This window comes from Anarhichas minor, unplaced genomic scaffold (assembly GCF_050575085.1).
Source record: "Anarhichas minor isolate MPS153535 unplaced genomic scaffold, ASM5057508v1 ptg000073l, whole genome shotgun sequence".
In the NCBI taxonomy this organism is placed as follows: Eukaryota; Metazoa; Chordata; class Actinopteri; order Perciformes; family Anarhichadidae; genus Anarhichas; species Anarhichas minor.
In genome coordinates, this window is record NW_027466519.1 from 315,855 (window position 1) to 437,750 (window position 121,896).

Below are 121,896 nucleotides of genomic sequence, written 5' to 3' on the forward strand. Positions count from 1 at the left end.
CAGAGGTAAAGCAGGCCTGGCATGTACTTAGTGATCACAGCTGTTCGGGGAAGTGCACATCTGTCCGCCCGAGGCCTTTCTCAGATCCTGCATGTGATCGACTCCTTTTCGTGATGATATTAAACGACAAGATATTTATCTTTTGATTTCTGCCTATTCTTTTGTAATTTTACCTGGCATTCAGTCATTGGCGCAATTTTGCGTCTAAAGCCGCCATTAAAGCTCTTTGACTGCAACTTTGACAACAGTGAAGGTATTTTACACACCTGTAATGTGTTTATTTTTAACAACAGAATTCTGTTATTTGCCGAATCAATGCTGGTTTTTAAGTGGAACAAATGCTCCACTGTGTTCACGAGCTCGGTTGCTAAGTGTATCTATGTACCGTTTGGTGCTATAGACAAGTAGCGTATGTTGTTTGAAGCAGCCAAGTTTGATGACAAGCGCTGAAAACCAAAACAATTAGAGTTAAAACATGGTAAACCGCTCCGTAGAGCTGAGAGTAGAGTCGGGTGGCCTGTGGGAGCGAACCTATCACATTCCAGAGTCATTTGATAGATTATTATTATAGAAATATTGACAATAGCTGCTTAAAAGATGATACCAATCCACAAACTTTTTTAAAAAAAACGGGCGGGGATTTGTATTCTGCGGGTATGTGTAACAAATTGTCATTCTTGGTTGTTTAGCAAACACTAACATTAGCCACTCGGTAGTCTATACCGTAACAATTAAGACAGAAAACAATATATTCAATGTTCCATTTCGTCATTCAAAAGTTTAGCTTTATTTTAATCACAGGGAGTGACAAACAGTGAGATTGAGCTTTCCTCTGACCATTCATCAGAACAACTATGTCTAACAAGCACTATTGATGGAACAGGAGATTGTTTATTTTGATCCTGCGAAAACTACTCTACCCAGTGTCTATAATCAAACCCAACTGTCTCGTTTTATAACTCATCAGCACATTCCCTGTGGGTTCCTCCTCTTTGACAGCCTTGCACTGTGTGCATCTCACAGATTGGAGCACAACAATCATTAAAAGCCACAGCACCAGCCCATGTGCAGGGGAATCTGCACAGAGTCAGTGTCATGCTGGTGGATGGCAGTGAGCTTGAAATCCTGCTGATGCAACACTTTCTGCCCAAAAACATGTCTGTTGCTAAACACGACCAGTGAACACCCCCTCCCCGAAGTCTGCCTGTGAGTAAGAAGGGGAGTAAAAGAAATAAAGTGAGCGAGAGAGACAGGTGGTCGGGCCGGTCTTTTCCTTGCCCTCCGCTCCTTTTTGAACTTTTCTTTCATTCTTCCAGTTCATTCTGTGCTTCTATCCATAGCGCCAGTGACAAGGCGCTCCATTCACTGCCTCATTCTTCCACCCCTCCCTCCTCCCTCCATCTCCCTCACACACCCCGACCCCATCCCCTCCCTCCTGGCTCCTTTGTCTAGCTTGCGGGGGCCTGCTTTAGCTGCTATTCACCAGCCAGACGGACCGCCATTGACTGGACCTCCCCCTCTCACCCCCCAACATCCCTCCCTCCGACAAACACCCTCACACACACATATGCACACAGCAACCTGGCCATTCCCCACCCTACGCCCTGTATCAGGCAGCTGCTATGCTAATAGGGAGGAAGGGATGGATGGAGGGAGGGAGGGATGAGGAGGAGAGACAGAGCAGCCAGCCTATAGCACAGGGACAGAGGGAGGGAGAGCAGGGAGAGTGACCCTGCTCCTCCATCTCCATGGCCATGCCAGAGCAGCAGCTCGCCTCCTGTTACACAAAGGGAATCCCCGGCCCTCCTCCCCCTTCTCACCCCTCTCCCCCCTCCTTCCACCCCTCTGTTCCCCTCTTTCTCATTCAAATCCATTTTATACCCCAGTGGTAAAGGGAGCTGTAAGTGCAGTATGTAAAGTAACCTTACTCCTGCCCCGCGGGCGTAACCATTCAGGGCTCAAGACACAGAGAACAGCCTGTGTGTGTGTGTGTGTGTGTGTGTGTGTGTGTGTGTGTGTGTGTGTGTGCGTGTGTGCGTGCGTGTCCATTCCCCTGCTTTGTTTAGGTCTGCAGCCCATACCTCCACACACATACAGACACACACACAACTGACACCTGTCCTTGAGTCAAGTTGCATCTCCCTTCGTACTCAAATAGTGGTCACATTAGAGACACACATTTTACACACACATTCAAACATCCACCAATCACTGTTTGGTATTAAGCAATTTATACTTAAGTACACTCAGTTATCAATATATTAGGTACATCAAGCTAGAAGTCTAATGCAACAGCCCTGCATCAAATGCTAACTTAATGAAAGTTACAGTCTTAAAGTGTTTTAGACAGGAGTTAATTCAACTTCACTGTCATTTTTGGAAAATGTTAGTTTGAACAAGGCATTATAGAGAGAGGTGTTTCTAATATTTTGTCCACCCCACTTATATAATTTGCAGTGGGCCTAAATATTATAAGTGAATGGACTAACGCTACATTTCATTGCATTCATCGCTTGAACTAGATTGTCCCTCCATAGACTTTTCCTGTAAAAAGGTGCAATAAAAATACATAAAATATTACAATACAATCAAATAGAAAGGCAATAAAAATGAACAATTGAACTTAATACAATTTTCAAAACCATAATCTGAAGACCATGGATGTTGCATAAAGAGTTGCTTCTTTTTTCTATTACAGTGGAAATGAGGCTCAGGTTCAATTATTTTGATTTATTATTTTTTTTTTTCTCCATGAAAACCAATTTGAAATTTGACTCAGTTTGATCAAAAGTCCGGTTTAATAAGTTAATTTATATGTTATGTTTGTTTGACTGATTGGAATTCAATGGCCATGTCTATGTGTTGGCATGTTTGTGTCAGCAGCTTTCCTCTGGTAGCATGTGTACACATCTCTTTTGGTGTGTTTTGAGGAGGGTGGATGGGGGGGGTGTTGGCAGGAAGGCATGTCTCTCTCTCTCTCTCTCTCTCTCTCTCTCCTCTCTCTCCCTCCTGTTCTGTTATTTACCCCTGTGCAGTGTGACCCTGTGCCCCATCAGGGAGGCACGTCCCATTTGACATCTGCCTGTTTGCAGGGGGAGGGAGGGAGGGCATACAAGGGGTGGAGTGCCCATATGGAGCTTCCACCTCCCCGCATCCCCCCCACCCCACCCCACCCCACCCGACCCAGCCTGCCCCCATCGCTAACGCACACAGAACTCCAACACCACATCTCCTGCTGCCTGCACCCTTTGTTTCTCCGTGTGTGTGTGTGTGTGTGTGTGTGTGTGTGTGTGTGTGTGTGTGCGCGTGAGAGAGAGCGAGGGAGAGAGATGTCATGCCATTCCAACACACAGACCTGCTGCAAGCCAGGTGGGAGACGGAGGACTGAGGCTTGTGTTTGGAGAGATGGATGGATGGATGGATTGATTAATTGATTGATTCATTCATTGTTTGTGTCGAACATAATGTTCTACACGTTTAAAGTACTCCCTAACTATGTACATAGATGGATCGACCCACCCTCATCTAAATCCCGCTGTCCTTATGTGTTGCATGATAGGGTGTACCAATTACCCTGTATGGATTATCCTCCTACACAATGATCCAGTGTGCTGGATGTACAATGAGCAGGCTGGCCGCAGGGCTGGATCTAGGCTAACGAGCACGGTGGAGTTTAAATGGCCCAGTGTAACACTGACAAAAAACTGTCGGTGATACCGTACTCTGTGACAGCATGTTCTCTGTCAGGGCCTGCTGCCTTTGTCTGACAGGCTGTTTACGATAATACCTCTTGTTAAAGGGCTTATAGTGAATTAGGTTGTTAATACATATTGTGACACATCTGTTGCAGCTATTTTTTTTCTATAACAGTGAAGAAAACGAGGCTTAGATGGCTTTGGTATTTAATTTATATGCGCTGGCTGAATTGTTTCTCTCCAGCTGGGTGAGCATGCACACCCCGTAATATATCTTTAGGTCAGGTGCAGGTGAACATGCAAATTAAGGGGAAGAGAAATGTGGAGAGTCGCTGGCTGCAATAGCGTCCGAACTTTATTGGACTGAAACAGGCAACATTTTCACCCTACCAGGCCGTCACCAGCCAGATGGCTTACGTGACAAAAGGGTATCTAAAGGCATACGACTTACAATAAGACACTCAATCGATTAGCTGCAAAAACAGAGAGAAAAGAACTCACAAAAATAGTGATGACACAGAAAATATTTCAATACACATCACAAAATGTCAACATTGCACAATAATCCATAGACCCCCACTGATTGGTAAACAATGGAAAGGGAAGAAAAAAATCCTCTCCAAATATAGAAAAATGTAATTATACATATTGCAGTTATAGGACGACCAGCATGGAAACATAATGTGATGACGCTCTTGAATGAAAACATTTTATTCATAAAAATAAAAGTTAGTAGTATCCCTTTTTATCGGCTACGATAAATCTGTATTTCTCAGCATTCCTGCATGTACTGTATGAACGAAGGTCAAACTCCATTTGTGCTTGTCTACAAAGATGATTTATGCAGTATGTTCTCTTCACCTATACCTTAACACTTGCCATTCTATATTGAGAGTCATCCCATCCATGCAAAACAGCTGTGTGGACATACAGCTATGTAATTTATTAAAACATCAAAACATTCTGAATATTATAAATGTAAGGTTCAGGTGTATACACTGAATGACTAAACTGACACTTGACACATTTCTTAGACTGTCAAGAGTCAGCCTGGCTGTGTTATATGTGTGAATAGCGCCTATAATCATTCATATTTATAAATATGTATGTATGTATATGCATATGTATATGTGTGTGCGGGCATGTGCGTATACATGTGTGTCAGGGAGTAATTATGGAGGATAAAGGCCTGGTTGTACAGAGTGAAACTGTGGGTTTTGAAGTGAGATGGAAGATGCTTTTCTGTTTGGCTGAGCAGACTCAATAGTCCCATTCAGCCAGCCCCCTTTCTGCCCATTGTCCTCCCACCACCAGCCCTCCACACACACACACACACACACACACACACACACACACACACACACGGCTGTATGGACACAGTGGAATTGGAGTGGAGGCCTGGAGGAGAAAGAGGGATGGAGTGAGCTTCTGCTGAATCTGAGAGCTGTTTGGGGGTGAAGTGAGAAAGAGAGGGAAGGGAATTCAGGGATGGAAATACAATTTTGATGCCTGGGTATCTCTTCAAGTTATTGCCAGTCTTAGTTAGCATAATTATGGTGCAGAAGTGGTGTCATTGCAAATACCCAAAATGTTTGGGTTTTAAATTACTTGGGAAAAAAGAAGCAACTCAAACTAAATATAAGTAACAGCCCTGTATTTAAAATGTTATGTTACAAAGTAAAAGCATGAAAAAAAGAGTGTTATATTTATTATATACTGTATATCATTGCACTATCATATTGGATATATAAACTGCAAAACCTGACTAGCTGTTAAATAAATGTAGTGAGGTAAATACAACAATCATTTCCTCTGAAATGTAGCTGGGTATAAAGTAACATGAAATGGAAATACTGAAGTAAAGTACAATCACCACTAAATCGTACTTGAGTATTTTGGTAAATCTACTGTGTTATACTATACTGTCTATCATTTCTTTGTGGGACACCTCTTTCGGCATGTTAATGTCCAGCATTTCTCCGTTTTTTCAGGTCAAGACAACACATGTTGTCACCATCTAATGCCCTAAGTTAGACCCCTCGTCCAGCAGTTAACCAGCTCCACACGGCAGAAAAAAAAACCCCTCACACAATAGTTTGTATACGCACACACAGTGGTCACACAATAGTCTGGCTAGGGATATGAGGAACTCACACTCGTCGGGGGTTAATGATCGTCGGCCATTGGTTTGCAGCCCATTAGGCCATTGATCTGGTCGTGTCTTTTATGCCACCTGGGGGAAAGGAATGCGCCGGGTCTCCTATTGTGTCTGTCTGCGAGTGTGTGTGTGTGTGTGTGTGTGTGTGTGTGTGTGTGTGTGTGTCAAAGAGAGGTCAATCAAAGCAGAATGGACCAGAGTGCCACACACTGTGCAGAGACAGTGGACGATTGAATATTCTTGAGGTCAGTTGGTCAAGGGTCATTTGCTCCTGATTGATTTGAAAGCAGAAATGAAGACGCACACAAAAAAATGACTTGTAAACATTTGGGAACTCACACTGACTGCACATGAACACAAACGCACTTTAATATTCGTACTCAACATGAGCAGCAGTGCACAGCGCCTGAGACACCAGGGAGGTAGATGGATGATAATGCAGAGCTCAGCACCTTTGGCGGCTACGTGAGCCGCATACATACACGCCTCACACACAAAGGGAAGAAAGGAGCTTCATTCATAGCCGCTTCTATTAGTTGGCTGGATTTATTGCCTCTTCTTATAAAACATCCCTCTTTATAACAATAAAACTTCTCCGTGGGTGGAAAACAACTAATTACAAGCGCTCTTGTTTGTTTAATTGAGCAGCTTTTTCATGCACTTCTACTTTTGAAAAAACAAAAAACGGTCTTAAATCAGAAACTCTGCATTCGCTAAAGTAGAGTCTGGATGACTACTACTTATGAGTAAGACATACAATATACATTGCAAATTACAGCTTTATTCCTAGACAATTAATCACTGGATAATGTTGCTTTAATGACATAATATGCCTAAATATGCCTTCTTTTTTTTTGCCCAAAATGACTTTTTGTAAATGACTTTCTATCAAGACATCATGTATGCAGTTATGTAAGTGAGTTATTAAAGGTTCATGCCAAATTTCTTTGTACCTCTTTTACTATTTATGAGACTTGCGGTTTTGTGTCATTTCCCCAACTTTCCATCTGTATTTTCATGTGTGTTCTATGGATGTTTATGGGAATCTGTCCCCCCTATTAGTTACATCATCAGACCCCTCACCTACATTATCTTACATGGCAAGAGAATTTTACTTTTGATACATGTAAGTGTGAACAATATTTGTTGTTTATGACTGATTTGCAGTCTTTATTTGCAGTTCTACATAACACTTGCACTTAGATTTCGCTCGTTGATTCACCTAACTTACAATTATGTGAAAAGACTATCTGGTGCTAGTAAACATCATCTTGCCAACATTGTAGATGGATAAAGCGTATGCATGAGCTACGTAGCGGAGCTAGCTTAGTGCTGGTATGCCATTCGAATTGTGATTATTAGCTGAATGATGAAGCTAGCATTTATATTTAACACAGTTAGGCCTATAGGCTAGGGGTAATTTATGAACCACCCATGACAGACCGGTGCATCTAAGGGTTAATACGGCAATAAGTTGCAACTTAAAACCCCTTTATTAAGTATCCCTTATTATTTGTGCTACCACTATGCTGCTGTTACAAAATAAGGAGCATATGCCATTTAAATTGCATATGAATCTTTCGTCCATCATAAAGTTATTTACGAGAGAGGTGTTGGTCAACAGAGCAGCATTGGCAGGCAAATAGATGGTAGAATATATCCACTTTGAAAAGGCTACAGTCTTTAAAACAAATATTTTGACTTGATTCGTTTTCAACCCGAGCAATCTTACTTCTGCTTGAGGGATAAAAGCATGTATTCTTTTCTTGCTTTCTTTTTCCACGCCTGAACTTCTTTGCAAATGTTTCTGGATTCTGTATTTTGGGAGCAAACATCTGTTGAATCTCAGACTTACTGAAAAACACTCAGATGACACAGCTGGGGTTCAGGGGAGGGGGTCAGCGGGATCTTTAAATGTCGGGGGGGGGGGGGGGCTGCCAGTTGGTCGGCCGTGTAATCAGAGTTGAACTTGAAGAAGGAAAGAAAGTGATGTCCAACACAAGATGAGAGACAGAGAGAGAGAGAGTAAAATGTGTGTGTGTGTGTGTGTGTTGAGGGGGGTCCTCCGTCCGCAGGACAATAGACAGTGGCAGCAGCAGCAGCAGCTGACCAGAGAATCCCTTCTTCTTTTGTCTCCCTGTATAATGACGTCTCCACCACACACACTCTGTCTCTCCCTTTCCCTCCCTTGCTCCCTCCCTCTTCACCCCATCACTACTCATCCCTCCTCCCGCTCTGCCTGATTTGGCTTCTGCATGTTCTTTCTTTCTCTCTTTCTTTCCTGGCATCTATTTAGTCCCCCCCCCCCCCCCCCCCTCTTTCCCCTCTCTTCTTTTGACCACACCTCCCCTGAAGGCTTCCATGTCTTCTTCTGTCCATCCTGCTCTTTTTCTATAAAGTATTTGCTGTGTGCATGTGACTATCTCTGTATGTCTGTTTGTGTGCAAGTACGTGGGTTTGTATTTATGTGTTTTCCAGCCTTTGCTCCCGAAGAATGTAACCTCTGAGACACTCTCTAAACTCAGTAAATATCTCCACTGCAGTCCATGTTACGTTAACTAACGCCAAGCTCCCATCTGTGTGCAACCTGTGTGTTTCACTTTGTTCAGCATGTCTGGTTCCTCCATCTGCTTGTAGGGTTGGACAGCCTGCACCGTGAATGTTCCTGTAAACAAGATTGTGGGAGGATTAAAGGGTCAGACAAGAAGAAAAAACTTCTGCCACAAAAACGTGTATTCATTTTTATATGGTCTTTGCTTTTATTGTGAAATGAGGGATGACTTTACCTCAAACGTTTATTTAAATGAAGAAGTTTAGGGGGGAAAGTCACTTTTGGTGGAACTGCTTGCAACCCTGAAATGTGACAAACTGTGCCTTGACAAGTAAATGTACTTTACCAAAACATTAGTCCAGAAAGAAAAATGCCCACTCGTTCATTTATTTCATAAGCTATCTGTTTGGACCGTGATCAGATGTAACAGTTAAAGGGCTGTTGAAGTAATAAACTAATTCAAGTTCATCAGAAGTTGTCTTTCTGTATCTTATTTAAACACTTTGAGTGAGCAGGTGTGCACAGCACCACACACCGTGGGGCTGGCTGAATATAACTTAAGTAGCACTGACCAATAGATGGTCATCCAGTAGAAGCTGGCAAATAAGTAGAAAGACAGACAGAGCTGATGTGAGGAACCATCTGGAGCGTGGTGGGAATTTTAAAACATGTGGTTAGCTCAGTTCTATGCAAAGTCTGCACTTGTCGCTTCCCCTCTCTCTTCATGGGAATTTTTCCTCTCTCGCTCTTTCTCTTCTCCTGAAGAACAAACTGAAGTGTGTCAATACGGTTTCTCAGTGAATGTGTGTGCTGAGAAAGAGAGAAGTATGTATTTCTGGCTATTGCTGTGTGTGTGTGTGTGTGTGTGTGTGTGTGTGTGTGTGTGTGTGTGTGTGTGTGTGTGTGTGTGTGTGTGTGTGTTGGTAGCTCTCCTCCAGCCAGTGCCAGGTGATATGGCCTGGTACGGAAGGTCACCGCTGTGATGTCACTTCCCTTTCCTCTCCGGATATTCCCAGCATTCTGCTGCCAGCAGCCGGGAACTCTGGGAACTCAGAGCAGGAAGACCGGCTCCTTCCAGAGAGAGAGAGAGAGAGAGAGCATATCTGTTATTTGGTTGTTGTTTTTTGTTGCACTGAATGACTCATTTTCTGTAAAAAAATAAAAATAAAATAAAAAAACATAAGCAGCGAGGAGAGAGTTAAATTGGAAGTAGAAGAGCTAATGGCACAGGAATGAGGATGGTGCTGTTGTACTGTTTGTTTCCCTTACTTTATAACTGTGTGTGTTGCAGGCCTATTTGATTGAGATTGTGTGAACTACAAGTATCATCTGTAACTGGAGCAATATCGCCCCCTCCTGGCTAATTTTCCAGTCGGAGCCAAATATTGACCATTGATCAATATCAATTATTGACCATGTATGCGTACGCATACATGGTCAATAAAGCTGATTACAGTATTATAAGTACAGTACTTGAGTAAATGTGCTCAGTTACATTCCCCTATTGTTATCTTTAATGCATTGAATAACTTGTTTTCTAAATAAGGAAATAAGGAAATTGTGAATTATATTATATTATAAATACATTTCTGATGAAGACAATAAGATGCCAGATTGCATTCAAAATGGGTGGACCCCCCCCCCCCCTTACCGAGGCCACAGAGGGTGAGGTGCTATGGAGGTGCAGCTGCACCACATTGTGTGGCTGCGGTGGTGACGCGCGTGCACTCCGGTCCGACAGATGGAGGTGTGCCCACAATGTCCAACCCACAGCGGAAGCAAAGGTATTTTTGGATTGGCGTGTTTAAGTCCTGCGACACTTGTGGACGCAGCCGGTAGCGTCAAACCCTTGTGCAAGCCGCACAAGGTCAGCGGCCCGTGCGTGAACTGCTGCTGTCAGCTGGCGGCGACTTGCAGTCCGTTAGGAGAGCACGTTGTAGAAGCAACGACAGAGCCGATCCCGTTCTTTAGTCCCGATCATCAATAACTCAGACCTTAAGTTGCCTCAGAGATGGCCAGAGGAAGCCGCAGCCACCACTCAGCTCCAGCCAGGTACATTTACAGTCATTTTAAAACGGATTTATTCTGTGGTGTTGGGATATTGCAGATGACCTCGTTCAGTTTAAAGCGCAGGAAATAGCGCTAATTCAGACTTAAAACAGACACACTATTAACAGTGTCGCCTAAAGTTTGAAGTCAGGCTAACTCATATTATATTATTATACACCGGACGACAAAAGTGTGATAGTTGTTGCGTCACAACTTACTGAGACAATGTCAACTCAGTTGTAGATGACATAATGACGAAAATTCAGACAGTTTATTGCTGATGTATTTCGTTTTGGCCTTTTGACAGCAGTTAACTGAACATACTCAGAGTTGCGGGACTTCGATGCAGAGACAAGTCTTTCTTGGTTTGGGTGTTGAGTGTAACAGAAATGTAACTTGCAACTCCCCCAACACAGAAGAATAGTGAAGTCAGTTTGGTTTGGTAACTAATGTTCGAGAGCAACACTGATATCAGTAAATGAAATAATTATAACAAATACGTGTAAATGAGTTGACAATCGGAAGGTTTTGTTTGAAGGCCATCATACCTGCTTGATTTACACTGGATAGCTGATGACAAAATTAAGCATAAGTCAATTCAATGTGGCTTTAATGGCATGAAAGTTTCAGAAACAATGTTGCCAAAGCATCAAAATCCAAAAAAATGTAGATTATCATCATCTCTTGCCATGCACATTTACCAACTAACAATCATCAGCATTGATCCTGATACTGCTGAATGGACAGAAACGGTGGTGGTATGCCACAGAATAAGGAATGTTCCCTGATGCAAAATAAATTGACTGTTTGTTTGCTACGTTTGTAGCCCAGCTGTATCCCATGCTCCGGCCCCCGCTCATCCACCTCCCGCTGCGCTGGCCCCGGCTCCAGCTCAGTCCCAGGGTCCGGGCCTCATGGCCCAGATGGCTACCACAGCTGCTGGGGTGGCAGTAGGCTCGGCTGTGGGCCACGTCCTTGTCAGCGCCCTGACAGGACCAAGTGGTGGAAGCAGCAGCGCAGAGCCAGCCAAGCCCACTTACCAGGTAAGAGGTGGAGTATAATCATACAGGATTGGGATGGATGGATAACTGAACCTATAGCTGGACTTTAGCACGTCGAGTGGGTCCTTCCTTATTGGGAGGTCTTGAACTTTTGTCTGGGTGTGTTTTGAGTCTGACTTGTCTTGGTGTTTTTTCCCTCAACTGTCTGGAGCTGTTCAAAGGCAGACTTTTCTCCACCTGGACCAAGGATTTAAAGTATAGAGCCCCTGATCAGATAACTCATTTGTCAATGGATCAAGCATTATCATTATTATTATTATTTGTGGTTACTCTCTTTCATATGTTGTTGGATTCTCTAAAACATTTGAACTCAAATAAACAAAAAAAAACTGCACTGCGGGATCCATGTTGCATTGCCAGTAGCGTTTCTCTAAAAAGGCAGGTCGTTGTTGAAAGCAGTGCAGAAGCCAAAGGACATGACTCTCAAAATGCTTCCCTGCTTCTCCAGGTGTGTCAGGGCCTTGTAGGTTAAACTGTTTATTTTTGAGATACTTGGGACAAACACGCGATTTACCAAGTTACTGATATTTGAATATCGGAGCACAGAGCGAAGCACATGACCACTCAACCACTGAGCCCATTTCTGACTTTCTAGCAGCTCTGCCGTTCTGACACAATGTGTGATGTGTTTCTTTCCTTGCTTGTGCAAATCCAGGAGCCCCCCCGGCCTGCTCCAGCCCAGCCAGGCCCATGTCACTTTGAGGTCAAACAGTTCCTCGACTGTGCCACCAACCAGTCAGACCTGAGTCTATGTGAGGGCTTCAATGAGGCGCTCAAACAGTGCAAGTTCTCCCGCGGTGAGTCCGTCGTGAATGATGGCGAGAGCCACATAATAAAGCAAGCCACGTGCACCTTTCAAGAATTATCTTAACTTAAGGCAGCTTTTTTAAATGTGTATGTAATTCTTCATCTACGCTTCATGTAACTACATTTGGTTATCCTGGCATATCACATGATCAGGAACGTTTACAGTTTTTACACTTTTACAGTTGAGATTTTTTATTTCGCGACTTCTCATAGGGAGCTACAGCAACTCCTTACACGTACGTTTAAACAACAATGATTTTGACATGATTGTAGTGTGTATCATGTTGACCTCTTTCTGTTTTACTGTAGGTGTGACATCACTGGTGTGAATGATGGTCATCAGCGGTCGTGACGGACATACTTCAATAATGAAACATACTGTAGACATGACCACATAACACAAAAATGTGAACGTGTACCTCAGGCGGTGAGCATGTTGGTTTTTGTTGATGGATGACAGTGTAATGTATGAAATGTTTTTAGCATGTACAGTGATTCAACTTTTAATAAATAGCTGCTATCTACTTGCACATTGTGACAGTGTGGGTTGTCTTGTTTTTTCATTTGTTTATTTTTTATAGTTTTTTGTTACAAGTCTCTGTCAGCTCAGCTGTAATGATACATATATAATAAATATTCTGCGTACCCTCAACCTTCACAGCCTGCCATTATGTATCAAATATAATGTAACCAGGGTCATATATCCAAAGACGTTTTAATTCAATCAATCTAACCATTTGGCAGTACCTCCGCGCCCCTCTAGATGGCGGTCTGAGGCGCACCGGTGGGCCATGGCCCAGTGAGGACCTTTATATATGGCGAGGACATGATTCATGATGTTTTTAGGACTTTGCATGGACAAATAATGACCAAAAATATACAATTGTTAACCTACAAAGTGATGTTAGACCTCCTATGAAACGCTATTAAAACTCAAATAAGATAAATCCAAATAGACTTATTGGGGATTTGGGAAAGGGTAGTGCTGTGTAAAAACACAAATCACAGATATAGATATATCACAGAAGTAAAAGTAATTTAAGAGTCGAGGTAAAAAACAACAACAACAACAACAACAACAGCAAAACAGAGCAATGAACAGCTTTAATGCTGAAATAAATGAGTTCATGTCACGTGGTCAAAGTTGTTTACCACGTGCTCTGCGTGTCACACACGGACGCCTCTTAAAAGACGCAGCTGGTTACCTTGGAGCAGCCAGGGACTGCTGTTTGTGTAGCTAGCAATGCTACTAACAGAACCTAAACTCGGTGCACCACATTCCCCAGCAGGCTCGGCTCTGCTCTGCTGACTTTTCAGACTGGTATTTTAAATCGTACATAACTTTGGCAGACAGCTGACCTCAGGCAGCAGCATTGAGCTTCCTCCAGCACAGCTAGCATTAGCTAGCTGAAGCCCACAGTGGAGCTAGCCAGTTAGCTAGTTTGCGTAGCAGCGATGGAGTGGCTGGGTAACGGAGCTCCAGTCTACCGCGATGAAGACTCGAGCCGCGACCCAGCTTCAGCAGACAAGGGACTCAGTGGTGTTCATCCTCACCAGCAGGTAATCGGCTCATGCTAGCGGTCCGGTTGTTATGCTACTTGGCATAGCAGAGGTAACTTAACGGTATTAAAAGCATGCTAACTAGCTAAACCTGTTTGGGGATCAGTGAAGTGAGTTCATGCCAACCTCGATTGCTTGGCAGTAAGCAACGTATGGGTCACTCTCTTATCAGCTAGCTAGCTAAATTGTCACACGTAGCCAATAGCTCCCATGGTGCACAACACCAGTGTCCAGGCTTTATGTTGGAGTGAATGCTGACCTCGTGGGAACCCAGACTTGCGCAATCACGCTATAAATGCGTGATTATAAAGAGAACGGATCACTTGCTGTGTCATCTCTGGTGAGCTGGTTCGAGGCCACAACAAGACATGAAGCAGCAGCTCACTTTCACTATCTCTCCCCCCCCTCAGGTCCTTGATATACTGAGGCACTAACTGGCAGCTGTGTGTGGTGTCTGTCGTTGACTAGATAAGGCATTTGGCTGTTTTGGTAGCCATGAATAAAATGGATACAAGCCTTTTTATTTTTAGCCCTCTCGCCCCACCCTGTACTAAATACTGCATGGTTGTGGTTAAAAGTCAAATGGCTTACATTGTTGTGTGTGTGTGATTCAGAATGAGCACCCAGTTTGTAGCTGAGCAACTCTTTCTATGGAACAATATGTATTCAGGAAAAAGGAGGATGGAGATTAAAACACCAAGTTAAGGCCTTTGCAGGATGTTGTTAAAGTAGCTTCCCCTTGGGTGCTATTGCTTGTTGAATATAAAGTTCACCATCACAGGATTCTTGCACATGCTGAACCTGTAAAAGTGGGTTTTTTTCAATTACTTTTCTTGTAGATGTGCACACTTTATTCTATTTTTAAAGCTTAGACCCTCTGTCTCCTTTGCAGAGGAGAGCGTCCTCATGTCCTCAGACGGGTCAATGCTTACTTTCCAACACTTTTTTGAAACACCGAATTGCTTTTACCATCTGGGACATGAGAAAATCTTAGTTTAGCTAATTTGTGAGGTGTAGTAAGCAGACCAATAGATACCTGCTCTAATGTGTACAAGACACATTGTGTATGATACGAACCGTTGAGTTGACTAGAGTCCCTGACGGTATATTACCTTTCTCTTATAATCCTAATCTTTTCCATTCTTCTTCCTTTTACCTCACACCAGTCGCCGTCGTCGCACCTTTGCGATTGCGCCATGGCGTCTCTTTGCCAGAGCCAGCACCGCTGTGTGAAGGCTTCCATCGTCTCCAGCTGGAGACTGGCAGAGGCCCAGGATCAGCTGGGCTCTCTGGGCGTCCACAGCTCCGAGTCCCTGGAGCAGGAACGTGCTCGGACTCTGGCGTGCCCCACCGAGCTCACGCACACCGAGGAGGAGTGGCGCCGCAAGGAGAGCATGCTGGGATGTCAGGAACCCAGCCGCTGCAGTCCTGTGCTCGGAGCTGTCAGAAGTTGGGACGTTTTTGATAAGGTAAGCAAGCGGTGAGCTGTTTATGCATCATAAAGCTGACAGGAAAAATGAAAACTAAATCTTTACTGGAATCTGTACATAAGTCACAATTGAAAGATTTCAAAAGAGCAAATATATTACGGTGTAGTCTTAATATTTTCTTGTTATTACCTGACTTTGTGTACCTACTGTTTACTAACAATTCAATAACTTTATCAACAGTTAATCAATGTCTTCTCTCTCTTGCAGAGTATCATCAATGTCCCAAATCAACCTGTAGAAATGGATCAGGACAAGTGCAAGACGTTTCTCCAAAAGTATGACCAAGAGCTCAGGCATTTTGGTACGTTTCTTATCAGAATGGTCCAGCCCTCAGACTAATGGTAAAGAAAGGTTAGGTCTAGTATGTTTGTCGGCACATCAAATATAATCATTTAGCAGGATTTTGTTTGTGCTGCATGTGAGTCGTGCGGAAGAGTCCGTGTCACAGGTCCGTATGTCTTCAGAAAACATGAACCGATGTGCTTTTGATCCATTTGTCAGGTATGCTGCGGAGATGGGACGACAGTCAGCGGTTCCTCGCAGACATGCCTCAGCTCATATGTGATGAAACCGCCAACTACTTAATTCTGTGGTGCATGAGACTACAGCAAGAAGGGGTACGTTACCGAAATAATCAGGCTGTGTTCACACAATATGAAGTTACCATTGTGCTGTGAGTGCTAACCTCTCTGTAGAAATCTTGACAGTTTGAGTAGGTTGCTTCTGAAACTTTGCCACAAATAACACACTGATAAAGTAGCTGAAAAGTCACCATATACAACAGCACATACTGCATAGATGCTGGGTGTTAGAATTCATTAATTACACAGAACAAGTGGTTTGAAAGATGACTTTAAAATTGTGTATTGTCCTGTAGAAACAAGCGCTGATGGAGCAGGTGGCGCACCAAGCTGTAGTCATGCAGTTCATCCTGGAGATGGCCTCGAACTCTCAGCAGGATCCTCGAGGCTGCTTCAGACAGTTCTTCCACAAAGCCAAAGTAGGACAAAAGCATCTAATTAGTACTGTGACTGCACTGCACCTCCCCGTGTATCTATCTGTGGCGCTCATTCTGATGTATGCAGAGGCAGTTTTCCTTCAAATCGTTCCCTTGGTTGCTTTGTAGGAAGGACAAGACGTCTACTTAGAAGTCTTCCACACCGAGCTTGAGGCCTTCAAACACCGAGTGAAAGAATACACAGACAAGTCTGGAGACGATGCAACCAACAATGTCGAACAACAGAAAACTGGCACAAATTGCAAGCTGGACCCCAAAGAAGCCTTGGACTCTTTACCTCCAGTAAGTGCTCCTTCTCTCCTTTTTCACAGGCGGTTGCAGTTACTCCACACAGCTGTCGGGTGGCACCATTGAGCTGTGGTATGTTAGTACACGTACGGGTCATCTTTAGTTGGGTGCTGCATTTTAAAGTGTCAGCACTCGTGTTTTATTTGTCACAAAGCATGCAAATCATTTGTTTCACATAAAGTAAATACACAGCAGCTGCCAAAAGTTGATTATACCTGCATACCAGGACCTTGAGTCCATGCTGCTGGTGTTATCAGTGACACCAAACAGCCTTTTTGTTGTCTTCCCTCATTTATTACATGGTCAAAAAGATGAATTTACTGTTCCTTATGTATGCATATTTGCCTGTACTCTTCCAAATCCAAACAATAGATAATGTCCTCACCTCTACCATCAGTCGTTGTCTCTAATCGTAGTGTCAGACGCTCGGGTATCACAGAAAATCCCCACTCATCATTATTCTGCATCATTCAGTGGAGCTTTTACCTGCTTCACCATTTTAAAGGGAAAGAGGAGTTATATGTGACACAATGTGGGCAAATGTTCACTCTCTGGACCTTTTTTTTAAACTGTCTATTAACAGACGTGAAAGACTCCACATGCTCTTCTGCTAAACTTGATCTTTGCAGTTTGAAAGCCTTTTGTCGTGGAGAGAGAATGAGGCCTCCTCCCCTCCGTTGGCCCTAAATCTTGGCTAGCTGCCAAACATCTACTCAGAGAAAAAGGGGGAAAAAAAACATCCTCCCCTTCTCCCACAAAGGAAAGATGGCTGCCCGGGAATGTGATCCGGCCTGTTGAAAGCGAAGCTTGGCTCTCTCGGTCCTGCTTTCATATGCTTTTGTTGTTTTTGTTCTCATAGCTTTCGTCTCAGTTTAAACTCAGTCTCTCAGGGGTGATGTAGAGGAGAATACACGCATGAAAATCTTTTCTTTACAAAGAAAAGTAGATGTTTGAGTCCTCCCAGGTTTGTTTTAGTCATAGTAAAGAATCCCTGCAATGGAAAACACGTGGATTCCTGAGCAGATTCTAGTTCCAGCTCAGATTAGGGCATTACATGTTGAAGAGGCAGAGTGCAGTTACATAACCATCATAATCCTCTAACTAGGCAACAGTAGGTTAATCCCCCAGAGTCTCTCTGCAGCTTCATTTCAAACCTATATTTGTGCACGCCATTCCTCTCCTATGACTGTTTGTTTTTGATCGTCTTTGGACCCTCCTGTCTTCCTCTCCCCCCCCCACTAGGTGGCAGAGTATCCTATGAAGCTTTGTTTAGAGGCTGGACTGTGGACAAGCACAGGGAGGTGGACAAAGGATGACGCCACAGAAACGGACGATATACTCATGATGGAGACCACCTAGTGACCGTAGGATCGGCCCGTCCGGCTTTTCCCTCCATCTCCATCGCCTTCCCATTTAGGAACAACCTGAGTTTTAAGCCCTCTTTACGCAGCAGACCAGGCTGAACAACGGCCTAAAATGAGACACGACCAGGCTTTTTAAACTGCAGGAAATAATGTTTGCTGATGACGAAACATTTCTCCGTGTTGTCGGTCACTGCAGTGTCTCTTGACAGCTGAACGGACGTGCTGTGCCACAACCCTGCTTTTACAGATGGAGTTCTTATATCCTTCAAGCTGGTTCATTTTCTATTTCTCCTGAAACAGAGACTTGGATGCAACACAAAGAATACTACACCAATAAAGTCTTTGGGCAGTTGGGTACCAAATCTAATAGCTGCTTAAAATGAATGGTGAGAAGCACAACTGACCGATCAGTGGCTTTGTAGCCTGTGTGGTGAGTTTGGGTTCAGAGCGTTTCATAGACTAGAGGGTCTGCTAAACTGTTCCTGACATTTATCAAGGCAACGTGTCTTTAAAGTAACCGATCATGTGCCGGTATACAGTAACTACTGCATAATAGGACGACGGTGTTCATTCAGCAGGAGTGATCTGTTGATTAATATGATTTCAATCGTGAGGGGGGGGGAAAAAGAAAGTGATGATGTGGTGTCATGTCTGGAATGAAAGAGAAATCTCTTCACCGGAGAGTTTCAGACTCGTCCGTTGTCATACCTTTTTATATTTGGTAAAGACATACACGGCCTCACATGTTTTGTATTATTTTTTGCATTGGTTTAGTAAAAGCTAGCTGTATGCTAATAAGCAAAGAGCAGTTTGTCTGCGTTAAATGGTGTAATGTCTGAATTTGGACAAATACAGTTCCAGTTGCGGTGACTTAGATTTGTGTTTTCTTCAGCATTTCACATGTCGGGCTCAAAATGAATTGCAATCTTGGAGGGAAAAAAGGTTAATTTAGGAGTTTTGGGTCAGATTCACCCCTTGCAGCTCTCTGAGAGGTTACATCATGCAACATGTGTGGGTGGCTAGTCGGTGAATTCAGCAGACAGCAGGGGCACTTGTAACATGTAGCTTTTGGTGCAGATGCGGCTTGAAGAGTTGATTGTTTCTCTTTGAACACTTTGCAGAGTTCAGGTCGGAGCATGTTATAAACTTCAGGAGCTCCTGAAAGACTGCACAAGAGTGGTTTTAGTGGTTGAGGTATTCTGAAAGAAAGTATTCCGAGTGTTGTCTGGAGAGCAATTAAAGTGCTGAGTCATCAAACTACCTCCTTTTACATCTGCCATTAACATCTTTGTCGTTCAGAATTTATCCAGACGAAACACAAATTCACCCAATACACACAAAGCTCATGAAATGACTGTAAAATCTATTTATTTCCAACAGACGGTGACACTAATCGCTCACATTGTCCTCTGTGACAGAAATAATTCAGCCTTTCGGAACAAGTCGGTTGCTTATTGGCATACAGCACAGACAAATAATGAGCTGAAGGCATGCGAGACAATATAACAGCTCAGCTTTTATTACGTGATAAAGCAAAGAGGCGTTTCAGAGGGACAGAGTCAACCTCGAGACAATGTTGGTGTTGAGCGTGGTTGTGAATTATCCATATCGATAATGTTATCTGGGTGCGAGAGGCATGGCAATGAAAGGTGTAAAGAGGGCACTACGTTTGCTGTGTTTTTATTTATTATTCATCAGCTGATTTATCCTCCTGTGAGTTATTTTTCAGGCATTCACATGATCAAAGCCTCACGGTTCAGCTTGGCACACAGGTGATGGAAATGAAAGCGTTTACTCGGCCTGCATGGGCTCTGTGTGTGTTTATTTTCCCTCTGGTTCAGTAAAACTAGCGTTCATTTGCTTTACCAGCTTTCCATCTACAGTACCCCAGCACCTGAAACCGAATCACAGCCGCCAGTTCGTGCTCTGTGCAGACAGAAGTCAGTGTTGTGTTGGGGAAAGTTCAGGATCATGGGATCTACACCTGAGAAGGAGCTGAAAGGCGCCGCTATGGAGGGAAGGGGAAAACGAGGGCTGAGCCCTCCACAAAGAAATCCTTGATGTATGTTTGTATGCAGAAAGGAACTCTCTGCATCTGAATGTGTCCTGCACTTTATATGTCTCTGCCGAGGTCGAGATGGGAGTATTTGAAGCACCTGACTTTGTAATTCTTCCTCCTATACCGTGTTTAGATTGAACCACGTTTATTTTTGTTGTGTTCCCTGTCGTCCAGAAGTTAAAGCGGGCTTTAGATGAGCTAGTGTTTTCAATTGTACACTTTTCGTTTTACTTTTTGTATGCTATTGTTTGCTGACTTTTTTTTTTTTTATCAAAGTGTTCAAGGGAGCTTTTGCCAGAATTATCAGGCTTCCAATTAACTGTCCCCTTGTTAAGTCTTCTTTATTTTAACAAAGACAGCCAAAATGAGTGTGAAAATCAGCTTGAGCAGTAAGATCATTTTTTTTTACTGCGGACCGGGGAGTTGAATATACCATATGATGCATTAAAGTACAATGCATGTGTGGATGACTTAAAGCTGCTGTGTGATGCTTTGTTCTGCAGTGAGCCTGTCGTTTCACTACTCATTATGTCACAGCTTTACGTCTGCACAGTGCTGGCGTCGGGCAGTACCATAAATACTGTACACACGTTGGTATTGTAAGCAGCGACGCTAAAGCAATGTGCAGTTTTGGTTTGAAATGTACTTTTTTTTTTTTTTTTTTTTTGTCCAAAGTGACTAATCCACTATGCAAACTAATTGTATGGCTTAAGGCTGTTGTACCATGGTGTCTGAACGTCCTAAATTATTTAAAGATTATTACAAACGTGAGTGAAGATCGAGAGACTTAAAGTAGGAATTTCAGTCGCTAAGCTTTGAGTTTTAGGAAAATGACACACTTCTCATTCACAGTAGACGTACTGTAAGATTTGTCTTCTCTTGATAATGACTCAAATATAAAACAAGTGCTAAATGTTTGTGTCTTGATGTCCGCTGCTACAGTTCTTTGTAGACCTGCAGTAATTACTGTAGACAACACGCCTGAAATGTCATCTGTAAGTCCTTAAAGGTGAACTCCTCCCATTTAACACATCATCTGTTTACAGGCCCCGGGGCAGTACTGCTGCACATGTGACAAAGGTTCGTTTGTCTGATCAACGTATCAAACGTTCGTTGGAGCGAGATACAGAACAGGATCAGGGCTACATGTGGAAAAATATAAGTTTGAGTTTAAAGTTTTAATTCTTAATCATTCTGACTTTAAACTAATATTTCACGTGTGGCCCTAATCCTCTTCCGTAGCTCGAGACTACAAGTTTGAAAATGGAAAACAATGTGTGGGTTTAGAAAGAAGCGAGTGTACCAGACCGCTGCAGCTCGCTCCTCATCTCTGCTTGGGACTAATGGCTCAAGCCTTCATAAACTAGCAATAACACACCCAGATCTCCAACCGACTGTCTGCTGTCAAGTTGCATTGTTGGTAATGTAGGCACCAACAAAAGAACAGTCTGATGGATAATGCAGAATCGGTGGAGTAGGCGTCTTTTAACTGTCTGCTTTAGGGCCAGATGTGTCAAAATTAGTCAAATTAAATCAATGACTGTGAAGTTACTCAGTTGTGTTATTCTGGTGTACAATAATATATTAGTTACTAGTATCAGAAGTTTGTGACTTATAATAAATACTCATGACACAGTTGTGCTTTTAAATGTTGTATTCAAGTGTTTAAGATATACAATTCAGTGTAATGTACAATTCAGGAAACGTTCTACAGTACATTTAAAAAGGCAAGTAAGCATTTCTGTGGCTTTTAACACGGTGACACATTCTTAAGACTCGAGTGCAAACACACAGAACTGCAGATCAACTTTGTTTGCTGCGATATCGTCGAACAATATGAAAGCCCTGTACAAACTGCTTTAAATGTTTTAAGTTAATACATTTTTTTTTACATCACGTTTTCAGTTGTCAAGTCACATTAAATGGCAAATATCAGTATACATTTATAGACTTCGTCAGAGCAAGGAGCGCCTGGTTGAAATGGAAACATTGTGTATTTCAGAGGCAACGCAATTAAGACTCATGGTGGTTGAAAGAAGCTGTTACACAATGAAGGTTTGATTAAAGAATATTCAATATAATGAGTGTGGTTTATACATTATTCAATCTGTGGTCCATATTCATGAAAAGTATCTACAAACCACATTGACTGAGCTACCTGTTGCCTTTCAAAGGCAGCAGAAAGCGCTCGAGTGCAAAAAGGGAACCTACAGTAATTTGTATAACATGACTCAATTCCCTTTAGTAATTACACACTGCACAAGAAACGGTCCCACATTATGCACACATTTGTGATGCTGGGGCAAAGAGCCCATTTAATATTGCTTTCAAAGGATTCCTCAGGGCAAAAGCAGGAACGTCTCTTATTTAGCTCAAAATGTCTTATTGCTTGGGCCCGTTCTATCATTTCTAGGAAAATAAATCATTGTTGCGATTACAAAACCTAAAAATATCTTGTGAAATACACCTTGATATTCTACTGTTAAACACCTTGGTAGTTGATTCAGTGAAGTCTCCTGGCTTTAAGGCACATTGATTAATAAAGAGACCATATTTAAACTAACAATTCATATTTAAATGATCGCTTGCACACCTTCTGAGAGTTTCCCAAACTAATTTCAGCAACGTTGTGGAACCAGAGCAACGGTGGCTTTTTCCTCCAACAACATGTGCAATCTTACTTTCACTTCCTGACATGAACTTGGTCCTCCTTATGGACATTCAGAATATATCATTACACCGATGGCTCTCCTCTTGTTTCACAGAAAGTGGCAGCTGATTGGACCGAGTGGTTTCTGCCAGTGAACCCTTCTCGCCCCCCAGTCCGTTCAGGCTTTCTATGCAACCTTCTGTTTGACGGGGGAGAGCTTTCTGTGGAGGAAAGCCTCGACGTGCGGCCAGATCTTGTTGGTTTCTGTCCCGGAGAAGATCTCTAGTACGCCTTTACTCCTGGAAGGGCAAAGAAAATCAGATTTTACTATGTGAACTCCTATTCCAATATCACACAGCAACTAGAAAAGTGATCTATTAACGGTTCCTAATGTGCAGAGAACTGTGAACACGACCTTCAGATATTTTGTTCAGCAAATAAACATGTAACGGCAATCAAAGTAGTTTTTCCATCCCTTCAAGTGAACACTCGTTCATTTCTATTCCCAGTCCTGTGGGCTACTTGCCAGTACTTCTTCGAATGATGAACAGCCTCACAGACGTTGTGGTAAAAATAAGTGGGACACTAGCTAAGCACATCCCTGTGGTTTGAGGGAACACAGAGTAATATGCTTTCCTGCCTAATTAGTCCAGAAATAGAAATGATGATGCATGTACAAACTGGGTCTGAGGCCTTGCAAGTCTCGTACATGTGCTTTTTGTTTTATTTTTCTCAATGTCTGAATGTAATCAACACAGACAAAAGTAGGTGGAGGTATGTTTTGATTTGTCTGTACTACCTGTAGTACTCTAGGACAGGCTCTGTCTGGGTTTGATAGGCCTTCAGTCTCCGCGTGACCGTCTCTGGTGTGTCATCGTCCCTCTGGGCCAGAGGCTCCCCCGTCACATCATCGAAACCCTGAAGAAAACACATAAATAAGAGGAAATATATAATACACATGTTTAACAGAAAAAAATGTGAGAAACCTGCTGAGCCAGAGTTGCTTCAGAAATGCTTGAGGCACTGTAACTCTTTGTACTAGTCCACAAGCGTTTGATTTCTCCAGCCCAAACACAGACACAGCCCAGGGACGAGAATGTGAACACCGCTCAAGGCACATACATGTTGTCTTTGCTTTCAAACCAGTCGACCAAAAGGAGACACAAGGCTGATAATAGCAAAGCTGAATAATGTAAAAAGACATTTATCGGGTTGCTTTGTGTTAACGACATTTCTATGTCATCTCTATGTTTCCATGGAATACATGGTGACAAACATAGACCAGAATAGCAGATGGTCATTAGATAATGATCTCAAACAGAAACGGTAGCAGGACATGTGACCACACCATATCATTCATGGCCACATGCTGACCAAAGCCACAGGCCTGTTTCACAGCAGACATCTTCCCTTGTCGTAGTAGGGAACGCACAGGTGTTACCAACTACATTAACGGCGGCTCTGCTCTATTCAAGTGTCCCAGTAAGTCATGACAGTGAGCCAGCGTGCACAGAACCAGGACCCTGAACCCGAAGCAGCTAAATGGAATCAACCCATCATCATCTAAATAACTCTTAGCTCACAGCAAAGTGGATTTCTGTCTTCTATATCATTTATATAAGGGTACAAGACTTATATAAGACTAGAAGGAAAGTGTGCAAATATCCCAACACTATCTGCATCCCGTCATAGTATCAGTCTACCCTCGTGTATATTTCAGCAGATGTTACATATGATATGATATTATGTTATGAAACATGCAGAGACAGTGTCCTCTGTTCTTCTGTTTACTCAGAGAGCACGCACAGGCCCCGAGGAGCACTTCAAGGTGTATTCATGCCTCAAAATATTTAAGTTTTTCTGAGAGCTCAAGTCACATCTCTGGAACAAGACGTACCTGATGAAATTACCTCTAAGTGTGTTCACTGTTTTAAGGACAGGTGAAAGCTGCTGAAAGAACTAGAAGAAATACTGGTATTCTTTAAACCCGTGACCTTCATTCCACTTCTTTTTACGTCTGCTTCTGTCACCTTGTTCTCTCTCAAACAGGACTGCGAGGAGTAGACTGAAGCCAATGATTAACTATGAATGCGTAACTCCTCCAGACTGTGCAGGAAATCTAGCAGGAACGTGCTGCAGATCACTGCCACAGCGAGAACACGTGACCACAAGCACGTCGGCTGTGAATCGTCCAGCCGTTACACAGAAACAGGTACTTTATCAACCTCATTATGTAAAAATAAATGCTGGGAAGCTGTAAAAACAATATGAAAAAGGACATAAAGTCTGTAAAAAAAAAAAAAAGAACTTGGTAATGTCAGATACCGTAGTTTGCATAAAGTAATTGGCTACATCCGAGAGCTCTGTTTGTAGTCATGGAAACTGGATGCAACATGCTCAAAAATGATGGTGATCAGAATAACTTCAATAACATTGTTTTGCCTGAGAGACATCGTCACAGAACAGTCAGAAAGCTGAGATCCAACAGCATTGCTACCGACTGTGCGGCTTCTGTACTGACATTAGGATAGTTAAAGAAGTAAAGGGTGAGAAGATGTATTTACAGGGACTTTAGGGGGGTTGAAATCTACGTTGTAGACTCTGCCGCTGAGCAGGTGAGTCCAGCGGGAGGAGAGCCTCTGTTTGGTGGTCTGGAAAGGTACGTTGAGGTTGATGACTGTATCCACACTGTAGGCGTCATCCAGAGCTTCCGACTGGGCTACTGTGCGAGGGAAACCTGGCAGAGATGGACACGGCGAAGCAAGGCAAAGGTTAGAAGGATGTGATGGATAACTATACCGAAAATTAGACTTTAAAAGATCAGTGAAAGATCTATAATGAACAATACAATAACACAGTTTTATTATCAATCGTTTCCCAGCAGATATGAGCGAGCCTACCGTCAATCAGCCAGCTGCTCTGGTCCATCGCTCTCAGGTCACTCAGGATGAGCCGAGACATGACGTCATCGGGTACCAGCTGACCCTGATCAATACAGGACTTCATCAACAGACCGAGCTCTGACACACACACACACACACACAGGAAAACAGAGATAGAGAGAGGAGATGCTGTCCGTTACAAAACTCTTTTTCTTTTTTCTCACAGCAATGCTACTTACACCACAGTATTGAATAATAACTCTACCTCTTGCCGAAAGCATTTATTGAAATTCATTTCCTCCAGAAAATAAAAGGTTTGTATGAACTTAGCTGCTTCAACCCTGGCAGTGTTTGCAGTGGGTCCCTCATTTTAAACACATTCTGTGTTGTAAAGCGTTTAACGCCACAGAACTGTAGTTTACATCGGGAAAAAAAAAATACAAAATATATAATATGTCATGCTGGATGACAGAAATATGTATAAAATGGTGCACAAAACAGTTTGGGCATCTTGGGTTTGAATATCTAATATTCATAAGCAAGCTGCACAAGCAGCTGTAAAGCTACTTAATGGAAATGTTAACAGGATAATAGAGATTAAGGCATAAGTCCAGCTGAAGAAATGAATTCCCTGCAGCCTTGCAGAAATGACCAGAATGTGCTGTGATGTAACCATAATAAAGAGCAAAGGGGAAAACACAAAACAAATGCAGCAAATAACTAGAATTTAACAAGGAAACAACCGATTACAGTAATGACTGTTATTCTGAGTTGTGTATGTGACAAACACAGACTACTGAATGTGTTGCTGTTTCCTTTGTGTGTTCACAGCAAATGTGATAAATGAAGATGGCCCACCAGTATGCTCTGGGCCTGTATACTAGGTGTTTAGAAAGCAAAGGCATTGTTGCATGGCTGCCAGGTCATCAAGGCAAATGCTGGCAAAGTAAGGAGGAATGTGCTACTGATAACATTGTGACAGTGTTCATTTGCAGTGCACACATCCGAACAGACATTTCTAATGTTGTGAGGAAGGTTAGTCAGGCGCCCTCGGGAAGTGGAAGATCACTGGTTCAGTTCCAAGGACTGTTTCGAAAGATTTGAGCGAGGGAAGTCAAGGAGAACTGCTTTGACTGCCAACTGCAGCAGTGGAGCTGCTCAGCTGATACGATACCAACGGAGGAGCTTGAAAATGTCTGCATGTGCAGGACAGAATAACAGGACGTGATGAGGGGGGAAAAAAAGCAGGGACTCCAAACCCCACTTTAACGTTGGCTTGCTGCTTCGATCCTCAGCTGTAAAAACAAACCTCTTCATCTGTAAATCCCTCCTCTCAAGGAGCAAAGGTGCAACCTCCCTTATCTTTACGCCTCTCGTTATCTTCATCCAAGGTGATATTGAGGAGCAGTGGGCCTCCTTCCTGAGCTCAGGTAATGTGTCGGCCAGGTGAAGTGTTTCCAGTATACACATGAAGCAACACCCTGCAAGTCAGTTTGACCTCGGATAACGGGAGTACAGATGCTCAGATTCAAAATCACAGCAAGACAAGAGATCAAACTGGAAAATGATCAGTGCTCTTCTCACAGCAGACTGGGGGATAAACGTTAGTTAGTTTATCTTGCACACTACATGCATGTCTTGTTTGTGTGTTACAATCTGCAGATGTTTTGTTTTGAGCATGATCATACATTGTGTAAATTGTTTCTAACAGTGTATCCAGAAGACAATGACGTCGATTAACATTTCTGAAATGCATTTTTGTTAAAAGGGGGTAACATCTGAAGTTGCAGCATTGTGTTTAAAATCACATCGGCACTGGTGTATGTTTGAGATAGGACACTATCTTACCGGTTTGAGCTTCAATGTTGGTTCTCAAAATGTCCCCACTAGAAATGTGTTTCAGTCCAAAAGTTTTGGCTATGCGCGCAGACACGGTTCCCTTCCCCGACCCCGGAGGTCCCATGATGACAACGCGAAAAATCCGTTGAAGAACCATCTCTGGACGAGTATTTGTTCAAGCTGAGAATGGAGAATAGCCTTATCCTTCCCATGAAACCTCTCTGGATGCTCTGCAGAGACTGGAACGGAGACGACTTTTCCCGAGTGCGCAACAGAAAGTGGGCGCGACATTCGTCTTATTTCCTTGCAGAAACACGAGGAAAAGGAGGAGGAGGAGGAGGAGGAGGAGGAAGAAAACGAGAAATGTGTCCAGCTCAGGGGCAGCGGCGACGCACACCAATAAGAGCTTCTTTATCAGGCGTGTTGACAAACTTCCTCAACAATGCCACTGTCCATAGTGCACTGAAGGTGTAACCTATTCATTGTAGGTCAGAGCAATATCACGGTTATGTAATCGATCTACAGAGGAGGGGGAGCTTGCTGGCAAGGTTGCGGTGATTAATCCCTTCAGAGCCTTGATCCCCTCGGTGGACAGACCTGCAGAGTGGCAGGCAGGCTAGCATGAATAACAACCAGTCTGCTCGCTCTATTCAGCCTCTAAAACAAAAGAGAGGACGTTTTAAAGAAATTAAATGCCTGTTTGGAGACGTTACTGATCGGAATAACACTTCAATAGTTCAGAAAACAATCAGTTTTGCTTACAGTCTGTATTTAAAAAAAAGATGTTCGAGATAGTCCTTGCAAATTATGGTGGTAACCCATTTGTTTACATTTTTAGCACGTCTTGTGCCTTTAAGACGTAAAGATATCGTCACGCCGCTCCCACCGTGTTTTGTATGAATGGTTAACTGGCGCCATCTAGTGGCCAAAGCAGCGATGTGCCCTTAAAAAAGGCGTTTTTGTCCCTCCTGCGCCTCCGTATTTTCGCCTCCCACCAACTTCTTCCTGCACAAACACACGTGGATTTCCACTTACGCCAGGCAGAAACAATAACATGGCAAGCCAGGGGCTCGCATACGACGGCTGCAATTTCTTCAGACAACGGCTAGTTTTAGCCACACTCAGCGGGAAGCATGTTAAAATCAAAAACATACGGTCCAAAGATGACAACCCGGGGCTCCGAGGTGAGTTGCATCTTCATGTGGCGTCGCAGTTAGCTCGGCCGCTAACGGGCTAGCTGTTACGCAGTTGGGAGTGTGTTTTATCACTGGGCGTCATAAGTGGGGAAACGAATGGACAGTAGTGTAAATGTGAGATAAATCATATCTTACCTCACTGTACAAAGTTATGTCGTTTTGCTCGTTAAAAGCATTGAGCACGTGCGTGCAGAGCATTGTTTCTCATTATTAAGAGACATTTTAGCATATGTGAGTGAGGATCCTCAGAAGTACCCACATGTTTACATCCATATGTTTTTAATACTGTAGGCAAAGTATAAAAATAACTCGTTTGTTCGAACTAACTTGTTGATATTTTAAAGTTTTGTTAGACTTGGCTTTAATTGAAGAAAACATGCCTTTAATCCTCAGATCCAGCTGTTGGAAGATGTTTGGTTTGACTAACTCGATACCTTTCTGCTTGTCTTTTCCAGATTTTGAGGCCAGCTTCATAAGACTGCTAGACAAAGTGACCAATGGCTCCAAAATAGAGATTAATCAAACAGGTGAGCCTTATCATGAGGACAATACTGTTTACTGCCAGACGATTGTTGAGATTTCAGGATTGATCAACACCAGCAGACAAATGAATAACAGGATTTCAGCAGAAGTTCTATATTGTTTCCAGTATTTTTGTTCTCTCATAATGATTTTACATCTCATCTTTACTCTTTGCATGTGGCGTTAGGTGTCGTAATGTTCAGCTTCGTTACCACAAGACTGTAAGGTACCACCCGCTGCGTTATGGACTCACTCGCTGTCCCCGTGTGTCCGTCCCCACTAGGTACTGTGTTATTCTACCAGCCCGGCTTGTTGTTTGGCGGCTCCGTAGAACACGACTGCAACACGCAGCGCTCCGTTGGCTACTACCTTGAGGCCCTGCTCATGCTGGCTCCATTCATGAAGACCCCCCTGAAGGCCACGCTGAGGGGCGTCACCAACGACCCCGCGGACCCGACGGTGAGGACACGCATGCATGCAACTGATTACCTTCTGACTATTCATTTTTACTGAGTCATTTTGCACCTTCTGATTTGATTTTGACTCAAATAGCGCATGAGCACTGGGCGGGGCTGGAGCATGCTTCTGCAAAGAAACCTGTCGACTTCTTTGAACAATTTATGGGTCTCTCCCAAATGAACACTGCCCTCTAGAGCACACATCCTTTCATGCAATGCATTATTTCAAAGTGTATAAAGTCAACAAAACACAGACGGGAAAGCAGAAAGAAGAAGCTTTGGGGATTCTGGAGAGAGGCGATGTCACGGAAAAAACTATTGCTGCTGAGATGGGAAATGGTGCATCTCTACGATGTACCGATGAAGACGTAGACGCGTGTTTTAAGGATGTTAACGCTCTGTCTCCTGCAGGTCGACGTGCTTAAGTCCACAGCCCTCCCTCTGATGAAGAAGTTTGGCATCGATGGAGAGGGCTTTGATCTCAAGGTGAGGACACAATGGTGGTCTGTTGATAAGCACGGTGTCATGTTATACATTCAAATGTGGTGCTGCAACTTCAGTCGATCCGTCTCGTGTCTCACTCTCCTTCTGTTGCTGCTCCCTCAGGTGGTGAAGAGGGGTATGGCGCCTGGTGGGGGAGGAGAGGTAATGTTCTCGTGTCCCGTCCGCAGGACCATCAGGCCGGTGCAGCTGACTGACCCAGGAAAGATTAAGAGGATCAGAGGAGTGGCGTATCCTTCTCAAGCTCTCAGTCATGGCCTTTTTTTTCCACCTGTAAACGTAATTGATGTGATGTAAACAAGCCTTTTTAGTCCCGTTGTATTTTGTTGTCTAATCTTCTGATTATTCATGTTGTTTAGAAACAAGGAAATTGTGAAAAATGACAATTTTCACACTCGCAATATCCTTAAGCCAAATGTGATAGCTTCAGATGTTTTGATAAAGATATTCTCAAAGCAAATCCTCACTTTTGAGTTGCTGAATAAGTGACTTTTGACTAGTTGACATATCTCTCTCTAGTATCTCTCACTTCATGAATGTCAGAAACTAAACTTTGTTGTTTCTCAGGTTCGTGCTCCTTTCAGCTTGAGGTTGAACTCACTATGTCATAAGAGTTTTCAAAGGTCCTTGACATTCTGGACCCAGATATTCAGTTCGAGTTTCTCCTCAGATGGCCAACAGGATAGTGGACTCAGCCAGGAGCGTCCTCAACCAGTTCATCCCAGACATCTACATCTACACCGACCACATGAAAGGAGCCAACTCTGGCAAGTGAGTATCTCCACGTTGATGGAAAACAAAAAGGGCCAAAAAATAAATTCTGCTCGCTGTTTAGAAGCTGTACTCGCTTTATTCAGACCATCATTGTGTAAAATTCATACTGACAAACCACACTGGTACCACACTCTTTGTGCATTTATTAGCAATGTGTCAACTATCCCAGCATATTCAGAGACGGACACAACGTAACTCTTGTTGGGTGACTGCAGGTCTCCAGGTTTCGGTCTGACCCTGGTAGCGGAGACGCTGAATGGCTCCTTCCTCAGCGCTGAGATGTCGTCGACGCCGCAGGGGCAGGGAGACCCCACGCTACCAGAGGACCTCGGCAAGGACTGTGCCAAACTGCTTCTGGAGGAGGTGCATCGGGTAAGTACCGAAAAAACCCACACAGGACTTTCCACACACACTCATCATGTTCGTGCTTTTGGGGGGTTATCCATTCAAGCAAAGATCCAGATTTCTGTCGTTTTAGCCTGGGATCAGATGTGGAATTCAAAAAATGCAAGTGTCTCGGTTTAGTGGCTCACTGTACCTTTAAGCCCGCAGCATGGTAGGATGGTCGTCTCTCACTTTGTGTAGGTTACAACATTGGTTCATTTTAGTCTGTAAGATCATCTCAGACAAAGTTCCTACTTACTTACTTGTTTGTTTTTTGAAGTAGCACTACTGTGGACAGTGAAATCAATACAGCGTGCACTTAAACGGCTAAATATTTTTTTCCGGTGGTTAAAATACGTTTTGCAGCTGCCCTCTCCAAACTGGGGCCATGCAGACCGTCCTCTACTGTCGGTAACGAACTATGGATAAGTAACTCATACAACCCCACTTCAAAACAGGCCAACTGTCCCTTTAAGACTGAAGCAATCGCAGTCTTAGGCCGCACAAACGGCTTCAGTTGCAGACATAAGGCATTGCTACATTATTGTACATGGTGTTTCAGAAAGAACTGCCAGCTCTTTCTTCACCTAACTGATCTACGAAGCAACTGCCATTTGAAATACCACGCCTGTCCTGTTTTATTTGCATAGTTGAAGCCGGCATAATGGTTACCTGTCCGTACTCCTCTCCAACAAGTCCGATATACAGATTACATCCGATGCTCATTTATTATGCTTTTAAAGGGATGTAAATAGATTTCACAGTGAAACTTTATCTGTTGCCTCTTGTACTTCAGGATTGTCCACCATAAAGATTTCACTATTATGATTCTCTGCTTAAGTTTAACTCACTCAAGTATAGTCTTGTCTCACTCTCCATTATCACTGGAGGATGCTATCAGGTCTTCACTGCCCTGCACACAGCAGCTGGACAAATCAAAATTCTTGGGGAATACCTGACGCAGACAGTCGGGACTCATTAGAGTCCGAGCATGCAATACGGACACTCGCTGCCCTTGTTTGCCCGCATTCTCCGGTAATGACCCCGGTCTGGAATTCAACTGAGAGACGGTTTATGGGCAGAAGAAAAACAAAATAGCATTTCAATTCAAATCAAATGTTTTGGTCACGCTTATGCCTGTTTAATAAAGCCATCATAGACATATGTCTCTATGTGGGAAAAGTTGGCCGTGACTTAGAAGAGGTTCCTCATCCTGTCAGGACTTGCAACTTCTGATTTATTGTTCCCAATGACACTTATGTTTCATGCCACATTTTCACAATGTTTTGCTCAGCCAGAAGAGGCCAGCTGCCAGTTGACGATAACCCACACGTGAACAATTTTATTATAAAATAAAAAGTAGCATGAAAGTGAAAGTTGAGTAAAATGCCTTTATGGATTTAAGTCACAGATATGTCTGTGCATTTACGGTTATGTTTGAGGCCTCAGAATAAGTAACATTTTATGTTTCCATATCTTTCTACCCGTGTCGTGTGACTTACAGTAGTAGCTGCAAAACTAACTAACTTGGCTGCGAGTAAAAACATGTACAGGCAAAAATAATCTCCCATAGTCAGGAAAAAGAAGCCACCTCATCAGAATTTGTACAATTAGATCCAGCGATTGTGTGACTGCAGTTTGCCTCCTCATGTTTCCTCTCATAGGAGCCACGTGAGTCCAGTTAGCTGGTCAGGGCAGATTAACCCTGAAACAGGCTCCTCTTAACTCAACAGAGCGGGGAGCTAACGTTTCTCTTTAGCAGCCGCAGAGGTTGGTGGGCTGCTGATGGAACAGGTTTGTTCACCACTTCGGAGACTGAACAGCATTTGAATAACTGCTGATTTTAACAGCGACCTGCAGCAGGAGGACGGGGTGATTGCTCGAGCTGAGACAGGATAACACCAGAGTACAAATGGGACTCTTGTGCTGGAATAGTTCATTTTTGAAAAAAACCGAGAAGGGAAATTAGCTGGCTTCGCATTAAAGGGCATGTGCGCTCTGCATCGTGCGTCTTGTTTGTTTAATGGTTAATCAGTACCGCCTTCTTGTAGTAAACCAAAGCTACATGATGGACATTTTGTTTTTGGAAGCAACATCAACACAGGACAGGAGCTCATGTAAGTGGTTCCAATTTTGTTGAGTTTTTTGGTGTCGAATGATCTTTAAGAGTTGACTAACGTGTGTGTGTGTGTGTGTGTATGCGTGCTTGTTGAGAGTTTTCTCATGTAATCAAAGTATTTCTGTTTATTGTTCTCATTATATCTCAGGATGTTGTTTTTCTACGAATGTTAGAACGGTTTCAAATAAGATTCAAATCATTGGTATCTCCCTCATTTTTTTTTATTTCACCCTGTTGACTCAGTTTGATATTATTGTGTTTTACAGGTTAAGTTTATTACATCATTTTAATAATGCTTGAGTTTGTCGGCACCCTCGTTTTTCCCGTTTGATTGTTTGAAAGGGGGTTGGACTTTTCGTGAGGGCCTCGTGGCCTCTTGGGAGATTTCAACTGTGCATATAGTGCCTGAATCTAGCTGTCAGAGATTATGTTCATATATTTTATTTCTTTTTTTTTTTTTTTTTTTTTTTTTTTTTTTTACTGAAAACAAATCTGCTTATTGAAAGAGATATGCTGAACAAAGAGTGGGAAACCAGAAACTTTTCAGGGAAAATCTAAGTTGTTTGAACTTCTGTAGCCCAGAACAACAGCACATAAATGCTGATCAGGCACTTTTACAATAGTCAACTAGATAGTCAACGTGTATCCAGACAGTTGGAAGTATACACAGAAAACATACTTGTGATAACTATCAAGATGGATGCGCTTTGTGCATTATAAGGTAAACTCATGTCAGATTATGGGAAAACCTGTAAAACCAACAATCATCGTACTTTTAAGGCTCGTTTGTGGAGTAAAATGGTGGAAATACTTCGTGAGGGAGGTGTAGGTCTTCGTACGGTTGCATCTCCGCCTCATTGGCAGTAAAGACAATAACAACAATGTCGCCATAGTTTCGCCATGGCTTCGGTGATATGATTATCTAATTGAATCATGCTGTCACGATGCCATAATACTGGGCCACATGCGTACTTAGTTAGAATGAATGCACAGTACAAGAAACTGATTTTGTTTAGCTGACTATAAGCTGACAGCATCACAGAATGGGCAATTTAATGTTCATTTGGCTCATAGATTGCTCCCGGGTGTGTCTGGTCTCTCATAGTCCTCTTCACACAGCTGCTATCAAGTAATCACGACGACATGTGATCACTTGGATACAGAGAGTGGATCCTCTGTCCTCTAAATATCTCCGATGTCAAAGAAGTCAACAGACTAGAAGGTCAGAGGGGGCAGGACAATGCAGCATTATTAAAGAAGAGAAACATGTTGTAGAGAGATAACAATTGATATGTCCAGTTCACTGGCATTATGGACTTTTTTGTTGTTTTTTAAGATAGAAAAACCTGAAAAACATCTGGCCTACAAACGCCTCTAACTATGTTATGCAAGTGTAGATGGCTATCAGTGTTGGACCTGTCCAGGGGTTGCCGTGTCCTTTTTTTAATTTTTTTTTTTAACATCTCCGCCTCCATGAGGTCATTCAGTGTTGTTTTTGTTGCTGAAACGCATCCCCCCCCCCCCCCCTCTCTCTCTGTATTTAGGGTGGCTGCGTGGATTCATCCAATCAAAGCCTGGCGCTGCTCTTGATGACCCTTGGCCAACAGGACGTCTCTAAGGTTCTGCTCGGACCCCTCTCCCCGTACACGTAAGTCCCCATCACTCAATAATAGACGCACAGCCTCGGCTTCTTTATAAGTTACTACACAGATGCACTTTGTTATTCTTCTTCTTGTCCAATCTTGGCAAGTGACAGTATTCCAAAGTTCTCGTCCCGCTGTAGAGCATGAAATGCTGGACAAACAGAGGCAATAAATACACCCTTTCATTGCCTCATTGTTTGCTTTTACGGATTTTCCCTGAAAAATATCAGGGTGTGCTGAAAATTTGAACTAACTTGCACCTGAACTGAATGCCCCATGCTCCCAAAAGTTGTTGTTTCTTGCTGCAAACACACACTGGGCTCTGCAGTTTATATACAACGTTTGTACAAAGGTAAGAGAACAGAGGGAGCAAATGCAAGTTCATGCACCAGAATTTGTTAGTGATAAAGAAAGAAATGGAGGATTTTTTTTATTAAAATAACAGCCTCGGTGAAATTAATGGACTTCGGATCATTCTTTTTTTTCCGCACATTGCTTTTGTATGCTTGCATTATCATGGGACTTGGCCAGCTGTTCATCAGTTCATAGTGTGTGTGCCTGTTGAATGTGTGATGAATTTATATATTTATTATTTATATAGCAACTGAATAAAAAGTTGATTTCAGACACCTTAATCCTCAGGAATGTGGAGAGAACTATGAACTGTCCATTTTCAGTTATCATGGTACCGGTGCTGTGTCTGTCTCAAGTACAGTACTATGATAACTGAAGATTGGCAGTGCCATCACAATGCGCTCCTCATTACTCGGCTAACGCTGATTTTTCTGAAGACCAATGAAATCAGGTTTGCATTGTTTTTGTTCCTATAAATCTGTTACACTTTAGACGTCCATGTTCGTGAGAGATAACGACTGATGCCCTTTGACGTTCACCTACGTTATTTGAAGCCCACAGCACGGAGTAGACCTAGGACACTGTTGTGAAACGCCCTGTGTGTAATATTAACAGTTGGACTATATCTCAACCCCTCTCCTCCATGAAAATGAAACTGAAATTTGATCTCCCATTTTTGACTTTCTTCCCCCTCTCTCTCTCCAGGATCGAGTTCCTCAGACACGTTAGAGATTTCTTCCAGATCATGTTCAAGATCGAGCTTCAGAAGCCTTCAGAAGACGAAAGGAAAGGCGGGGACAAGGTCCTGATGACCTGTGTAGGAGTCGGTTATAGCAACATAAACAAAACCCTGAAATAAAACAAGTATTTTTATATAAACATGTCTTGTAGCTCTTGTTTCACTAACATCAAATAGTAGAACACAGTATTTTTATTTTTTTTTTAATGTGAAAGTTATGACGTTATTTGTGTTACAATATGCTAAAAAGAAATGTGGAGTTGACGGATATCAGTCACATAGAATACAAACAAATTTATAAGTTCAAAAAGACATTCAACAGCATCTTCATGTCTGCACTTATTAAATCTGTGTGTGTTAATCATCAGTCTGCACTGCACTGTCTGGCTGAACATTACTGGAATTCCACATTCAAAAGCATTTCTCGATGGTTAGTTCCAGCTGAATTCAGGTCAACGGTATCAGTACGATGCTGTCCTCCTCTTTTGCTGCGGTTCTTCCCGTCTGCACTTCACACCACATGTTTCTCATCACTAGAGTTGGAAGCAGTTAGTCTTGGCCGCATAGACTCTTGAGGGTGTCGCCATAACTGCTCGACACTTCAGACTACACAAACATAAAGAGAGGGGGGAAATACAGGAAGATTAAGAACATGTATCTTCTGATAACAGTCCAACAAAAGGATTGTCCAGCGTCTCAAAACAAGATACCGTGACATTTAAACTTAGTTGCACATTTCGGTCGCGGTGCATATGTAATTTCATCTCTGTGGGCGTGTGCACTGACCTCTAACTGGGAGTAGAGGGAGCCTCCAAACAGCTTCTTATACTCTGCTCTGATGTCCAGCAGGTCTATCTCTGAGCGACCGACTATTATCCTGGTCAGAATGGACTCTGTGGTCCCCGCACCCTGGACAAAAGGAAAATTTGGGGAAAAAAGCAAAGTCACAAATTGGACCTGGGTAAATTAACTAGTGACATGTGTTTATATACATTCTCCTGCAGTAACTGCTGCTTCTATGTCTGTGGTGTCACGTGTTTTTGGCCGTCTGCTTTAGAGCCTGTCGACTCCGTTCAACCAGCGGTGCACGTTTAGTCAAAGAGGCCGCAATGAAACACTGGCTTAACATTCCTTTCCACACCACTGGAGACGAATACAAATGTCTGCTGTGGCTAAAAAGATCGGGATGCAACCAAACAATGTGTGGATTTTGTTTTGGGAGCCACTGCTTTGGGGTTTAAAGGGCCCTTATGATACAGATGGACATATTATTGGACGGTTTACCTTCATGCTCTTGAAAAGCCTCTCAGCCAGGTATAAGGGAACGCTCTTCACGCACTTAACTAGAAAAGAATAAGTTTTATGTTAAATGGACCACTATTCAATGTGAGGGTCAGAAACAAGCAGACAATATGATGCATTACTCTCACCAACAGCCACCAGTAGGTCCTCCAGGTTCCCAGACATCTCGCCCTCAATGCTCTCCTGTAGAGTCTTCTTACTAATATTCTTGTACTCCACCAGAGCTGCCGAAACACAGATTTGAATGCAACTGTTGAAGATCAGATGTAGGCTAACACAGATTTATTTTAGATTTTAATCAAACCACCATTGTGCAACCTCACAGAGCCGCTAGCATGGCTGCAGACTTGTCTGTTTTATTTCATTAGCATCCACAGAACAATGTAAGAGGTGAACCCACTCTGTCGAAGCTGGGGAATACTCCTGTGGCACAAGATGTCAATAAACTTCCCCTCGTCGGTTCCCCACTTCTTCTCCCCGGCATTGTACATGGCCTGGGTGGAATAAGAGGGAGTATGAAAATACATACAGCTTTAGACTATAACTGTCGATGGTTAAGACAAAGTGCATCATGCCTAATTTCTTTACATCCAGATAACGTGTGTAGCGAGTAGTGAATATACCTTAGCATCGGCTTTAGCTTTGGCAGTGTCCACATTGGTGCTCTCATCTCTCTTCCCCTGTGAGGACGACCGGAAGAACATAGTTTGTAACACGTAGAAGTAATCTGTTACATTTGGCATTGTTCATTTGAATAATGAGCCTTTTTTGAGTAGCATTTTTATTTGTCACAATTTGAGATGACAAACTGTTGAAAGATTTACAGTTCTTGTAGAAAATACATTTGATTTTTCTCTACAATTCAGACTTTTTTTCTATTATATATTTTTTGACATAGGATAGAAATGTTCACACCTGTCTAGCTAGAATAAATCGAAAGCTTTAGGTCTGATTCTGATATATTGAGAATGCGTTCACTGTTTTAATGTAACGTACGGTACCTCAGCCAAGATGAGCAGAGCTTTGCCATAATCTCCAGCTACCTCCGACTGCAGATCCTGAATCATCGCTTTTCCAGTTTCTTGAATGAAACGGCACAATACAGACGATTTCACAACAACCTAGACACATCACGAACATTTGCCAACTGTTTCGCAATAATCCGAGTTGCTGTCTAATCTGTGAAGTGAAATTACAGTTGAAGACACTAAACCTGCAAGGTATGCTTCAGACAAGGCCTTGATCTGCCTGTTGGATCTCGAGGCAAAGATTTCTGTCAGCGTACTCTCGGTGGTCCCTGCTCCCTGTATGCGAATCACACAAAATGTTATATGCACAAGTGAATGATAATAGTTTTGAAGCAGGTTCATGTCATCTTGAAGTCAATCAGACAAAGTCTCACCTTGATGGCTTTGATGACTTCCTGACAGTCGTAGACGGCAGGAGGGGTTACCAAAGCTACCAACACATCCTCAAAGTCTCCGTGGGTGTCGCCCTCCAGGTCAGCTACTAATTTCTGATGGAGGAAGAATTGTACCACACATTTTTCTATGTCTCTTGTCACAACACTCAAGAATTATTATTATTATTATTATACATTATATTCATATACCCGTCCTGTGGCTTTCTCGTAGGCCTTAGCAATAAGCTGACGCTGAGCATTACTTCTCTGGGTCAACACCTCAATCAGCGTCTTTTCTGTCGTACCTGAAGAGAAGAGACACACAAAAGAGTTCATGGGTTTACAACCTTATACAAACATTTACATAAATGTGTTCCACTAGCAGATAGACGTGCACATTTAGTCAAATATGATTCAGGTGCTTTACATGTTGGTCTGATATAGTAGAGTACTGATAACGGTGACTCATTAACTTACCAACACCCTCGATGGCTTTCCTTATTGCAGACACATCTGCTTCCACTTTGAAGTTTGCCTTGTCCTTCACAGTTCCTCTTGTGTTGGACTGAAGAAACAATCACAGGCTCACACATAACCAAGTAAGCATGTTTGAAAATGTAAAACAATAAAACATCGCTATAGTACAGGTGTATTTATTGATTGCTGTTTACTATTGTATATTCTAAGCTTTCCTAAAGGATTTGTCACTATCCATTCAAGCAATTGCATCTCATGTAATAATAATAATCATCATCATCATCATCTTGGGAACTAAAGGGTAAGAGTGTGTTTAACTTACTGTCACTGTCAGTGAGGAGGGGGAGTCCAAGAGCAGGTCCAAGTCATCCTACAATACAAGTCAACAAACATGCTTTCATTATCCACTGCATTTTCCTGTTTAAGGCCTACAATCTAGTTCACATACAACTACTCACCCAACCAGACATTGTTGTGGTTGAAGTCTTCAACTAGGGAGATGAAAAAGCACACAGTATCAGCATCTTATCGCTGTATTGGGATATGTTTTCAGCACTAGAGTTCTGCTTCTGATTCACTCTCATCCACTTCATCCCCTGACTTTCACTTCGGATAAAATAAACAAAATCCGCTAAACTATTATTCTCAATATCTTAGTATGAATCCTTTTTAAATTCGTGAACTTGACAGTTTAAGGTTGATCAAGCCTTCACAGTCGCGTGGACAGGTGTACGTGACTATAAGAACTGCAGAAAATGAAAACCTTAACATTGTGATGTCGACCGCTGCGGTCTAAAATACCATTTTCTCCATGAGCAACGCATTAAAAAAACAAACACGGAACACAGACAGAGAATAAATACGTCTGCATCCACACAGAAAAGGTTTATTTTTCCATCTTACCTTTAGTAAAGGAACGGGATTGATGTCAGAGGAGGAATTTCACGGTGTCCAGAAATCGCCACACCTTTTACATAAGTTCAAAAGGCAACGCCCATTATGAGCTGGAGGCAGTTGAATCATGGAGACGTATAATTCATAAACTCCTCCTCATTGATACACAGTAACTATTCTGCCCTGTTATTTGTCGTTCGCAGACTCAGGAAGTAGTTGAGAAACGGTGCCTGCGCTCTGTAACCCGACTCCTTTTGCGTAACAATCACGAAAAAAAACAGTGGCATCATCTGCTGAAGACTATATCTCCAGAAGCCATTCGATTCCAGAAGTGATCCAACAAGCTCCATAATAAACTACTGTGGGTCCAAAGTCATGTTTGCTTTCAGGGCTGGGGCAAGGACATGAGTCACAGAGAAGGAGGAAGGAAGACAAACAGGGGACTTTTTGTTTTTAATCGACCTTATCTCATTTAATGTCATCACCGCAGTAACTACATGTTGATCTACAGGCATGCCATTACAGTTTCTTCAGCGTAATCAAACCAGCCCTTACATCTTAAACGTATTTAAATGTAAATAATAGCAAATTATAGACTATTTTGTAATCATGCACATTCCTTTACTAATTGAGGGATTCTTTTGCCCTACTTAACATCCTGTGGAAAACAAATAGAGGTGTAGCCTAGATAGCACTTAAAGAGTGGTGTCAGCTCACCACAGCATCCTACACTGGAGACATGATGTTATCAAAAGATTGTTAACCAGAGTAAACATTGTGCAAACACATAAATGCATATAACCCGAGGGAGGAGCGAGAGTGCCACACTGTGAGGAGAGGGGTACCGTTGCGACATCTTTTGGCCCATTGTAGCGACTACAGATGCAGGGGCGCGAAAAAGGTTGTTAGATAACTTATGAAGATTTGTCATAAGGATTTGTGCCGAGAGACATTTCAACTGGTATGGACATGTTTTCGAGTTCATTGTGTTCGTGTTGAAAATACAGAATGGTATTCATGAATGTAAACATTTGGTCAAATATAACATGGTCATTCACATGTCTACATGTCTATTATATAAGATAGAATAAATACGTTATCCCTCTCTCCATCACTGAGGCACACCAGTAAGAATATACTACCAGTAAGTTAATTTACGCAAAATACACCCCCCCTTGACTCCACCTACTTTGTGACACGTGTCTCAGTCACGTAAGGAACTGTAGATAGTGTGCCCTAAATATAGCCTGCCAGGGGATCTTCCTTTCTGTCTTGACAATAAACCGACGTACAATACTCGTCCAACTACAACCATAAGCATAAACCAAATACAAACATTATTATAGTTAACCCTCTGAAGAGTGTCACTTGCTGAAGGGGAGAGTTCACGTTAGCCTACGTGTGAACAAAGCTGTCCTTAAATGTTGAACTGAGGGCAGAAAGTTCCCATGTAATAGCTCAGCCGGGTAGCTAAACAGCCTGTCTGTTCTTTGACAGCTCGCTCCGTACTCGACGTCAGGTTACTGTATGGCAGTAGTGATACTTGACGACGTGTCATTGACCATTTAACTGTATGACAGTCAACTTAAAGGTCAAGTCAACCATTTCTTTTTAGTCAAAATATGTTTTGCTTTATTTTTCGTATTTAGCCGTTTAGCTGTTTTGCTAACTAACTAGCATCGCTGACGGCGAACTAGCAACTTGTCAACGTTAGCTAGCACTGTTATGGCTAGCAATAATTAGCTACACTGTCTTTCAATTTTGCAGCTACCTGAATATTTTTCTAAATATTTTTTTGACTTTTCTTGATTGAACAAGATGCGTGCTTTTAGCCCTGTTTGGGATTTTCTCTAGTTAGCCAGTGTTTGGTGGTCAGTCTTGTTTTTGTTATCAGGAAAGCGTCAACAGTTATTGTTTACCGAGGTTCAGCTGTAGCTAGCTACATCTATTGTTTACACGGTCAGCTGATGTGCACTGTGGGTATGGACATGGGGCTGGGAGGAAACTATAACGCCACAACTCAGCAGCCGACTCATACCTGGATGAGGATGATCGGGGCTTTGAAGGACAGCTGTGTCTGCTGGACTGGTTGACTCTGTGTGGGACAAAGGACAGGAGTTTGTTTGTCCATATTAAAGCTTAAACTAAAACAAGACTACATGAGGAGTATGTATCTGGTCCGCACCTCTGGCACTGGGATGTTGCTGAAGACCTTAGTGATCACCAGTCTTCTTGGCTGGGCGGAATGTCAGGAGAGCCAGAGCATGACACCAGAGGAGAGGACTGTTATCAGGTAAAAGATATCTAGAGACAGACATATGTAACTCTTTTAGATGTGATTGTGATTGAGTGGCTATTTACAATATCGTAAAACTTTTACAGTGTTTTTGCCATATTCACTTTTGATTCATTTATATATATATATATATTTTTTTTTTTTGCAGTGACCAGATCATTGAAATGTTTGACCATGCCTACGGCAGTTACATGGTAAGGTGTTCACTTTGATGTCAATTAAAAAAAATTGTGATTGTAAGAAGGAAGTTATGAAAAGCTGAAGAAGTCAACACTCTAGTAACACTAAAACAAAAAAAAATTTATTGTGAGACTAACACGTTGGGTTTGATTTAGTGGGGTTGTGCAGAAAGCGAACATGCAGGACTAAGTTGCAGCTGCAGTGTCAGACTGGTGCAACAGATGCCAGCAGAACGTTATGTGATATTCATGGTGGTCTTAATAATATTGATTCAGCTCTTGTAAGTGATGGGATCCCTTCCAGGAGTCTGGATGTTCCTCCAGGCAAAGCAATGACAGTGAACAGCAAGATGTGATTGGGGTCATGGGTAGCTCGACTCACTCAGTGGCTCAAGAGTTTTAAATGTAAGCTGCATCTGAAATGGCCAATATTGCTTTTGACATGAACACATAACAGAAACAAATGTTTTTGATAAGGATCTGTGAAAATTGTTTTCAGACCTCGGCTCCATAATTTATTCAGGCCATCTAATTAGAATCCGATTTTAAGTCTGGGGTACCAAATTCAAATTGACCCTCAATGTTAATCGTGGAATAGCTGGAATCGGTAGAAACCAGTTCCACTAGTGATCCAGCAGTTGTGTTGTGTTTCTTTTCCCTCCTAGAGAATGTTCAAGCCTCCGTTTTTCCTTAATGAAACCTTTTGTGTCGACTGCTAAATGAAGCTTGGAGACAGTAACTGTTGTTTGCGTTGCAGAAATATGCCTACCCAGCAGACGAGCTCATGCCTCTCAGCTGCAGGGGGAGAGTCCGCGGCCAGGAGCCCAACAGAGGGGACATAGATGACTCCTTGGGGCAGTAAGTTCTGTTAAATTTCCTCAAACAAATATGCAAGTGAATGTAGATTTAATACACAATGTGATATTTATGTAATGTCATCTCTTTTTAAAATGTATTTTCAAAGAAGACAAGGATTCAGTTTTCTCGTGTAATACTGTTCTGCTCCAAACATATTTAATTCAACATGGAGTAGATGCCCCAGTTTTATAGGAATACATGAATTTGATGCAAAATTAACTCAATTTAACTTACAAGAAGGCAATAAGTCACAGACTTGCAGTACAATACATTCATTTATGCACCATGCATGTTGCATAATGTCATTTTACTGCAAATGCAACAGATTTGACATTTAACAGTCTGTGGTTCATGAATATGAAACTGGATCAGTGGTGAAGTGGGACATCATCGTAACGTGTCGTCCATCTTTTCACCAGGTTTTCCCTCACACTGATTGACACCCTTGATACGCTGGTGGTGAGTTCTTCCTCTATTTACCAAAATAAAAGTAGTTTGATCAGCTTTTCTTTTATCACTTTTCTTTTGTTTTTTTTTGAGGTTTTTCAAAAAGAGGTTTTGAGATTAATTTGTGTGTGTGAGCAGGTGTTAAACAAGCTCGATGAGTTTGAGGACGCAGTGATGAAGACCATCACAGATGTACGCCTTGACAACGATGTGGTGGTGTCCGTGTTTGAGACCAACATCAGAGTTTTAGGGTATGAAACATGTCTGTGATTTATTTACTTTAGCACTGTGTATTCAAACTTTTATGCTGGTTTTAATAGATTCATCTTTAATCATTTAAATAAATAATTCTTCTGAATGTAGAATTATTTCATATCCTCACAATACTAGTGCTAAGTATTTCAACCTTTCCACCTCAACCTTTCTGTTTAATTTTGTCTTTCTTTTCCTTCCTTCATTGAATTCTCCCCAGAGGGCTTTTGGGAGCCCACGTGATGGCCGACCTGCTCCGGCAGCGTGGGGAGAGGATGCAGTGGTATCGTGACGAGCTCCTGCACATGGCCAAAGAGCTGGGCCATCGATTACTGCCTGCCTTTAACACCACAAGTGGCCTTCCCTACCCTAAGGTATTTCTTATTTCATTGTGAAATACCACAGGGCTTATTTTAGATCTACAATACGCAGAAGGAACAGACAGCCTCATGACGAATCCTATCAAGGATGGCCCAGTTTAAATATAGTAAATAACTAGAAATAATTTGAGCTGAGTTTATTTGAAGAACCTAAAGTGTTTCTTTTTTTGTTTGTTTTCCAGGTGAATCTGCGGTACGGAGTCCTAAACCCACTTTCACGCACAGGCACAGAATCGGACACCTGCACAGCATGTGCTGGAACAATGATCCTGGAGTTTGCTGCCCTCAGCAGACTGTCAGGGGATTCTGTTTTTGAGGTATTATCTCTCTACTCCCCTCTAGAGATGAGACTCATTTCTTTTGTCATCTCTTTGCAATACAGCCTTATTGTGAAATTACTGAGCTGTAAGAGCAGAGTACAGTCATTTTCTCAGAAATCATAGCTGGCTATAACTGATGAAATCCTGTAAGAATGATGCAACTGGTTTCCCAGAAACATCTTACGGCTATAATACTTGTTATTGTTTTATAGGAACATGCCAGGAAGGCTCTGGATGTCCTCTGGCAGAGGAGACAGAGGGGAAGTGACTTGGTGGGGACCGTCATCAATATCCATAGTGAAGAATGGGTCCGGAGAGGTGAGGAGATTAAAAACACACATAGAACACTGATAATCCATAATTGCATGTACAGTACATACATATTCCACATCTTTTTAGACGAGCCATACTCTACTAATCTTCTCACTTCTGCGTCTGCAGAAAGTGGAGTTGGTGCTGGTATCGACTCGTACTATGAGTATCTGATGAAGGCCTACATTCTTCTAGGAGACAATGTTTTTCTGGAAAGGTTCAACATTGTAAGTCCTCCAATCAGTGCACGCCCGCATAGAAATCTATATCCAAGCAGCTTTTGCTAATATATGTTTCGTGTTTGTCTTGAACAGCACTACAGTGCCATTATGAAGTACATCAGTCAGCCTCCCCTGCTGCTTAATGTACACATGCACAACCCCACTGTGAACGTGCGCAGCTGGATGGACTCTCTCCTGGCATTCTTCCCCGGCTTACAGGTCAGGGATCCTCGATTAATCACATTTACTACCATCAAACATCGTAGAAGGCGTAGACATTGTTGCACACGTTGTCTCTGGAGTCGAGTGACATTTATTGTTCATGCAGGTGTTGAGAGGAGACCTGAAACCAGCTATTGAGACTCATGAAATGCTTTATCAAGTCACCAAACAGCACAAGTTCCTTCCAGAGGTAAATAACGGTTGCTGTTTTTGTTTATTTAATGACATATAGTAGGAATATGTAGGCAAGGTATAGCAAATATAACGCTCATTTGGGGAAATTTCTGCTACTGCATATCTATTAGATCCATTGTATTGAATAGGACAAATAAAGATACTTCATCATGATGATGCAAACATCTTGAAAATTCAGTTTTGCCGTTAAGCAAGTCTTTGTCATTACAATACTGCCTGCAATAACCTCATAGAAGCAGTAGTATTGAAGGGATAACAACCTCAGTATGAATATCACTGAAGTTATTTATATCGTCATATCACCCAGAATGACATATTAGAGTATGACATGTTCATACTAAAGGTGATGGGAAATGTATCAATGAATAGGTGTGCAGCAGCTGTAGCAAATCATCACGGTTTAAGATGTATGAAACTATGCTATGATGTATATATTATTAGTCATCACATTACACCAAGTAAAGAAATAATAAATGGACATTTCTCGTGGCTAATTCTCTTTGTCCCATTGTTCATGAAATCTGTTCATTAATGTAAAAAAACAAAACTTCTAAGAAGCCAGTGTCACTCATGTCTTTTGCTTTCTTTGCTTAACCTCCTGCAGGCGTTCACTACGGAGTTTAGAGTTCATTGGGGCCAACACCTACTGAGACCAGAATTTGCGGAAAGCACCTACTACCTCTACAAGGTGACATAGATACACAAATACCTACTCTATTTAAACTATAATACTATTCAAACATACCTTTACTAATAATTAGAAAAGCCAGGTCTGTTATAAGTAGGCTAATTAACGAAACTACTCCACACAAAGCATTTGTATTAGGTTGTAATATTGTAAAATTGTATTTAATTTCCGCAGGCCACTGGCGACCCGTACTACCTCAGAGTGGGACAGTCCATCGTGGAAAAGCTCAACGCCTACGCCAGGGTGCCTTGCGGGTTTGCTGCTGTGCAAGATGTCCGCACCGGGAGGCATGAAGACAGGTGCACGAATGCCACCACGCACATGTTTACAGTGTCAAAACATCTCTTCTGAATGTGTGATAACGTCTTTTGTTTTCTGTGTAGGATGGACTCATTCTTTCTGGCTGAGATGTTTAAATACCTGTACCTGCTGTTTACGGATAAGAGTCAGCTGCCCATCGATATTGACGACTACATCTTCACCACGGAGGCTCACCTCCTCCCCGTGTCTCTCTCCACCACCCAGACGCCCTGTCAAGGCAACAATACGGTGAGAGCTCTCCCTTTATCACAAACACAGGTAGTATGAACAGGTTGACATTTTACCGTATGAGCTAAACGTGTTGTTGTTTCTGTGCTTCAGGAGAGTGTTCCCCTTTCTAAAGAGGAAGATCTGTTCACATACTCCTGCCCCAGCATGGAGACGTTGTTTCCCAACAACCCCTCGTTTGCCAAAACCATACGGGACAGCTACAAGTACCTCACTGGAGTGGGACGACCCTTCCACCCCTTACCTGTCAGGTGTGTTGATTACAGCCATAGAGTGCTGCATGTTTTAAAGCCCTGAAATGAGTTAGCACTGTTGCACTTCCGGTTCCCTCGTCTCAAAGTCGATGGGTTTTTTTGAATGGGTTTTCTACAATATAAAAAAGATATCAGTAAATAACCCTCTTGTGAATTTTGAAGCTTTTACATGTCGTGAAAAAGGCTGTTGCAAACAAGTGGCTAAATGAGACTACACCACTCTATTTTTTTTCACTTTGTGAGTCATCGCGGTGAAACGTGGTCCTGGACACCTGCTATGGCAGCAACTACCACAGAGGTGGTTTAAAATACTTTACGAGGTGATTATATTTCTGTCTGTGGACAGATTTAGCCACCGCAAATTACGTCACAGCCGAGCAAAGATGCAGTCACAAAGCTTTACAGGTGTGTAGTAGAGACCAAAGTGAAGGTCAGGTTTGAAGATGGTCTCTAGGGGATCTCCAGTTTGAGTTTGCCTTGATCACTTTGAGTTTTAACTTGGGTGTGTTTGTGCTTCACAGGGAAATTGAACTACCGCTCCATGATAACGGGATGGAGCCAGTAGAGTTCTTGAGAAGCATGGGTATTTCTCTCACCCCGCTCAATGAGGTGTTTGCAGGACAAACGGGAAGTCTGAAGGTATTCTAGTTACTTTGTACTCACCTCATGACATTAAGTTCTGCCTGTCTAGGGTCATGGTAATGAATACACGCATGGCTGTAAAAAATGCCTGAAATGTTACTAAACTATACCAGATTCCCAATGTCCACAGATTCCCTGATAAACCATGATAGAAATGTAACTGGTTATGGCATAACATTGTCACAGAACGTCCCTTAACTCAAACATGCCACTTGGCATCATGGGAAAACATTGAATATAAACGACAGAGCTTCTAAATATGAATCCCTTTTAGGAGCATAAAGGAGTGTACCGGGTGAAACTTGTGGCAGAGGTGAGCCACACCACGGAGGAGGAGGAGGAAGTGTTGCCCCACATTGTTCAGCTCATATCCCCCCCGTTTCTGGGTAGGACAGTCTTCACAGCGGGACCTGCCAAGTTTGGGATGGACCTCACCAAGCAGGAGCACGGGGTGAGCTTCCAATGTGACCATAATACAGTACACGGTGTCAACAAGTCCTGTAGCTCTTATAAGAAACAGGTGTTTGATGATGATAATGCGAAATGATGGACAATGGACTCCTACAATTACATTACAGATCTCTTCTGATCCATGCAACTGCTACCTGTTTTGTTTTACCTGCACTTGTAATAACACTCAAACTCTTGTGCCGCAGGTGAAGGGCAGCATAGTGAAGGCCTCTCCCTACACTGCATGTGAGCCAATAGATAGCGCAGTGGAGCTTAAAGGGCACATCGCTCTGGCACTGCGCGGTGACTGCATGTTTGCTGTAAAGGCCCGTTGGCTGCAGGAAGCTGGGGCCATAGGAGTCATCTTTATAGGTGAGGATGAGTACCAGAGGAGCTGAAACTCCACCTCAAAGCTCAATACGCATAGGTTAGAGAGACTCATGACCTCATGGAACTTTAATCGTTCAAATCACTCCCTTATTCCCTTCCTCAGACCACCGCGAGGGAAGTAATAGCGAGGACACTCCCCTCTTCCAGATGGTTGGAGATGGCGACTCCACTGAAGACATCACCCTGCCTTTGGTCTTCCTGTTCAGCCGCGAGGGCGCCGTGCTCACAGCAGCTCTGGAGGAACATCACAATGTGGATGTGCTGCTGCTGCCCAAGGAGAGGCAGCTGGGCCATGGTGAGGAGGATCACAGGATAAGGCTGGCGATATTCTGTATTTTTGTTATTGTCAACAAATCCCATGACAAAGCCTCTTTGATCAAATTGTAATTCCTCTCTCTGTTCTTGTTCCTCCTCCTCGTTGTCCAGATAAGACAGAAAAACTTGTCGGCATGAATATCAAATTCCGTCTGGCAGAGGAGGGGGAGCTGGAGGACGGATCGACCAGAGGGCCCACCCTGGAGTTCGTCTTGGAGAAACAGGAGGTGTTTCTAAAGGAAGAGGAAGAAGAAGAAGAAGAAGAGCCGAGAGGACGACAACAACCACCACAGCAGTTCTGCTCAAAGGCAGCGGAGAACGACAGAACTGAACCGTGTTCAGCCGATTCCTCTCAAACCGCAAACTTTAACAGTAGACCAGACGCAAAACCTTGACCACTGCTGATCCCGTAAGCAGTCGAGTTTCCTGACACTGATTTCTCGTCAGTTTCTGAATGGCGTGCGCCTCAGAGCCCCTCACTGCCTACACGGAGCCCTAACTGACCCATGTTTACAACCGATGGAGGAGAGGAAAGCAGTGTGAAGGCCACATTCACATCCTGTCTTGACTTCTAACCCTAAAGATGGTACTGCATTTGTTAGACAAAGAATCAAAGTGGAGCTTTTACTGAAACTGCTGAAATGAGGGACGTCATGAGACTAAACTAGGTAGTTAGAGGTCAGAAGCTGTAGGTTAAGATGGCCGGGCTGGTGCTGCCCACACCCCAGCCTGTAGTGTTGCTCGGCACATACAAAGTGTCCTTGACGATAAGGACATGGATCACTGACTAGAATTTAAAATGAGCTCACCTTAGAGCAAAACATAGATAAAGCAAACATGTACTCAGCTAGGTTTTTATGCAATGCAGTTTGTTTTTAAAGTGGAGAGCACCGTTTCACTTCCAACGGCGACTGTTAAGTATTCAGTGGTGGGGAGTGGAATATCACCTGGCCAGTAGGTGGGGTTAGCCACCGTAGCCTCTCAATAATATAACAATAGAAGATGAAGGAGATGAGCTTGGGCCAATTTGGGAAGTTTGTTTTCTTTTGTACTAGTAAATATCTTCAGGGAATTTCAAGAGTGAATGCAGTTTGACTGGTTGACTCATTTGATGAAATGTGCATTTCTTTTTTTCTAGTGCGAGTATGCGAGTCTGCAACATTGCTCTCTGATGAAACCCTACTTTTCTTACAGAGTCATCATGCACGGAATAAAAGGTCTGTGGGATCAGCCACCATGCATTTTAAGAAATGAAGTTTGGGTTTTTCAGGCTGTTTTCCAGCCTATAAATAACTTTGTAGTCATTGAATTGTAATTCATCATGCCATCTTAAAGCATTGCAAACAAAAATGACCAAAGCTGGTTTTCTTGCAACTGAAGTCTTTATGTAAGTCTGTATGTTTAGTTCCAGAGGCAGCGGCACAGGTTGGTCTGCGGTCCCAGACTGCTTTGCACTTTGAAACACGGGTATGATGATCGTCTACGCCATTTGTTTGTGTTGCAATAAGTCATTTATCGTCCAATTTACATTGTGCACCGATGCAACGTTTTTTTAGCCCATATGGACAACTCTACAAGGATAGTTTGAAAACCAAAAAAAACTTAGTTAGTGAGTCATACATTTAGATTGCCATCATCTAAAACAGTCAAACCAGAAAGGCCTATTGAATGCTGTACATCGTTTCTACTCTCTACACAAACTGAACCGTATATTATGAGGACTCACTTTATGTAACGGTTCAATAATATGCAGAACTCTTATCAGCTCATTCTCTCTAATAATGTGTTGCATGATTTTGTTTGTTTGTTTGTTTGTGTGTGTGTGGTACATTAAATGTGAGCTTATGTTTGTGTGGGGGGGAAAACACTTTTCATGCCAGAGTATGTTTTTGATGCTGCTAAGTTAATTTCACGTCTTAATCCAACATTCATTTTTTGTTTTTGTTTAGCCTGTGTGAGGTTTTTGCCGACCCGTATACCTCAGGACTGTGTGTGTTACAGTCCACACAGAGAAAAGCGCCGCAGACGTTTTTAATAATTTTTCATGCTATTTGAGTTTCAGCTGTTCTCTTAAGATTTCTGTTGATCAGTGGCTGAAAGTCAAGTGCCAAAAAAGAAGCATAACGTGGCTCCAGTTTCCGTTTCACATCTTCTCTGTATTTATTTTCCGACTGTGAGCCGAGGCAGTCCTTTCAATAAATTTGAAATCACAATTATCAAAGCTTTTGCCTGTGTTTTTCCTGCATTGTAGATTGAAATGACTGCATTTTCAACAGCTGTGGAATATAATATTTTGTTCTATTGAAGTAATCTAATCTTGAACATCTGGAACTTCAGCAGTGAAGTTGTAATTTGACTGTAAAATGTTCTACTCCATCACTGGATGTTACGTCGGTAGGAAAGATCTTCTTTGTAGTTTAATCTCTTCACGTTACATGAAGCTATTTTAGCATCACTATGCGTTTCCTGCGAAGCATTCAGAGAGGAAACATGAGGATGTATCGTGTGTTCAGAAAACCAAATGCCACTGTGCATTTTTTTTTTTTTTTCTCTTTTGTAATGTCAGCAGAAGATGAGACAGACCTTGAAACCTTTTGTGCCGGATAGAAACAGCTGCTTCAGAGCACAATCATACGAAATGACGTTCAAGATGACGTCATTGATAATGACCGCGGTGAGCTGATAAGTGCAAATGATTCACACATGTTATATCATGAAATCACATGCAAACAGTTCTGAAGTTCCCCGGTAGTATACTTTACAAACATTTATACTGTTACTGTTCAGAGTTGGTACATTGATTTATTCTACCGGTGGTAGTTTATATCTGATAACTGACAGAACCAGCTGCTGTCAAGTGATGGTGGTTTTGTTTCTGCCCTGGTCAATGAATTCCGGCCTTTTTTTTGTTTGGTCTTTCAGCTCTAAGTATACAAACTGTCCCCAGCTGGCATTCAACATTTGGATTGTTTGGAAAAAAAAAATAATAAGGCCAATAGACAGTAATAGAAAGATATTTCTCAGGATATCTTTTTTTATTTGTGTATACATTCATAAAATATGTCTTGTGGCATCATTTTACTGCACCTGCTACATCCTGTTGAATTGGCAAATAAACTACTTGATAATCACCTTTCTCCCTCCACCACTATCGCCATCAGGCTATTAGCCAATCTGTGTTGTTTAATGATGAATAAATTGATAGACATAAATACATAATTGGTTGATAAGTTGTGATCTCAACAGCATGTAAATGATATTATCCCTTTTTATCAGCACATCTCTAGCGGTGTGTAAACCATGTAACCAAACACATAATAATATGATATTTTAACCAATGAACCGGTTTATACGTCATCACGTCTCACGTACCTCCTCTCATCTATGTAATCTCTCAGTACACTGCTGCCTTCAGGTGCTGTGGGAAACAGTGACATCTCGATTGTAAGAATTTGCAGAAGCACGAGGTGGATCTTATGGTAAAGGCATAAAAAATGATTTAAAGGTGTATGTCAAAAACTGAAGTTCAAAATCAATAATCATTATTTTGTTGTCAGTGATTGCACAATTTACAATTCAGTTGTTTGCTCCGTTAGACGTTTAATTGTCATATTTTACTTGAGTAGAAATATGCACACATTTGAACAGGTTGTTAATGGATTGTCAGTCTCTGACCGTCCGCATAAAAATATAATAATGATAATAATCTGGAAAACACACTTCTGCTGTCTGTTAAGTGATAAATCTGTTTATATTGTGGGTTTTACGAGGAGACCTGAAGGCAGCATGTCAAACACATGCACCCACTCACATACGAGCATACCCCCCCTACCTCCTACCTCCTACCCTGCCTGAAACTCCGCTATCTTTAGCACTGCCACGGATTACAGTGCGCAGTGTGTCACAGACTGCGTCGCGTCTTTGGCCAGCTAGGTTTACCGCTGTGCGTGTGTGTGTTTGCACCCTACTTTGCGCTAAAGATACAAAAAACAAAAAGCCCACAGAAAATACAAAACACAAGACAGAAGTGATGGGGGAATGACAACAAACTCCGTACCCGTCTGCGGTTCTCCGACGCCGAGAAGACATCACCAAGGATGCTGCTGCTGCTGCTCTCCAGCCCGCAGAACGGACGCCTGCGCCGGGCCTCGCTGCTGCTGCTACTCGCCGTGGTCCTCCACTGTGTCGCCGCTGTCAGCGCGAGCCCTGCAGGTAAATACACAACAACGCACAGCCAGCACCAGACGCAGCAATTAGTGTAACTCATCTGTCTAATGAATCCCCGTCACTGGGGCGTCTTTGACTGATGAGCTTGTGACAAACAGCAAGACAAGCGGCTTTTTTCTTCTTTTTTTTTATTCACTGCGTAACGTTTTTAGGGAGACACGTGGTTTTTTCCCTTTATTTTAATCGTTGTCATTTTTGATAAAGTTTAAGTTTAGATGGACGTTTTGGACAGGTTAGACAGGTAGGTGTACCTCTTAGTGTAACACAAGAGCACAAAGAAAGGATAAGGGTGAACAAATACAAATTCCCTTCCTTGTTACGTTACTCAATGCATTTCCTTGTGTGCTCACAGATTAGTTTTTTGTTATTATTACACTAATCTAGCCCAGACGTACATTAGTCAATCCAATTCAATAGGACATCCATGTGGAAATAGCCATAAAAGTATTCTTATACTGTGATATAGAGCTGCTTTTTTTGTATTGTTTATTGTTTGATTGAGTATTGCTTTGATTAGCTGATTAACCAGTATATATTACCTCTACCTGAGTGTAATTTAAAGAAGACAATAACCTACTGCTTACTTCATCTGAGCAGCAGCCACAAAAAAAACCTAATAATTTGCTCCACATTTGGAAAATGTGAACGCCAAGCAACTGTTTGTAGCATGCATGACAATCAGTTAATACTTTCTCAGTTGAGTAACTGGTTAATCTGGAAACAGTTTTTTAGATATTGTAAACATATTTGAGTGCAGTCTTTGTGCCTGTTTGTGTGAGCGTGTAATGGGTCTCCACACAGGGATGATTGCTGGGGAGATAATCTGCTTCTGAGCTTTTAACACAGAAACCATGTGGGAGAACCAACAGCTGGGTTCCTGTAATCTTTAGCCTTTATCTGAGGACACACACACACACACACACTCACACTCACACTCACACTGACCATGTATTGCCTGGACCTGGACACAGACCTGTGTGAATATATAGACTTTGATATATTCTTCCCACCAAAACATAAACCCATCCACGCAGTCGTCGTGGTCCACTCCGGCTTCACCGGAGGCTGTGCGTGATATCACGATGGTGTGAAGCTTAATGTTGCTGGTGCACGACGGAGAGGGTGTGTCGCAGTTTCAGTGTTTTTTTTTTTTTTATTCTTCTGTAAATTTGTGAAGCGATTTTATGCTTTTCATCCAAATTCATCAATCCGAATATCATCATTTCCCATCCCCAGGGCTGAAAAACAAATCTGTGAGGCGGGAAAGATGGTGTCATATCTACTCCACGGGCACTTTTTTAAGGAAATAGTACTTTATTTATCGTTGATATCGTATTGGAGGCATCTGCAGAACCACAAAAAGCACACTCAGTTTTAACAGTGACTCAGGTTTCAGGGTGACTTCGCTGGAGTGTGACAACAGCATGAAATGCATAGTAATCAGATCTGTTGATTCAGCAAACGTCGACACTTCATCATGTGTAAATATGCCAGAAAGCTTTCTCGGAACACTTGGTTCTTGGGATTGAAGTTGTCCAAAATCTCCATAAACCCGTTTGATCACATAAATGTCTTGTATGCTTGCTGTCGAATTAGCAGCGGAATAATCAACTTTTTCACGAATATATATATATGAAGGTTCTTGCTGCTCTAATTTTTAGCATTTCCCTGTATCAACATCAATTCTCAATATTCTAATTCACCCGGACCGTTGTTGTGCCGCCACGTTTAAATGCCAGGTTTGTCATTCGCCGAACCCACAGTGAGCTGGTGCGATGATTATTCAGAGACCCACTGCCTCCGGCCTTTCCTTCCACCAGGATTAATCTTTAACGATTAATATCTTCAGTGTCACACACACACACACACACACACACACTGGCTGCAGTGTTTTTCAATCACCTTTTTTTTGTTGCCCTGCAGCATTAATTAGTCATCTGCGGACGTTGTAGATGGGATTGAGAGCTATGAAAAGCAAACTGCATGCAGCATAAAGAGCACAGATGAGGGCTTATATGCTTAAGCCATTGTATCGTCACTGCAGATTTAGTGTATCTATGTTAGTATGCGATTAAAAGACTAGTTAATGGTTACATGGCATTGTTATTTGTCAGATTTGCCAACGATAATAACACCACATCTAAAAGGTTTTCGATGGCAAATCACTAAATCTGCCTCTTTTTCTCCACACAGATTTATATTGAAGTCAGTGCTGCCAGGAAGTCATTTAGAAAATGCAGTTTAAAGCTAACAAGTGCTTCCTCTGCTTTTCAAATGGATCTGCTTTGTAGCTTGTGTGTGGTCTTTGAGGGGATTAGACATTACCAGCATTCTTCAGTGAGAGAAAGGATGAAAGACCCAATTACATGGTGGTAACCATCATACTGAAATTGCAACAGTCAGGAAAGATATTATTGATCTTCCCCATTGTGGTCCTCAACTTGGAGGTCTGAAAAATAAGTGGTCAGCCAAGGCTTTGCTGTGGCTCCTTTTTAAACCACTGCTCTGTGTTGCTTTCTGTCTTTCTATCTCCCCCCGACCTTCATGTGAGACCGCACGACTACCAGACCTCTCCAGGAAATGAGAGGGCCACAATTAATCAACTTACAGAGCGCTCGCAGACATCTGATCTAAGCCAGAGTCGGCACAGTTTAGCCGGAATGAGACGCACTATTCTCATTTAGTTTTTAGGACTACACCGTAACCTTAGTTGTCGTATACAGGCAGTTGTCTTTTTTTCTCCAAACCAATCCTCCGATCAAAATTGATTTGATTTTTTTTTTTGGTTTAGTCAGAAAAGAGACAATTTATCTAGGTCAGCGGTTTTGCATGCGCAGCTTTGCATGTGTGTGTAGCCACATCCTTACCAAGAATGACAGTGTCAGAGGCACCCCAAAAAATGCTGACACTAGTGCTCATACCCAGAAATCTCTCTGTCCTAGATAACGCAGCAAGTTATTTTGACACCGGGTGAAGCAATAAAACAGGTTTGCTGTTGAAAAACTAAGTTGAAGGTAATTGTGAGCCAAATCAGCCCAATCAATTCGGGGGTTTTCGTTTGCATTGGTTAATCCAGTTATTGAATACGCAGTATTACATAACAAGACTATTCTAACAACTGGACCATCCAGAGGCTAACAAACATGACGACCATGAAAACGGAAAATAACAAAAAAGACAAAAAGCTTTTACATACACACACACACACACACACATACTTGCTGCCATTGTACGATTCCCTTCAACCGTTGTTCTGTCTGCTGCGGGGTGTGCTGCTCTGCCCCACTCTGACGATAATGACACAGTAATTATCCGCTCTGTGTAATGATTTCAAATCGGCATTGTGTGACATGACAGAAGCTGCTGCAACAGAAAAGAAAAAATGATGCGCGAGATAACGCAGGAGAGACACGACGGCTCCACGTGAGAGGGGAAACAAAGACTGGTTTCACCTTGAGTTCTTTTGGTGATGAAATTCTTTGACTTTTTTTTTTTTTTTTTACATTCATTTCCTTTTCACCTTAAAGTCACGTAACCACCACTACTCCTATTTCCTTCCTCAGCATTATGATCTGTGTCTTGTGTGTTGAACAGGTGCTATGTCACGCACCCTTTTTACATGTAGGAGTCACTGAATCAGATTATGGTGGGAACTCAACACCTACACTACTGGTAACTGAAACTGATAAGGCAGACAGTTTCCACGCAGTTAGTCATCTGACGTAGGCTCGTGGCTTTCTGACACCTTTTTACTGTTCAGTGAAGCTATGTGTAAATTTATGTGGCTGTTTTTGTTAAAGAGTCAGAGCTGACTGAGCAATTTACTGATTAACTCCTTGGCCACGCAAAGCCACGGAACAAGGAACCGTACGAAATGTGCTCATTGTTGTTATGATATGCTGTTTTTTTTTTTAGCTGAGCAAGGAAAATACATTTTCTTTCCATATGCTCAACTGTTATTTCTATTTCTAACAGTTTCATATATGCTTAAATCCTGATCACACAATTGTTTCGTTCTTCTGTCTGCCCCATTATTTGCTCTCTTTATTACAGTTACTGATCTAAAAATGTTATTTAATTGAGATTATTCGGTTGTATTGGAGTGGATATTGTGTATATTGCCCACTACTACACTGCACTATATCCATATATGTTTTATATATTTATGTATAAAATATGTTAATGCGGTATATGTTATTTTACGTGACAATATCATATTGTATTTAATACGATATTGAAACTTTTCTGGATAATCAATTTGTTTTTGGATAAGATGAATACACAGAACAGTTAGTTTTTATGCTAATCCCTTTTTAAAACTATTAAAATGGATCCTTAAAAAAAATCTGTCACTTCATCATAAAAGACTGTAAATTAAGTTTTTATAGAAAATATTCAAAACCGTATAACTGCATTTCTGTCCAGCAAATCCCATATTTGTGCCCTTGGGTGGAGTAGATGACGTTTGGCCAGCAGTCACAAAGGATAGCTACCACTGTATAATCAGAACGGCAGAATATCTGACTGGTTATGGCTTACACGGCATATCGTCATATTGCCTAATCCTGACTCGCAGCATATAGGAGCACTTGTCCCAACTGATGCCTATTAAAACAATAAACTAGAAACAGGCTGCTTGGCATTTGTTTGCTGTTGTCATTTTTGGAGTGAGGCCCGTTGGATAAACAGGAGCATGGCTGCACATGAGCACACACACGTACGTTATCCATGTGGAAATAAAGAGTGTGGTAATATATCAAGTGAAGAGCACCGAGCAGAGCTCTTCAATGTTTCCACTTGATTTGGAGTGTTTGTCTTACTTCCTGTCTGCTATCAGAGAGTCAGGAAAGGCGCACAATGGGAGTGTATGTCCTACCCATTTCCTACTTCTTCTCTAAATCTCCCTCGCGTACACACACACACATGCACACGCACTATTACAGATTTGGGTGACATTTTATTGTATAGTAGCTGTGGAACAGCTTGAAGGAGCACAAGTTAATGGTGACATGAAAGTGTGTGGGTGTGTGGATGTTCACCAGGCTGTGACAATGCCTCTGTTTACCTCTCAGCTCTCTCTGGCAGAGCTGCTGCTGAGCTCAACAGCCTGGCAACAGCAGCAGCAGCAGATGGTTAAGAAAGTCATTTTTCATTCGTTCCAAGGGCTGCTTTCTGTGTCCCTGAGTTACGTGATGTTTTTTTCCACACCTCCGCCGTCTTCGCCGATAACGAACGACTCGATGTACCACAGGAACGTGTCTGTTCCATCTCCATCTCCCCGTCTGTCTCTCGATTTCTTATTCATCTTCCTCCTTGATTGAGCTTTCTAATTAGCGAAAAAAAGAAAAAGTTCCATTATGTATTTGTGAGTTTGGTAAAATACCAACAAGTTTGAAGCTTTGAAGCATCATTCATAATCTGGCCTTTTTTTGCATGTCTAGTATTTAAAGTTTAGCGACACTGTTTTTATTAATAATTTAAAATTGGTAGAATTATTAGATTTCAGTGGTGGCTGCATTTGGTAAAGTCCAAATTTATTCAAAAGAGATGGAAGTAGTATTGCCAAAATTCACAACATGTATCTAACATGTATTGTGCTTCAATCCATATTTGTTGGCATATAGTGTTTAAAAAACAACAACTTTTCACTTACTAGGCTATTAGCGGGACGGTCTAGCATGATTTCCATTCATAAAACTACCATAACATCTATTTTTTTCTTCTGATGAAAAAAGACATTTGGTGTAACCCTTTGCTATGGTGCACCGAAGTCGTGTTATCATTTTCATGCAACTGTTGGTGAACGGTCCTGAAGGCCGTTATCGATGGATTGGGCTGCAGCTCTTCCCTCTTCAACTTTTCACACTTTTTTTTTTCTCACCGTTCCACGCCTCACACAGTCACGATGAAGCACGCACAGAGTCGGTTTGTGACTGGGTGTGTGTTTGTGTATATATGGCTGCTTGTGTGTGTGTGTGTGAGTGAGGAGAATAATTCTCTGCATTCATGTGACTGCACCATATTAACATCCAACGTGATGAAGTGCTGGCTGGAGGTGCTGAGATGCTAGCACCATTATAATAAAGACGGCCGATTTCTGAAATATAGAGGCCATTGCTTTCTCGCTTTCATAACAGGGATTTAATTCCTTTTGTTTTTTTGTCTGAGACACCAGGGACTCATTTACGTGCCAGGATTTACAAATTGTCTTTTCTGTGCATGATGATATGTGGAGTCTGGACAAATACACCGAATGATTCAGCTTTCTACTGAGATACAGTCATTGCTACTTAATTGCAACAATATCTCGGTACGCTCTCCTGTGATACTGAGTTGTATGTGTGTCTTGCTTCACTGCAGACACTTTCATTCTAGAGCTGTTCCCATCACTGGCTGTCAGACATTTGAATGATAGCACATGTGAACATATTGTTGCGCACATGTGAACAAAAAACAAAAAAGTCTGAGACTAAAGCCTTGTTTGTATCTTTTGTCCAAAAGTATGAAACATTGTGAGTTGGCCTGTGATTTTCCAACCCTATTAACATGCAAACATACAAACGCACAGTCACATATTTGACGAATCTATTCTGAATGGTCTCATCCTCACAATGAGGTGAGCTCAAGGAGTTTTACACGGGAATGGGTGGTTTGATCTCTGACACGAGTGCTGCCATCTGCACCTGGTCCTCTTACAGTCGGATCAAAGAGAGTGGTCGGGGGAATAATCTGGCGACAGGACTCGAGGGGGTTGCGGAGAAGAAGAGGGAGAGAGACGTGATGCCTGGGCAGCATGTTTCAGAAGATAGTTGAGAGTTAAGAACTGAGACAATTTACCAATGTCCTCGCTTCCGCCAACTAATTGGGCAGTGTTAAACTAACGACAAAAACATCCGGAATGATCTGGAACATTGTCTTCGTTTTAAAAATAACAAGTTGGTGGACGGCGTCTTTAGAATAACGCAGAGTCCGCAGTAATGTTTGTGATCGAGCGTAAGAACGTAAGTTACCAGGTAGGAGACTACAGTAGCTTCCAGAAGGAGAAAGAACACATTCAGTCATGTTTTGACTGAGTGAGACTAAGTCTTGCACAGGCACGTGCCCAAGATCTATTTCCAGTGACATTAATGTCTTCTATAAGGTCATGGGGCTCGACGGTAATCAATAAGAACACGTGAAATAGATACCTGGAGGGAAATTAAAAGGAGGCCATGTGCCATGTAAGAATAGAAGCCCACGACAACTGGGGGAGGAAGAGGAGAGAAAACGGCTAACAGAGTGAGGCTCGGCACATGAGCACGTCGCACTCACAAGGATGTGGTGTAACGTGGCATCGCGGCTGAGCAGGTGAGGCCGCAATTAAACACAGAAGTGACAGAGTTGTTGCCAAGCTGTGGGGGGGGAATGAGACGTTAAACAACGACCAAAGACGCTGTGGGAGTTGTCTGTATACCTGCAGGTTAGTTTTATGGCAGTGAATAAGCCATTGGCCCCTCAGCTATACAGATGTTATAGAAACATCCCCATCCTCCTGCTCCTTCTGTGTCTTTGACACGAACAGAAAACAAAGCCTTCTCAGATTACACATGCGTCACTCCACCGCTCACTCCCTGAGGCAGACCATGAGAAGATGTGGACGTGTGTGTGTGCGCGTCCAGCTCCCTGGTGTTGTTGCGATGTGTAGATTAGTCGAAATGTGTGTGTAATGTGTATGTCGGGGGGGGGGGGGGTCTACTGTCTGTGGTGTTTGCAATCCAAATGTGGGATGTTGTTTTAGTGTCCAGTAGCGTGGATTTGCTCATTTTAGCTATTAGACCAAAGCGGTACTGTTTCCGAGCACCAGAGCATAAACCTCTCATTTTATTGCAACAAGGTCCGACAGTCTGCCTCGGGCGGTCCGACATATGTAGTTAATCCACACAAGCGCAAAGTAATGAGCACATTTCAAAAATTGAGAGACACAACAGTAAATATTAACTCTTGGAATACCTACGGTCTTATTTTTATTTCGATAAAAAAATGTATCGATGAAAGGATGCATGCACATTTACGCATGTGTACACAAATACAAAAGGCAAGTCCTCTGCCACTCTTCTATCTGCTCTTCATCTCTGCAGCATCAAAAGCATCCTTTCCTGGTGTTACAGGCCTTGTTGCCATGGAGGTCATTGAGATATCCTGTCATGAATGTGTAATCCTGGTTTAGAAAGGACGTATGACAGCACTTAGTAGCAGTGCTCAAGAAAAAACACGCCGAAGATGCAATATTGTATCTCATAACACCTCAGTGAGTCGTGATTTATTAAAGCCACATCGAAGTGAATTATGCAGTAGACCTGTTTGCCCTCTTCAGTAGATCATTTAAATACACTCACCAAGCTCACCCCCCTTTTTTTTCCTGTCAGCTCTAGACTTGAACAACCCTGACCTTTTGAGACCCATTATCCCCCCAAAGACACCGGGCTCATCTTTCCTCCATATCTCACCTGCTGTCTGTTATGTCGGTATAAACACCCACTGTGCTGCTCACCTTTTAGCCGGCCTCCCGTGCAGCTCTGCCGGGGCTCATTATCCGCTCTGCACTCAAGTGCTCCTCCTGCCCTCTGCTACCAAACACACCTGCTGTGGCCCTGCGACCCACTCCTTTCCTGCGTGTGTTTGCGCGTATATATATCGAAATAGTCTATTTATCGAACGGTGATTGTGGGCCGATCTGTGAGAGTGCAGCTCCCGATCACTCTTTACTTTGGTTTAACCTGCCTCCGATTGTCATAACAGGTGGGGCTCACCACATTGTGAAATGCAGAAAAACAAATACAATTTTTCATTTCTTACTATCCAAACATTCTTGTCCTATCTGGCAAACCATGCCCGTATGGAAGCCTTGATGAGGTTACAGCAGGAAGAGCTCACACATTCACTAATGAAAATTTGAAGCATCTCTTATTGAGAGCCTTTTTTTATCGCACTTTTTCCACACAAAGACTTGTTGTCTAACTGCCTCATTAAAAAGCCCAATTTCTGCATCACATTATTGTTGTTTGGATACGAATGAAAGTGTTATGTTCTCTCTCTCTCTCTCTCTCCCCCTCTCTCTCTCTCTCTCTCCCTCTCCCCCAGCTGGCAGTAATTGCCCTCACCATATAGACTGTGCTAAAGAGAGACGCCACTTCTGCAGGCGTGGCTCCTCCCGATGTGGCCACTGCCTCTCCCCGTTTGAGGAGAACGAGGAAGGTCGCTGCACGGTGAAGAAGAGGCACCGTCCGCATGGTATGAAATATACTGCATACAGATTTCACACACACACACAAACACACTTCATGCAGGTTTGCATTCGCTACACACACACACACACACACACACACAAGCTCGTTTTCATTTGATCACATTATAGCTGAACCCGAATCTTTTCAGACGTGTTCACTACTTCAGGGGAGGTCGGTTTCCTCAAGCCACTGACCGACTAACTTTATTTATATGCGCATAAATAACTTGTGATGGTAAGATTAGGTCATTTTACATTACAGTAAAAACGATGTAAGGATGTCTGGTACCCTGCAATGAAATGACAGTTAATTTTCAAGCAAAAATGTGAAATATTGTCTGGTTCCAGCATGTGAGGATTTCATGCTTTACTTCTAATACTGTAAATTGAGTATCTTTGGATTTTGGGCTTTCGGTCGGACGAAACAAGGAATGAAAAGACGTCGCCTTTTATAGACAAAAGCAGTTAATGGAGACAATATATTTTTGACTCTTTATGACTTGTGTGATTTCTGAATGAAAACACAGAAAAGATTAAGCTTGACAAGAGTAAACTGAAGATTGATTAATACTGATGAATTGCAACCTCAATTCTACGAAGACAACCTGCTTCAGTTTTAAATGACAGTAACACAACAAGCGTGCATGTAAATGCACTGACTGACTCGCTGCCATTCTTTCTCTGCTTTCCTGTACATCCTCACTGCACATTCATTCTTTGTCACTGCCTCTTTTATTTCCAGTTGACCTCAGTATCCTGTTGCCCGCTTCTCTCTTCCGCTCCACCTCTTTTTCCCCAGTTGCCTTATTGCGTCTGTGCTTTCCTTCTCCTCCCCCGTATCTCATGTATCTCCTCTAATTTGCTCCTTTCTTGTCCCATTCTCCTGCCTCTCTGGTCCTCGCTCTCCCTCCATCTATACCTCTGACAACTATGGTACGGTCTGATCCTCTGTGTTTTTTAATCCACCCCTGCTGCGTCTGCAACACACACACACACACACACACACACACACACACACACACACACACACACACACACGCATCGCCCCCGCACCGGCTTTAATCACTTAGACGACATTCCACCTCACTATCTCTCTCTCTCTCGCTCTCTCTCTCTCTCTCTCTCTCTCTCTCTCGCCCTTCATCTCCATCACTGAATCTAATTTCGTTCAACGAAAGAGCCAAGCTGCGAAAAAAATAAATCGTATTTTTCTGATTTCCATGGCATGACATCGCACTGCTGGCACACACGGCGTGTTTCAATGGCGCAGCAGAAATGGGAGAGAAATTGAAACATCTTGTGTATATATGAGTGCACTAGCGTGTGTGTGTGACTGACTGTTTATTTATGTCTGTCGGTGTGTGTGTGTGTGTGCTCTGCAGGATTAATAATTTAGATGGGTCTGCGTCAGGAGAGGATACAAACTTGGCTCAAATAATTGGCGGCAGCATCAGAGAGAGAGAGAGGAGAACATGAGGAGGAGATGAGTGTGAGGATGTATTGGAGAGAAAGGTCACATCATGCAGAAGTAAAGAGGAAGTTGTTTTTATGATGATAAAACCTGACTCTGTATTGTAACTCATGTGTGAGGCTTTTGTTTGCGTGGTGTTGTGAATCCAGCGCATCATAAGCCTCAGCTTAGCTCCCTAGTGGTTACATAAAGCCCTGAGAGACCACAGAACACAGAGATCCGCATGGGAGACCAAGTCTGACTCTTTTTCACACTGGTGTGGATACGTGTATGCGGGACACGCGCAAAATGTTGAAATGAGCAGATGAAATCACTAGAATTTCACTGTCCTAAATATACAACATTTAGGTTTATTTGGTTTGTCAGGGATGCATCAAAACCCGATAGAATCTGCATCGTCCAGCTGCTGCCTTGGTTGTTTAGCAGCATACAACAATTTACAAGTCGCTCAGAGGAAATGTAATGGCTGTGTTTTCAGGACTAAACAGCTGATTATCTCAAATGTTTGTGCATTTGCTAAAGCACGGAAAATACACATTGTCAAAACTGTTGATTCTGACGCACGGTTTTCCTGCACCCCCATAGTAGTAGTCGTCGGTTCATTCTCTCTCTTCTTCTTTTATTTGTCTCACTTCCGCACATATACGCTCGTGACTAAAGAGAAAATTCGTGAGAAAATCGAACCATTTGTTCTTCGACTTCACACGTCTTGTCATCACCATCAAGCTGACTCACTGGCCTTGCAGCCAGGTTGAATTTTCAGAGTTTCTACTGTTCTGTAGAATAATCGCAGTAATATCACAAAGCCCCTTTTTCTTAAATGAACGTGCTTTGAGAGAATTAGACGCTGAGATCTTTATGTTGGCCAGAAAGGAATACATCATTTAGTGTATGTATAGGAGGACAGGAACTATCGGCATGTTATCCGTGTTTTACAGCACCCAGGATTCTACCTCGTCACTCTCCCGCTGTTCCTTCTCTGGCTGTAGAAGCTGTTTTGTGTGAAGCTGCTATAGCTACAGGGTGCTGTTCCCCACACTGCTCCACTGTGGCATCTACACTGCCTCTGCTGGCTGCTTTAATAGAGCTGTTAACTAATATTAGATGGTCGGGTCTTGGTTGACATTTTTTGTCCACTACACTTTTGTAAATGAACACAAAGAGGATGAACGAGCATAGTGGATGAACAAGGTTGGGGGAGGCGCCGGCAGCACTTTTTATTGAAAGTAGGACCAGTTTGTATTTGACATGGAGGCGTGCGCTGCCATTGGTAAACACACAGTACACCTCAAAGCCATGTCCTTTGTTCAGCAGCCGCACAAAGTACGTGAATTGTATGCTTCTTTATATGCAGTTAAATTGCGTATGTGCTAAAGGCAGGGCTGTCTCCATGTAGCCCGGGGTTTTACGGTCTATTTTTGTGCACACATGTTTGTATGTTTTTACTTTATATAATATACAATAGACGGCAATCGACGGCATTCAAACCACCGCTTTAGGCGCTCAGCTACACAAAACATGAACAGATATCCTGCAGCAGTTTACTTTAATGACGTGAAGTTAGATGAATAAACTGATGGAGAGCCAATTAAATAAACATTTTGACACCTTTTGAGGGACTGAGTGAGTTGCTTCTAACCTGTGAAATGAATGGCATCACCCTCTGATATCCGAGTTAATTACTTATATACAGATTCATGGATGTTGATGCCACCATTTCAACACATAATGCTTTTCCACTTGGCACACTTAATCTGTCAAATAGCTTCAGCGTGACATTTTTTTTGTGGCTTTTTTTTTTACAATTGTAAACAGTCACACTTTGTAACTGCATGGTGTAATGTTCAGCCAGAGGGTGCCCTGCCACAGGATCGGAGGTCCACCCGACATAGTCTCAAAAACTCCTGTGGGAAACACTTCTCTCCTGTTTGAGTCGACAGCAGCCAGCAGTTCCACAACTGCAGTTCTTGCACTTTCAGTTCAACCTATCACCTTTCAGCAAGAGAAGTAACCGCAGCTACAACAGCTAAGACCTGCTCATGTGGTCATAGACGAGGAAGGGGATTCTGCTTCTTCCGCTGCAGTAAATGGCTGTTAACAGTTGCAGTTAAAGTAATGTTTATTTTTAGAAGAAAATGTGCCTTTTGTAAGAACAATTTTAAACCACATTCAAAAAAATATATGAAATACCGTATACTTATTTTCTTTTTAATATTATGTTTGTTTTTTTAGATTACTTTGAAAAACTAAATAAATTCTTTGAAAATATATATTTTTTCCAGATTACTTGAATAACAAAATACTTTCTTTAAAAAACTAATTTATTTCATATTTTCAACATTGTCTCTTGATTTTGAAAGTATTGTAGAAACTAAGCACCCATGGCATGTTTACGAGCAGATACAGTGGCAATGGCAACAGAAGTTCTGACAAAAAAAATAGTTGTAAATAAAAAGGGTATTATTTAATGACGTGAACGACAGGCGGGACTGTTTACTGAAGGTGAGAACATTGTAAGAGATTTCCTGCAGTCATCTGTGACTAACTTTTTATAGCAGGTGGGAGGGAGCGCCTCTGCACTAACTTATCAACTTTAGATTTCATGGGCAAAATGACATTTTAACTCCCTCATTCAAAACAGGCTCACTAACAAAGTACAGTAGATACGAGTTGCTGTTTCAACTGTGATCTTGTTGATCTGTTTTCTCTTATTCGCCTCTTAGGCCTTTCCTCCAAACACCGTGGAAAGAGCACAGGAATTACAAAAGATCTGAAAGAGGCTGGCCCCGTTTTGTATTTTGTTAGCTGTGGAGTCGGTCAAGATTCTGGTTTCAGAGAATTTGAGTCAGACCTGAAGTCCCTCTGGCTGTCTCTCTTCCTTCTATGTACGTCACATATTTAATCTCCCACTAGAGGGCAGCAGGACACACTGAGTATAAATCAATAATCCTTAGACAGGACTGAGGACATGCTCACTGTGAAGGGGAGGCACTGTGATCTCTGACAACTACTTCTAAGAATTTAAATGTTGCTTAATTGTGAATCTTTGTGGAGAAACTCAGTCTTAAAGATCTGTCGATCAAATTAACTAAACGATTAGTCGACAAAATCGAATGCGTGTAGATCACGGTACAATTTGCAATTTCCACACAACTGCCGACCAGAAAATGGCGAGATCTGTGAAATCTGTCTGATTTAGAGTTTCTAAACAAGGACGAGGGGGCAGGAAGGGAGAGTGTGTGTGTTCATGCGTGTGGTTTGGGGGAGGAAGAAAGGTGAATGCTTTTTAAAAGGGAAAATAGAAAAGCACAGATGTGTGTGATCCTCAATCCCTGTTGAGCTGTTTATTGTTTGTTTGTTGTACCCGACTGCCCCCTGGGTGCCTCTCAAGAGGTTATGGGTCATTATCAAGCCGGTGACAAAACTCTCTTACACAAGGAGAGGTGTGCGTGCTTAGTCAGTGTGTGACAAACCACACGCACAGAAAATCACCGCCTTTTTTTTAAAAATTACTGCTCACCCATTTTTTACCATCTCCCTGCTGATTTCAAATAAATCCACACTTAAGAAATATGCGATAAACATCTCATTTAAAAAAAAACAACAACATTTAAAATCTCCTCTAAAATGTAATCCTGTAACTACGACATGCTCCTGGTGAGCACACGGGCACAGTTTGAGCTCTCAACCACCTGCAAAGTACAGATGGCGCATCCCGCCTCCACAGACACCTGTCACGGAGTGCACTAAATGGCCATTAGTGGAGGGGGGTAAGAAAATGACAAAGCAGGCAGTGAAACTGCCGGCATGTCATATCATACATATTAGCTCGGCCAGATGGTCGGCCTTCTGGAGCAAAAGTGACTATGTAATCATTAATGTAATGTAGGTGGTGTAACAATGTGCCATAACACATTTGTTTGGATAGATTTATCTGCACTGATCATTTATTTATCTGCACTGGTTTCTACATTCATCAAAAAACCTTTTATTGGCAAATGATGTTGAATTGAGTCATCAACTTTAGCAAGCAACACAAGCAACTTCAGCTTCTTGCGATTTTTTTATTTTTATTTAATTCTTCTTTTCACATGACTTGCTGCCTCTCCAGCTTTGCGTGCAAGTACCTATAATTTGATATATTGCAGGGTAACTTTTATAAAGGGAAACAGCCCTTTGATCACCGCCATTAGCAGTGAGCTATGGGATCTATTGTGAATGTAGCAACTGAGAACCCAGTGAAGCCAAAGTTTGGCTGATTGCTCCGGCCCCCCTGCGGTGCTTCCTCCCCCGGCCACACACACACACATACTCACACACACCCTCTATCGGCCCTGGTCGCCCTGGACACCTCGGCAGTACTGCAGGAATGCGGCTCACTGTCTGGCCTCAAGGGCTGTTAACAACAGTTTAGTATTGTGTCCTTTTTTTTATCAGTCCACGAACAAACAACACACATGGGCACACTCCCTGTTCATCACTTCAGAGGCAAGACCCTGGAAAAACACGTTGATATGTGGCTGAATCACATGCATGTGCTCCCAGTCTCTCCCTTTATTACACTCAATAGTTGGTCATGAAAGTGGCCAAGCTGCAAAAATATGTTTTTTCAGACAGAAAAGCTATCTCCTTGGTTCAGTTTCCCAGTTTAGATTAATAATTTTGGATATTATTTTCAACTGATTTTATAGACCAAATGATTAATCTAAGAAAAAAGAAATCAGCTGATCAAAAACAGAATAGATAGTGGAAAGGATAATTAAGTACACCCCTGAAGAAAATCATTGTCACTCCTCTGTTGGAAGATTTTGATGTTATTAATTGAATATTATGGCTAGATATTTGTTAATATGGGAACCTCGGTCATTGTAACATGTGTGCTTGTGATGCATATGGAGTGACTGTCAGTTAGTAACCGATTTGTATGTTATGTGTGTGAATGAAGGTGCTTTGTTTATAATAAGAAGCCCTTTGTGTCACTGTGAGTGGCACAACATTACATGCAATCTGGATATCCTTTTGCCTTCCTTCTTTGATTTTAGCTTGTACTTCTACTCGAGTTAATTCATGTTGAAGTTAATCAGTGTGACTTTAAATCTCGTCTGTAGTGGCATTCTACCCTGACCTGGATGAAGAGATCGATTACCTTCACGCCGTCATTGAAAAACAGGAAGTGACAAAGATCAAACCACCAAAGCAGCATCCTGGTAAGAGCCTTGAACGCAATTTTAAAAAAACAACTGTTTTGAGTTTGGATGTGTGCGATTTACTTTAAGTTCCTCTAGTTTATAGAGTTGTTTTTTTAAGGTGATTCAGGATTTAACATTATCCCCACATGTCCTTTAGTTGACATTCACCTCCGTTAGATATTGTGATTTCCCCTCATGTGAGCCTTTGATTATGACTCTCTCTGTTTGTGTCTTCCTTACTCTCTGCAGTGGCCAAAGCAGATGTTGTTAAAAGCAGGACAGATGCCTCCAGACTCAAACAGACGAGCCAGGATCGTCTCTTCACTGAGAACCTCAACGCCACCACTGCAGCCCCTGCAGTCTCTGCCCCTCCCAACGCACCAACCGCCCAGCCCAGGGACACTAAAGTTCGGTGCCGAGGGTGTCCTATAGGTCTGCCAACATCCAAAAGTGACAACATTATCATCAGTGAGTATGATCTTATGTCCTCAACACAGACCAGAAGGCTTTACTGCACCCAGGAAGTGAAAGCCTGATGGTGTAGAATACAGTGCTGCTACAAGACAATGATACAAGCAGACCATGGATTAAAAACTCAATCAAATTACATGTTAAGATTTGGGTCATCTTGTCAGCCTCATTTCTTGTTAAGCAGTTTGCTGTCTGAATGTTTACCAGCAAGATTATATCACTTCTGTTCTTCATTTGTCCCAACTGAACATTTGATTCTATTCATCCCAGTGTGTTGATCATCTTACCCAAGATGATCATAACAACCCATAATGAGCAAATGGGCGAAGATATGATTATATTTATCACCCATAAAAAAAGATGTCTCAGCAGGGAAGTCATCTGACTGCCACTCAATCACTCTTTGTTTACTCCTTAACATGATCGGCTCCCCCTTTGTTTTCCTCTTTTCTTTCTTATCAACCTGCAGTGGTGATCTCGCTGTGTGTGGTGGTGGGCACTGTGGCAGTGATCCTGGCAAGCGTCTGTTACGTCAAGTAAGTCTGAACACCTGAATTCACAAGTGACGTAAGAGAAAGCTTGATTTCATCTTTTTGTTGTCGAGGAATTTCTCTAAACCAAATTAAATGCACTAGAAAGACCAATCTGGGTTTGAGATTTAATTGCGTAATAAACCGTATGACGTCAAATGTTAATACTTAATAAAAAAATTAATAAAAATGAGAGAAAAAATGCACTTTATTTTTGTAATTTTTGTAATTAGGTGGAGAGAATTTATAATATACACAATTGTGCATAATTTAAACTCATAAATATCTGAAAAATGAACATTTAGAGAAAATAAATTTAAGCTGGCATCATGATATTTAAATTGAAGTATGTATCACATCGTTCAATTGCAGCAAAAAAAAACATCATCAATTCCACAACATTTTATGGAGGAGTCGGCCTTCAACGCGAGCCATTAACAGATTAATTCAACTATCAGCTAAAAGTCATGAAGAACAAAGTATCTCCTTGAGCTCTGCTGGTTGATTTAGTATGACTTCACAGAAAGAGTAAGAAAAACTCTTGATAAAACTAAATTTGTTTTGTTTTTTCATTTTGTGACCAGTGATTATTTGTTGAATGGATTTCTCAGTCAATTTCACTTCATGTTGGTTGTTTGATCATTTACACCTATTGATCGCCCTTAAAGGCCGACTTGCTGTTCACGTATCACAAGATGTGTGAGCTTAGCTGAAAGGGTGTTTTTAACAGCCGTCAGAAACACAGGAAACTCAGATTCACACTGTCCCCCACAGGTTGCGGAAAGACTCGCGTCTGGCTCAGAAGGTGGACTACCCTGCTTTCAGAGGGGCAAGCGCACCCACAACCACAACCAACATTCCCTCTGTAAGCGCACAGCGTTTCCTTCAGCTAACTGCTATTGTTAGAGCTCGCTTTGTTTCCATTTCTCACTTTTTTTTCTGTAATAACCACAAGATGTGATTGTGCCCTGTGCACAGAAGATGTGTTTTCAAACGTGTTATCCACACTCTCTGTTGTGTCCTCAGATCGGCGATAAGAATCTGGCTCAAAGCGCTCAAATGTATCACTACCAACATCAAAAACAGCAGATGCTCTCGATGGGAAAGTAAGTTTTTTTTCTGTTTGTTTTTTCCGACACTCTCTGTGCCACTCCCTCCCTTTTTTTCTTTTTCTTATCTCTCATGTCTGAATGCAGAGTTAAAGTGTTCAACCACTTCCTCTGACTGTGTCACCTCTCTGCCTTAACTCCACTGACTTTTTATTTCCTTCTTCAGTAACGAACCTGAGCAGAAAGTCATTGACTCAGAGGTCACATCAGATGAGGAGGAAGTGGGCGGAGACTTCACCGTATACGAGTGCCCCGGACTTGCACCGGTGGGAACACACACACACACACACACACACACACACACACACACACACACACACCAACAAATCCGTTCTGATGATGTTATATGACTGAAAATCCATTTTCTTCCCTCTTTCACAGACTGGAGAGATGGAAGTGAAGAACCCGCTGTTTGATGACTCGACTATAAATTACCAGGGGAATATCAATTAATTCTTGAACACTTCTCTCACACACACACACACACACACACACACATATATTTACATACAGGTATACAAGCCACTTCTCTGGAGGAAACCACTTGATCTCACATTGCATGCATATAGAAATGGAGGAGCCTGGCAGAGGTCAATAAAAAAAAAAGATTGTTTTCTTGTTGCCCCTCCTTTACTATATCTGCCACCAGTACGGCTTTTATTACTACAAATGTATGTTGGGTTCCTTGTTAGTTTATGTCTGTCACAGATTTTGAGCATTACTGTCTTTTAACATAACGTTATCAGAGTCCTCCCAGATATATCCCAATCGGTGTTTTTTTTCTCTGAGTTAAGATTTGTTTCCTCCGCCGTTCTTACTTTCCTTCATTTCTGCAGCTGTGTCCAAAGAATGTGATCCAATAGCGGATGTATACAACACACTGACACACACACACACACACACACACACACACATACATAAGCTGAGAAACAGGTGCCCTCTCTGTGTTTTGTCATGCATAGATAGTGTCTAAACCACATTCCTGACAGATCAGATCTCTGTGATACCTCTGTAAAAACTCCCTAACACCACACAAGGTTGTTACTGTTGGTGTTGCCGATTTTATTCCTTGTCATATAAGCTGCACATAAATATTTTAAGATTATAAAATATAAATATATATATGAAAATGAAGTACTTGATGAAGTCTGTTTGCATGGTTTGACTTACTGTGTTTGAATAATGGCAATGCTTTGCTCAACTACTCTGCCTCCTGTATGTATGCATCTTGTTGCTGGAGGAGGAACGTACAGTCAAAGGGACTTATGAGCGCTTGAATGAAATTTTGGTGACGGGACTAAACTGATGGATGTGTAGGTGGTAAATATCACTATCTTGTATTGTCCCTCTTTCCTCTCTGTCTTCTTGTCGGGGCCCAAATTCACTTCTTGCTGCAAAATGTACATACAAAGAGTGAATGTGTTCACTTTTTATAGATATTTGTACATGCAGACCAAGGATTGGAATTAAAGTTTTTACCACATGTGGAAATTACTTTTCCTTTCGTGCTTGGTATACACTCAATGATATATATAGATGTATATCTCTCTCTATATATAGATATAGATATATATATATATATATATATATGGACATTTAATGCTTTTTTTGTGATAGTTGCAAGAACAATAGGCAATGAGGGAAAGAGATGCAACAAAGGTCGAAACGGAATGCAAAGAATGTTGGCAACTGTGATCACATTCTTTGGTGTTGTGAGATGATGTGAGAAATGATGTCATCTGTGTTATCGTCTTGAAGGATGTTCAATACAAACGAATTCTGTGCTGCCAAACATACATACAACATATTTCCAAAGATACCAAATATTTCAGATTGAATTTTGGGTATAAAATTATGCACAGGACATTTTTTAATTCACTTGATGAAATAGTACTGCCATAAAAACATGAAGGCTGTCAGTGTAAACTTCATATAGCTTCAATGAAGAGCTTATAACAAGCTGATCCATAACAGTATGTGATGGTGTCCGCAGTGTTGTAGTCAAGACCACCTAAACCGAGACCAGGTCATGAAGACAGTATATCAACACCGAGACAAGGCCAACACTTTGAGGCGTTGGGACAGAGCCAACACCAAGACCAGGCCATTGTGAGTCCCACACTCAAGATAAAATGTGGACCGTGCAAACTATAGGACCTCTTTTGAATTGATCTGAAAGATCCACTGTCGCATAAAAACACCCACAGAAAACAAATTCCTCTTCATTCACCTGTTTTTTTTTTTGCCATTGAGAGGATTCTTGAAGCAATGACAACAAGCCGAGGTTTTGGGGTAAAACCTGTTAAACTTAAATATTACAAACCCCTAGACCACTTTAGTCAGCAATTCTGTAAAAACAATATGTTTACAAAAAAAGGGATGTCGGATGCATTTAAATATATATTCAGCCTTTCTGAGTCAGCAAGTCATAAGCATTTCCTGTTCAGATGAACTCGGCCATCACACATACACATTTCAGCTTGCAGCGTGACACCTTTGGTGTTGCCTCACGGCCTCAAGCTGTCCCTGACTCTCTGTCTAGTTTGTGGTGATCCTGTTTTACCGTCAGCTCACAAACGACTACACCCAGTGTGTGTCTCTGTGTGTGTGTGTTTGTTGGGGGTAGGGGTAAAGAGAAATCATGCATGTACCTCCATGTGGGTTTTGTGTATGTGGTTGTATATCCGTGTGTGTGTGTGTGTGTGTGTGTGTTGAGGAGGGGATGGGTCAGTCTCCTGTCCCCATTGAGCCACATGCCAAGGGCCGTTAAAAGCCCTTTGTGCCTGCAGGACAGTGGAAAGAAGACAGCCATTGGCCCTCGGATAAAAACCTGGGTGGGCGGAGGGTCTGTGACGGAGGGCCATCAAAGGCAGGGCTGAAGAAAATCAAAAAGCCATCAGACTTGTTTGAGGGAGACGTTTGAGCTGCTCTACAGGATGGGCAGTATTTACATTCCAGGGTTATTACTTTATTAAATCAGTAACTTTTAAAAGTAGGGACTGAGTCTTATGTCCTTATCTATTTTATAAAAAAACATCACAATAAAGCAATTAAGTTACATTTGAGTTGTCTAGTTCGCTCTGTCATTATTCAGGGAGACATTTAGACCTTAATTCTAGCAATCTTAAAAGAAGACACCAGTGTTTACAGCATTTCTAAAAACAGAACTTCTCAGGAGTGCTTATCAAGCACATCAGCCCCGAAATGAAAGTCGCACAGTCACGTCTTGAGATGACAAGTTTAGCTAGATCGATGTGTCATTTTTAGATGTGTTGACGTGAGAAAAACCATACATCCTAAAATGAAAGACAGCGGTATGTGTCAACCAGCTGTGAACACAGCAACATTTCCACAAAAAGCTGTAACTAGCTCAGAGATCAGTTCCTTACTGCTGGACCAACAGTCAATCACATGACAGCAGCACCTTTGAGTCTGTTATCACACACACACAAACAGTATTGCTTTCCTTTAAATGCACACAGTTTATCGTGAAGGTGGGAAGAAGGAGAAATGAAGATACATTATTTTAAAGAGCAATAGACGGTCTGATTCTTTGGAGTTGGTTTGGTTACATTGCTCAAGGTAGAGGTCGTTTTTCGTCTCCAGTGGTGTGACTGGTCGAGGTGTGCAACACATTCACACTGCTGCTGCATCTGCAGGCTTTCTTTTATCTGAAACGTTCTCCCTTTCTCTGTTTGACCAGACTTGCCCTGCCAGCAGATCTCCTAGGTGTCTTGAAGAGGCCACTTAAAAAGAACTAAAGACAAGATCTGAGACATCTGGGGGGGGGGGTCAACTAAATACCCAGATACTCCCCTCACACATCTCCTCCTCACTGTACTGAGCTATTCAACACTAACCCCCCACCCTCCCCCCCTCTTTTGGACACCCTGAGAGCTGTGCTCTGCTGTCCCTTTCTCTCTGAAGCCCTGGCTGAAAGTCTGCTATCTCTCTTGCTGTCTGTCTTTTGCATGACAATTATTCCCCCAAGTCCATGGCCCAGAACAATGCTTGTATAGTTGGGGTTTGATGTCTTTTAAGCTATTCCCCCTCAGGTCGCCTGGTCCTGGCGATACGTAACTTTGTATCTGTGAGGGCAGAGACGGTGCTGACCGCCTGGTTATAGTGTGAGTTAATTTGTCAAACTTAGAAAGCTTGCAAGCTGGGAACAAGAGAGATACATTTGAGGTGTAACGCAACAATATATTTCAGCTATACTTTGAGACTAGACTATCATATTTTTCTGGTGTTATTTCAATTCACAATTTCTTGTGAAATAATGCATCTATACCTCCTCTTGTTGATAATTAAACAGCACAATCTGAAAAAAATAGCATCATTGTTTATCACATGTTTCACCAGTCAGGTATCACTTCATTTTAAAGGGGCCAATGCATTTAAAAACAAATCACATTGTTCTACAAGCTTCAAAATGGATGAATCTGATACTCATTCGTCATCTGCACAAGGCACATTGGTCCTCAGACCAGTTTTGGACCTTTAGGCCATATCAGACAGAAAGTCTATGTATATGGCCTCAATGGACTTTCGGACCTGCAGACCAGGGTGAAACTTCAGCCTGGTGTTTGTTTCAGAGCACGGGAGGGGGGAGACGGGAGGAGGTGGGTGTGGGGCGGAATCTTGTTGAATCAAAGGGTTGAGACTTATTGTTCCAATCTGAAAAGGAGCTAATGGTCGACCATCGCAACTCGGGATCTGAAATCCACGGGGTGCCCCGGGGCCAGGTCGTACAATGGCACCCCCCCCCCTCCCTCCCCGCAGTGTGTCTTCCTGCCGCAATCTGCAGCCAACGACTCGCGCTGGGGGAGCGCATCTGTACCAGTGCTCCGGCCATCCAGGCTTTTGAACGACCATCGATCAAGGGTGAATAGGAGAAGTTCACCTGAATGCTGTTGGTGGTTTTATAATTTAGGTCTCAGTTTTTTTCCATTCATAGTTTGGAAAGAAATGCGGAATCAAAAGTAACCACTATTTCTCAGTGTACCGCGTTTTACAGCTTGTGCCGGCATCCTCACATATACTGCATTCAAAGTATTCATCTTGACAGAGCAGTTTTGAGACATAACTTTTTAACTTCTTTTAAAAATCACACAAAGGCGTAGTGTGGCCCATCATGCAGTTCTCCCTGCTTATCGCGTCCTTTCCAAACACAACACTAGGGTGCATTTCCAGCACTTTATTTTCTTCCTTATGTGTTGCTCATGAGCTGCCCAAACATTCTCAAAAACATGAATTAGTGTGTCTCATATCTGATTGTTTCAAAGTAAATCATTAAGTTAATTTGTCTTTATCACAGATTACAATGCCACTTTATTTCATTTAGTTGAGATGTTAGTGATTAAAATAAACTCAGGTCTAAATGCCAGGGATTTTAATATCAAAGCCATGTCCTTAAAGAGGAATAACTTAAACAAACCGAGCATTATAATTAATGTATGAGGTGAGCACGTTATAGTGTTACAACATGTATTTACAGGAGCAGCGACTCGTGCCTATTTAGCAATGTAAATATGTTTTTTTTTTTTTTTTTTCAAAGTTGACTCAACACTGTTGAATTATTGATATGTTTCTGTATTATGGTTAAGATAAGAAAATCACTTAAAAAGCAAAAGGCATAGTTGGTCTGCAGCAAAATGGCTTAAAGTGGAGGCTGTGTGAAAACACGCCCACTACTTTGGGTAGAATCAAGGTCATTCACAAATTCACCATCAGCTGTGCGCAATTGTCTTCGCCAGCCAATGGGTGAAGAGATACGGCGATCTCCAATACCCGCAGCTGTGTGATTAGCAAAACGTGTGGAGCCGGGGCCCAGAGAGGAACGTTTGAGCTTGAAGGTGAGGTTATTGGCGTTGGTGTTAAAGTCAGAACTTCATGGAGTAGGTCGTAGGCGTATTGGTGGTTATGTTGCACCAAAACGGCAACTGCTCAAGTCTAGATTTTTGCATAATATCCCACCCACCCAAAAAACTGACTTCGCGGTGAGGTGCTGGGTTATTTTTGGAGACCTTCTTCTCTCATCCCTCTTTGGTGTGTGCGTAAAAGTGAAACGGATGAGCAGATTTAGAATTAGTCGCCGCAAACTTTTTTTTTAACGTTTGATTTTGGAAACACGCTTGTTGACCGGTTCTCAAGCATTTTGCAAGATGTCCGAAAGATCGCAGAGTCCGGAGTGCCAAATCAGGCCGTATGACTTCAGCCGGAGCAACCCTTGCAACCATGTTTTGGGTCATGAGAGTTCGGGCAGCCCTGCGTCATTCCAGCTTCCCCACGGCGTCCTGCCAGACCACGGCCTCTTCTACAACAAAGCCGCTTATGGTGGCATCACACCAGCATCCGCGCAGACCTTTTTTTCTTTCCCACCCGTCACCAGTGATTACAGGGGATCCGATCTTCAGGCTGGAGAGTTTGGGCAACCCAAGCACTGGTATCCATTCGCTGCGCCCGATTACACCGGCCAGGTACCCGGCGTAGCGGCAGCTACCCAGCCGACAAACCCGAGTCCCACCATAGCTGAGACCCGGGAGCAAATCAAACTGCCCGAGATAAAGACTGAGAAGGACACCAGCAATGACTACTCAACGGAGATAAAGCTTCAACAGTACCCATCAGCGCCTGCCGCCATGTCCCATGGAGTCTTCTACTCTCCGGCCTGGAACCCGTCCTTCTGGCCCGGGATCACCCACATTACACCACCCGGTAGCAGCAATCAAAATCCCTCAACATCCTCTGCATCTTCACCATCGATGTCCCCATCTCCTCCAAGCAACGGGCTTCCAGGGAACGCGTTTTTTAGCGTCAACACTAGCCAGACTGCCGCCGGGCCCCAGCCGCAGAACCCGGCCTCCTCCACGCGGAGCAGCGGTTCCTCCAGCGGCGGGTGCAGCGACTCGGAGGAGGTAAGGACAGCCAATGAATCAGTGCTCCAATGATTGTGATTACCAATGCAACTTCAATCTCACGTAAATAACTAAATCCCACCTAGGCTACAAATGTGCCTCAAATTTTCCATCGTAATGTTTTTAATTGTTCCTGTTCAGGAGAATCTTTCCACAGAAGAACTGGAGCAGTTCGCTAAAGAGCTGAAACACAAACGCATTACCTTGGGTTTCACTCAAGCTGATGTTGGCCTTGCTCTGGGTAACTTATATGGTGAGTTTATTTACCATATGGAGACACTGGTTTGTATTTAAAAATTTTTTTTTTTTTAAGAGTTGTTAAACCCAGGTGATTTAAATAACAAAGGGTTAAATCAGACAATGCAAAGCTGAGAAATTGTCATTTCATTGCTGACATCCAGATCTTCATGGTCTACCTGTGAGCTACTCATTAAACACTGTATGGAAGTCCAGGTGGACACCTTTTGGATTTCTAGTTTGGTGTGTAGATCAGTTCTTAATTAGGACCAACATCACTAATGAAAGTAGCAACTGATCAGGTATATAAGAAAACAAATTCCTGAAACAGATTAGGAGTCAGGTGTAGATTAATCTCACATCATTGTTTGGGCTTTTATTGTGATATGTCATATTTTGATGCTTGCATGTGCTTGTAGGTAAGATGTTCAGCCAGACAACCATTTGCCGCTTTGAGGCTCTGCAGCTAAGCTTTAAAAACATGTGCAAGCTGAAGCCCCTTCTTCAGAGATGGCTGAATGAGGCAGAGACCTCGGACAATCCCCAGGATGTAAGTCTGCTTCTCTAACATCTGCCGACTAGTTTACAAGACAACAGATGATCACCAAACTGGCCTGGCTTGGCCTGGCCTGGCTAACTTTCTGCTGGGCAAGCCTGGATCAAGACCCTCTACTCTTGTGAAGTGTAAAATGCCACCTAGTGGCCACAATTAAGCTGCTTAGTGATCACAAGAAACTTTATTTGACCCATGACCTCAATATGTGACATGCACCAAATGGGACAGTATATAGAATACACGTCTTCATAAATAAGGCTGCACTCAACACGGCATGTCTAAAATGTTTTTCTTATTCGTCAGATGTACAAGATTGAGAGAGTATTTGTCGACACCAGAAAGAGGAAGAGAAGGACCAGTCTGGAGGGAGCAGTGCGCTCTGCTCTGGAGTCTTACTTTATCAAGTGTCCCAAGCCCAACACCCAAGAAATCACACACATCTCAGATGACCTGGGTCTGGAGAGAGATGTAAGTACAAAGGGATCCCATTTGCCTTTTTAAAAGAAAAAAAAGAAGTATGAGTCTAATTGGTCACATTTTTAAAAGACAAATGTCGTTCCTGGCAGGTTGTACGTGTGTGGTTCTGCAACCGAAGACAGAAAGGAAAGCGCCTGGCCTTGCCACTAGACGAGGAGTGCGACGGCCAGTACTACGAGCAGAGTCCTTCCCCGCTGAACATGGTCACCTCCCCCATTCCCAGTCAGGGCTACCCTACTTCCAGCTACCACGGTGGCCCTCCTCCTACACTCTACATGCCCCCGCTTCATCGGCCTGACCTCCTGAAACAAGCCCTGCACCCCGGACTAGTTGGTCACCTGACTGGATAAACTCAGGTGCTCAAGTAGGCCGTAACCACAGATTGCCTTCCCACGCCTCGCTGTCCAACCTCGCCTAAAGCTGAAGACGAGCCTCTAAACCCAGTAACCAGATTGACCGATCGCATCGGCAGCTCGTGGGATGGAAACATTCCAAGTGGGGAGGCTCTTCTACCGACCACAGCAGGGAAATGAATGAAAGTGGTTACTTGTTCCTGTTTTGGTGGCAAAATGTATCAAACTGCCATGGGCAACACCCTCTTACAATGACCTGCAACTCCCAACAACTGCTTTGACCTCAAACTAAGAGAAATTTAAACAGAATATGCCTTTTTGTTTTCTTGGATAATGCCTAGTAAATTGTTCAATCGGCTTTAATCATTGCAGGTTTAGAACATTGTCAAAGTGAGATTTGGTACAAATGTTAACTTGCTACAATGCGTGGTCCAGTTGTTGGGTGAGAATGTGGTTATAAATGCGAGCAGGGTTGAAGAGCCAGGGTATTTCTTCCACTATTGCCAAATCCTGGGTAGGTTTTCTGTGGTGCAGGCGAGGAAAGGTCTTGGTTATCAATGGAATCACATGTCAGGGAATTTAAACCAAAATCTCCATCGACAGTTCGGTCAATGTTTGTGCAATACTTTCTAGGTTTCATCCGAATAGAGCAGCTGAAGTATTTGTCTGATCTGCCTCATTGAAATGGAAAATACAAATTTTTCTATAATTTTTGCACAGAGTTGTATTGTATTGTTGAATATTTTCTTTCTTTTTTTTGTTTTTTGTTTTTTAAAGAAAATACCCCGCTTGTATACTGAACACAGATTTTGGCCTTAAGATTGTTGATTATCATCACTGTCTTTCGCATAATTTGAGGGGTGGTGAGATTCTAAGTAATTTCAGGAAAGGTGATTAATGACTTGTTACTCAAGTGTTTTAGCTGCTAATCTGCCATTTGCACACAATCAATATTTTCTCAATGTCTCAAATGAATTGTAGTGAGATTAGGTCTGATCTGACCCGGATCAATTATGCTGTCAAATTGTATTTCAATATCTCTTTTTTGTTTTTATTGTGAAGGGTTTTTATGAAATGTTGAATAACACTCAATACGTGTGACATGTTTGTGTGCTTAGTGGAGTATTTCTGTCTTGTTTTAAGCTTTTTTTTTTTTTTTTTTTTTTTTTTTACTTGGATGACTGTCATTTTTAGACATGAAGACATTAAATGTCATTTATTCACTCATCTTGACTATACCTCAACTGATTTAAGATGCCTGTGAATGTATTGGCAAGAACAAAGTTTCAGAGTTATCAAAACGGTGGAGCAATTTTTATCTTGACTTATTTCTGTATTCTGAAACCCACTTTGGACGATGTCGAAGTGACAAACAATCCTTTTTAACCAGTTATTTCAGTATTCTAACAATCTTGCCTCATGAATCATTTTAGACATATTTACCAATGTGTGAATGTGCAATCACAACTGTTAGACTCAGTAGTTTTTAATGTGACACATTTTCTCAACAGATTGTAAATGGATTGAATTATTTAATACGCTAGCTACACATGTTTTCAATCAAACCACTGTAACCGTAAATGCATTTAGTAACCAAGAAACTGTTTTTTTTTTTCTCCAGTAAAGTTTTTACTTAAGTCCAACCCTTTTGTGCACTTGCAGTTTAATTAGCCTACTCTTAAAGTCCTCCATCTTAACTTATAAACAATATGAAGGAAGAGTTTGAGGAACTGAACAGTACTGACGGTGTGTCTTTAATCTCAATGAGACAGCTCAACAAACTCAGTCATTACCCACAGTTACAGAAAATACTGTTTTACATTTCTTTGAGGAAGTTGAGCTTTGAGATCACACTTATGGTGTTTCCCACAATGAAACATATTTTATGCAAACCGTCATTTTTACTGGCAAGGGAAGATGGACATGAAATAAACAGGACATACATTTATTACATACAGTGCAAATGTAAAATGCCTGCCTGTTGAATGGGACAGCATGGGCCTGTGTTTATATCGGTGCCCTCAAAGTGTGCCGTGTTGAGTTAAATTTAAAGGAATAGCCACTCTCAATGGTATCAATCTTTCTAACTCTCGGGCAAGAAAGCGAATAAGCAAATTTCCCAAACTGTTAGACTAGTCTTTTCACCCTAGAGAGGTTGTTTGTTATATAGTGCTAGGGATATCAGTACTATGATTTAATTCACTTCGTCATTGTTCTTAATATGAAGTTGTTCAAGCATGTTAGTTGTATGCATATATGTACATATACATGTTTCCACAGTGTCCTTGGATGAGGTTTCCTAAATCTCAAGGATGCTAATTTGTCCATGTGGTAAGTGAGCCACATTTATGCAAGCTCAGGAGTTTTGGGCATTGACCCAGGCCTCTAGGTTGGAGTAAACTTTCTCCTGAGGTAAACTGTTGTACTGTGTGCAGATCTTACACAGTCTCTCCCTCCAGTCTGTGTACAGCTTCACTTTCCACTGATGTTTCCAGGTAAAATATTCATTGTAGCGTTTCTTGTCCTCTGCGAGCTCTTGTAGATACTTTCCTAAGTCTTTAACTGATGCAAACTCGTCAACATGGATGAAAGAATGAGGTGGAGCCACAGCTTTGTAGTCGTCTAATGGTGGTCCCAGGACGACAGGCACCGCCCCGCCTTGGAAAGCATTCCTCCACAGCTTCTCTGTGACATAATCCTTGGTGACCGAGTTCTCCATAGCCAAATAGAAGTAGCAGCGAGAGATTGTAGGTAAGAGGGCATTAGAGGGGAGGGCTTCCTTTGTCCGGCGGCCGTAAACCGTTACAGGAACTGTGGCTTTGAGCTCTTTGTACACTTTGCTTCTCCTCTGATGGCTCCTGAAGTTGCTGACCACCCAACAGACCAGGAAGCTCTTATTCAGAGGGACTTCTTCAACCAGATGTCCTTCAGCCTCCTTTGGTAGCAGTTCGCCATAGGGTATTGGGATATCAGCATCTCTCCTGTAGGTGATGGTCATGTTGAAGGTATTTGCATACTGCAACAATTTTCCATTGTAAACAGGGGCTTCCAGGGACATCCAGGCCCACCTCTGGCCCTGTGGTCGTGAGAGGTTAAGGGGCAGCTTCTGCAGTCCCCGTGCCAGCTCTACGTTGTGGAACACGACCACATCAGCTGAGGGGAACAAGGAGCGCTGGTCCACCAGTCTACAGCGAGGGATGCGATAGAGGTCCCAGCACACGTCACCCCTCAGGCTGTATGACTTTCTGAAGGGCCAGTACCACAGCAGGATGGTGACGTTTCTACCGCTGTTCCCGTCATCGAAGGTGATCAGATTTACGGCTTTCAGTGCCTGGAATCTTCTCGGCCATCCATTGAAAAGACACAGTGGTAAAACACAGAGAAAGGAGAGGAGGAGGCGCTTCTTCATTGAGCTGAGTACAATCCTCTTACGCACCCCTGTCACAAAAGGAATTAAGAAATAGGATCATAAAGGAGCGATGAGGTTTTGTGAATTTACCTTTCGTTAAAGCAGATGTTAAATCACCGTATCAGTGATTTTTGCAGGTTTAGATTATTACAAATCACATAACACATTCAATGATTTTGCAAAATTTTCTGCCGTGTTTTAGAAATTTGGATGTACCTTCCTTACTGTTTCATGTATTCAGTTTCCATTTATTTCCATATGATAAAAAGAACCACGCCAGTAAGTTAATGCAGCGCTGACTTTTTAAATCAACCAAATACTACATCAGGTTTTCATTCAAAATCTACTAAAGGTTACTACTGGAGGCCCACAGACAGTATCACAACACTTACACCAACACAACACACCAATACAACCTGACACGTAAACAGGAAAAATAGGCTACCATCTCAAAGGGAGATTGTCAGGGTGACTGTGTGAAGCAAATTTAGTGGAAACCAAATAAGGGTGAAAACACCTTTTGTACAAACCATGCAGGTTTAGTTCCAGTCTGTGTGGACATCAGATCTTTCTCTAATTTACCAACAAAAGTTATGATTGAAATGAGGACTCACCATCAGATACTTCCAATTAGATGACTCAAGAGAAACCTGTGTATGAGCTTTCTATAAGGACAAAAAAAAAAAAGCATCCATTCATTCACATCATCTCGCAATCATTTACCACTTCTGTACATACGTTTCATGCTGTTACATTGAAAATATTTTCTGTAATGTCTAAGGAAAGAATGAAATTGAAAACAGTGATTGGCAATGATGACGAAATACCATTTTTTACTTTAAAATGCAATCGTTCAGTCATAGAAAAACTTCTCTCTTGTTCTAGTTGCTAGCCTTACTGCTGTACAGTGCGTTCCCTCTGTGGAATCTTAAGAAATAAGGGTTGTGTAAAAGATCACAGAAATTAAACCAAAGAGTCCCACATTGCGTAAGACAAAGAAAAAGGACATCTAACTGAACAGTGTGCAGATAAGGACTTGAGAAACACAAAGGACATATAGCTGTTAAGAGTATTACGAAACTATATATATATATATATATATATATTAGCAAAAAACAACCGTGTTTTTTGTATATTTGCATGAAAAATAAATCTAAAAACAACAACATCAGAACACAGATTCTGTCCATAATTATATACAAATGTATTATTCAACCTGTGGAATCTACAACAAGTTGCTGTTACAAAATCCTCTGTGATTTTAGTCCCATAGATTTGACATTTGTTAAAAAGGGATATATCAAGCATTTGAGAATGTAAAAGTAGACATTTCCATCTGACACCATAAAATAACCTGCAAAGTTAAAGTTTGATTTATTCCCTTACTTTGAAGACTTAAAATTGAACTAACAAGAACAAGAGAGGGGCGATTTATCATGTATTAAGAAGTATTAGTATTAGTCTACAAAGACAGCTTCATTTACTTTGTAGACTAGCATAAGAATATCTGCCTGCAGAGGTTAGAGATTAGGACACGAGGGCCTTCAGATACGATGGGTTATTCTTACAATCAGTATTTTTTAAGTTAGCCTCTATAGTTGAGACTTCAAGACAATCTGTGAGCAGGATGTGGTGAAAGATTAATGATGGCAGTGGTATTGTTCGCCTCACTGGCAGTTGTTCAGCGTTAGAAGCTGCAACGGGCACACCAATTTACTTTCCACCCGGAATGTATTCATTCACCTACAGTGAACTAGTATACGTACGTGAAAACAGCACATTTTAGAAGTCAGACCACATTGACCAGAGTGATTCATGTCAAAGAGAAACCCGAGCTTCCTCCACTCACCTGATCAACGGATGAGCGGTCAGTCCACCAACCTCAGTCAACACTGATACAGTTTTTGGTCGCTGCTGGTAGAAACATGATGCTGATCTTGAAGCGCTTACAAACCAAAAACGCAGTCTCTTTGGCAACTCTCTAAAATAAACTACTGATCACATCAGAAGGCTTTTGCACACGTGTGCACTGACAGGAAAAGAGGAAGCGTCAACAGAAAAAGATGTGGGTTACACAAGGGTGAGGCCACACCATGTGAGTCATCCGTGTAGCTATGTTGTGGAGAATAAAATGTATGTATGTGGTATTTATTGACCACACAAATCACAGTTGCTTTTTTTTAAGTTAGTACAATGCACATGGCAGTGCAAAAAATGCATTGTGGCAAAGGCACTGAATGAGTAAGTGCTCTTTTTGTGTTGATTGTGATCGTTTGATTCCTTTAAAGTTATACATTTGGTGTTAAGATTCAGTGCAAAAGGTGGACCCAAGCGCCCAACACAACTGGGAGACAGATGAAGTTTAACAGATTTATTGAGAAGCACTCGGGTGATGCAAAAGATGAGCAAGGTGGACATGGCTGAGGTTGCACGTGGAAGCAAGCAGGAAGGGGGATGATACTGAGGCAGCCAGTATCAGTTAGAAATGTAAGACCACCGCTGTAACTGATGGAAACATTTATCAAGCACTTGGAGGAAAGCCAGGGTTGCTATACTGCAGGGCTGATGTGGTTTGGGGCAGGCGAAACAGCTTGGCAGCAATCAGGAAGCCAGGAGCCGGGAGAGACCGACAGAGAGAGACAAACAGGGGACAACTGTCTGTCAGGCCGGAGACTGTGAATGAAAGAGACAAATCAATGGAGCTGACACATCAGCCACTGTCATCACAGGCTCCAAAGTCTAAAAAAAGTCAACTTGACAAGCGAGCAAGTGTTGAGCAGTTGCAAGTCGTTGGACTGCATTTGTGCATGCAAAGCAGAAGTCTCCCTCACAGGGGCGCTTTTTCGCTCGAGGATACTGTTCATGTGAACGCGCCAAGTCTGTGTATGTGCTTGGGTTTTGAGACTAAATAAAGTGGGTCTGCTCCTTAGGAACATGGAAACTTAGAAACTTTTGAAAGTTCTCATTTCACTTTTAATACTTTCTTCTCGCTTTGCTTGGTCTTTTTCTTTGACTTTTACGTCAGCTATAATGCTTTTAAACAGACTTTTAAACGAAGAAACCACATTTCTGTTGAGTAAAAAGGAACGAGTGTGTTGATCGCACACGGTGGTGTTGTTTGGACTACATTGACTGTGACTTTCTCTTTATTACAGGATCGTCACTGGAGACTGATCCAACATCCTCAAGACATGTGTAAGAAGGAACTTAGAACGGCCGCTTATCCAAACAATCATGCTTCAGGAATGCCTCAGCTGTCATTCCACGGAAGGTTTCGTGTGCTGGATTACCTTTGATGCCAATATGTCACATCTGACTAACATTGATTGACTCTCTGATGACTCCAATGCGGTTAGCAACGAATGTCGGGGATCTCTTTGACGTTTATACTTTTTTTTTTTTTACTATTTCAAGATAGAAGTGCTGATTTCATCAGTGGGTTTTGTAGTTCTGTATTCAAAATTCTGTCAACTTTAATTGCTAAGATAGGCCAAGTCAATTCCAATCTTGGATTTGTCAACTTTTTCAATTGCGCCATTGTTGCTTACCCAAAGAGAAATGCTGTGTCAACTACATTTTCAGCATTGCTTTTGAAACCTGAAGGAGTCGTCCTCTCCGTTCAACATAATTCTCTGTTTTACAAGATCATCCAAATTCACCACTGAAATGTGATGACCGTGAATCTGTTCAAATTGTCAAACTTTGTCTGCATCTTCCTCCTCGTTTTCTTCTGATGTTGTTCTTTCAATGTGCAACATTGTGGGAAGTTTCAATGAGCTCTTTCGACAGTCTTTGCTTACACGGCCTTTGTTAACGCACCCAAAAAAGATTCCATTGGCTTTGAAGCATTCAACCTTCTCCTTGTGTTTCTCATTATTCAGTTCTTCACAGTTCTTCTTTCTTGGTTGTTGCTGCTGTGACTGGAGTCAGACTAGGTGCTGGTTCCTCTTTGGTCACAACTCTAAAGCTACTCTTATATGCTAACCAGATTCCATTGTGGGAAATGTTGTCTTGTCTTGCTTGTCTAAGCTAAATTCACACTAAGTGTAAAGTTACTCTCAGTCTGAATGGAAGCTCTGAAACAAAAGTTTGCATGTGGGATGCATTTTTCACGTCATTCAGATCTTCTGTGCATGAACTGGGCATACTACTGAAGTGCTGGCCGATCTTCTGACTCGAGCGTGGGCCAATTCAATGCCTTGTCCAGGTAGACTGAAGCAATAAGGATATTGTTTCCAAAATATTGTTGCAAAGGTTGCTTTGCCTTGGTGTACCAACTCTTAGGTTCCATATGTTGGCAACTTCTTACAAGTACCCTTGGCTGGCCTTTAGTATACGGATCTAAAAATGAATTATTTTCAAGAGATCAGCATCTGGATTGGGCTTGTCATGAGCAACAGAGACAAAAAATATGTTTTCCCTGTGATTTTCTCTTGTACAAGTGTTGTTGCATCTTGAATTGATGGTTTCTTCAAATTCATGGAACTGAGCGACCCTTGTTAAATACCACTGTGTGTGATTGTTTCCTTTATTCTCTTCTGGAAGCAATTCATAAATTGAGCATTGCAATCCACTAAATTCTCAATGAAGCTCAGTAAACACTGCATCGTGACACTTATTTCACATATTTTATTTTTTATTAGTAGGGTAAAGGCTGCCTTTTAGCCCAGTGGTTCTTTACTCTTTTTATCTCCTGCATACATCACCACTTTGTTTTGATTTTTGATTGAAGTGTGTTTTACGACGCCTTGCAGCCTGTTACTGTCTAGACGGGGAGTTAGCCAATTGTGAGTTGTATTTATTCAATCACACAATACAGCAGTGGTTGTTGCAGACTCACGAGATCTGCACTCTACCTTTCTATTAATATGGAATACTAGATAGTTTCCCTCTCGATGCTTCTAAAAACCATTCAAATGTAACAATCTGAGGAGGGAACAACACTTATGCAACCTGTGACAAGGCCAAGGAACATAAACATGGCTTTGCATTAAAGGCGCATATGTCTTAAAGATTAAGAACTACTGGTGTAGCTCATTGTCTTGTCCAATAGGTACATTGTTTAATTATTTTGTTTGCCTTCTCTTTGTCGGGTCAACATCTTTTATTTAGCCTATTCTGTTTTTGTTGTCCTTTATTATCCTCTAAAGTTCTTTGAAGCTGCTCAAACAACAGTGAAGTTCCATAATTGTATTTATACTGTACAGCAAAACACATTGTATCATTACACTCATTATTTCTGTAAGATTATCAGTCGGCTTCAACAACAGCAGCATCAACAACATAAAACCCAGGACATTTTGTTTTGTTCCTCTCTGGTGTTAACGGGGACGATTAAGTGTAAAGGAGAATACCTTTCAGGGAGATCTCTAACATGACGGTACTAAACAGCGAATTACTTGAATTGACCTTCTACAACCTATCCGTCCAATTTGTGGATTCCACAGCACAGAGTCATAGGTGAATGCCATCACGCCCTCATGATTTCCTCTCTGGTGCATCCTCGCCTACGTAATGACATATATGTGGCGACATATCTCCACCAATCTGTTTCTTTCTATGGGAGCTTTGCCTCACTCCTCTCAGCTTGCTACATTGTTTTCCTTTATGTAAACTTGCTTGAGGGGTGTTTCTGCCTCCTCTCTTCAATCACTGAAACCTCATGAATACCTGCTACATGAGAGCAGTTTCTGCCAGTCATGAATGCGGAAAGACAACTAAAAGTAGGCTGCGGGATGAAGGCAAAACAAACACGTCAAACTAAGAGGAAGACGGGGAACAAGGAAGAGACACCAAACTACAAAAACACTATTGATAACTCTATTTCTATATTCGATATAACTATTGATAAAGATAAAGGCAGGTATTTTATTTCATGAAAGTGAATCTCTTTTCTTGTGAAACTGTAGAGATAGCATCCACAAACTTTAAAACGAGTCCTTACTCAGTGTGAACATTTTCTCAATATCTTTCTGACACAATAAGAAACTGCACCTTTGTTTTGGACTGTTTTTCATTGTTAAATCTTTGATTCCAATTAAGACAAATCTTAACATTTGATACAATATATATTTTTGATATAAAATGATTCCAATTTTGTGTTAACAGTTTGTGGAAGGCCTATTCCTGTTTCAACAGGTTTTGTGTGGGTTTTGTGTGGCCTGCACAGAGCACAGAGCTCAACCCCACCCAACACCTCTGGGGATGAATTGGAGTGACGCCTGCATGCCAGGCTTCATCGCCCAACATCAGTGACCGGCCTTATTGATGGCGTTGAGGCTGAATGGCAGCAAAAATGTTGTTGACAGCCTGAAATCCAAAGAGCGGAGGCTTTTGTAACAGCATTTTAATTGATTTTGAGATGTTCAGACACATATATTTGTAATGTTCACACATACTTCTGGCCATACAGGGCACACAGGGATTTAAATAAGCACTTGAAGGAAATAAAATGAGTTGTGTTATACAATCATTGTAAATCAACATTTTAATTATACATTATTCTAGCTGCACAAAGCCTTAAATCAATCAAATTATATGGCTTTATTCTCATTTGTCTTTTGGAAAAAACACTGATATGGCTGTCACTGCCTTATTACAGTAGAGAGAAAGTAACAGAAAGCAAAACAGAGATAGGTAAGGACCAAAGTGGACTGACTGAGACAGTCACAGATTGAGAGTTCTTTCAGAGAATATGCTGGAAGGCTGAGAGGAGACATCCAGATCTGCTGGTCTGACTGGAAAGGCCAGAGGGGGTGTGGTCTGCGTCTCAGAGCATGACAGGTGTGGTGAAGGACAAATAAAAAACAGAAACAGGCACAGAAGGGAAGGGAGTGAAGAGAGGGAGAGGTGAAATACTGAAACTAAAGATAAAGCAGTGTTCTCGGATCCAGTGCTGACTGTGAGTATACGTATGCTTCAGTAACACATCTTACCATCAATTTCATTAAAACTGTGAAAGAGTGACGCGTGTGTGTGTGAAAGAATGAGCTTGTAAAATAGTCCTAATTACACAGGAATGTAAAATTCCAAGTCACAGATTTCTTTTTATTTTAATGACTGACTTGTTTTTGCATTGACAGGGACTGAAACAAGACCGTTTTGTGGATCCAATAGATTAAGTGGACATTATGGCGACGAAGCAGAAAGAAATAAAGACGGATGAGGCCCCTAAGATTGAACTCTTTGTTAAGGTAAGACCTAAAATAGTTGTGATGTGTGGGGTGCAGTACATCTATTTGTTATAACAGCAAACTTTCAGCAACCTTGCAGTTATTTAAATTAATATATAACTACATTTGTAGTTTTTTAATCTTAATAATCTTAACCCACATCTTCTCTAGTAGCTATAGACAAAAACAAATGAAAAAAGACAATTTCTAGGTCAAAATGTGTCTGCTTTAATATTGTTTTTCATTAATTGCTTTAGTGTTTAATCTCAGTATATCCATCTCTTGTTATTTCTGGAAAGTATCAGAGTGGATACTGGTGAGCAGCAGAAACTAAAAAGAGGCCTGTCCAGTTTGGAAACCTGTGTCCTGCCCTTTCAAAAAATAATTTGTCTCCATGACAAATGCCTGTGACTCAACAACATCAGGCGGTAGTGGGAAATGTACGATACAGCAGAGACACTATCTGAATACTGGGTTGTTTAATCTGGGTGTAAATCGTCCTCAACTCACCATTTGAAATTCCTCAGCGGTTGGTTTAAAGTGTCGGAGCAGAGCAGAGCAGGCTCGACAAGAATACCTGTGCAGGTATTCTTGATCTGGTCAGATACATTTCAACCCTGATGCCGGAACCAACTTATTTGGTGTCCTATTTCAAAAACAGATGTTTTAACGTCACTGTTTGCAAGTAATGAGAAGTGCATGTGTTCATAATGATATGTCTGTTTGTCTGTCAGGCCAGTGTCGATGGTGAGAGTGTGGGGAACTGTCCTTTCAGTCAGAGACTCTTCATGATTCTTTGGTTGAAAGGGGTCAACTTTACCCTCACCACTGTGGACATGAAGAGGTGAGAACACATCTTTTTTTTATTTTTCCCGAAGATTTTTCTTGTTGATGAAATACAACAAGAAACAGCAACTCCCTTTGCAATGTGGTCTGAACAAAAATAAACATTTATGGCATTTGCATTGTATTACATTTTAAGGTAATTGCACATAAAGAGTTGATATGGGACACACAACTCACAACACAATGCTCCTATTAAAAAAAGTGTGACTGTTGGAAGGAAACAATAATGATGTTTGAGTATTAAGCATTTTACTGCACTTCAATATTTTATTCCTCCGTCCAGAGTGCAGGGTTTGCAGAGGGACTGCAGCCTGTTACTCACATGGTTGAAAAGGGTACAATATTTACAATAGGGGAACAATGATATTATGACAGACAAACGTATATACAATATTGATCATTTTTGGGAGATTTTGAGTTGTAGGATGAAATGGACATACCTTGAGAACACCCACTCACATGAGGGAACATAAAAACTACAAACAAAAATGCCAAAGAGATCAGACCCACCAGGACCTACCTATTGTCCATCATCAATTCACTTTAAAGCTAGGGTTGGTAATCTTATTTGAAAACATTATTTAATGTTTGTTGATATTATCTTAACACCCCAACACCAATCAATAAATCAAATGCTCTGACAAAAAAAGAGAAAGAACTCAGGTACCTGTGTGGCAGGACTATCATAATCCTGTTGAACGGCATGTCTACCTATACCTGCCAATCTGCTAGCACTTTGTGCGTGCACTTATTGTGTCACCTGAATCTATAACAAGCTGCAAGCTTGACAGCTGTGATTACTAACCAGGCATTTGTTTACGTTCATAATGATAATTGTGGGGGAGTGGCTTTGGCGGGAGTTCTGAAGGGACTGGCTGACAGTGTCGCAGACTTGCCGACATTCTCGCTAGATTTAGTGACATTTTAAGCTGCTAGCTACTTTAACTGGAAAAGAGTTGGCAACACTGGGCTTGGTTTTTTAGTTGCATATTTTCTTTTTAAAATCTAGCATACTCTTGCTATATTTCTTCCAAACGTAGTTTTAATGTTCGATCAACAATAATGAAAAGGACTACTACTACAACTAATAATAATAACAATATTAACAACAATAATAGTACAAATAGTATGTAGAGAGTAAGAATAAAACAATAAGATCTAATTGGGAAATGTATCTTAAGTAAATTAGATGAAACTGTGAAGGAAATCAACCCATAAAAGTGAGCTCATCATCCCTTTCGTACTCCTTTGTCATTTTTGTCATTTGACGATCTTTGGTGAGCTTAACTTGTTTGTCGTTTGCTGTTCTGTTGCAGGGCACCTGATGTGCTGAAGGCTCTGGCTCCAGGCTCTCAGCCTCCGTTCCTCCTCTACAACGATGACGTCAAAACAGACATTAACAAGATTGAGGAGTTCCTGGAGGAAAAGTTAGCCCCACCACAGTGAGTAGACTATAGAATGTTTTCTGTCAAGTATTTTTCTTGAAACACATTAAATATTCTATTCATTATTGCACTGACACACATTCATTCCACCAATGGCAGGTTTCCAAAGTTGTGCTGTCGATACAAAGAGTCCAACGGTGCTGGTGACGACATCTTCCGAAATTTCTCAGGATATATAAAAAATCCTAGTCCTGGAAAAAATGAACGTAAGGGCATTAGTTGGATATTTCAAAAATAAATTTACAGTAATTTCTGTACATAACACACATGATGGAGACCTCTCCACTCTTTCAGGGGTAGAGAAAAAATTTCTGTCAACTCTGGTTAAGCTGAACATGTACCTAGAGACTCCTCTCCCCCATGAACTGGACCAGAACCCGAATCTCACTGGGTCTTCACGCCACTACCTGGATGGTGACACCCTCACCTTGGCAGACTGCAACTTGCTTCCCAAACTCAATATTGTCAAGGTGGGGAGATTTTAGCAGTATAAAAACTTCCTTTCCATCATTGGGACAGAGATCGACAAATTATTATTTTATGGATAAAGATGAGTTCTAAGTCATATTGTTCCAGGACTTTAAGTTCTGCTGGTGCGTTTTTGCAAATAATACAATCCTAAAGCCCGTCTTCCCGCAGGTGGTGTGCAAGAAGTACCGCGACTTTGACATCCCTGCAGAGCTGAAGGGTCTGACACGTTACCTGGATAATGCCTACAAACGAGATGAGTTTTGTTACACCTGCCCAAAGGACTCAGAGATCCTCTCTCCCTACCAATCTGTGGCAAAGTGCCTGAAATAAAGCAGTGTAAGTGAGAACAAAGACGAACAGAGTGGGTAATGCAGGGAACAACAGAAAAAGGTGACAAAATGTCTGAAAACTGTACATGATTTATGTTTTATTTGTGTCAAAATGAGAGTCTGGATAATGAAAATTGTTTCCAGTGGCATGTTCAATAATTTGCTTTCGTTAAAAAGTATTGTTGTTTTCATCAACTGGGTTTCAATTTGCCAAGTGCTACTTCAAAGTTGCTTACAATTTGTATTTGTATTCATACTGTTGCATACCCTGGTTGTTCTTATGTAGATTTCTTATTTAACACTAGCATGAGAACGAAAGCACTGTAAATCCCAGAAAATATTTATGTTATGTTTTGTTGTGCATGCATATATTGTGTCTAATACATACATGATGTTGATTGCAATTTATTAATGACATGTTGATGTTAAATCAGATGCAACTTTAGATTAAATATCATATGTTGGCTGTAGATAAGGCAGATTCCAATGCTATTCTTTGCTTTTAAAGTGTCTTTTAATGGTAGGTTTTTAAACTAAAAAGGAACATAAATGAGAAATCTTTTTCGTCACCCTAATCATTGTCTACAGTCTGTCCTGTTTATTCGTTTTGTGCGTGTAAATGACTTCATGTGTCTCAGTAGTGACTCAGTTGTGTTTAACTTTACATAAATGTAATCTAACTGAATGAGGACAGGGTGAAGAGAAACATATACTGTATATTTTGACATGTTATATATTAAAGACTATGTGAAAAAGTTTCATGTTGGTTGTATGAAATATTTGGTGAGTTTGCAATTACGTCATTAATGTGAAAACAATGTACATGTAAATGTCAGGAAATATGTAATACAGTATGTTTACTGGACGCTAAAAAAATAAATATATCATAATAGTAAGTAATAAAATAATAAAAGCTTTTAATCTTACATTTAACCTATATTGTACATTCATTAGATATTGCTGATGCATTAATTGACAGCATTTAAATTGTTCAAGGTAATGTTAATTTGAACTACTTTATATACTGTTGTGTAATATATTTACTGTACAACCATGCATCATATTTATTATGCACTTTGGTCTTTTTAAACTTTTAATCTACAAAGTAACGGCTACAGCTGCTAAATAATTGTAGTGGGATAAAAAAACACTATATTTGCCCCTTAAATGTAGTAGAAAATAAGTATAAAGTAAAGTAGCATATAATGGGAATACTCAAGTAAAGTACAACACCTCAGCATTGTACTTACGAAAAGTAGTTGAGTAAATGTACTTAACTACTTTCCACCATTTGATTCAATACAATCCTTACTCCTTTTGTTGAAATTGTTTGTATACAGTGTGACAGAAAACATCTAATGTGTCTGGGCCGTTGCTGATTGGACAAGAGCATTACACGACGTCAAGACAATAGCCGAGATCAAACACGCCATTGGTGGAACTATATAACGTGGGCGGGGCTAAGCAAGTGACATCCAGCATACAGAAAACTTTGAGCTACCTGCTAACTTTGCTCCATCGTCTGTTCGGCAATGATACCAGCTTGACGCAGCACGCCGGAAATGCTCGAAAGGTAAGTCTAGTGATGTCTGTCCACTGATGATTTCACGATGCTTAGCTGTGAGGTTGACTTTGGTTGTTTATAATCACTGGCAAGACGGGTTACCTCAGCCAGCTGCTAGCTAGTGTTGTTTAGCTAACGTCAGGCTACAGCTAGGATGGAAACAATAGCTGAGACTGCAATCACTCCAAATCAACAACAGCCGTTAATTCAATTGTCCCAGGCTAATCGTACTAGCTCGTCGTGTAGCTTCCTGATAATGTCATGAAGTCATTTAAATGAAGATACGAAGCCAAATGATGAGCGTGCACTGGCCGGGAACATACTGCTGTTTCTTACATCCATGTTCCTCTTTAGTTACACACTTTCCCCCTTTTCCCTCTTGAACAATTTGTGAGCTTTCCATGAAAGATAACCTCCTCGCACCGTGATTGTATGTGCGATCACACCCAAATGTCACCCTATATTTGTTTGGTTTATTTGATCAATGCTTCTTCCCTGTTTCATTAACTCGGTTGCTTTCATTTTCTCTACTATTGTTATTGTTATGCACCAAACATCAAGGCAAATCCCTTGTATGTGAAAACCTACTTGGCTTTAAACCTGTTTCTGACTACAGGATGACCTGCCAACAAGAGGATGATGGAGAATTCTGCAGATTGGCGAGGGCGAGTGCAGTAAGCACCACTGTTTATTTTAAACATGCAAGAAACGACTGGCATAACCTTTGAGCAATAATCACTGTTTTGGGGGATTTTAAAAATTGTGCTAATCTTGTGTTTTAGCTGCTGGTGAACAGCAAAAATGAACTCAGTGCACGACTGCAACAGTTTGTGGAGGAGAGGATGCAGACCACCATGGTATGAAATAACCATTCACTGTGACGGCATAAGTGTTAAACAAGCAAGTAGAGCACACAGTGCTGCCAGATTGGGATGCTTTTTATTTAATTAGGCACTCGATAATAGTTTTGCGTGGGTTGTGATCATCTGGATTGTTTTTTTGTAATGTTTCCACCGATGTTTAAATATTCCAAATTATGTAGTCAAATCTGGCAACACTTCCTGCATAAAGCATGTGTGTATTTATCATGACATAGTGTTTGTTTTCAGTATGCAATGCAAACATACTTTTAATAGTATACTGTTATTTCCAGCTCAATACTATACTGATTTGTTCTAACAAACCATGACAATGGAAGGTTATTGTCAGTGTTGTTTCACCACTATCCACTATTTCTTCCGGCAGTTAGCAGCTCCTCCTGTTTCTTTTTTGGAATTCCATTGTGGGACAAAAGTTTGCATAAATAGTACACTCAATTAGTCTGTTTTAGTATACATGCTATACTTTATTTAGTCTCTTTTCCAGTGTGAATGCACTACAGCTTCAAAACCTGCTTTGTACATTGACGGATACTGTTACTAAACCAGCAGATAGAACATCTTATTCTGTGGGAAACTACACTACAATACCTTCTCATGTGTCTGTACTGTTGTTTCAATGCTCTTGTCTGTCTTCTAGCTCACAGGTGTGCTGATTGGAGCTGTAGTCGCCGTCTCCCTGATTGGGATTGTGGTGCTTTTCCTCTACAGGAGATTGAAGCTTGCTCGTGAGTCATCCCACCGCCTCCTGAACTTCATACTTATTCTACTGCAGTAATCCATATTTGGAAATGTTGTCTGCTTTTAATGATAAAGCTCGTCAGAAAAGTCCATATTTTCTTTACAGTTCTCTTCAGAATGTGGTCTTAACATGGCTTTATCTGTGTTTTGTTTTTTGATTTTAAGGTGGAAAACAGCCTGGTGTACCTCAGTATCGCTTCCGAAAGCGAGATAAAGTGCTCTTCTATGGAAGGAAGATGATGCGAAAGGTTTTCTCTATTTCCATTTGTCTCTCGTACACTAATATTTATCTGGGGTAGACTCATCTCAGTATTATAAATCGTGTAAATAGGCTTTTTATATGTATTCATGGCATAAATTATGCTGTGTGAATTTCTTATTTCTACATTTCCCCACATGGAACTAAATGTTCTCCTTTGAGTGTTCCTATCTTGTTGCATGAAACCTACTCCACTGGCAATATAAATGCTAAAGCTCCAGTATCTTATCAATGTATTGCACTCTGATCCAATATAACTGAAAATGACTTTTGCATTTAGCTTAGTAATGAATCCAGGTCCTCACTATTGGCTCCCTACATTTGTTCAAGCACTGTAGACCTATTTATTAGGTCTCCACTTGTGTCATATAAATATAAAAACATGTTTCTGTGTTTGTCTTTCTAAGGTCCAGACGCTGTCATCGATTCCTCCTCCCAACTCTGCCTCAGTAACGAAGCAACCGCAGCGCATACGCAAAAGAACCAAAGTTCTAAGCATAGCTCGCAAGTATGCTCCATTTATACATTTCTTTCAATTTTGTGTGTGCAAGTGAAACCTTGAAACGGTTGTTTTAGCCTTGTTTAGTCAACTCATTAATGGAATTCCAGGGTTCCTACGTGTCCTGGAAATCCTGAAAAACAGTTGACCAATTTTCCACTCATTGAAAACACATGGAAAATGAGAGAAAAAGTAACTCTAGTCCTGGAAAATTATTTAGATATCCTCCTATTTCCCTTTAGCTGAGAATGAACTACGAGGCTATCTATCAGAGCTTCCCAAAATGGATAACATCTCCATCTGACAGAGCTTGATCAGGTTAAATATTTTTTTGTTGTACCCATCATCAGAATCCTGAGGATCCGTAAAGAGCCTCCCACCCTGCAGCCTAAGGAACCTCCCCCCTCCCTGCTGGAGGCGGACCTAACAGAGTTCGATGTGCAGAGCTCAAACATGCCCTCAGAGGTCCTCTATATGCTGAAGAATGTCAGGTGAACGAATATACAACTTTTCCTACAGATTTTCAGCCTCTCTCATTCTCCCATCAGTTTTCATAATGTGTGTGTGTGTGTGTGTGTGTTCTGCAACTTGTTGTAGAGTCTTGGGCCATTTCGAGAAGCCCGTGTTCCTAGAGCTGTGTCGCCACATGGTGTTTATCGAACTGCAGGAGGGTGAAAGTCTTTTCAGGCCAGGAGACGATGACGATAGCATTTTCGTGGTCCAGGATGGACGACTCGAGCTCTACATCCACGAGAACGTATGTGGATATCATGTTAATGTCTTAATGAAGTTTAAAGCAAGGGCACACTTTACACTGTGTTATGACTCTTTCAATTTCCTCCTCACCCTCACGATACCCATGAAAACATATGAACACCAGAGGGCAGTAATGCAACATTTATCTAGATGCAGTCTGCTGCTTAAGAAGTAAAAGTATTGCTCTCCACACCTTTTTGTTTGTATTAAATGTGTTTTCATGCTGTCAATATGTACAAGTCAGGACGGGCATCCCCTTCCACAGTTTAATCTCACCCCACTGTGGGTCGTTTTTTTATTAGTCCTCCTCTCAATCTCACTGGAATCCTGCAGATTTGTTTGAAAGGTGCAATATAAATGTGGCTTCCCAGTAAAGTTTGTCATTGTGAGTCACTGCTTGTATTTATTTATTTTTTCTAGGATGGTACTGAACCAGTGGTGAAGGACGTGCTCCCGGGAGACAGCGTCCACAGCTTGCTCAGTATTCTGGACATCATCACTGTGAGCTCCTTCAGACTAACGTCTCTGCTTCTGTCTTCTTTCACCCTCTGATTTATTTGTGTCCCAGTTCTCTGTCGCCTCTTCACTGTTCATATTTCCCACTCATGCTGATCTCGTTTAGAGGCAATTCTTTGTGTACTTCCTGTTCAACTGAATTAGTTTATCCATTACACCTTATATCCCTGTGTCATGTACTTTATTTAGGTATTTTCTCTAGTGGCATGTTTTGTTTCTATTTCCTATGTTGTCATCCTCCGTTTTGTTCCTCCATTCAGATGAAACATCTTTACTCAAACTTGCATCTTTTCATGGTTTTTATGATGGTCGTATTTGATTAGTCAACAGTTCTAATTTGGTGGCTATCAACACTGCAATCAAATATGTATATGACTCTCTAGTGACTGCCCCCCTTTGTCTTTTCTTACTGTTTTGTGCTGCCTTTTCCAGGGTTATCCAGCTGCATACAAGACTGTATGTGCGCGGGCTGCAACTCGCGCAACCATCTTGCGGTTACCTGCATCAGCCTTTAAGTCTGTGTTTAAGAAGTATCCAGAGACGCTTGTTCGCGTCATTCAGGTAACGGATTGTTTAACAATAAATATACAGTGTGTGGTGTTTGTTTTTTCAGTGAGACAAGTTCCTATTAATGGAACGCATTATGCAATAAAACCTGATCAAATTTTGAATGTAATTACAATCTGATGTATTATATGTTTTGCTCTGTTTACCTCTGTTTGATTTTGTGTGTGTGTTTTACAGATAATCATGGTGCGCCTCCAAAGAGTCACCTTCTTGGCGTTGCATGACTATCTGGGCCTAACAACTGAGCTCTTCAATCCGGTAGGAGGGAAATTAATTAGTACACACAGAGAGGCTCACATTGAATTCCTAAACACCAATGTGTATGAATTTGTACTTAAACAAGCACTGGCGGGGCACATACACACTCTGTAACGCATGCAAGTTAATTTCACACAACATTAAGCATAGTATCAAAACGTGGTCCTTCATAAAGCTCAGTGAAAATGAGTACCAATGATTACAACCCCTCCACAGAAAACAGGGAGGCAAGTAACGTGTAAACCTGGCTTGCCTCAGACTTTATGATGATGAAACCAAAATACTACTTAAATCATTTTTGGCAATCCCTGAAGTTTTTAAAAAGGGTTTAATGTATTTTTTTATGTATCATTATAATGTGTTTTCCCTTTCATGGTTATTGAAAATGTTACTGTAGTCCTGACTAACTGAAATGTGAACTGTTCTTGGTTTTGTTGACAGGAGAGTCGGGCGGTGCCCTTGTCCAACGTAAACGGTGTGATGGGAGATGCGACGTCTGTGAAGACGACTCGTCGGTTGTACTTCCAGGACGAGTTACCCACTGGGACCACGGAGAGCTCCACGGAGACAGGTCACACAAACCATTCGAAACGTACACTAAACACACATTTGAAAAAGATGCTTTATGTTGTATCGATACTGATCCTGTGCTGGCACTGTACAATAAGCAGATGGTGTAAAGGACAGTCCTTCAAACAGCTACAGGAAGCTGCGATCCACCTCGATACCCACCGACTGCACAGGTGGGTCATTAACTTGGACATAAGCTGTCACCAAATGGCATACGTCTGCACTAATTTCCTGCAGTCACTGATCTGAAAAGAAGGACACGCACACAGATGCCAACATACCTAAAATCATAACCGTCCTCCTCTGTCCTGAGTTGCAGGTAATGACCTGAACATGGCTTGTGAACGAGCTCGAGTCACCATAGATGAGGCTCCACCCAGTCCCGTTGCTCCCAAAGTAAGACTCTCCCGCCATGTCACCTCACCTCTTTACATTGAATCACAGTTTGACTGTAGATTTTAAAACCATATCCCAGCATCCACTGCATCTTATGCTGCTGCTATCTTGTTCATCCTCATAAGTCACTCTCTTGTGTCTGTCTTTGTAGTCCAGTCTGAAGAAGACTGTGACAATGCAGCCCACACCCTCTGAAGTGTTTCACTACACAGACAGTGGGGGGCACTCTGATGCCATCTACCTCAGTAAGAGTTGCACAATCCTCCAGGCTGCTAAGAAGGACCTGCTGGGAATCATCCAACTGCAGGTGAGAGGTTGACCACGGAAAATGAACAACTGGGATATATATTTTAAGGGTTACATATTTTGTCAGAGTACGGATACTACTAATTTTGCATGCATATTGTCCAATCTGATATTTTTGGGTTAAACTTTGTTTTCTGTTGCAGGACCCCAGTCTACTTGATGGCAGAGTGACCCTCCATCAAGTCAAAGCTGGTTCTGTGGTGGCTCGTCAGGGAGACCAGGTTAGAAGAACAACAACTTAAAAAGCAGTTATATCTTTCTTTCTGACACCTAAGAGTCATTTAATTTAAGGGTTTTTCCATGTTTACCCGTGTCTCTTTTTTACTAATGGAGGGTGTAGATGCATTTTCAGATCCTTGTTTCTTTCAATGTGTGAATCTGTGATCTGAGCCACACAAATGAATGAAATATATCTTTAATCTTTTCTCTTTAGTGTTGCCCATTCAGCTGCACACGTCCTTCTGACGAACAGACTGTCAGCTTTGTGCTCTTCTCTCCTCTTGGTGCTTTAGGAGGTGAGCATCCAGTTCGTGATCTCTGGCCTCCTCCATGTCTACCAGCGGATGATTGACCGCGAAGAAGAGACGCGTCTGTTTGTGACGCACCCTGGAGAGCTTGTCGGTCACCTTGCTGTCCTGACCGGAGAACCCCTCATATTCACTGTTCGAGCCCAGCGAGACTGCAGCTTCCTCTCCATTTCAAAAACCCACTTCTATGAGTCAGTCACACAGGGAACATCTGCACACACCCATCCAAGCTGAAATGTGTTCTCAACATATGTAGTCTTGCAGAGAGCAGTAACTATAGATGGTGAAGTTTGAGTGTAGAACATTGTATGAATTGTAAAACTATAATTGTATGCCTTTTTTATTCTGATAATCAGACCATATCGAAAACCTAAACATTTAGATAAACTGGAGTGTGTTTGGGCAAAATGTGTTCTTTGTTTTCTACTTCAGCTTTCTTGTTAATTTTAATAAAAAGCTAGTTTAATGAATTAATCGGGAATAAAATACATTCAAATATGTGATATAAAGGTAATGTCACATTTCTATTAATATTTTAAAGGTAAGATAAGACCTCAAAGATTCTGATTCCAGACTTTTGACCAAAAATGCATGTTTAAGCTTTGTAGTGCAGTGTAGACTCAAAAAGAAACTTACTTGCACCAAGTAAAATGTTTACAAAAGCAATGACAATGGTCTGTTTTTGTTTACTCCTCAGGATAATGCGCGTGGAGCCAAATGTTGTGCTGAACGTTGCTCACACGGTTGTGAGAAGGATGTCACCCTTTGTCCGGCAGATAGACTTTGCTCTCGACTGGATGGCTGTGGAAGCTGGCCGGGCGGTCTACAGGTACTCCGCTCTTAACCTTGTACATCTTGGACAAATAGACATTGATACACATGTGAGAGATGTCAATACATTTTAGATCTATTCCAAACAAGTCAACAGTGAAGGTTTTGCTTCACATGCATGTTTGCATATTTGCAGTGAATTGAAGTTGCGTATATTTTTCAGGCAAGGAGAGAAATCGGACAGTACTTTCATAGTGCTGAGTGGTCGACTGCGCTCTGTAATCATGAAGGAAGATGGAAAGAAGGAGCTCGTAGGAGAGTACGGACGCGGCGACCTGATTGGAGTGGTAAGGACCATGATGGTGAGGGGGAAGACAGATGGTGGCTAGTAGTTGTAAAACTAAAAATATCTGTTTTCAGTATCTTCATAAATATTAATGACTGCAAACATGGTAGATCGCAAACATGCAGATTTAAATATGCATCAGGAAAACTGTTTGTCATTAACAGTAGTTAATCCTCGCATAACATATTCACTGTCAGTATGTTCCTCTCACTGCCAATGAATATAAAGTCAACCAAGTACATCTAATGAATATTTAGGGAGAAAATGTGACTAAACATCAGCTGAAAGCCAGCTGAAATGGATGTTAAACAAGAAAATACTGAATCTTTATTATCCATACCATACTGTACGTTATAGTTTACATACAGTGCTATTCATTTATTCAGCATAGATCATGAAATATACAATCTGGTTATTCTTAGGGGCTTCAAACACTTTTAAACTAGAGTTTGCAGTAGTTTTCAATAATCTTCTAATGCTGTGCATATATCACCAAATCTATCTTAGTTTTCATAAAGTGTTTGTGAGTAAAATAGCTGCAATGAACACAACTTTATTTGGTTTATAGCGACAGATACAGCATACTGTACACAGACAAACTGTAAACAGCTATCCGATGCGAGTATCTGAGCTCACGCACTCTGCCTCCTCCAGTCACCTCACATGGCAAACTGTCACCACCTGCACATAAGGATTGTGTAAATTAGGAAATCAAGCCAGTGACCGCTCTCACACAATCACTCCACATCGTCGTTATCAGTCATAATCATAATGCCATATGAAAACCTAAGTAAGTAAATCAACTTGAGTTCACCCATCAAACCTCTCTTTTTAAATGGTGTCCAGTGTGGGGGATCATACTGATTGTCACAATCATTTTGATAAACTACGTAAAGCAAAGTCACTTTGTTACACTTGTCCACCCACTTTCCGATTGGCTGGTGTGGCTGCTCTCTGCCACGCTGCGTCTAATAATACCTGGGTTGATGGAGGCTGTGGTTGCTGTTACCTGGAGGAGGGATGCTGTTCGCAGCTCCTGCGATGGTGGGAATGAGGTTGTTCTGAAGGTGGCTAACATTCTGAGACGTATTTAGCACTGCTGTGTTGACGTCAACTCTGGATGAGATGGAGAGGTCTTATTTATAGCTCTTTTTTTTCTTTATTTTTACTCTGAAACTCGTGAAACGAACATCGACTAAGATACAAACTTAAAACTGATTTAAAAAAAACCTTAAGTTACATACACGCAGTGTATTCTGCAAAGTATTTGTTTTGTAGTACAATATGTCATGAAATGATCGAGGTTTATTTCTACTCACGATGGAGCTTTTTGTTTCCTGACGGAGTAAACCGTGTGATGCGTCCTTGGTGTCTCTGCAGGTGGAGACCCTGACCCATCAGAACAGAGCCACCACAGTGCACGCTGTACGAGACTCTGAGCTGGCCAAGTTACCAGAAGGAGCTCTCAGCTCCATCAAGAGAAAGTTCCCACAGGTAGAGTACCTCAATTGTTAAAATACATTTTTTTTTTTTAAGCATTGCTAAATACATGGTGAGGAAAATGCAGCTGACAGTCTGATGATAAAAATGTGCTTTTCAGGTTGTCACCAGGTTGATCCACTTACTGGGACAGAAGATCCTCCAGCAGGTCAATGGTCCTCTGACAAGTTAGTGGATCTACATGTGCACTCGTGTTAATCTCAACTCACTGATGAAGGGCAGGTTTACTAGTATGTATGCATGTCCCCAGCTCGCAGTTTTACTGGCAGTAAGTGGGATGCAGGGAACCAGGCCTCCAACCTCTCCACTGTGACCGTCCTGCCTGTATCAGAAGACGTGCCTCTCACGGCCTTCACCCTGGAGCTGCAGCATGCACTCATAGCAATAGGTAAGAAATACAGGGAGGGGTGTCGGTATGTTACCCTGTAAATGGTGGACCACTTATGGACTGACCAGACTCATTGACTGTAACTGCTGTGATCTTTCACATACAGGTCCCACTCTTCTGCTGACCAGTGATGTAATCAAACAGCGACTGGGAGCTGCAGCACTAGACAGGTATGTTTGGTGGCTGACTGAAAATTTGAATGTTGAATATTTCGTTCTCTTCAGCACCCTCCAAATACTCTTACTACTACTTATTGGCCTATTTCATTATTTTTTTAGATGTACTTGACTCCCTCATTAAATTCAGTTTAAGTATGCGTTATTGGCACAAAAGGGATCTACTGTGTGCTGCCAGCTAGGCAGCAGTGCCTGTCATTAATGGACTCCTATCCTCTTCAGTGTCCATGAGTATCGTCTGTCCAGCTGGCTGGGCCAACAAGAAGACCTCCATCGCATAGTTCTTTACCAGACGGACTACACGCTGACCCCGTGGACACAGCGGTGCATTCGTCAGGCTGACTGCATCATTATTGTGGGACTAGGAGAGCAGGACCCTGTCGTTGGGGAGGTGAGGTGTTCGGGGAGGAGAATCGGTGGCAAAAGCAGCTCTGGGTTTAGGAATTTAGTTTTTGTTCGATGGGTGTAGGGTTGCTTAACACTAGTTTGATCATTAGATTGTTGTAAAGAAATAGTGAAAATGCCCATCACAAGGTTCAAAAGTCCAAGGTGACATCTTCAGATGGCTTTTTTGTGTCCAATCAATAGTACAAAACTCAAAGATGTATATTTTTTCCATTTAATTTCCTTTAACATTGGTAAAAACTACAGTTCCCAACTGTTTAGGTGCAGTATTTACTGCAGCAGGACTGTGTGTGTGTGTGGGATTGACTGAATAAACTACAATACCCATGTTCATTGTAAGTGTTTTAGTAACACAGTGGAGGTCTATGACACAGAAGAATCATCAGGCTTGGGGATACACAGACAAGAATTGCTTGTAGGATCAGTTCATTGTTGGTTTTGGTCTTTTCATGGATTTGTTGGCTTTAAAATCAACACTAGACTTATCCTTTAATTACTCTTAAACAGACTAAACTAGATGGGTTTTGTCACCTTGAACTGAAAATATGAAGCTGGAGGTGAATTAAAAACGTTGACGGGTTAATGATCTGTGTTACAGCTGACGATGCATTCTCTAGCCTTTGTCAGGATTTCTCTCTCCAGAGTCTTTCTGATTTGATATTGGGGTGAGTGCTGATCATTATGCTCTTGATTTATGCTTATATCCAGGGGTTAAGCAACTTGGTAGTCTCACCGGCTTTCAAAGGTTTGTATCAGACCATTGGTCATATTGGCGAAATGAGCAAATGGTGGATGGATTTTGTGAAAGAGGAAGGAAGTGCTGTCCTGCTACAGTAATTAAGGGGAGGTAATTGCCTTCCAAGATAAAAAAAAAAAAAGGGCACAGAGAAAAGTAAGGAATGTGTCCCTGTTCAACAGGAGATGGTGGAAAGATAAATCAATATTTGCTCAGAATGAGTCATAGCTCTGGGTTTTATCTTTCAGGGCACACACACACACACACACGCATCCTCTCACCTTGCGCATACACTAAACCTTTAGCAGTGGGCCTGTTGAATGAGTAAGCGATCTAACCTTCCTCTCAGACTATTTAGCCTTTCTTTTAAGATATTATAAAATGGCCTCAGCTGGGACATTGCACTTAAAAAAAATGTGAATTAAATACATAAAAAATAAAGCTCTCAAATAGTCTCCCATTCTGTTCTGCCATTGCTGCTGCCCAAAATGAAAGTGTAGCTCCTCACATGCAGTATGTTTAAAAATAAGAGACGTACTGAAATTGATCCTTGATTTGTCCCTTAAAACACACCTGAAATTTCTCCCCAACATAAATATGAATTTGCAATCGCGTACCTGTACGCGTGCGGATATTGTGCTCACTTAAAGTCACGAGTTTGCAGTTTATTTCTGGGCTAGCATTCAAAATTCTGTTCAAGCGCTACGCAGGAGCCACTCTGAAGCAAGTGATGTGAATAAAATGTTCTCAAACTTCTGTGCTTGCCGTCTTCCCTCTAGCTGGAGCGTATGTTGGAAGGAAGTGCAGTGCGTGCCCAGAAGCAGCTGGTGCTTCTGCACAAAGAAGACGGCCCCCCACCCAAAGGAACTGTGGACTGGCTCAACATGCGAAGCTGGATCTCCAGACACCTCCACCTCTCTTGTCCCCGAAGGGTCTTCTCTAGGAGGCGCCGGCCCAAACTGGTAGGATGTAGTTGTTTTTCCTCTCATTTCTCATCTGCAGATCAAAACACATTTGTTTGTCCCATTCTGGCTGCTTTTTTTCATCTTAACCTCTGATTTAGTTCTTTCTCATAATCTTTTCCTTCTTATTCAACATCATCATATTTACTTATCCATTGAGTTATTCTCCATCCTCTCACCATCTCCCTCCTTCCTCTCTGCTTACCTGTTTTTCAGTTGGAGCTGTATCAACGTGTGTTTGAGAAGCCAGCCGACCGTCACTCAGACTTCTCACGCTTGGCTCGAGTCCTTACGGGCAATGCTATTGCTCTTATTCTGGGAGGAGGAGGGGCCAGGTAATGCCGCCGCCCCCCCCCCCCCCCCCACTGTCTTACCAAACGGCTGTTCTAAAAGCTCATGTCATAATATGAATAGAATATGACGCCTCCTCTGGGCTTAATGGATTTTATAATTGTCAGAGCCTCAGACTGTAATTATAAAGCTTTCTCTCTGCTGGCTGGGTATATCTGTCTTTTTGATTGGATTTTCTCTCCTTCTGTCTTTCTATGTTTCTCTCTCAACCCTCCTGTTCAGGGGCTGTTCCCAGGTGGGGATAATGCGAGCTCTCTGTGAGGCCGGCATCCCAGTGGACCTTATTGGTGGCACGTCTATCGGTTCCCTGATGGGGGCACTGTACGCCGAGGACCGGAGCCACAGCCGCATGAGGATGAGGGCCAAAGAATGGGCCATGGTGAGAGCCAATGCAGCGTTGACACTAGTCTTGTAATAAACCCAAATGTTAAAAGCTGTTTATATTTTGATCGGTTTTATATCAAGTAGGCGGTTCAAATTTGATCCCACTTATCATCAAAAGACCAATTCAAGTCCCTTTTCCATACTGGTATTTATTAGACGGGATACTATCAAGGTGACGGTTCCCCCTGTTGAATTTACTTGAATATGAACTTTGAGCATCTGCTGACTGCAGAGCTTGGAGAGACGACCTAGATGGCGTATTTGTAATTACATCTTGAATTAAGACAAGTAATTGTGACAATTAGTGGGATTGTTTAGTCGACATATTCAGTTTTGTGGAAAAGAAGCAGAGTTCAACAGCGACTCCTCCTGTTTGTAGAGGAATATTGTTCAAGCCATTTCAATTCTCTGCTTGTGTCCTTGTGAAGGTGACTGTTTCTAAAAGCGTTTTCTGTTTTTTGTTAATGCAGTTTAGACCTCTATTCTACCTTTTGATAAAATGAACCACGCTGTGCTGATTAACCATTAAAAGTAATGGATTGGTGTTGCACACACCGCCCTGAATGGTTTCCACATTTAGCTCATGGACCCAGTGACCATCTATGCCGGCTGATTTGAGACACCTGCTCAGTCTCCAGGTCTGCAGGCTGAACATGTGGTATCGGTCGTCTTCCCACAGTGTATCCGGCCCCTCCTCCTCTGGCTCTGACCTTGGTTCTGAATCATCTCTCTAGACGCAGCTGGCTGTTTGGCTGCTTCTTAGTATCAAACTAAAATAACCACTGTTGTAATACAGAAGTTTGTCCTTAGCAAAGTCAGAACAGGACAGTTGGCTCTGTTGAAATGTTGGTGCCTTTATCGTTTTACGAAGAAAAGCATGATTACTAGGAAGAACCTTCTTATACACTACAGACAAAAAAATGATCACAATCCAGAAGATTCTTTTGAGAACAAATTAAACTTTATTTTTCATTAGTTCTGCTTTGTAATGAAGAAAACTTCTTGTTGTGTGGAGACTAGAAGCCATTTTACCTTTTTATTTTCTCCTTCTTTCCTGCAGGAAATGACATCCATGTTTAAGAAGGTTCTTGATTTGACGTACCCGATCACCTCCATGTTCTCCGGTGCTGCCTTCAACTCCAGCATTAGCAATGTCTTCAAGAGCAAACAGATTGAGGTGAGTTCCCAAAGAACTATAGAGGAAGACGACACAGAGATGACAGTGAATTAGTGTCAGCTGATTTAAGATGGAGATGGTGCTGTGCGTGATGAGCAAATGCATCATGTGAACTTATTCTATTTATCTGTTTGGATATGCAGGACCTTCGGATCCCGTATTTCAATATTACAACTGACATCACTTCCTCTGCCATGAGAGTACACACTGATGGTAAGTACAGTGTTGTGTTTCTTTAAAAAAAAACACGTTTGCTTAAAGTGTCAAATGACAAAACGGAGTATTGTCTGGTCACGGTAGTCGATACTTTCTGTTTTATCTGCCTCTGAGATTTCTGCCCTCGTTGGTGAACTGACCCTTTAATTAGTGTCAGTTCAGGTTGGTTGCTTTCAATTAAATACACGGTGCTAAATAGGCATACAACTTGAAAGAGTTGCCCTTTCTTGCTGTTTGAGGTTCTCTGTGGCGGTATGTTCGTGCCAGCATGTCTCTGTCTGGGTATCTGCCTCCTCTCTGCGACCCCAAAGATGGACACCTGCTGATGGACGGAGGCTACATCAACAACCTGCCCGGTGTGTTACGCTCGGTCTTTTTTTCAGTTTCACTTCATACCTCCCTTGGCGTCGTTTCTCTCACAGCCTTGACCATGTCGTTGCTATTTGAACACTCGTGTAGGATTGATTATTTCTGTCTCTCTTTCTCCTGTCCCGCCATTGTTTCCGTTTCCTCCTCTTCTCCCAGCTGACGTGGCACGCTCCATGGGGGCCAAAGTGGTGATAGCTATTGACGTGGGCAGCCGGGATGAAACCAACCTCACTAACTACGGCGACTCGCTCTCAGGCTGGTGGCTGCTATGGAAACGTTTCAACCCCCTCGCCGAGAAAGTAAAGGTAATGGATTTATTAAAAATAAAGACTCAGACAACAGACTGCGCAAGGATACGTTTTAAAACTAAATGTGTCTTATGAATAATGAGGATATTTTTGTTGGTGGTTTCTACACTTGTGTTCTTAGGTGTTGGGCATGGCAGAGATCCAGACTCGGCTGGCCTACGTGTGTTGCGTTCGGCAGCTGGAGTCTGTGAAGAGCAGCGACTACTGCGAGTACATCAGACCTCCGATCGACCGATACGGAACACTGGAGTTCGGCAAGTTTGATGAGATTGCTGTAAGTTTGAGTAGTAAAAAGGTATTCCGGCGTATCTTTTTAACGATTTTGCGGTATGAAAAAGTAATAGTGATATGTGAGCGTTTGGTGTAATGTAGGAGGTGGGATACCAGCACGGAAAGACTGTGTTTGACGTGTGGATTCGCAGTGGAGTGGTGGACAAAATGTTGAAAGACCGACACCAGGAGGAGTTCCACAACACCCGAAGCAAGAACAATGTAAGGATGGAGGGAGGGAAAGACTTGAAGGAATGCTGTAGAATATATGATGAGAGAGCCATCGGGCACAGTTCAATGCAGAGCAGCTACAGAATGTAACTATGTAACTGACAGGAGACGTTTCTAACTAAAATATCTTGAATTCATGATTTAATCAAAGCTATTTAAAAACCTGTAACTACCAGGTTGGAATGAAACAGTTTGTCTCGAATGCAATCAAACTGATTGGGTTACGAACACATTATCTCAGTAACTGTTCTGCAGTTATCTGTGCAAAAATAAAGCAAGCATTCACATCCTATCTGTATTCTCATTTGCAGTCCATGTATGTGTATCATCATCATGGGTATACTATATTTTCTGTCATGTTTTTCTCATTTCTACAATATATTGCCATTTTCAGCTGTATTCTGTCGTCAACAGGCTCATGTTAGGCCTCGGGCTACGCTGCTGTTAAAGTAATAACATTAAAACTATGCATCAGTCTGCTCTTAAAGTACAGGGGGAACAGATTTTCTGTACAACAGATTTGTCCCGCAGCAATGGCAAAGTAAGACAAAGGACCAACTTAACAAGGACGGAGACAGAATGATGAAGACAGATGAGATATTTACCCCCAACCTGAACAACAACAACATAAGGAGGATAAAGACAAAAGAAAAGCAGGGTTGATGTTGAGATGTCCGGTTCATTTGTTAGTTTCTTGCTTGAGGTTTAATTGTGAAGTTACGGATGGAGCTAAAGTCATGGATGCAGTTTTGAAACTATTGCTTAAAACTGACTTATATTAACAAAGTCTTAAATAGCAAAAGAAAACATGTAATCATTACTTTCGCCGTTTCCGTTCGTTATCTTTTACCAACAGATTAAACGAGACCCAGTGCATGACTAACTGTTTATTGGCTCAGTCTATTTTAGTATGACTTTAATGTGTATGAATGTGTTTCTGTGTCTTTCAGGTGTCATGTCCCAATGCTTCCTTTACTGACCTGGCAGAAATTGTGTCCCGCATCGAGCCCGTGAAACCTGCTCTGGTGGATGGTAAAACTACCCTCACACTCAGCCACACACATACCCATGATCATACTGTTAAACAGTCTTGTAGCTTGTAAAGGCATGATGACAAGCTTGCAGCGAACGGGTCTACTGCACTCTGATCCTATAAGCGGCACCAAACTCCCTCCTCTCGCTACATCTACCTGAGGTTCTGAATATTAACAAAGGCTGGGTCCAGGACAGTAGGGTTTCGTCTGAACTAATATCGCTAAATTCAGATGATAAATAAAATGTTTAAGTTGGCAGAAGCATGGTGACAAACAGAGAATGGAGCAACGTCACAGCGGAGGCATTATAATGAGCTTAATGTGTCGTGTGTGTGTGTGTACATACACACACTTATTTTTTTTTAACATACTTTATGACTTTTTTCCAACATAATTTAGTATGACAAAAAGTCATAGTATACCTTTTTTATGACACTGTACATGACGTTTTGGTTTTTTTCGACTATACTATGACTTTTTTTGACACGCTATACTATGAGTTTCTTATGACTTTTTTTTTTTTAAGGGTCTTAAAAGGAAATGAATTTAACCTCGGCATTCCTTTGCTATAAAATCGAAACAATTTCCACATTTAAATCTTACTTAGAAACCATCTTTAAGTAATACAGCAACCAAAGGTGTTTTTCTCAGATATTTCCATCCATTGTCTTCACTTGTTTGACTTCCAACTATATTTCAAATGATTGCTTTTCTAAACTATTCACCTGCACACCCTCCGCCATTGTCGCCTCTTCTACACACCACGTATTCCAACTTATTTGCCCACAATGTGCTGCTTTGCTTCCTGTTTTCCGCTCCTTCCCTTCATCAGAGGAGTCAGACTACCACACAGACTATGAAGAGGAGGCGTTGGAGAGCGCTCTGTCTGACATGGAGGCATACAATCGCTACGGAGAGCACACTGAAGGGGAGGAGACTGCTGACACGGTGTGAACCACTGCTTTTAAGGGCCGACACTATGGGGTTTCTCTTTTGTTGACTAAAATGAAATAGCTGTAACGTGCTGTAGTTGTGTAGAGCAAAAAAAAGAGTAAGATATGCTAAAATTTGACAACTCATTTTTACTATTATTTGATATAAAAACCTTTTGTTAAATGTAGACTTTGGGAAAGTCAAACATGTTCTGTTGGTCATTATAAAGAAGGAGAATAAAGGTTATTCTGGGGCCAGGCCAACTGAAATTAATTTGAAGACACTGAAAGGCCACCTAATATAAAGACTTTGAGTCTTGGCCTAATCTGAGTTTCAACTCAGTTAAGCCTTGAATGTTTTTTAAATCGGACAAAAAAAAAGAAATTATTGCGTATTCCAGTCCAGACAAGATGCATCTCTACTGGAATCTCTGCTAAACAGACAACACAGCTGTACTTACCAGTGAAACCCAAATAGTGCTGTGTCTCAAAAAAAAAAGAATAAAACATATCTTCACCAAAGACAGGGGGACCCAATTTAGGCTGTGAGGATTATGACACAATGGAGAAAAATGTCAGTGGTGGAGTAGACCTAATTATAAGACATTATAATAAGAGATAATTGGTTAGAATAAACTGGAGGTGTCTGGCCCGTGCCTCTGGAGAAATGCCTTTAACTGGACAGTTTAGAGTAGGTTACCTCTACAATCCGGGAAGATTAACAGATTCAAAGGTTCAGGTTAGGTTAATTACTTCTACTCGCCACAAAGAATAGGTAATAAATTCCTTTAAAATTTCAAGCAATGAGGCCGATGATACTTTATTAAAAAAAGCAAAGGTAACTAAATGCCATTACCAATATCCAGCTGATGCATTGGACAAGGCCCATGTATCAGAGTAGCCATGTTATATAATAGTGACTCGTTCAGTTCTATTATGGATTTCTAATCACTTGCTCTTGAGAATTTGATTAAACGTGTAGAATATTATCCAAATGAAATTCAAGCTCTTCATCTCTTCACTGATGCATAACTTTACTTCTGATTCTCAGGACGAAGAGCTGCTGGAAGGGAGACGTCTTCACCGCATTACCTCACTCTCCAGCAGCCATCCCCAGACTCCCACCATCTCTGACAGTCCATCAAACCAGGAAGTCCTCTCCAAACAGTCCATTAAGTGAAGACCAGTCTCATGAACTTTGGCCAATCGGGTCATCGCAATTTAATCTTCCTGCCCCCCGCCCCCCCCCCCAGTCTTCTGCCCCTGAGACTGTCGGAATGACTGCATTTACCACGTCGCCCTCTGTAACCCGGCCTCATTAGCCATGTGGCTGACACAACAAATGGCAATACAGGCAGCTAGTATCACATTTCCTCAGCTGCAAATCCTATGCATTCCTATTATCCAAGAGCAGCTGCAAATCTAATCATTCCTCATTTTGACAGTTAAGAGTTCTCTCTGTAACTTTACATGAATCACATTTCAGTGGAAGATAGAAGGTAGGCGTACGAGTTCAATTAAGTATTTATTCGATTTTCCCAGCTGAAAACTGACACTTGGAACTCTTAAACTAGTCTTCCAACTAGGTGTGAGATAGTTAAAGTCAGTTAATTTATTCATGTATAGCAAATTTTTCCGACCATGTGCTAATTTTGCCCTTTTCTTTTGAAATCCAGCTATGAACACAACTCCTCTTCACAACCTCAAAAACGATCTACCTGACTAGATGCCACAAGAGGAAAGTAAGACAAACGCGCTCAGTGGCCACTTCAACAGGTACACCTGTACAGTCTAATCCCGTCCAATGCAGCAGCTCTGCCATAGTCTCTTTACAAAGCTCCGTTTTTTTGGTGACATTGTTGGAAATGTGTGAATTAAATTGTTTATAAAGAAAACAAATATTGTTGGCATTATAAAAGTCCACTTGTCCACAGTTGTATTGGATTTCATAAGATTGTACCTAATGAAGTGGCATGCAAGTATTACATTATGTTAAGATAGACTTGAAAAAATCAAACCATCCTTTATTGTTTTGTCCAAGCAGTCTGTCGCGATCTAACGAGACTAATTTAAAAACCGAAAGAGAGCAAAACGAGCAGCCTCACTGTGGCCATGGCTGTCAGCACAGCTTTGTCACGCCCAGTGTGCCAGGGACATGGAGGGAAGTTATGATTGCAATCCACTTCAAAGCACTGGTTACCCACTCAGCTGGCATGAGAGCCCCCACTCCCCTCCCATCTGTTTCCTGGCTTGAATCTGTCAGACAAAGTGTGGATGTGTTGAGCAAACTCTGAAGCGCCTCTTGCGTCACCACAGTTTATGCGCAGGGGCTTTTTTCTTTCAGCAGCAGGACAGTTCGTCACAGGAACATGTCGTAACACACGTTATTTGACTTATACATGTTTATTTAATTTATTTTCTGTGATTTGCATTTTATGAAACTGCCATTAAGATCAGATGCATACTTAATATATTCAAAAAAAACTGAAAAACGACTTATTTTCATATTTAAGCCAAGAATGTATACAAGCTAAGCCCTAGATGATTTTATGCACAAGCCACACCAGCTGGACAATCACTCCAATAATGCAACGCAATGCAAAAATACACTAACAAATAGTTATATAGCCTTGTTGAACATGCCTCTCTGTATGTCACTTTACCAATTTTATAGAGTTAACCGCATTCACAACTAACACTGTCATTATTGATTACTGTGATCTTTATTTATCTTTTGGTCTGTATTATGTCAGAAGATGGTGAAAAATTGATCAAGATTTCTGAGAGCACAAGGTGATATCTTTAAATTGTTTTTGTCTAACCAACCGCAGAAAATACCCAAAGATATTTACTTTACTCAGAGTAATTCCAGGCAACAAAGCCTCACATCTGAGAAACTGGAAACATCAAATGTTTGGCATTTTTGCTTCATAAATGGCTTATTAATTAATTGGTAATCAGTTTTCTGTTGATTGTTTCAGCCCTAATTGCTTAATTACCAGAGCCCTAGCAAGACTGCATAACAAACATTTTTGATGAGGATTCGGTTATATTTTTTTGAAAAACGTTGTCTGGCTGACAAATTATTAAATTTAAGAATATCGATGCAAATTTTGGATTTAATTTTCTTCCCGCTTGATCTAGCACCCTGTGAGCCTCACCATATGAAGCTGTGATCTCAGCTAATACTGGTGCTACAGTGCCTGCAGCCTTACATGTGTAGACGGTAGAGAGACCCTGTGATGCACAATATGGGGATCCCATATGGCGTTGGTTAAATGGAGTCTGGAGACAGAATGTGAGCGCAAAGCAGATGTTAGCTGACCAATGAAGTAATGGTGTTTGCACTGGTGTTTTGTCGTACTTTTAGGTGGTTTCCAAAAACCAAGCACAATGAATTGATGTTGTCTGGCAGAATGAATGCTTTGCTACTTTATTAAATGCTGATGTAATGTGTGGAACTGTGCCATATAGTTAATGTTACAAAGCCTTAGATGACCTGTACGGGAAAAAAAACACTCGTGCCCTCATTTAGCATTAGTGTACAATGATGAATGTTTACCACTAAGCCTGTACTGTATGACATCTTGTCTATACTTGTGTTATTTGATAACTTTTTTTGATAATCAATTGTTACTAATAAACTGTTTGTTGTTTTATTCTGTGTCTTTCATCTTTCAATTTGCCACCTGGCACGCTTGTACTTTGCTGTAAAAAAGAAACCATTAATTACTATGGTAAAAAAAAATTCAATCACATCAAAATGCCTCGCAGAGCCCTGACAGATAAGTGACACGTTTTAGCAGAGATAACAGATTAAATGCATCATTTAAAGAAAATGTAATCAGGTAGTGGTGCTGCTGGGTGGCAAGAAGGGAGAAGAGAACGAGAAGGGAATAAGTGGCACTAGCCTCGATCAATACATCACAGGGAAGAAAGCAAAGAGCCAAAACAATAGGGTGAATGAGTACAAGCTCCCAGGATATTAGGGTCTTTTGACAGAAAGGTAAGGTTGACATTGTACAAGGGGGGGGCCATGTTGCTGGCGGACAATGACCCCACTCTGGACTGAATTGCTGCGACAGGCAGCAAGAGATTTGGAGAGCCATTTATGGAAAAATGAGGCAGGGGAAGAGTGGCGAAGTTTCTGCTCTCAAACAGACAGACTTTGATTTGTCGAAGGGCATATGTAACGGTCCACAGCCACATACTGTGTACCTCTTTCCATCTTACCGTAGATACAGCACCGCTCTATTTCCTCGCCTCTCATTCTGCTTCCCCAGCAGACAGGCTTTTGGAAAATGGGGACAAACAGGAGATAACAGGTAAGTGGGTCACACTTTTTGTTGCTGTAGTGAAAGTACCTCTGTGACGTGTGATTACAAAAATAGAGCGTCAACACACAGAAAGGTCTCCTTGCGAAAATGTATAAGCACCACTTACAGAACCTAATCTCATTACATGAAGGTGAGCTGTAGACTCCATCTTGGCCGCAATATATAAACTTACCAATTACTCAAAAAAAAAAATCAATAGATTAATCAGTAATAAAAACAATTACTCGCAGTCGTCCACCAACCACTTTATACACAAAAAGATGATGCATACATTATTGATCTCCATCAAGTAATTGCAATACATTTGATTTGCAACGTGTCCCACTGCAGCTGGTCAGTTATCGCCACGCTGAGACAGATGAAGGCAACCATCAGGAGGCACATATATCCACTATTTCTTGGCAGGCACCGAGTAGCAATTTCATAAACGCATAAGAGAAAAAATACCTACACACTGCTGTATCGTTCCCGATTCTTTAGTTATTCCAACATATTTTGTATGTTACAGTGGGTTGCGTAATCACTTTAATATACCTTACTGTTTTTCTTACCTAAGTGCAAAGAGAGCAAATCCAAGGAGACAGATCCAGATTCTTCTGATGGCTATGACTACAAACAATAATGCTACAGACATATACTTAATACCGTATGTCCATAAAGTAGATCTCACGGGCTGAAAACATGTGCCATTAATCTATGTCTTAGTGTAGGGGTGTCAATCTCATTTTCACTCTGGGCCACATCAGCATCATGGTTTCCCTCAAAGGGCCGGTTGTAGCTGTAAGACTGTATGAATGTAACCACTCCCTAACATATTGTTAAATAAATGTCTGCATTTGATTATCGTTTATTCAAGTGTAACAATATTGTACATGCAGTTAAATAAATGTAATTTATATGTCAAATGTAGGGTAACCTGCCAAAGAGCTGCTTCTATGTTTAAGTATCTCATAATTTCGACTATGGGGATATTTTTATTAGCAAGTTTGCTGGTTCTGAAATGTGAAAATGTGCATATTTTCTCTGGTTTATATCATTTTAGACTAAAAACTACAGTTTTCTTTGTTGGTCAGACAAAAAGCAATTTGAAGACGGCATGCACCACGGACTCTGGGAACTGGTGATGGCATTTTTCATAGTTTTTTTTACAGACTGATCAATAATGAAAACAACCATCATTTGCAAACCTAGTTCCAATAAACATCCCACTACATTTTAGGCTTTAAGCAGAAGTTCTTCCTAAAATAAGTACAGTGTGCAAAATGAGAATGAAGCTCGAATCTTACCGTAAGTGGCAAAGCAATAACCAGAGCAACACATTTCAAAAACTAAAAACAAAATAAATCACACATATCACCAACATCAGGTGTTGTTGCGTCATGTACAGAAAAGAAATGTCAACGACATTTGATTTGTGTCAGAGTTGCAAGCTCCAATAAAGGACCGTAGTCCTTTTCATATCCAACAGCTTGCTCCATCCGCTCTGGGCTCTGAACGGTCCAGTAATTCAAGGGTGTCCGTTATCTCTAGATTTTTCCCCTTTTTGTCTCGGTTTCAATCTGTCTCAGCGTGAGCCTCACTGCCGCCTCAGGCCTGCACAAGATGGAGCGATACGAAGAAAATGAGATTGTCTGTTGTTCCAGTAGACACCAACATGCAGCTGTTGCCTCCCCTGCATCCACGAGTGACGCACATATAACATAATTCAATCTGTGCACGACTGAACTACTCTCATTTACAGTACCCCACTTAAACATCTTCATATTAAACATTCAGTCAACTGATTACCTGGTTTCCAATGACAACATGCTGAAATACAGGTGGAACCTGTAAGCATTTCATTGTTGCGAGTAAGAGAATATTTCTAGAGTGCTGCTGTCTGAGATGAAACCAGTTAATATGCAACCAGGGAAACAGGACACACAAGGGTGGAGGAATAACAAGAAAACCTTCGCCCACCATGCAGGTTTCTGCATCATCGGACAAAGAGGGAAGAATATACTGCCTGAAGCAAAATTGGAATACAATTTCAACTGAACAGGAGGTCAAAATCACAATAGTAACACTCTATATATTTTGTTAAGGTCAATTCTGTTCTATCTGATATTTTATACTGGTTCACTTCTCTGGATCGTCTACATTCCCCATTGAAATACAAGAATTTTCAGAATGCATATATAATGGTTATAATATTGTTAATGTCACATCTATAACTGACCCTTTATTTTGAGCTTTAAAGCCCCGCTTAAACAAATCAACTTTCTGTGGAGATGTACAACAGAAAACAAAACAAAAAAGCACATACGAGTATGTTGCCAGCTAAAATAAAAGCATGTCCTCAACTGGCAGCGTACTGTATACGAGTCTGAGGAAACCCAGTAAGAATATGGCTACAGATTCGTGTGTGGGAGTGCGCTGCGTACTGTGTAATACACTCACAGACACACAGCATCGGAGGTTCAGGATGAAAACAAAGATGGAGTCACAGCTGCTGCTGGTTGATCCGGCATACGATTTGGGCAGAGCTGCTGCTTCTCTCAGCTCTCTGCCAGGCTAATAATATCCTGCTAACGCTGAAGACTGGGAACACGAGGTGAGAGCACCTCGCTGCCCAAGTACATCACCGAGGTTTGCAGCTGCTAAAAAAAAGAAAGACTTCTCCCCAGATAGAAAACAGGGTCATGGGTTTTTGAATATGCACAGCAGAAATACTCCCACATACTTGATAGAGCCTATAAAAAGACTGCAATGATATTAGTCATGTATTTTTACACCAGGCTTCTTTAGGTTTGGTCAGACGTATATTTGAGGTTGGTTTTAGAGAAATGAAAGACATTTAAAACTATCAGCAGACAGCTGAAGAGGTGGAGATGCAGAGGTTTCCAGAAACACACACCTTATTGCCAAGTTGGTTGGGTGGCTACATGCCGTGTCATCATTTTAGCGAGCAGGAAATGAACAGCAGATTATTATTATTTTATCATTCTTAAAATAAATGAAACTCAAGTTTGGATCAAATAGTGTCAGTGAGTGAACTGTGTTGAGCTCACCGTCTGTCACTTTCATGTAGAATCATTCTAACAAGGTTTGAGGAGCTGAAATGGAAGTTCAGATTCTACAAAGCTCCTGTTTTTTTAATTTGGTCTTAAAGTGATGATGATTTGCATAATTCTAGAAATTCTGAAATATTGTTTTATTCATTTTACCTCCATTTAAGATTTTAAGAAAAATTATTCATCATATTTAATTCATATTTATATGTTACAGTGAGGCTCACTGGTGTGTTTTAATGGAGCTCTGTGGGTCATAATCAGGTCTACCTGCTGTATGTAGCTCTGCAGGCCAGTTTAACATACCTGCAGATGTTCAACTACAGTGATGTGAGTGTGTGTCTGTGCGTGTGTGTGTGTGTGTTAGGGTCTAAGGGAGTGCATAGTCTGTCAGCACTTGGGTCTCCCATAGCGCACCCACCCAGCTTTCTGGTGACCGCTCGTTTATCACTTTCGTCTCTCGCGCTTTGCCCGTCTGTCCATTTGATCCTGTGCTAGATGGGCTGTCAGCACCAGCCCGCTTCCATCCATCCATTTCATTTCTGTATGTATTCACTCTCCTCCCCTTTTGTCTCCCCTCTCTGCTATATCCAAAAACTCCACATTCAGCCACCATCTCATTCACAGCTTACTTATCCTGCACTTTCTTCTCTCTCCCCCCCTTTCCATTTCACTCACTGGCCATAACTTTCTCTGATTTCTGCTTTCATTGCAGGAAAAGCCCACTTTCTACAGTACATTTGCCAACACACAGAGATCTGAGGCATTTTGGCAGGGCTGCCCTCAGAGGCATTAGGCCACAGTGAGTGAGAAACCAAGTCAGAAGGAAATGACCTTTTCCCAGACCAGCAGCGAGACAGAGCAGAGAGCTGGGAAGCAAAAAGGTTTCAATCAAATCAATGTCCCCTTTGTCATCTCACCGTCTGCCCTGTCAGTCTGTTTATCTATCCCACCATTTGTTGCCTGATTGTTCCCTCAGTATTTATTTTCTGTGTGCCATTCTGTGTCAGTTTTACGTAAACACATAGTGCTGCTCTTGTGGAACAGCACTATTTCTACATCACCTGAACAATACTTTTGGTATTTCAAAAATCTTTATTGTCCAAAATAACTATAAAGATGTTAAGCCAGCTGCATCTGCATGCTTATCACTGATGGCCTATGGCACAATACATTCATTAATATCTGAATAATATCTGAATAGGTCGCGTGGGGATTGAATTAAGTGCAGCAGACTTTGAGCCGACCAACCAGCCAGACCTGCCGGACCAAACGCCACCAAACTGCCCCAGGGAGGAGAGGGAGGAGAACCGTGACGGAAGCTATAAGCTAACCCAGTTAGGACCTAAGGCTACTCCAGAACCCAGCCTACGGCTGGCTGTCTGATGCCCGGTCCCAGACAAATAAGATGGATGAAAGCAGCGGGAGGTCGGCGACTAATGAGTCGACACAGAGACCTGGCTCCATCGTTCATCCCGGATCAAGCTGCACTTGACGGGTGGACAGCAGGGACAGAGCGCAGGACTCCGGTGGGACGAGAGGAGGTTGATGCACAATGTTTTCCTCATGTTGAATTTTTAATGTGAAGATGTCGGCCATATTATCTGCCCAGAGATTTGTTTTTGTTGCTGCTCTTTACATTCCTTGTGATGCAAATAAAACAAAATGCACTGCAGGAATGTACTACTGTTTCTGTTTTGTTTGTCATGTGTCTGTTGTATTACAAATGGGCTACAACTGAATGTTGTTGTGCATCCCTGTGTTGCATAATGACAAGAAATGATCCTTGAATCCTTGAATGTGAGGCTGTACTTAGGTGCAACTATTAAATGATTCCCTCAAAATGTTGTACAATCTGGACCAAAATTGACTAACTGACTGACTAACTACTATCCCCTTGAGCCATTCCGCTAGCATGGCATAGTTTTTGTTTTATTATAGGTGAAAGTGTTATGCAACATTCATTATTTGAGGTACACTGGTAGTCAGAGACCTTCTTTAAGCATCTAGCAGCTATTTTCTTTTTTTTAATAAACACTTTCCCTTGTTAGAGCTCAAATGCTCCTCTCGGATTGACCGTGAAAGCTGACTTTATAAGTTATCCACCACAAATATATCCAGTTGAAGTCGACAAGAAGTGATTCATACCCAAGGGGCTGCTGCATACAGTGTCATGCGGTATGCATTCATGTTACATGCGTTTTTCTGTGTTTTATCCGTTTTTCCATCCATATACCACTTCATACCATCACAGTCTTTATTTGTGCCCGTTTCCATCCTGCTTGTGGTTTGTCAGCTGTTCTTTGTCACTACACATTACTGTATATCTGCCCGTATCTCCCTCTGTTCGACGTCGTTGTGCAGGGAGGAGAGCTGCCGCACAGGACAGAAAAACACTTTGGCTTCACATTCAGCTTATCATTGATGCCCCTGGAG

At 41.8% G+C, this 121,896-nt stretch overlaps 11 protein-coding genes across 15 annotated transcripts; 8 read left to right on the forward strand and 3 right to left on the reverse strand.

The window, feature by feature from the left end:
• Positions 1–10,216: 10,216 nt before the first annotated feature.
• chchd10 (coiled-coil-helix-coiled-coil-helix domain containing 10) lies at positions 10,217–12,856 on the forward strand. The gene is made up of 4 exons (XM_076079881.1): positions 10,217–10,456; positions 11,280–11,496; positions 12,170–12,311; positions 12,631–12,856. Exons 1-4 carry the CDS (start codon positions 10,416–10,418, stop codon positions 12,648–12,650), a joined length of 420 nt encoding a protein of 139 aa, XP_075935996.1. The 5' UTR covers positions 10,217–10,415; the 3' UTR covers positions 12,651–12,856.
• Positions 12,857–13,484: 628 nt separating this feature from the next.
• cdc37l1 (cell division cycle 37-like 1) lies at positions 13,485–22,181 on the forward strand. The gene is made up of 7 exons (XM_076079875.1): positions 13,485–13,881; positions 15,048–15,350; positions 15,579–15,672; positions 15,873–15,988; positions 16,249–16,371; positions 16,498–16,671; positions 17,920–22,181. Exons 1-7 carry the CDS (start codon positions 13,777–13,779, stop codon positions 18,034–18,036), a joined length of 1,032 nt encoding a protein of 343 aa, XP_075935990.1. The 5' UTR covers positions 13,485–13,776; the 3' UTR covers positions 18,037–22,181.
• On the reverse strand, positions 21,737–28,709 carry ak3 (adenylate kinase 3). Of its 3 annotated transcripts, XM_076079877.1 has the most exons (6): positions 28,234–28,691; positions 27,481–28,128; positions 25,651–25,770; positions 25,315–25,487; positions 23,550–23,668; positions 21,737–23,049 (listed from the first exon to the last, which is right to left on the reverse strand). In XM_076079877.1, exons 2-6 carry the CDS (start codon positions 27,626–27,628, stop codon positions 22,938–22,940), a joined length of 672 nt encoding a protein of 223 aa, XP_075935992.1. In that variant the 5' UTR covers positions 27,629–28,128; positions 28,234–28,691; the 3' UTR covers positions 21,737–22,937. The 3 variants fall into 3 exon arrangements, with proteins under 3 accessions (XP_075935992.1, XP_075935993.1, XP_075935994.1); XM_076079878.1 differs by lacking the exon at positions 27,481–28,128 and having other exon boundaries at positions 28,626–28,709; XM_076079879.1 differs by lacking the exons at positions 27,481–28,128; positions 28,234–28,691 and adding an exon at positions 26,647–27,451.
• rcl1 (RNA terminal phosphate cyclase-like 1) lies at positions 28,455–36,301 on the forward strand. The gene is made up of 9 exons (XM_076079880.1): positions 28,455–28,655; positions 29,123–29,194; positions 29,473–29,648; positions 30,059–30,133; positions 30,254–30,378; positions 30,794–30,919; positions 31,138–31,294; positions 34,970–35,073; positions 36,128–36,301. Exons 1-9 carry the CDS (start codon positions 28,526–28,528, stop codon positions 36,279–36,281), a joined length of 1,119 nt encoding a protein of 372 aa, XP_075935995.1. The 5' UTR covers positions 28,455–28,525; the 3' UTR covers positions 36,282–36,301.
• A 37-nt stretch (positions 36,302–36,338) lies between these two features.
• Positions 36,339–40,363, reverse strand: anxa3b (annexin A3b). The gene is made up of 14 exons (XM_076079876.1): positions 40,246–40,363; positions 39,801–39,833; positions 39,665–39,712; positions 39,343–39,430; positions 39,076–39,170; positions 38,866–38,979; positions 38,677–38,767; positions 38,465–38,544; positions 38,087–38,143; positions 37,864–37,957; positions 37,592–37,687; positions 37,446–37,504; positions 36,948–37,070; positions 36,339–36,767 (listed from the first exon to the last, which is right to left on the reverse strand). The coding sequence occupies exons 2-14, from the start codon at positions 39,810–39,812 to the stop codon at positions 36,711–36,713; spliced, it is 1,014 nt and encodes a 337-aa protein (XP_075935991.1). The 5' UTR covers positions 39,813–39,833; positions 40,246–40,363; the 3' UTR covers positions 36,339–36,710.
• Positions 40,364–41,719: 1,356 nt separating this feature from the next.
• On the forward strand, positions 41,720–51,427 carry LOC142935358 (ER degradation-enhancing alpha-mannosidase-like protein 3). Its single transcript, XM_076079679.1, has 20 exons — positions 41,720–42,529; positions 42,681–42,726; positions 43,469–43,569; positions 43,989–44,028; positions 44,155–44,267; positions 44,489–44,642; positions 44,831–44,965; positions 45,181–45,286; positions 45,410–45,507; positions 45,595–45,720; positions 45,830–45,913; positions 46,523–46,606; positions 46,781–46,905; positions 46,990–47,155; positions 47,249–47,406; positions 47,931–48,048; positions 48,326–48,502; positions 48,708–48,873; positions 48,995–49,186; positions 49,318–51,427. Exons 1-20 carry the CDS (start codon positions 42,396–42,398, stop codon positions 49,599–49,601), a joined length of 2,607 nt encoding a protein of 868 aa, XP_075935794.1. The 5' UTR covers positions 41,720–42,395; the 3' UTR covers positions 49,602–51,427.
• Positions 51,428–53,074: 1,647 nt separating this feature from the next.
• Positions 53,075–72,951, forward strand: npdc1a (neural proliferation, differentiation and control, 1a). Its single transcript, XM_076079745.1, has 9 exons — positions 53,075–53,418; positions 62,554–62,703; positions 69,278–69,376; positions 69,608–69,826; positions 70,299–70,365; positions 71,134–71,224; positions 71,386–71,465; positions 71,635–71,734; positions 71,850–72,951. The coding sequence occupies exons 1-9, from the start codon at positions 53,304–53,306 to the stop codon at positions 71,919–71,921; spliced, it is 993 nt and encodes a 330-aa protein (XP_075935860.1). The 5' UTR covers positions 53,075–53,303; the 3' UTR covers positions 71,922–72,951.
• Positions 72,952–77,594: 4,643 nt separating this feature from the next.
• On the forward strand, positions 77,595–84,241 carry pou5f3 (POU domain, class 5, transcription factor 3). The gene is made up of 5 exons (XM_076079746.1): positions 77,595–78,385; positions 78,527–78,638; positions 79,042–79,172; positions 79,482–79,646; positions 79,745–84,241. The coding sequence occupies exons 1-5, from the start codon at positions 77,633–77,635 to the stop codon at positions 80,003–80,005; spliced, it is 1,422 nt and encodes a 473-aa protein (XP_075935861.1). The 5' UTR covers positions 77,595–77,632; the 3' UTR covers positions 80,006–84,241.
• fut7 (fucosyltransferase 7 (alpha (1,3) fucosyltransferase)) lies at positions 81,142–85,448 on the reverse strand. 2 transcript variants are annotated; one of them, XM_076079743.1, is made up of 3 exons: positions 85,267–85,448; positions 84,032–84,082; positions 81,142–83,446 (listed from the first exon to the last, which is right to left on the reverse strand). In XM_076079743.1, exon 3 carries the CDS (start codon positions 83,415–83,417, stop codon positions 82,365–82,367), a length of 1,053 nt encoding a protein of 350 aa, XP_075935858.1. In that variant the 5' UTR covers positions 83,418–83,446; positions 84,032–84,082; positions 85,267–85,448; the 3' UTR covers positions 81,142–82,364. The 2 variants fall into 2 exon arrangements, with proteins under 2 accessions (XP_075935858.1, XP_075935859.1); XM_076079744.1 differs by having other exon boundaries at positions 84,032–85,448.
• Positions 85,449–90,328: 4,880 nt separating this feature from the next.
• clic3 (chloride intracellular channel 3) lies at positions 90,329–93,760 on the forward strand. 2 transcript variants are annotated; one of them, XM_076079829.1, is made up of 6 exons: positions 90,329–90,610; positions 91,324–91,433; positions 92,752–92,877; positions 92,980–93,086; positions 93,175–93,350; positions 93,520–93,760. In XM_076079829.1, exons 1-6 carry the CDS (start codon positions 90,548–90,550, stop codon positions 93,679–93,681), a joined length of 744 nt encoding a protein of 247 aa, XP_075935944.1. In that variant the 5' UTR covers positions 90,329–90,547; the 3' UTR covers positions 93,682–93,760. The 2 variants fall into 2 exon arrangements, with proteins under 2 accessions (XP_075935944.1, XP_075935945.1); XM_076079830.1 differs by having other exon boundaries at positions 93,181–93,350.
• Positions 93,761–95,135: 1,375 nt separating this feature from the next.
• On the forward strand, positions 95,136–115,732 carry pnpla7a (patatin-like phospholipase domain containing 7a). Its single transcript, XM_076079742.1, has 37 exons — positions 95,136–95,253; positions 95,861–95,918; positions 96,027–96,101; positions 96,763–96,850; positions 97,029–97,111; positions 97,530–97,630; positions 97,972–98,112; positions 98,219–98,378; positions 98,798–98,878; positions 99,326–99,454; positions 99,638–99,718; positions 100,160–100,289; positions 100,390–100,461; positions 100,608–100,684; positions 100,836–100,991; positions 101,134–101,211; positions 101,503–101,708; positions 102,215–102,346; positions 102,512–102,635; positions 104,015–104,128; positions 104,235–104,301; positions 104,385–104,522; positions 104,629–104,692; positions 104,921–105,089; positions 106,619–106,801; positions 107,018–107,136; positions 107,375–107,531; positions 108,597–108,713; positions 108,857–108,926; positions 109,169–109,285; positions 109,455–109,603; positions 109,728–109,880; positions 109,979–110,098; positions 111,058–111,139; positions 111,974–112,089; positions 113,125–113,249; positions 113,750–115,732. The coding sequence occupies exons 1-37, from the start codon at positions 95,243–95,245 to the stop codon at positions 113,793–113,795; spliced, it is 4,089 nt and encodes a 1,362-aa protein (XP_075935857.1). The 5' UTR covers positions 95,136–95,242; the 3' UTR covers positions 113,796–115,732.
• Positions 115,733–121,896: the final 6,164 nt, after the last annotated feature.

Excerpts from the sequence above, each read along its gene's own strand:
- cdc37l1 (XM_076079875.1), top strand. The coding sequence starts at position 13,777 with ATGGAGTGGCTGGGTAACGGAGCTCCAGTCTACCGCGATGAAGACTCG. Across the intron at positions 15,989-16,248 it reads TGAGACTACAGCAAGAAGGG|AAACAAGCGCTGATGGAGCA; the intron begins GTACGTTACCGA and ends ATTGTCCTGTAG. Across the intron at positions 16,672-17,919 it reads CCTTGGACTCTTTACCTCCA|GTGGCAGAGTATCCTATGAA; the intron begins GTAAGTGCTCCT and ends CCCCCCCACTAG.
- pnpla7a (XM_076079742.1), top strand. Across the intron at positions 98,113-98,218 it reads TATATGCTGAAGAATGTCAG|AGTCTTGGGCCATTTCGAGA; the intron begins GTGAACGAATAT and ends AACTTGTTGTAG. Across the intron at positions 102,636-104,014 it reads GCGGCGACCTGATTGGAGTG|GTGGAGACCCTGACCCATCA; the intron begins GTAAGGACCATG and ends GTGTCTCTGCAG.
- chchd10 (XM_076079881.1), top strand. The coding sequence starts at position 10,416 with ATGGCCAGAGGAAGCCGCAGCCACCACTCAGCTCCAGCCAG. Across the intron at positions 10,457-11,279 it reads CACCACTCAGCTCCAGCCAG|CCCAGCTGTATCCCATGCTC; the intron begins GTACATTTACAG and ends CTACGTTTGTAG. Across the intron at positions 11,497-12,169 it reads CAGCCAAGCCCACTTACCAG|GAGCCCCCCCGGCCTGCTCC; the intron begins GTAAGAGGTGGA and ends GTGCAAATCCAG.
- npdc1a (XM_076079745.1), top strand. The coding sequence starts at position 53,304 with ATGCTGCTGCTGCTGCTCTCCAGCCCGCAGAACGGACGCCTGCGCCGG. Across the intron at positions 70,366-71,133 it reads GCAAGCGTCTGTTACGTCAA|GTTGCGGAAAGACTCGCGTC; the intron begins GTAAGTCTGAAC and ends TGTCCCCCACAG. Across the intron at positions 71,225-71,385 it reads CCACAACCAACATTCCCTCT|ATCGGCGATAAGAATCTGGC; the intron begins GTAAGCGCACAG and ends TTGTGTCCTCAG.
- fut7 (XM_076079743.1), bottom strand. The coding sequence starts at position 83,417 with ATGAAGAAGCGCCTCCTCCTCTCCTTTCTCTGTGTTTTACCACTGTGT.
- clic3 (XM_076079829.1), top strand. The coding sequence starts at position 90,548 with ATGGCGACGAAGCAGAAAGAAATAAAGACGGATGAGGCCCCTAAGATT. Across the intron at positions 91,434-92,751 it reads ACCACTGTGGACATGAAGAG|GGCACCTGATGTGCTGAAGG; the intron begins GTGAGAACACAT and ends GTTCTGTTGCAG. Across the intron at positions 93,351-93,519 it reads CCAAACTCAATATTGTCAAG|GTGGTGTGCAAGAAGTACCG; the intron begins GTGGGGAGATTT and ends GTCTTCCCGCAG.
- LOC142935358 (XM_076079679.1), top strand. The coding sequence starts at position 42,396 with ATGAGGAGTATGTATCTGGTCCGCACCTCTGGCACTGGGATGTTGCTG. Across the intron at positions 45,287-45,409 it reads TGAAGAATGGGTCCGGAGAG|AAAGTGGAGTTGGTGCTGGT; the intron begins GTGAGGAGATTA and ends CTGCGTCTGCAG. Across the intron at positions 45,914-46,522 it reads AGCACAAGTTCCTTCCAGAG|GCGTTCACTACGGAGTTTAG; the intron begins GTAAATAACGGT and ends AACCTCCTGCAG.
- anxa3b (XM_076079876.1), bottom strand. Across the intron at positions 38,768-38,865 it reads AAGTCATCAAAGCCATCAAG|GGAGCAGGGACCACCGAGAG; the intron begins GTGAGACTTTGT and ends ATTCGCATACAG. Across the intron at positions 37,688-37,863 it reads TATTCCCCAGCTTCGACAGA|CTCTGGTGGAGTACAAGAAT; the intron begins GTGGGTTCACCT and ends GTGTTTCGGCAG.
- pou5f3 (XM_076079746.1), top strand. The coding sequence starts at position 77,633 with ATGTCCGAAAGATCGCAGAGTCCGGAGTGCCAAATCAGGCCGTATGAC. Across the intron at positions 78,386-78,526 it reads GGTGCAGCGACTCGGAGGAG|GAGAATCTTTCCACAGAAGA; the intron begins GTAAGGACAGCC and ends GTTCCTGTTCAG. Across the intron at positions 79,647-79,744 it reads ACCTGGGTCTGGAGAGAGAT|GTTGTACGTGTGTGGTTCTG; the intron begins GTAAGTACAAAG and ends CGTTCCTGGCAG.
- rcl1 (XM_076079880.1), top strand. The coding sequence starts at position 28,526 with ATGGCAAGCCAGGGGCTCGCATACGACGGCTGCAATTTCTTCAGACAA. Across the intron at positions 28,656-29,122 it reads TGACAACCCGGGGCTCCGAG|ATTTTGAGGCCAGCTTCATA; the intron begins GTGAGTTGCATC and ends TGTCTTTTCCAG. Across the intron at positions 29,195-29,472 it reads AATAGAGATTAATCAAACAG|GTACTGTGTTATTCTACCAG; the intron begins GTGAGCCTTATC and ends CGTCCCCACTAG.
- ak3 (XM_076079877.1), bottom strand. The coding sequence starts at position 27,628 with ATGGTTCTTCAACGGATTTTTCGCGTTGTCATCATGGGACCTCCGGGG. Across the intron at positions 25,771-27,480 it reads CAACATTGAAGCTCAAACCG|AGCTCGGTCTGTTGATGAAG; the intron begins GTAAGATAGTGT and ends TGTGTGTGTCAG. Across the intron at positions 25,488-25,650 it reads GAGCAGCTGGCTGATTGACG|GTTTCCCTCGCACAGTAGCC; the intron begins GTAGGCTCGCTC and ends CATCTCTGCCAG.